The sequence below is a fragment of the Coffea arabica genome, chromosome 2e (assembly GCF_036785885.1).
Source record: "Coffea arabica cultivar ET-39 chromosome 2e, Coffea Arabica ET-39 HiFi, whole genome shotgun sequence".
NCBI classification, from domain to species: domain Eukaryota; kingdom Viridiplantae; phylum Streptophyta; class Magnoliopsida; order Gentianales; family Rubiaceae; genus Coffea; species Coffea arabica.
Genome location: NC_092313.1, coordinates 24738178 through 24882356, shown reverse-complemented (window position 1 = coordinate 24882356; position 144179 = coordinate 24738178). Strand labels below are relative to the sequence as shown.

At 34.8% G+C, this 144179-nt stretch overlaps 7 protein-coding genes, 2 long non-coding RNA genes and 1 pseudogene across 42 annotated transcripts; 4 read left to right on the top strand and 6 right to left on the bottom strand.

The window, feature by feature from the left end:
- The first annotated feature begins 20049 nt into the window (after nt 1-20049).
- LOC140037248 (uncharacterized) lies at nt 20050-23122 on the top strand. The gene is made up of 4 exons (XR_011841166.1): nt 20050-20392; nt 21352-21427; nt 22608-22676; nt 22768-23122. It is a non-coding gene; the product is annotated as an uncharacterized lncRNA (long non-coding RNA).
- Nucleotides 23123-36964: 13842 nt separating this feature from the next.
- Nucleotides 36965-39565, bottom strand: LOC140037247 (uncharacterized). Its single transcript, XR_011841165.1, has 3 exons — nt 39224-39565; nt 38338-38429; nt 36965-37784 (listed from the first exon to the last, which is right to left on the bottom strand). It is a non-coding gene; the product is annotated as an uncharacterized lncRNA (long non-coding RNA).
- A 4886-nt stretch (nt 39566-44451) lies between these two features.
- LOC113732106 (protein transport protein SEC23 C) lies at nt 44452-59280 on the top strand. 2 transcript variants are annotated; one of them, XM_027257735.2, is made up of 14 exons: nt 44452-45005; nt 45649-45927; nt 46368-46541; nt 47718-47879; nt 50485-50627; nt 51976-52051; nt 52128-52303; nt 52387-52468; nt 53283-53360; nt 54516-54677; nt 54797-55060; nt 56257-56361; nt 56875-57040; nt 58766-59280. In XM_027257735.2, exons 1-13 carry the CDS (start codon nt 44541-44543, stop codon nt 57016-57018), a joined length of 2310 nt encoding a protein of 769 aa, XP_027113536.1. In that variant the 5' UTR covers nt 44452-44540; the 3' UTR covers nt 57019-57040; nt 58766-59280. The 2 variants fall into 2 exon arrangements, with proteins under 2 accessions (XP_027113536.1, XP_027113534.1); XM_027257733.2 differs by having other exon boundaries at nt 58679-59280.
- LOC113732107 (uncharacterized) lies at nt 58269-64259 on the bottom strand. 4 transcript variants are annotated; one of them, XM_072080137.1, is made up of 11 exons: nt 62997-64254; nt 62771-62881; nt 62310-62342; nt 61124-61295; nt 60855-61033; nt 60646-60782; nt 60392-60487; nt 60187-60256; nt 60034-60111; nt 59816-59957; nt 58269-58550 (listed from the first exon to the last, which is right to left on the bottom strand). In XM_072080137.1, the coding sequence occupies exons 1-11, from the start codon at nt 64005-64007 to the stop codon at nt 58474-58476; spliced, it is 2106 nt and encodes a 701-aa protein (XP_071936238.1). In that variant the 5' UTR covers nt 64008-64254; the 3' UTR covers nt 58269-58473. The 4 variants fall into 4 exon arrangements, with proteins under 4 accessions (XP_071936238.1, XP_071936234.1, XP_071936236.1 ...); XM_072080133.1 differs by having other exon boundaries at nt 60855-61295; nt 62997-64258; XM_072080135.1 differs by having other exon boundaries at nt 59816-59930; nt 60855-61295; nt 62997-64255.
- A 13063-nt stretch (nt 64260-77322) lies between these two features.
- Nucleotides 77323-79799, bottom strand: LOC113732105 (probable xyloglucan endotransglucosylase/hydrolase protein 30). Its single transcript, XM_027257732.2, has 4 exons — nt 79413-79799; nt 79177-79277; nt 78798-79006; nt 77323-77990 (listed from the first exon to the last, which is right to left on the bottom strand). Exons 1-4 carry the CDS (start codon nt 79684-79686, stop codon nt 77465-77467), a joined length of 1110 nt encoding a protein of 369 aa, XP_027113533.1. The 5' UTR covers nt 79687-79799; the 3' UTR covers nt 77323-77464.
- A 4453-nt stretch (nt 79800-84252) lies between these two features.
- On the bottom strand, nt 84253-101634 carry LOC113732104 (putative acyl-activating enzyme 19). 9 transcript variants are annotated; one of them, XM_072080127.1, is made up of 21 exons: nt 101351-101633; nt 101132-101206; nt 100135-100638; nt 99783-99979; nt 98704-98907; nt 96943-97662; nt 94880-95553; nt 94087-94162; nt 93936-94022; nt 91805-91848; nt 90775-90883; nt 89834-89893; nt 89252-89410; nt 88990-89074; nt 88680-88744; nt 87088-87147; nt 86326-86370; nt 85795-85904; nt 85477-85710; nt 84766-84879; nt 84253-84670 (listed from the first exon to the last, which is right to left on the bottom strand). In XM_072080127.1, the coding sequence occupies exons 1-20, from the start codon at nt 101514-101516 to the stop codon at nt 84876-84878; spliced, it is 3678 nt and encodes a 1225-aa protein (XP_071936228.1). In that variant the 5' UTR covers nt 101517-101633; the 3' UTR covers nt 84253-84670; nt 84766-84875. The 9 variants fall into 9 exon arrangements, with proteins under 9 accessions (XP_071936228.1, XP_071936230.1, XP_027113526.2 ...); XM_072080129.1 differs by having other exon boundaries at nt 88680-88835; nt 101132-101634; XM_027257725.2 differs by having other exon boundaries at nt 101132-101633.
- Nucleotides 101635-103717: 2083 nt separating this feature from the next.
- On the top strand, nt 103718-105642 carry LOC113728802 (protein ENHANCED PSEUDOMONAS SUSCEPTIBILITY 1-like). The gene has a single exon (XM_072081434.1). It carries the CDS (start codon nt 103769-103771, stop codon nt 105410-105412), a length of 1644 nt encoding a protein of 547 aa, XP_071937535.1. The 5' UTR covers nt 103718-103768; the 3' UTR covers nt 105413-105642.
- Nucleotides 105643-114281: 8639 nt separating this feature from the next.
- LOC113732102 (glycerophosphocholine acyltransferase 1-like) lies at nt 114282-122036 on the bottom strand. Of its 22 annotated transcripts, none has more exons than XM_072080112.1 (14): nt 121459-122036; nt 121281-121379; nt 120246-120274; nt 120029-120161; nt 119771-119828; nt 119549-119649; nt 119200-119295; nt 119018-119111; nt 118705-118925; nt 117196-117304; nt 116011-116141; nt 115528-115759; nt 115177-115345; nt 114282-114604 (listed from the first exon to the last, which is right to left on the bottom strand). In XM_072080112.1, the coding sequence occupies exons 4-9, from the start codon at nt 120089-120091 to the stop codon at nt 118825-118827; spliced, it is 513 nt and encodes a 170-aa protein (XP_071936213.1). In that variant the 5' UTR covers nt 120092-120161; nt 120246-120274; nt 121281-121379; nt 121459-122036; the 3' UTR covers nt 114282-114604; nt 115177-115345; nt 115528-115759; nt 116011-116141; nt 117196-117304; nt 118705-118824. The 22 variants fall into 22 exon arrangements, 19 of the variants coding, with proteins under 19 accessions (XP_071936213.1, XP_071936214.1, XP_071936216.1 ...); XM_072080113.1 differs by having other exon boundaries at nt 120029-120156; XM_072080115.1 differs by having other exon boundaries at nt 120246-120264.
- A 2186-nt stretch (nt 122037-124222) lies between these two features.
- Nucleotides 124223-125742, top strand: LOC113728801 (uncharacterized acetyltransferase At3g50280-like). The gene has a single exon (XM_027253164.2). It carries the CDS (start codon nt 124239-124241, stop codon nt 125619-125621), a length of 1383 nt encoding a protein of 460 aa, XP_027108965.2. The 5' UTR covers nt 124223-124238; the 3' UTR covers nt 125622-125742.
- A 2000-nt stretch (nt 125743-127742) lies between these two features.
- On the bottom strand, nt 127743-129092 carry LOC113728800 (non-specific phospholipase C3-like; annotated as a pseudogene).
- Between the last annotated feature and the right edge of the window lie 15087 nt (nt 129093-144179).

Sequence of the window (144179 nt, the reverse complement as noted above, 5' to 3'; positions counted from 1 at the left end):
GGAAAATAAGCAACCTGTGATAAGTGGTATCAGAACTTGATACCATCTCTAAGTTTCGGTAAAGATGGCCATAGTTTCGAACATCACTAAGGAACCGCAAGAGGAGCAAGTCGTGAGGGAGGCGGAAAGGGCCGTTGCTACTTGCGGCAAAGGCAAACGAGACAAGTCGACCGTGCTAGACTCGATGGCGACCCTTGAGTCAAGGTTAGGGAAGGTGGAGCTAACCGTAACTGATCATCATGACTATTGGGATGAGCTGGACCAACGCATGGAGCAGCTTGACTATGCGGAGCTGCGCGAGGACATGCAGGGTGCGCTCAATGAGGCCGTGGATCAGCTATTAAAGGGAAACGATGCTATTCGAGAGTTGGTTGAGTCTCTGCACATAGAAGTCATCCAACTCAAGCGGGAGTTGAAGACTTGCAAGGTCCAACTAGCACAGGATGCTAGCGTGACCATGGGGAAATCGTCAGTTGTCAGGATGACTTTGCAAAACTCAAGGCCAAGATTGATGCGTTACGGGCACAAGGAACAGGAGGTGCGATTGTGACCACATCAAGAGTGAAGATTTCGCGTCCAGAGGCTTACGATGGTGCGAGAAAAGTAAGAAAAATTGAGAATTTTCTCTACGAGCTCAAACAGTATTTCAATGCCCTTGGCATCGTAGGTGACGATACTCGTTTGAGAACGATTTCGCTATAGCTTAAGGATTCTATCTTGATATGGTGGAGACGGAAATGTGACGAAGGATGCCGTGGTGAGAACACCATCACCACTTGGATTGCATTTAAGGCCGAACTCAAGGCCAAATTCGAGCCGACCAATGCCGAACATAAGGCAAAGGCCAAGCTGCCGCTGTCTCCAACACAAAGACAGCCATATGAAGGAATATATAATGGGGCGTTTGGTAAAAGGGTATCGGAATGAAGTAATGGAATAAATTCCATAATTGGTGTTTGGTTCACTGGTATGGAAATTGAAATTTTGGAATGATTTCTAAAAATTTGGCATCTCTCCATTCCCTAATAAAAGGGTGGGTTTTGTCCAAAACCCAAGTGTGATTCCAAAATCTTATAATTACATAATATTTAGTATAATTAATATTTATATATATTATATTTATATTATAATATATACATATATATAATATTATAATTATAATATTAGTATATTATATAAAATACATATTGTAATTATTTAGTTAAATATAATTATATTTTTATAATATATATTATAAATTTATTAATATTATATAATAATAAATTTATAATATATATGTATATTTATAAATGTATATTATGTGTGCATATAATTATAATATATACATGTATATAATACTAATAAATTATATAATTATATAATTATATTTATTATTTTAAATATAATAATATATAATAATAACTATATCTAATATTAATATTCATTATATTTATATAAAATATTAGTACAATTAATATTTATATATTATATAATTATATATTTATATTTATATTATAACATTTGTATAATTATAATTAATTATATATAATATTTAATTTAATTAGTTACAAACTTATAATAATGATATTATTATATTATGTAATTATATATTATAATTATTTAGTTAAATATAATTATACCTATATAATATATATTATAAATTTATTAATATTATATAATAATATATTTATAATATATATGTATATTTATAAATGTATATTATATGTGCATATAATTATAATATATACATTTATGTAATATTAATAAGTTATAAAATCACAATTATAATTATTATTTTAAATATAATAATAACTATATTTAATATGTAATATATATTATATTTATATAAAATATTAGTATAATTAATATTTGTATATATTATATAATTATAATTATATATTTATATTATAACATTTGTATATTTATATTTAATTATATATAATATTTAATTTAATTAGTTACAAACTTATAATAATATTATTAGTTATATGTATTATATAATGTATATTAATTTATGTAATATAATTAATATTACCAATTATACTAATAATTATACATATTTACTAATAAAAATTATTAATTAGTTAGACTAAATTTACTAATACAGTTATACTAATATATTTAATTAGTGAAAATTTCTTATATCCCATTTACAAAGAGTCAATAACTATCATTTACGATGTGGTTTATAATATATTTATTATATTCCATTCCGAAAGAGTCGACAAACCAAACATCAACTATAGTAATGATACACATTTCAGGTACTTGAACCAAACAAATGTATTGGAATGAATGACCTCATTCCAAACCCAAGATATCTGATTCCGATTCCGAATCCGATTCCGATGTGTGAACCAAACGCCACCTAAATGAATTATCTAATTTGTTGATAAAAATACCAAATATGACACTCGAAAACACATTATTTACATTTTTTAACAGCCTACGACCGTGGGCTAAGCAACGAGTGGAGGATAAAGACCCTCAAAACGTCTCCCAAGTCATAAAGGCCGGCCAGAAGTTGATTGAGTTTCAACGGAAGGAACCTGCAAAAAACAAGGGCAAAAGGCCAGGCAACGGAAAGAGTAGGGGGACCAGCCAAAACAAATCCAGCGATCGAAAACCGTCAAGAAGCAGTAGAAGGGAAAAAGGCCCCAACAATTAGAAGCTGGGGAAGAATTTTGAGGGGTGCTACATTTGTAAGAGTAAAGAGTATTACACTCGTAATTGCTCAAGTCGTGGCAGCCTTGCTGCGGTTGTACAACAGGTTGATCCGGCGGAGGAATGAAAGATCGCGTGCGTATAACACCTTAAGGTCGTATAGACAACAAACGATAGGGGTCGTATGTACGTCAACACCAACATTAATGAGCATCAAGTGATGGCTTTACTGGACATCGGGACGGATGTCAATTATATGAGTCAAAACACCGCACGCAAGATGGGGCTTGCGTGAGTGCCGGCATCGGGGTGTTTTAAGAGTGTTAACGGCGAATGGAGACAATTGGTAGGAGAAGCCAAGAAAGTACCTATAAGTTTGGGTTAGTGGATGGGAAGGTACCTATAAGTTTGGGTTAATGGACAGGTTTGACTAACTTTTCCATCGCTCCGATCGATGATTATGAAATATTTTTTAGCATACGCTTCGTTGATCATTTAAGGTCGATTATGGTACCATACGAAGACATTATATTTATTAAGAAGGAAACAAGCTATGCATAATAAATGTATGTCGCAAGACAGAACTTAGTCCCCATCAATTGGAAAAGGGACTACGAAAGGGTGAGTCGACATTTGCGGTCATCCTTAATGAAAAGGGCCTGCCGTTATGTGAGTCTAAGGAGTCGGTGCCGATTTCGCATGAAATTGAGCTAGTCTTGGCAGAATTTGAAAATGTGTTATTGAAAGAATTAACAAAAGAGTTTCCTCCTAGGCGCATCGTTGATCATGTCATAGAGTTGGTGGAAGGAACTAAACCAGTCTCCCGATCCCGAACAGTTAGAGGAGTTGCCGAAGCAACTTGAGGAGCTTTTAAAGTCGAAATCCATCTATCCCTCTAAAAATCCTTTTGGTACACCCGTACTCTTTCAATGTAAGAAAGACGGCACCTTATATATGTGTAACGAGTATCGTGCGCTCAATAAAATAATGGTGAAGAACAAGTATTCGGTTCCCCTTATTGCGGACTTATTCGACCGATTGCAATTGATAAAAATTCTATCCAATTTTGATCTACAAAAGAGCTACTATCAAGTGAGAATCAAGGCGAGAGATGAGCCCAAAATAGACATCACAACGAGGTGCGGGTCGTACAAATATAATGTGACGCCATTCGGGTTGATGAATGCACCAGCCACATTTTGCACGTTGATACAAGAAATATTGAACGTTTATCTCGACGAGATTGTCATTTATAACTACAATATGGAGAAACATGTTGGACACTTAAGACAAGTATATGCTGTCTTAAGAGCAAATAAGTTGTATGTCCGAAAGAAGAAATGCGAATTTGGCTTGCATGAGATTTCTTTCTTGGGTCACATTGTAGGGGGTGACAAGATCCGTATGGATTCCCAAAAAACAAAGGCCATTGTGAAGTGGTCGGCGCCAACTTCGCCCATAAAATTGCGATCATTCCTTCGGTTAGTTAATTATTATTATCGTTTCATCATGGGGCACTCAGCCATTGCTATTTCATTAATGAACTCGCTGCGTAAGAGTAAGACGTGGACATGGACGACGGCTTATCAGGCAGCATTTGAGGCACTGATGGATGCGATAATGAAAGAGTCGGTCTTGGCACTGTCCGATTTTGCCAAGCCATTTGATGTGTAGGTTGATAATGTAAGACGGTCACCCAATTGCTTATGAAAGTCATAAACTGAGAGATATTAAAAAATGGTGATCGACGCATGAGAAGGAAATGTTAACGATCGTGCATTGCTTATGAATTTGGGAGCATTATCTTAAAACCACCACTCCGTTCAAGATTAATGCGGACAATAGGACGATGAGTTACCATCAATGGCAAAAAAAACTCTCGAACAAGCAAGCACGATGGCTAGACTATTTGGATGAATTCAAGTATGAGATTGAATACAGTCCAAACAAGACAAACGTTATATCCAATGCTCTTAACCATAAGAACATCATCGCGCTGTTTACACAATGTAAGGGTTACTCCTGGAGCACATTAAGAAAGGACTACAGTACGACGATCGGACACAAGCATTCATAGAATTAGCCAATGAAAGAAAGTAAAGAGGTTTTGGCTTGAGGATGGGGTCCTCTATGCCAAGAGTCAATAGATTTATGTACCCGATTGGGGGCACTTGAGGAGAGGCATTCTTAAGGAGTGTTATGACAGTCGTTATGCTGGCCATCTTGGCACATATCATATGATGTTTCTCGTACGAAAATGTTACTATTGGCCGAACTTGAGAGACAACGTCGATGAATACGTGTGTACTTGTCTTTTGTGCCAACAAGACAAAGTGAAACATGGACCGCCCACAGGATTGCTGCAACCGTTGTAAATATCGGGACATGTTAGGAAGAGCGTCTCAATGGACTTTATAGTTGGGCTGCCTAAATCTGAGAGATGCACGAGTATCTTTGTCGTTGTGGATCAGTTATCTAAATATGCTACGTTCATTCCAACTCCAAAAGAGTGTACAGCGGAGATCGTAGCCAAACTCTTCATGAGTCATGTCATCAAATACTGAGAGCTACTGGCAACGATCGTAAGCGATCATGACTCACGATTTACGGGCAAGTTCTCGTAAGAATTATTCTGTTTACTTGGTTCGACGCTTAACATATCAACGACCATGCACTCGCAAATAGAACAAGTAAATTATGTGTTAGAAGTACATCTTCGACACTATATAGCGATGAACTTGAGAGATTGGGCCAAATTGCTAGACGTCATGCAATTTTGCTTCAATTTGCAGAAGAATGAAAGCACTGGTAGGAGTCCGTTCGAGGTCGTTCTTGGGTTCCAACTGACGACCCCGAAGTAAATCGTTGAGGGTTACAAAGGCGCAAGTTCTCCTGCTTACCATTTTGTCAAGGATTGGAAAGAATGGACAGAAACGGCTAAATTATACTTGAAAAAGGCCCAATAATGAATGAAAAAGTAGGCCGACTGCAAACTATCGTTTCGTGAGTTCAAAGAGGGGAGCCAAGTGTTAGTGAAACTTTACCAACATGGGTATATCCGTGGAGTGCACAAGGGACTTATGCGTCGATATGAAGGGCCGTTTACTGTGTTTAAAAAGATTGGCAACGTAGCTATAAGATGGAGTTGTTCGAAACAATATCCCAATTCCACCTGCTCTTTCATGTCAACTGACTCAAGCAGTTTTATCAAGATTCGTACGATCTATCAAGAAACGTGTCGACAAGAGTACATGTGGGTATGAGAGACGAGTACGATAAGGTTGTGGAGGAGATCGTGGCCGACCGTACCGTCCAGCACAGAAATTGCGCACCATTGAAAGAGTATTTGGTGCATTGGCATGGACTATCTGATGAGGAGATTAGTTGAAAATCGGTTGAAAAATTGTGACAAATTGAAAATCTCATATGAATATATAAGGCCAGCTAAGGCATCGGGGTCGATGCCTTGTTCGAATAGGGGAGGACGACATGGATCGCACACTGTCCGCGTGGGACCGTGCTTGTCCATGCTTGTGATCGTGCCTAACCGGCCAGTTCTGCAACACTGTACATAGTGTTCTAGCAGAAAAGTTGGGATCGTTAATAGATCCACACTCCATTGCCCCAATCAAATGCCAAGTCTTGTGGGCTTAATTAAGGCATGAAGACTATGCCTCAAGTTGCTAGAATTGTGTTGCATATGCTAGAAACTTGTAGAACATTCTAGGCTATTCAAGAGTCTTGTGGAATAGTCTAGAACTTTGTAGATAAGAAAAGACTTGCGTAGATGCTTCTAGGATCCAAGTGTACATACACTTTGTGTAGAGATTTCTAAAGAACTAGTTTAGGTGTATACTTTGTAGAATTCTCTAGAGTTGTGTATAAGTTTCTTGACTTGCCTATAAATAGGCCAAACCCTTTCCATTTGTGGCAACCTTGTACAAGGTTTTGAGTGCAATACAAACTTTCCTTTGCCACACATACTTTCTATTTTATTTACTACTTTTATGCTTTCGCATAACTTCCGGGCACTTTGTGTTTTGGCTGAACTAGTCAACCATTCATAATTTAAATCTTGAATGTTTACTAATGCCGCACAGCATGTTGGCTTATAAGAAAACAAGCAACCTGTGACACCTGGTCGTTTCTGAGAAGACCTCCCACACTTGCAACAACAATCAAACTTCAAGAAAGTACTTTATAACAAAAATAGAAGGGGAAAAAAGGATATTCGCGGATAGCAAAATTAAAGAAGGAAGATGAAGATAGAATGGAAGAAAGAGAATCAAGGACAGAGTATGAGATTTTGAAGGAGAGAGAAGATGAAGTTAGAAATGGAAGAATGGGAATCAAGAAAAGAGTATGAGAGATATGGATTGAAGAAATGACCGAATTTCATAAGTTGCCAGTCTCCATTTATTAGTCATTCAACAATTAATTCTCAAGAAAAAGATGACTCCCAGTAGTGGCACTATAATAAAACAACACAGCCTCTCAAACTATAAACCATACCATGTAAGAAAGAAATTTGGAGTAGAGAAGGGGTTGTGAATGCTGTTTTATATCTATCTTCAGGAGTTATTATTATTTGTCAATATCCTGATTTTAGATCAAATTTTGAAAATATTTTTGCATTATATAATCTATTCAATAAATCTTTTTTGTTTGGAATTGGATATCTAATCCACTGTAAAACTTTATTGAATGGTTTATAATTAATAACTAATCTTGGAACTCCTATTTCTTTTTTAGCTTGATTCATAATATAAAAAGCTGCACAACTCCAAGGTGATTTTGAAGGTGTTATTAATCCTTTATCCATTAATGTTTGTATTTCTTTTTTACAAAATTCTAATAATTCAGTATTCATCTGTATAAGTCTAGCTTTAGTTGGAATATTTTTTTCATTAAAATCTTTTTCATAAGGTAAATTTATTATATGCTTCTTTCTATCCCAAAAGGCATTCGGAATATCTGCACAAACTTCTTTTTTAATTAATTCTTCTAACTCTGAGATTCTTTTTTGCATCTTGGTTTCTTTCAATTGTTCTTCAATTTTTAAATAGGATTTTTCTTCCTTTATATGATTTATATGCTGTGTTACTTTAGTAATAGTATTTATTGTCTTATAAATAGAGTTTGATTGTAATATTTGTAATTCCCTTTGTTTTATTGGAGTTAAAAATGTAAAAGTGATAGTTTTTCCCATAATATTAGTAGAAATTCCTTCATGTCCTACTGAAAATGAATATATTTGAATTAAAAAAGGTGTTCCTAAAATTATATCATTACTTATATTTTTTACAATTATAAAATTATGTCTAATACAATAATCATTATTACATATTGATCCTTTTGTGAATTTATATTTTACTTGTAAATTTTCTCTATTTGCTGCCATTAAAGTTTCATTTGTTCTTTCACAATATTTAGTGGGAATAATTCCTTCTTTTATGCAGATTCAGAACCAACCCAGGTATAAAGTAAGCATATAAAACTTACAAATAATTAGAGTGGCCTTTGAAACGGAAGCTTTTCAGAGCCTTTGAGATGAAATCAAACTTTGAATCTTTATTGAACTTGTTGAATGGAAGCACGTACAGAGAAATATAAAAACTGAGAAGTTTACAGAGAGATTCTTAAGATTGCTAAAAAACTCGATGCTCCTTCCTCTATTTTGAATCTTATTTATAGAGACTTCTATCTTTGAATTTCATCTTTATTTGGCTGCTGACACTTTCATTTGAATTTCATTTATTTTTTCTGCCGACACCTTATCTTCTCCTGATTGGCTGCTTTTAAGATTCTTATCCTTGAAATCTTATCTTTTGAAATTTGGCCGACATCTTTTATTAAAAGTCTATCGGGTCTTGAGCACAAGGACCACTGAAAGGATCAAAAGTAGATTCCGATGATGATCCAGCTGACTCATCTTTTTTGTCTTCTTCCTTTTTATCTTGATTTTGCAAATAATTCAAATATTCTTTGAGCATCTCCGGATTTTGCATCATCTTTTTCATTAAGAAATCATTTGCAATTGTTTCTGATGCTGAGCTGCTTGTTGTTTCTTTTTCCTTCTTCTGTGGAGTTGTTGGGATATTAACTCCTTTTGTAATCTGCTGATTTAGATTTATCCATTTGAGCTTTTCTCCCGTTTCTAAAAATCTTAAAACATTCTTTTGGTCGCAGAACTCTTGATTGAATCCTATGCACCATTTGATCTTGAATTCTCTGACTAATGACATTGGAAGTGGTTTTTATAGTTCTTGATGAACTTTGAAACTCCAGCAAAAATCCATGGTACTTTGAACTCCATGTGGAATAAAATTGGCCTTGTATATTCTTCCCCCCTTGCTTTTTTGAGATATGTTTGAGTCCCATTAGGGCATTTGGAGGTAGAATTTCTTTTTGAGGACCAAACCATTGCCACCAATGATTAAACCAAATTGGAAATTCTCTGTTGCAACTTTCTTTGAATGTGAAAAACCATGAATGGTTGCACAGTCTATACAAAAAAGCACGATACCATGCCATTTTGTAATCTTGATAAGTGAATCCATCTGGAATGAATCTGACTAAAAAGGATTTTTTGGAATAAAGAGAAGTCCATTCATTAGGAGAACAAACTTTCTTTATGATACATTTTGAATGGTTAACTATTTCTGGGTTCTTTTTATCTGGAATAGGGAAAATTTCCACAGATTGAGTATCTGTGAGAATTAATTCATAATAGTTTAAATTTTTTGATGGATCATCTGGTTGCCAGAAGCATTTTAAGGGAAAAAGTCTTTGAGTAAAGGAATTGAGTGCGTTGTAAAGAGGCACTTCTTGGAATCTGGTTAAAGTAATATGTTTAGTAAAAAGTTTTGTGAAATAAGCATTTTTATTGGATTTTTCTGGGGTTCTTGGAATTTGTTGAATTGGTCTTATTTGAGAAGAAGATGGAGTACGAGTAGCCTGACTATAAGTTAATGCTGGAAAATCTTGTAATAATTGGAATCTATTTTGAGTTACAGGAGTAAGACTCATCTCATAATCTTGAGGAGTGTTTGGTCTAGAACTTCCTGCTTTTGAATCCATGATCTTGCAAAATTAACAAAAAATAGAACTTACTTTTTGTTTCTTCTCTTTGATCTCACTATTATATCTTTCTATCCTCTCTTTGTCTTCTTGAAAGACTTTTATATCCCAATCTCTTTGTAATATATCGCTATCAATCATTCTCCTTCTTGCAAAGCATCTTTCTCTAAGGCTAATGATAGCTCGTGAAGATCTCACTCTTACTTCATCATACTTGGGAATATCATAGACTTCAATTCTCTTAAAATTTTCTCCTTGGATTACAAAATGTGTTGTATCTCTTGAAATAATACGAAGGTATTTCCTCGTATTGTTTCTATCATTGTATCTTTTTCTAATTGCTTTGATCAATTCCTTAATTTGCTCCATTTCCCTGTAAAAATTCTCTTGTCAAAAAGTCAGGAAGAGAATTATTTTCTCCTGTAATAAATTCTATTTCAAAATCAAATACTGATAAAATTGCTTGCCATCTAGCAAAAATTTGTTTTGAAACTATATTTTGAACATCTTTTTGCAAAACTTCTTTTGCCGATTTACAATCTATTCTAAGTAAAAAATTTTTGTTATACAAATCATCTTGAAATTTTGATATGCATAATACTATAGATAAAATTTCTTTTTTAATAGTAGAATAATTCTTTTTGGAACTGACCATGTTCCCGAATGAAACCTAACTAATTCTTCTTTTGAATTATCCAATCTTTGTTTTAATATTCCTCCATATCCTAATTCTGATGCATCTGTTTCTACTATCATAAAAGCCTTAGGATGAGGAAGACATAAGCATGGTAGTGATTTAATTTTTTCTTTAAGATATCTAATTTTTTTAGTATGTTCTTCTGACCAAGGTTTAGGATCTTTCTTTAATCTATTAAACAATATAGAGCATTCTTGTCTTAATTTAGGAAAGAATTCTGCAATATAATTTAAACATCCTAAAAATCTTTGTAATTGATTTTTCTCTTTTATTTCATCTGGAAATTTATTTGCAAATTCTAAGGCTCTATTTATCGGTTTTATTGTTCCTTTGTCTATATCATGTCCTAGAAATCTAATTCTAGTTTGAAATAATTTTAATTTAGATGCTGATACTGCCAATCCGTTTTTCTTAACTACTTTTAAGAATATATTTAAATGTTTAAAATGTTGTTCTAATGATTCTGAAAATATTAATACATCATCAATATAGACTATACTAAATGAACTATAAGGGTTGAATATATCATTCATTATATTTTGAAATTCTGAAAGTGCATTTTTTAATCCAAACGGCATTACTTTCCATTCATAATGTTCAAAAGGGGTTGTGAATGCTGTTTTATATCTATCTTCCGGAGTTATTATTATTTGCCAATATCCTGATTTTAGATCAAATTTTGAAAATATTTTTGCATTATATAATCTATTCAATAAATCTTTTTTGTTTGGAAATGGATATCTAATCCACTGTAAAACTTTATTTAATGGTTTATAATTAATAACTAATTTTGGAACTCCTCTTTCTTTTTCAGCTTGATTCATAACATAAAACGCTGCACAACTCCAAGGTGATTTTGAAGGTGTTATTAATCCTTTATCCATTAATGTTTGTATTTTTTTTTTACAAAATTCTAATAATTCAGTATTCATCTGTATAGGTCTAGCTTTAGTTGGAATATTTTTTTTCATTAAAATCTTTTTCATAAGGTAAATTTATTATATGCTTCTTTCTATCCCTAAAGGTGTTCGGAATATCTGCATAAACTTCTTTTTTAATTAATTCTTCTAACTCTGAGATTCTTTTTTGCATCTTGGTTTCTTTCAATTGTTCTTCAATTTTTAAATAGGAATTTTCTTCCTTTCTATAATTTATATGCTGTGTTACTTTAGTAATAGTATTTATTGTCTTATAAATAGAGTTTGATTGTAATATTTGTAATTCCCTTTGTTTTATTGGAGTTAAAAATTTAAAAGTGATAGTTTTTCCCATAATATTAGTAGAAATTCCTTCATGTCCTACTAAAAATGGATATATTTGAATTAAAAAAGGTATTCCTAAAATTATATCATTACTTATATTTTTTACAATTATAAAATTATGTCTAATACAATAATCATTATTACAAATTGATCCTTTTGTGAATTTATATTTTACTTGTAAATTTTCTCCATTTGCTGCCATTAAAGTTTCATTTGTTCATTCACAATATTTAGTAGGAATAATTCCTTCTTTTATACAATTTGAATCTGCTCCACTATCTAATAGAGCTACATACATTTCTTTGAAATCTTCTACTGTTATTGTAACTAAAGCATACCATTTTTGAAATGTTATTTTTTCTATTGTATTTAAATATTGTCTTTCATCTACTGGTTTTTTTGAAATAATTATTTCTTCCGCGGTTAATGTTTTTGAAGTGGAAGGTTGATTTTCTATTAATGTCATTTTTGCTTCAATTTTTAAATCTTTAGTTTTTAATTCTATAATTTCTTTTTGTAATTGTTTTACTTGATTCTTTAAATTATTAATTTCTATTTGAAGATCTTTAGTGGTTTCTTTTCTCATATTATTTATATTAGGATATTTATCTAATAATTTTGAAATGCTAAATGGTTCAATTATTTTTGGCATTTTGTCTTCTTGTATGATTAAACTTTTTAATCTCTCTAAATATTCTTTCTTAGCTAAAGGATCATCAATTTTTTCTATTATATCTAATAAAAATTTTTTATCTTCCATTTTGTAATTACATTTATATACTTTGAACTATTTAAACAATTACAATTTTCTTCACTTTCTGAGCTACTTATATCATTGTAGTAATCATCTTCTGTACTTTGTTCTTTCTCATTTATTAATAAATTTATTAATTTATTCTTTATATCTTCTTCTTCTACACAAATTTCATTTATTTTTTCTTTCAATTTACATTTATCTGCTTTATGTCCTACTTTTTCACATTTATAGCATACAAATTTCTTTTTAAAAAATTTTTTACTTCTCTTTTTCTCATAATTTTCTTCTTTATTAATTTTTTTATATCTTATGTATTTTTTGTCCTTTTTTCTTTTCTTTTTATATGCTGATGGTGATTTGATTCTTTTTATGCTAAATGCTTCACAAAATGATCCTACTTCTTTTGTTTTAAAACCATACTTAATCTGAAGTTTTAATTCTGAACATAATATCAAACCTTCTTTTTTCACAAAAGTAAATAATTGTCCAAAAGTAATATTTTCGAATGAAATAACATCTGTTCCCGTCTCTTTTTGTAAATTATCCATTATTCTTTGTGAAAATAGACTTGTTAATCCTGTAATAAATCTTTCTTTCCAAAATGAAGCATTACAATCTGGTCTTCTTAATACATTAGTTAAAAACATATCTTTATACCATCTAAAGTCTGACAAAGTTGGACATCTTAAATTTGTTAAAAATGCTTTATTTGCATTTAATTCTTCTTTTGGATTTCCTACAAAATACATTACTATTGTGACAATTAGAAATTCTGCAGCATCTGATTGTACTTGAATGTTACTTTGATTATCTTCAATTTCTTGTGTATGATCTAATATTGATAGTTTGTCTTGAAGTGTTAAAGCATTATCCCACCAGTTTTTTAATTATCTTGTAAATCCTGATACTAATAATGTCGCTACATTTCTTTCTTGAATATTTTTGAGCTTATAGGCTAACCTGGCCATTCCTATTTCTTGTAAAGTATTTAATACTTCATATTCTGCTCTGCCATCTATATTCCATTCATAAATTGAATCTCCATCGTATTTAGTAGTATGAAATTTTGATCTCTCTTCATATTGAATATTTGGGGGACTAGGTCTTGGATAATAATTTTTGGTGCTTACCATTTGCCAATCTTTTTTATTATTTCTAATAGGTTTTCTTTTTCTTATTTTATTTATTTGATTATTTCCTTCCTCTTTAAATTGATCTTCAATAGGTGAAATTATATCTTTATCACTTTCTGAATAACTTGACTCTTCTGATGATATTTTTTTATTTATTACATTTTCTAATGTATTTATTCTAGGAGTTTGAGTTTGAGCTTCTGTTGTTAAACTTTGCAATGTTTGAGATATTCTATTTAATATATTATATGTATTATTTATTTTTTGAGTATTAACACTTTGAATTAATTCTTGTTCTCTTTCTCAAGTCAAGTTTCTAGGTTGAAAATGAGGTGCTGAAATATCATTAGGAAATTTTACTGGTTTTTGAATACTATCTATCTTAGTACTTATTACTTCTATATGTTGTGATATCGTATGAAGAATTTGATTTGTATAATTATTTTGCTGATATAATTTTTTGATATCATCTAAATTTACATTATTATTACTACTATTTGCTTCAGTTTCTCTACCTTTTTTAAAAGGGGACGCAATTATATCTCCTTATCCTATGTTAATTTTTACTTCTTGTAGTGGAGGATGAATTGATGTTATTATTTGATCGTCCTTTAATTTCCATTTTTTATATAAATTAGTTTGAACATTTATTTGTGGAGTATTATATACATCATTTATTCCTGTCTTTGAAATATAGAATGATAGCCAATTAAAGAAAGGAAAATCAAATTTTCTAGTTTCTAATTCATTTTTCCATTCTAATATTAATTTTTCTTTATATTCAGAAGATAATTGAGAAAATCATATTCTTTTTTCTGTATTTTCTTCATCATCAAAATCTTCTTGTAAATATTTATGATTTATTTTATATTCTTTAATTATTACATTTATTTCTGCTTTCATTTGAGAATGTGTTGGAGAATATTCTGATTGGTTTTGATTAATTACTTCAGGGACAGGGGTTTTAAACTTAAATGTTGAAGAACTTTCCGGAATAAAATTTGTATCGATTGACTCATAACTGGATCTTCTAGCTGGTATCCATGAATGGCTTGAAGTTAAAGGTCTTTCTCTAAATAAAGAAAATCTCATTAAAACTTTTCCATCAAGTTCTTCTATAATATCTTCTGGATTTGTTTGTTCTATATTTCTAGGTGCTTGTGGATTTTGTATTATAAATTCACTAGGAATAGTGATTTCGTTCCATTTTAATCTTTTTGAAGTATAAGTAGTAGGTCTATCTGCATCAACTTGCAATAGAGTTGTTTCTTCTTTTAAAGTTTGAGTCATAATAAATTTTGGATTTAGTTGCGAAGACAACGGTCTATAATATATTCTGTAAATTATAGCAAAATTCTTTGTATGTTTTTCAAATTCGTCTCCTTGTAAATGAATATCTAATATAACTGAATTCAGAACATGTGGATAAGTTAGATCTATTGAAAAATTTGGGGCACAGTTAAAGTAAATTGGTCCATTACATACATTTGTTTGAATCATGGATAAAAGTGAAGTTTTATATCTTTTGAGTCTTGTATCTCTTAAGGCTAGATATATAGGAGCATCTACTCCTAGATGAAATAAGGGTTTTACTGCAACTTGAATTAAACCGATATGAACATATTTGTATCCTTTACTAAGATATTTTTGAATTGTATTATGATTCAGCAATGGAATGAATTGATATTCTTCTTGAATAGAAACGATTTCTTCTTGGGTTTTAACTGATAAAGTTGTTGGCTTATAAGAAAACAAGCAACCCGTGACACCTGGTCGTTTCTGAGAAGACCTCCCACACTTGCAACAACAATCAAACTTCAAGAAAGTACTTTATAACAAAAATAGAAGGGGAAAAAAGGATATTCGCGGATAGCAGAATTAAAGAAGGAAGATGAAGATAGAATGGAAGAATGAGAATCAAGGACAGAGTATGAGATTTTGAAGGAGAGAGAAGATGAAGTTAGAAATGGAAGAATGGGAATCAAGAAAAGAGTATGAGAGATATGGATTGAAGAAATGACTAAATTTCATAAGTTGCCAGTCTCCATTTATTAGTCATTCAACAATTAATTCCCAAGTAAAAGATGACTCCCAGTAGTGGCACTATAATAAAACAACACAGCCTCTCAAACTATAAACTATACCATGTAAGAAAGAAATTTGGAGTAGAGAAGGGGAAAGAAAAAAGAGAATATTTGAAATTTGAAAGGAGAAATTTTCAAGAAAGAGAAATTTGGAAGTAAGAAAGAAGGTAAAGTTGAAAAATGGAAGAATCAGAATCAAGAAAAGAGTATGAGAGAGATGAATTGTAGAGCAAGATGATGAATTGTATTGATTAGTGTAAAAGAGTAAATTGTGTTGATGGTAAGAGGGAAAGGAGAAGCATTATGAAATAGATGAGTATGATGATGAGGAGAATATAGCACAATTTCTGGGTGCTTGTTCTCTTTTTCCTTAGGACTACATTCTTGATATTGAATATTCCCCACGGTTGTGCCTTAGGCAGCAGAAGTTTTCGCTGTTGTCTTCTCCTTCTTCCTTTGCGATCAACATATTCTCTTTTTTCTGTATCAAGCCAAAGTGTCTGCATCTTGATTTGGCTTGGAATGAACTTGTATGAGTGTAGAAGTCTTTTGCAACTGAAATTAGAGTTAGTGTAGGTGAGTGGAAGGAGGCAAAGAGAGAATTTTGCAGGAAAAAAAAATGATATAATGGAGTTTGGCAACCATTTTGCAATTAAAATTAGAGTTAGTGTACGCAAGTGGAAGGAGGCAATGAGAAAGAATTTTGCAGGAGAAATTGATGTAATGGAGTTTGGCAACAGTTGGATAACCCTCATTATATATAAGTGCATGAACTACTCTACCTCCATAGGTTGGGGAAATGATAGAAAATCTCAATGCATGTTGGTTTTGCACAGAATTTGATCTGTAGAACACCTTACTGGGCAATCCAACACGTTATTATGTCCCCAGTATACTTTATGCAATTGTTCATTTAGCTGAGGCTTTTATTTTGCTACAAATCCTGATTATCAGATTCTGTACATAACCTTAGAAGCAAAATTGAATCAAGCTTAGTCTTCAAATAAATCTGATCTACCATAAAGAAAATTCGAAATCCACCATCAAAGTTGGCATTGACTTTTAGGTCAGTTCGTGAAAACTCTTAAGTACACATTACACAGTGACGATAATATGCGTTAAGTTCGGTAAAGCCCTAATATATGCATTATCATTTATGTCTTATGGTAATTAAAGTTGGACATTTATGTAGCATGAGGATTTTTACAGTAACAAAAATCCAAAGACGAGATGGAATTTATCACTTTAGAAGTCCTTACTTTACTTTGGTACTTGAGCATTACTTTGAAGTTTATATGTTGAAATAAAATATTTGTTAAACACCTGAAGTCATTTGGGTTCTATACAAGGGATGGAATACCATAGATAGGTGAGGGATTTTTTTTTTCTTTTTTCCCCTTTAGTCTCTAAATTTGAGTGTTAGTTTTTCTCAGGCCAGTTAACTGACTGTTCATTCATTCATGAAAGGCATGCACATCACTTGGGAAAGACTACAATATTTGCTAAAAATCCTGATTATCAACAAAAGTTGAGATCAAACAAAGTGATTATTAGGTACCATGTATAACCAATAGTAGTAAGAACATTCTCTTAGAAACCTTAGTCCAAAAAAATCCCTTTGACTCCTGGGCGAAGACTCTTCAACACATATATTGTGACCTAAATTAGACTAAGCAACCAATTGTGAAGTTGATGAGAAGACTATATGGAGATTGGTTTCTAAATTGCCTCCCCCAAACCCCCAAAAATATTTTTTGAAGGGAATGAAGTATTGGCCTTAAATTTTCGAATTAGTTCCAAATTAAGCAAGCAACATAATTTCATGACATGGGTTACCATCATTATACCTTAGTATTTAAAAAAAATTGTTACCATAAATCTTTCTAGCCATTAGTGTAAATCTCATTCTTTTTTTTTTTGTTTCCTTTCGTTCACTAGGGATCCATCCGCAACATTATGGTAAACAACAAGAATCAAGAAAAATAATATATCACTGAACTTTGGGATACTCTCTGATCTTAACATGGACGGGAGATATATATATATACATATATAGATTTAGGAATCTAGTAATCTACTTTTGGACCAAATAATCGTGTCATGTTAGCAATTTTAGTTGCTGGGAAAGGAATGAATACTCGTTGTGTCATCGTCATGTACGGGCGACACTAAGAGCTCTGGTAAATAAAGTTGGGAATTTGTGTAGAATAACGATGTGGACAGCAATAGAAATCCAAAGATGAGATGGAATTCATCATGATAGAAAAATATTTGTAATTTCTTTTGCATTGATTTCAGTTTGATACTTAAGCATCATACAAAGGATATTTTAATTAAAAATAATTAAAATTGTTAAACACCTAAATTATTTGCTTTTTTTAAAAGCAAGATTATTTGGGATCTTGTGTAATGATGGACCCAAAACAATAATCAAACATAAACTCACAGGAAAAATTCAAGACCAACGATATAGAGGCAAAGGAATTTTCTTCTCTATTTCACAAGAGTTGCAACTACACAAACCACAAAATAGAGACTTCTATATGGCTGACTCCTATTAGTAATACATCTTGGACTTGTATTCCACTCGAACCCATCATACAAACTGAACATATAAACTAATACTAATAACTAATTACATTAACTTGGTTTAATTATTTCCTATATAGTCTCTCTTAAATGAAACTCCTCTAATTTGGATATGTCTAACATCTTCTTTAATCTCACAAACGTCTCGATCTTCAATGCCTTCATGAAAATGTATGACACTTGCTTTTCAGTTCTACAATAATCTACTTCAATCTCCTTCTTTCGAACCAACTCATAAATGAAGCAATATTTGATATCAATATGCTTACCACACCCATAGAGAACAGGATTCTTAGACAACTCAATGGCTGATTTACTGTCATAATAAATTTATTTTGTAGAATCAACCTACTTGTGCTATAGAGCACCAAACAAGTAATGCAACAACAAAACCTGAGTAGCACTGCTAGTTGCTGCAATATACTCTACCTCCGCTGCAGACAATGCAATTACTTGCTGCTACTTAGAATTTCAAGAAAACACCCTAGAACCGATGAAAAATGTATAATTTGAAGTACTCTTCTTCTCAACTATATCACATGTCCAATCACTATCTGTGTAGTCAAATAATTCAACTAGATCATTTCCTGAATGAAAAATGTCATCATTGTGATTACCTCCAATATACCTCAAGATTCTTTTAATTGCTGTAAATGTGACTAATTTGAATTTTTTATGAACCTGCTAATCAAACCAACAGAAAAATTAATATATGATCTTGTAGATGTAAATATCTCAAATTTCCTGTCAAACTTATAAAGTAGGTGGGATTCACATATTCATGAGCACCCTCCTTGATCAATTTCAATTTTTTTTCAACTAGCGTCATAATTGGCTTCTCTATATCCATATTAAACTTTATAATATCATTTGCATATTTCTTTTAAAATATAAAAATTTCACTGTCAGATTAAAAGACTTCAATTCCTAGAAAATATGACATAAGTCCCATGTCTGTCATCTCAAATTACTTAATCATGACTTCCCTAAATTTTACAATCAACTCTGGATTATTTCTTGTAAAAATTAAATCATTTATGAACAAGAATACAATAGAATATCACCATGGACAAAAGATTTAATATATAAAGTATGCTCATATGGACACCTCTAAAAATCATGAGTAAGAAAATAAGAGTCAATCCTCATATACCATGCCCTCGACCTTGTTTCAATTCATTCAAAACTCTCTTCAAACTGTACACCTTATTTTATTGACCTCTTCTGACAAATCCTACAGGTTGCTCCACATATATTTCTTTATTAAGTACTCCATTTAGAAAAGTTGACTTGAAATCTATTTGATAAATTCTGTAGTTATTTTGGGCAACTAGAGAAATTACCATACGAATTGTGTCAAATTTGGCAACAAGCGTAAATACTTCAAAATAGTGAATTTTGCGCTTTTGCTTCTGTCCTTTCACCACTAACCTCGCCTTACACCTATCAACTACTTCACTGAATTTAAATTTCATCTTATACACCTATTTCACTCTAATGACATGTTTACACTACAACAAAAATAGTTTTTTCTGACACGCCTATAAGGATACTTGTTGGTTTTTGTCATTATAACACTTCTATCGTGACACTTATTATCAATTCAATAATATATACTTTAATTTTTTTTATTTTATCTGATATAAAAATAATAATGTGTCTTTAGATTCCCTATCATGACACTTGAAAAAATGTGAGATACACCAAACAATTAAAACATAAAACGATGTCGTTTGATTTTGGCGGAAGATTCCTTTGCCAAAACACTTAGTGAAATTTCAAAACTCTCTCACAAACTCTCTCGCTCGGCAAACTATCTCTCAAAACTCCACTATTTTGGTTTTTTCATCTTCTGCCTCGGCCGCCGCCCCACTCCCCCATTTTCAGTTGCTAAGTCGGCCGCTTCTCAGCCCTATTCGGTCAACCACGACACCTGCACCAATAAGCCTTCGCTCTCTTTGCTAGGACAAAAAGAATAAGAAAACAGATACTCGTGCTCTTTCCTTTTTCTTCTTTCCTCTGAAACGCATCCGCATGCTTCTCCTTACTGACTAGATATTCAGGTTGAGCATGCCGAGGAGTAGAGTAGGCGAAGGTTGCTGCCATCATCTCACTGGAGTCCAGCCACTACAATGGAAATCATCATTGTAAAGTTTCCCACACTCTTATACCTTTTCCCCCCCTTAATTGTATTGTTTTCTTCTTTGTCTGTAATCATGTCGGTTATGCTTTACTTCTTCTTGTTAATCGATTTTAAGTGGTTGGAATTGATCATAGGTTTGAGTAGAGTTTTAGATTTAAAATTCAAGCTCAGCCCGTATAAGGAATTGATGAAAAAGAAATTTCAAAACCTTTCATGCTCACTACCTGTTTGTCGGAAGGTTCGAATGAAAAAAGAAAGAAATTTGCAAGGAAGCGAACAGAGAGGTGAGAAAGTAAAGACAAGGAAAGAGCATAATTCTTTTTGAAGAAAACAGAGACAGGAATCAAATTCCATGGAACCAATGCCCAATTGTGAGGGAAAGGTATGCAGCAATTCTGCGTAAATAGTACCCAATTGTAAAGGTTCAGAAGCAGTGAGCCCACCACTTTCATATGCTTCCAAATACCCTTATTCCTTATTATAGTGGATGGATCATGGATGACAATTTGATAATGTCGTGCTACCTTCAACTTTTTCAATGGAATTTTCTTTTTTTTTGTTCAGATTATTTCTATTGAGAAACTTATCACTTGTATTTTTCCCTTGTACTAAAAAAGCAACTCATTACTCGTGCTAAAGAAATTATTATTGTGATGTTGTAAGCTCCTATCTAATTTAACTATGAAATATTTTTATCCAAACACAATCAAGTAGTCTTTCAATTTAATAGCAGACTTTATTTCCTTTAAATCTTGTAGTAGAAAAAAATAACATCTGCGTAGGGGCAGTATGCTCTGCTTGCTTGTCATCATATACCCAAGTAATTATGTTACTCAGTACATTGCTTAAGAAACCGTATTGAAATGTAAAAACTTCATTGTCACTTAATTGGTGTACATTTTCTGTAACTATGATAATACTTTGTGCTGAAAGAGAAATTTTGTGTGTTTATACATGAGGCAGCAGGTCCATTGAATACAACTTGGGACTCCAGAACTTCGAAAGAAGACATGGAAGATATGTGGATTCATCCCAATAGGTAAGTCTTTTAGTTTTGTGAGACATCGTCAATATTAGTTTTGTGACCCTTTGCATATCTGGGACCAACCTTTTTGAAAGGTAGGTGTCTTTTAGTTTCTTAATTATTGCAACTACTCTAACTTCAATTAAACTAGCGCTTAAGTTCTGTCTGTTCTATTCTAATTCAACGGTCAATTTAAAAGAAAAACTTCAATCACATAATAAGTTCTTGTTATGTTATAATTTTTAAAGGGAGTGCTCAGACGAATATGCTCAGTGTATTCCCTGTACTTCAACCTTTGGGTTTGTGCCTGAACAGTTGAACTCAGGTTTCAATCTTCAAATTTTAATCACTTTAAGAGCTGGGACAAAAGTTGCTGCTACTATTAAAGGTTGATCTTTGCTTCCTTAAGTACATATGAAGTAGTATTAAGAAAACAATTCAGGTCCTAGTTTTAGAACTGGGCTAACACAACAGTTGTGTATTCTTTCTTTTGATGGTAGACAATTTACATTTTCCTTCAATGTTGCTTTAGGCTAAGTCACACTCTTGGAAGATCTAGGTGGAGCAGTACACATTACACAATGGTTGATAACAGCATGAACTGCTATATTAATGCAACCAATAAATCAAAACAAATCCTCGATCTCCCAAAAAGTTAAAAAGTGTCCACTAACTTCTAATGCTCATTATCTTCAATCTGACAACACTTCCATAAAAAAGTGAAAGAACCAACAGCAACCCAACAACCATACATCCATGACACGACCATACAGGAGAGTCAAGACCTACATATAGTCCTCATTTCCTTTTCCATTGTGTTCTAAGTTCGTTTTCTGCGTACCTGTGTAGTTTTACTCCATGGTAATTCATCTTTAATGCCAATTAACTATTTGTGCTCACAAGTAGACACGTCATAGGATGCCTTAAAGGGGACAAAACAAATACTCAAGCAAATATCTTAATGTTATTAATTAGTTCTATAATTCGAAAATCACTCCTTTATCCTTGTTTATTAGTATTTGATATGTTTACTTACGATATAGTCTCGATGTGCCTCGGTGCTTCCTCCAAAGTTGCATGTTTAGACCAATTTGCTTCTGCTTTATGATTGAAGTGGACATTTCTTTGCATTCAGAAGCTACGTTGCTTTAGATGAAGTCAGCATGTTGCGCGTTGACTAACTTGTCGCATTCAGTGTTTGGATAGGTGGGAGTATATTGGCATCACTTGGTTCCTTTCAGCAAATATGGTTTTCAAAATCTGAGTAAACTTTTACATCCACTCTACCTTTCAATATTCAACTTTTCTCTTCTTTTTCTCCCTATTTTCAGTCTATTTTATCTCTCGATTAACAGGTTTGAGGAACATGGAGCTTCTTATGTTCAAAGAAAATGCCCGTAAAGTACTTTACTGGTGCGGACAATTATCACATTAGACAGAAATTCATGGAGCTGACTTCACCTTGATTAGTTCGCTGATAGTATGGGTTGCTCGGTTTTAATATCCTACTTTATAGGAGCCTAAACAATGTACTATATATATATATACTGTACCTCTCGCGGATCGTTGCTAATGTTGTACAATTATGTTAGCTGACTTTAAGTTCAACAAATTATACTGGTTAGGAAATCTTTCAAGTTTGTACTTGTTAGAGATTTGCTATGTTAGTACTTGTTACTGACTTTTAGTTCAACAAATTATATTTGAGCATTGACTTTTGCTTTTAGATTACTATATGCATTCTATTTTTTGGGATAATTTTACAAGTTCTTTGGATTTTTGATTGACGAAATGTATAGCAGGGAGCACTACCTGCAGGTTGCTTCTATATCAAAAAAAAAAAATAATTCCTGGCAGTTAAAAGTATCAGCATAGCTCAGTTAAAAAAACTTCTACTTGTTACTAACTATAGCTATTCTGACACTTTCAATTATCAAGAAAAAGGAATTTTTGTTGGTAGATGAGATGCTATAACAGCATAGTTTTCCTGACACATTTGATTACTACAAGGCTATCCCCACATTGGAAGGGACAACACTTATCTGAGGTGTGATGAAAGGTAAAGTGTCAGGTTAGATTATCTATACTGACACTTTTAAATTCCGTTAAAGGTCATTTTTGTTGTAGTGTTACCAGTTAGAAGAGAGATAAACTCTAAGGTATCATTCTTCTCAATAGTATGAATTTCTTTCTCCATTACTTTCACCCAACAATCATTATAGGTTGCGCCCTTATACACTACCAGATTACAATTTCCAAACAAAGCAAAATTAGTAATATCTTCATCAGAAGAAATATCATCTGGTATAGTAACATAATCCTGCAAACGAACTGACATCAGTCGCTGTGGATGTTCAATTAACTCAGTCTACGAACCCTGAAAAACTGATAATGGTTGAACACTATTTTAGTCTCCTCTTACTCATAATTTAGAGTCACTTCTACTATCTTAATATCTTTAGTAAATCAGCCCCAAACACCCCTTTCGTCAAAAGTCACTTCTCTATTCACTATCACTTTTTCTATTACAAGATTATACAACTTATAAGTTCAAAAAACTTCATTCTGGCCAATAAATCCCCCTTATCATCAAGTTTCTTCCTAAACTGATTAGAAACATAAGAGTAAGTAATGCACCCAAATACCCTGATTTTAGCGAACAAAAGGTCTTCTACCATTACAAATTTCTTGAGAATTTTTTTCGAGAATACTTTTGGTTGGACATTTGTTCATGAAATATGTGAGGACCCGTAAATTTTCTTTATTTTATAATATTTTCTTTTATTTTATCGCCTGTATTTTCTTCATTATACCCTATTATATTGATTTTTCCGAGATTTTTATAAGTAAATATAGTTTTTAAATCATTTTTCTAGTATAAGTTAGTTCATGAGAAATAAAGAGTGTATATTGGACGTGGGACCCGCTAGTGGCATTAAGTGTGATAAATTCGACCAATTAGGTTACGTTTTGTATACCGGGATTAATTTATTAGGTGTTAAGAGATAATTAGAGGTTACTTAGATGGTTTAATCTTGGAGAGATAAAAGGATAAGGTTGAACCATTAAGAGTGCCATGTATCGCGACCCGATTGGATGGTTGACTTGCCTAACTTTCTTACCTTTACTAATAGATCAATTTTGACCCAAATCATCTTCATTTTGTACCCCTCTTGGCCGAACCTCTCAAGGAAAGAAAAGGGAGTGAGCTTCAACTTTTGGCTTCCAATTCTTGCTTATATCTTGAAATCCAACCGATTAAATCTTAAATTTGCCCACAAAAGTGACTTGCTAAAGAAGATTGAAGGTCTTGGTGGAGTTGTTTTGGAGGAGAAACACCTAAGCTACTATCTTTCTTGAGGAGTTAAGGTATTTTACTTGGAAACTCACTCTTTATTCCTAATCATGGTAAATTAGTGATTTATGATGGCTAAATAGGTTGTTTTATGGAAGATTTCATGGCTTAAAGTGAAGTTAACTAAATTTCTGATTTTTTTGGGGATTTTTCTGTTTTCATATGATAGTTATTGGTTGGCCATGAATGATGGCTTGATATGGTGCAAAATGAAGCTTTTATATGTTAGTTGTAGTTGGTTGCGAAAAATTTTAGTTTTGTGCGGAAATTTCAGTTTTAGGGTTCCAATCTGCCCTGTTCTGATCGGCTTTATTTGCGCATGTTAGAGGCCGAATCAGACTTAGGTTAAACATGAAAGTTGTAGCAAATGGTGTTAACTAGTTGCTTGCAAAATTTCAACTTGATCTGAGCACTGTAGCATGTGAAATGACCGAAATACCTTTGACTGCCCATGAGCCTTGTTTCGCGGACAGATTCTGTTTTCGTGGAGATTTCCATTTTTGACCATGAAAATGCATGATTTGGCTTTGGAGGTCTTCATAAGAAATTTAGATATATGTTTTGGCTTCGAAATGCCATAAGATTCGTTTCAATCCGATAAGTGTAGCTTCAGTTATGCTTATTGTGCCGAAAGGTGTATTTTATAATCTATGATGTGTATGTGGTTGATTTGAGATGAATTGGTGTTGCTTGTAGGATGAAAAAATAAGAAAATATAGGGGATATGCTGTCCAAATTTTGGGAATGTTGGATTTTTTCGAGTTTGGTTTGGTTTGGGATATATATAAGAAGGGCTTTTGGGGTTGTTTAAGCCCTAGGTCCTCTCGTTACCTTTTCGTTCCAAAATCACGCTTTTGCACCATTGCATTCGTAGTTCGTTTGGTTAGGCATACGACTCATAGTTGAGTTTCATTTGTGAATGTCGTTCTCATAGGAACCATAATTATTTTACTTCGATCATTTTAGGACGTGCTGGTGATCCAGAAAGTATTTCGAGGGGGAACGTTTGAATTTATTTTACTTGAACTGGTGAGTGGACCACTCTCCTCATTTGTTGCTTAACTTGGTTTCTGCACCTGCACTTTGTGATTTGAATTACTGTACTATCTATTTATTCTGTTTGAGACGAGAGTGTATTTTATCACACTCGTTCTATTGTCTGTCTGTATGCCTATTTACTGTGTGTAATCTATTATCTGTATCTGTTATCTGTATCTGAGTCTGTTCGGACGTCGTTTGGAGGTTAGTGTCCAACGACCTTTCTGTGACCTCTGATTTCAACACCTGTGGCTAGTTACTCAAGTCGGTCCGGCAAGGGTCTGGTCGATTAGATAACGAACCACAGTAGTCTGTTTCTAGGAATCTTTGGGTATTGAGACTCTTGATTTCGGTATACTCGAGTATTACCACTTCTGTTTCTGTTGAGATATTCGGGTCCGGTAAGGGGTATGTTTGGTGAACGGGATTTGGTGTAAAGTGGGGTCTACGGACATGGTTGTTCTTCATACGTTGACGGAGAGTTAACGGGTTTGAATCAAGTATTGCAACCGGAAATTTTGGGCTCCTAAGAGCTACCCGTATCCTTTCTATCTATGGTGTTTGTTCATTTCCTTATTTGATTTGCATATGCGACGAATTGAATATGAAATTCCATGATTCTTAATTGCTATTATTTTGGTACCTCATTGAGCGTAAACTCACCCCCTTCCCGTTATCTTTGTTTTCCTTGTAAGGAACCACACTTTGAACCGTGATTTTGAGAAAAGGGTTGAGCTAGTGTAAACGATCTTTTGTTAGCTCTTGTGTAATCAAAACCCTAATTGTCTTTTACTTAAGTATCACGCTTTTAATTGTAAAGCTTTCAATGTATGTATATAAGTGCTTTATCATGTATAGTAAGTGTATTCATTTGAGATGGTACCTTTGCATTTGTTGAGATGCTACTGGTAACCATTGGACGATCGGACGAGCGCGGCATTTGATTGATTGATTGTTCTCTTGGGGTTTCGTTTGTGCGCTATATCGGGTTTGTGTGATTTGACTCCGTAGTTCTGACGAGAGTTGGACAGGCGGTCCGCCAAACCCTTTGGTTCGCCTTAGGGTGAGGTGGGGCCGTTACAAAATAAATTGCACAAGAAATTGTTTCTGCTCAAAAAAATTTTGGCATATTTTTCAGTTTCAAGATACACCTCGTTATATCCATAACTGTCCTATTTTTCTTCTCTATCACTCTATTTTATTGTAGAGTATATCTAGCAATCAACTGATATTGTATCCCATTTTTTTCAAGAAAATCATCACAAATCAAATATTTTTGACTCCTATCTATTCTCAAAAATTTAATCTAATAGCCACTTTATTTCTCAACAAAAGTTTTAAAAATTTTAAATATGTCACAGGCTTCAAATTTTTGCTTCAAAAAATATACCTAATCTTTTCTACTAAAATCATCAATAAAGGTGATAAAATATCTATAACTACCATTAAAAGGAATCTCCACAGTGCACAAATTCGAATGAATAATCTCCAATGCTCTCTGGCCCTTAATGATTTACCAATCCAAAAAACATTTATGTATTACTTTCTTAAAATACACATATCACAAATTTTGTCAGGATTTCTGATATTGAGCAGTCCATCAACAATTTTTCTACGGGTTAAAAGTATTAATTGTCAAAATTTAAATGACCAAATCACATATGTCAAAATCAATTATTGTCATCTATAACCGTATTTAGACAGAAAAACTCCACAGCATTCAAATACAGTGAAAATAAGTGATTTGAAATCATTAAGACACTGCCAATCATTTCAATATTTTTATCAAAAATGGCACAAGTACTGTTCTTGATATGAATATCATTTTTTTTTCTCAGACAATTGGCCCACACTCAACAAATTATGATGCAGTCCAGGAACATAGAAAATATTAGAAATAAAATTAGTAGACTCATTTTTTAGGTCCATAGAGATTTTTTCCTTACTAAACACTGATAAAACAGTGTTATTTCTAAATTTAATTTCACTATAGACAGATTCATCAATCTTAACAAATAATTTTTATCAACCACATCAACAATAATATAAACTAACAATAAAATTTCAGATTTTTTATTATTATCCTGAACATGATTGTTAGCAACATTAGCCTAAAAATTTCTGTCTACAATTTCTTTGGTTCTATATTCAAACTCTATATGCCCAAATTTTTCATAATTATAATATTGAACCATCTATCCAAAATTATTCTAAAAATTATTCTGATTAAAGTTATTTTCTCTACCAAAATTACCACCTCTACCTCTACCAAGACTATCTCTAAAATTAAAATTATTATCTCTACCGTGCTCAGTATTTGATGTACCTTCTCTGTCTCTATTATTGTTGCCACGATCACTTTTATTATTGTAACCACCTCTAATATTATAGCTTGGATTCCTTTAACTAGATTCACCTTACTCTTTAATTTCACTATTGCCTTTCAAATGCAACTGCGTCTATAATGTCTTCTCTATTATATCCTGCTCTGGTGTATCCTCAAACTTTTCATTAATTCTTTATTCATGCAAGATTAATAACTCCTACAAATCTTCAGTAGTCAAATTCTCCAAATCTTTTGTCTCTTAGATCACAACTAACACATGATCAAATTTTATGGATATTGTGTTAAGAACTTTCGTAACATATGTCCTGACAGGGAAGTCATATTCATTGAGTTCCATCTCATTTTAATAGATTCAGATTTTTCCATCATCACAAGTTTAAATTTCTTCTTTAATATTATCAAATTATTTTGCTGGACCCTGTTGATCCATTTGTATGTCTTTTTCAACATATCTCAAACATCCTTTGCCGTATTAGCCGTAGTAATTTTTTTAAAAGTTGACATGTCAACTGCATGATGAATCTGCTGTAAGACTAAGCTATCTTTCACTTTATCATCCTCACTAGTGTGTATCCTGAGAAAGTGCAGAGTTAATATATCAATGTAATTTACATGTCTTGAGATAGATTATCATCTGTTTTTGTCAAAAATTAAACTCTATATTTGTTTTGAGTTTCTGGATAGAACAAACAATATTTAGATTAGGATTTGTCATATTTCAATCTACCGTAACTCTGGTACTACTCTGATGGACATAAAACAACAATCAAACATAAACCTTTGGAAAAAATTCAAGAATAATGATATAGAGACAAAGGAATTTTTCTCTATTTCACAAAAGTTGTTGCTACACAGTATCAAAGAAACAAAACCACAAAGTAGAGACTTCTATACTAGCCACAATGCCTTATATGGCTAAATCTTACTACTAATAGATCTTGGACTTGTATTTCACTTGAGCCCACCATACTAACTAAACAAGCAAACTAATACTAATAACTACTTACATTGGCTTGGTTTAATTATTTCCTACATGTAAGGGTTAGAATACCATGGATCGATGACTTTTCTTTCTAAATTTGTCAAGTTCAACACTTTCCAGATTGTTGGTATTTTGATTCCTTTTCCAAGTCAGAGTAAAATACGCATTCTTTTTTAACATTTTATCCTATAATCTTCAAATCCTATCTTGATAGGGAAATACGTTCCACGATCTAATCCAAAAGCATCCATATATAAAATGCAACTGGTCCTTGTTTCAACAAGTACTCAATCTTAACTCTCTATTTTTTTGGGCCCGTTGATCTTCTTCTTGATTATTGCACAAGTACAAAAGCATTATACGTTCCAGTGATCGAAGTTACCAATAAATTTTATTAGTAGCAAGCCACAATATTTATGATTAGCTCAACCGTGCAACAATTTTTTTGCTTGGTGAGAAAGTTGAATAAGATTGCATGGCAAGAGCTACATGGTGCCTTGGTCAATCTTGTAATAAAATATGAATTTGATCAGATGCTTCAAGATGATGAGGTTTGGATTGTTGATTCTGGTGCATATCATCTTGTGGTTAGCAACAAGATACTACTTTGAATGGTTATCCCATGCCCTCCTGCTATGATGACTTGTGAAGGATATGATAGACAGACATGGTCATATGTAACTCATATTGGAGATGCTTACTTGGCTATCAAAACAAATCCACCTTTCGCTAGAAGGTTGCAAGGTGCTTTGTGTGATCCGCCCACAGAAAATAATCTTCTCTCTGTTTCTAGATTGACTATTGACTTTTCAATGTTGTCTTTTGAGTTCTACAAGACAACATTCTTGTTGAAGATCATGAAGACAATGAAAATGTTAGCCAAAGGCCTGCAAATTGAAAATATATATCTCTAGATGCATCTTAAAGTTGATGCTTAGGTGGCAAGAACTAAAAGTAGTTCTAGTGAACATTGAATCAAAGCAAGCATTGTAATCAAGGCTCTTTGGAAACTCATGGTCACTTATTTTTGGGATATGGTAGCGAAATTGTACAATATGCGCCAGCCTATTTGTGCTCTTATTTTTTGCTGTAATAATCTTGAACATAAAGTCAGAAATTCGTGGTTTCTTGATACCGATGCTCCACTACATGTTTCTTATGATGAAACCATACTTCAAAACCTAAGCAATCTTAAGGTGAAGAGCCTAGTCGTAAGGGATGTTTATGGAAGAAGAGTACATGTAAATCGTCTAGTTGTGAGGGATATTTGTGAAAAATAAGTAGCTGTAACTTATTTGGAGATGTTTATATGTAGGGTCAAATTGTGGGGAAATTTTGATACATGGGGCGTGTTTTGTACCAAAAGCTAAAGATAACATTCTTTCTGTCTCTAAATTGACTTCACAATTCCCCTTTTACTTAAAGTTTGGATCAAATGGCTTTGTTGTGAACAGCCTTGACACAAATAAAGTGATAACAAAAGGTACGAAGAGGAACGGATACTGAGTTTGTTTGGATTGGTCCTTTTTCCCTATAAATTATTTCTCCACTTTAGTGCAAGCTCAAGAAAGCAAATAAACATTTAGTCAGTAGCTATTTATTCCAAATAACTTTTTGGTCAGCTAAATGCTTATGTAAGCACCTGTTGACTGGTGGACCTAGTCAACAAGACAATTAAATTCAGCTTGCACATGCACATTAGATGGAAATACCATGCATAAAGGTTCAAAAGGTCAAACTACAAATGTCGCTTAAGGAAAACAGTACACCACCGGCAAATGAAAAATGACATAGTGCAATTTCTACCACGGCACTTCGTGATTGGCTAATATTCCTACATATTAGAAGAAGTTCTTGATAGTACACACTGTCCCCTTTGAAAACCGCAAGTTGCCATAAAATGGAGCAAACTACAAGCAAAAGTAATTTGCTTGTGATAATTTCCCCTAGACTATTACTGCTTTCTCCTACACTGCGATCCATACATTTGAGTTGCAATTGCATCCCGCCTTACGTTCCATGCTATAACCTCAGCTTGAGAAGCATTTAATGACTGAATGTTTGCCATTGTGGGTCCTCCATCTTCATTCTCCAATGCAGCATTCTCTTACTTGTAGAATTGAAAGTGGAAGTCATTGGTTGATTCATCCTAATAAGGTTGTGCAGCGCACAACAAACTATAACAATACCTACCTGAGTACTCATGTAAAAATTGGGAACCGGTCCCCTTAAGAATGCAAATATCTTTTTCAGTACTCCAAATATGCACTCAATGACATTTCTAATCTCTGAGTGGTGTGTATTAAATAGTTTCATTTCTGCCCCCCTTGGCTAACATTCTTGTACGGAGGTAAAAATCCCAACATCAATCAGATAGTACTTGCCTAAAAACATTTTATTTGGCATTATTAGTACTACCATTCCCCCTACCAAAAACTAAAGCAACTAAAAGTAACCATGATATGGTAGCATCTCACCTACGGGTGGCATTGAAAAATTTGACGGGTGCGATAGAGCATCCTCCAAGACTCATGCATCATGTGCACTTCCCTCTCACCCAACATATATATATACGTGAACTGCAATTCAAAATCACAGGTGGCCAAAAGATTTTGCGATTGATTACCGTGCTGATTAGTGTAAGCCATTTGATATCCTAGTGGGGGACATGCAGGAATATGGGTTCCATCCATTATGCTTACAGAATCCCATGGTACTTAAAGAGGTAAACATTTTTTGTACTTGCCAATGGTAGACTTAAATTGACAGTACAATATTAGAAATTTTATCCTCTAACTTTGGGCTTAGCTCAAACCATGGAAAGTATTTTATTGAGTCTCAAATGCGTGGATGGACTTGATCATAGTCATATGGGTGAATTATCCTTAATGCAAACACACATAGCTCTCTTAGAACTTCCCTGACATTTCGATTAATTGTTTCAGTTGATCTGTTGAACCGCTCTACCAAAATGTGCTGTCGTGCACTATAACTGACCATTATCAGAGTCAAGGCTAGTGCCTCCTCAATTTCTACATGTTTTTGATAGTTCTGCGATACATAGTTATTTTGCTTAAGTATATCAATGTGACAATTCTCCATTATATGTTTGTACCATTTATCAATTCTTTAACTCATTGCCGGCCCGTTAATGCTCCATCATGATGAGGAATTTTCAGTTTCAGGTCTCTATATTTTCCCACTCTAGATGGCATAGTATCAGCTCCACTCCTAGTGCAATGATCAAGTTGTCTTCATCATCTTCAGATTCCCATGTCCTGGATGAGCTCCCTATGGTACCGCTATGGTAGTTTCAATCCAAATCCCCTACACAACACAACGAAACTATTAGTAACAATTAGACATTTGGTCAGTTAAAGACCACACATGCATTGCTCTCCCTTACTTTGCTAGGCCTTAGTCGACCCTCTCTCAAGGGGTGTTAGGAGAAAATGGGATTTTTTTTTGTCAATGATGAAGTGGGTGATGAGTTCGTGGAGTTACAAAATCATGACATTGGAACCACATATATAACACACATGTGAGTACTATTAATAATTGTAATTCATCTTTTTAATTATGAACAAAACAAAAAATCTAACGAGTGTAGGTAGCTACTAGCGAACCAATAGTACTACTATGGTCACTGAGTAGGATTAGATGCGGTGCAGCAAATCAGCTTTTTTCACGTGCATTGTTAAAGGCAGTGCTGTTAATAAGTGAAGTTGTAGGTCTGTGATTTTTTGGTCCCATATAAAGCTATAATAACTCAAGGAGATTGGAGTTGATATGGATGGTCACTTCGTCTTTACCAAGGCTGTGAAGCACTCGGACAACTATTCGAATCTATACTTGAGTGGCTTCTGTGACACCTTGTCTCGAATTCCACCACCATTTCTAGTTTCCAATTGATATTAGTAGGTTGTGGACAGCAGCCGGACTCTAATTGGTGGAACCGTTGGCATGTATATGATATTTGTTAGCAGTCAAGTTAGGAAAACAAATAAATGGTGGACCATAACATCAAATTGGATTTGGTCTCTTTTGTAGACCATAACATTTGATCAAGAGGCTATGCATTTTCTCTGCTTGGGTTATTTACCTTTGTTAATTACATTCAATTTAAGGGCCTACATTTGTTCTATTTTTGGGCTCTTTCTTATTTTTCCTAAGTCCAATTCATGGCCCAATGCATGTTTCATTAGTTGGCTCTTTCATAAGTTTTGTCAATCGGTCCATTAAATGAGCCTGCGCAATGCTTACAATTGGGTTATTTGTTTTTGGTCCACTGTTGGTGCACTCTCAAGAGATGAACTTTCAATTGGGACCAATAATTCACAATATGTGAAGCAAATCAGAGCTCCATTACGATATAATATACACCAATTCCTGTCAATCTGTCTACTCCATTACCATGTACTAGTACACGAGTTTCAAACTCCAACAAACATGAAAATATTACATGTGCAAATGCAGCACATGTCTGACATCAATATCGAATAGGCATGAAGGAAAAATAAAACAAGTTGGTGAAACTTTTACAATCTGAAAAAAGTTAATCAAGTTCGCAAAACAAATGTGATGTCCATCAATGACAACTCCAATGTACTCATGGCCCGAAAGTAGAGTTACAAGCTCTCTTTAATCACAGAGGCACATCACGATGGTAGCGCGGCAAGTTCAAGTTCTTCCATAATCAATCCAATGTACTCATATCCTTGAGATTTGTCAGACCGGACAAATGCAATTCACTGCCCCTTATTTTCTTCTCTAGCGAAATACATTGTTGCTTTCAACTTCACAGTGCCCCGCAATTCAATTCCTTTTACAAGATCTTGCACCATAGGAACACCATAATGCTAGCATTTTCGTCATGTCTAGCATCCTTATAGTCCATGGAATGAGTGGTGACATGGATAATTTTGCTAATCGCATCATCTAGCCTTTCCCAATCACCTCAGAATCGGGTTGATTTTGTCCCTCTGGAACCATTATGATCACTACATGTTCCAAAATTAGAACCTAGACGTTTTCCTGTCATCGCTCCTGAGATCGAAGGGATGTAGTATATATCCTCACCTTCCCAAGGATAGTTGTTGTATGGATGGTCCACCGAAGAGGAAGCCACAACATTTTCCTTGCCACTCTTTCAATTTGTGAGAGGCTTATTGCACTTTAATGGTTTCATGGGGACTGATTCACTAGCCAATTGCATATAGCTACCTGTTCCCATTTTTTCCCACATAGTCAGGGTGTAAATGTCGTATAGGAAGCAACTCCCTAGCAATTGAATTCCTTATAGTCTCCATTTGTCTGTTTATAAAAGAAAACAACTAAGGGTTAGGGGATGGCCAAAGTCAATAGTCTATCATTTACGATGAAGTTCCAAACATTGTATTAGGCATATGTTCGATTGACCAGAACACCACAAGTAGAGCATAGCTAAGAAATTGTAAAATGTAACAGTTCGGATTATGTAAAAATTGAAAAAAATATAAAGATGACGATGTTGTCAGACAAATGAAAAGGAGAGGACCTAATCATGTTCATATCTCTTCCAATTGCTGCTAGTGCTCGTCACTAGCTGTGAAGCAATTATTTTCTTCATCCCAACCAAATCGGGTCTCTGGATTAGAAGACAACCTCCCAAGGTGCAAGAATAAATACCATTTTTTTCTTGAATTTGTGCATCCAAGATTGGCACTATTTACCTGAGACAGGCATTTTAAACTTTTCTCTTCAATGGGCTACTAGGACGTTATAGTTCTGGTTTATGTCCTAATGAGCATCTTATGTTTTGGTGGTAACCTAATCGATATAGGTCGTAATGAAATTGTAATCCATGGTGGGAGTCCAATTCACTTTCTCTGCCATTTCTGGGGTAAAATGGGAAAAATTTGCGGTAAGGATGTGTAAGGATAAAAAACAACCTACGAGGGGGTGAATTAGGTTGATTAAAAACCTAATTAAGTTATGGGCACTTTTTGCTCAATATGAAATTTACCCTATTTTCTAAGTGATCACACAATGAATCAATTAATGAATGAACAAAATCACTTGAGAGAAGTAGAAGAGATAAGCAATGTAAAGATCACAAACGTAACAATAAGTAAATAAAAAGGAAAGAATTACAAATCAATTAACTACCCAACTCCTCTTGAGCTTGTAAATTAATTCAAACAAGCTTTTTCAAGTTGATGAATTACAATCACTCTTGTGTACAAAGAAAGGTTCACCTCCTCCTTACCCCGAACTCCACTCGGTCAAGTTAAGAAGTTTTACTATCCCTCAGGACAACCCTCACAGAGTTACACTCATGAACTATTCACTTACAAATGAAAAGCTTACAATGAACCTCACACCACTAAGACTACAAATCTTCCTTGGAGAGTGTTTTCTCACTAAAACTAATCTAGATTTTTTATATTTTCAGTGTGCAAAAGTTATTTGAAGTTTTTGACCATACTCTATTTATAGGAGATCAAGAAAGTGTTTCATTAATGTTTCCAACGGATAGAAAGTAGCTGAAAAGTCAACTAGCCGTTGGAGTATCGGACGTCCGATAGTCTAGTTTCTTGCATCCGACAGCAGGCAGTGAGTTTGAAAAATCTTCTTCAATTCTATCGGACGTCCGGTGCTTGAGTCCGAAAGCAGACAATGAATTAGAAGGAATATCTCAATTCTATCGGATGTCCAGTATTGTCTTTGTGAGCGTCTGACAGCTTTCGTCGAGTTTGAACGATCCTATCTGACGTCCGATACTTGCGTCCGATCGAGGTCAGTGAGCCAGGGGGAATGTCTTATTTCCTTCGGACGTCCGATGATAGAGTTGTTCATGCGTCCGAAGTTGCGTAATAATTATCGGACGTCCGATCCAAGCGTTCGACAGTTTTCAGCAACCTTTGTCCCTTTCATTTGTACTTAATTTTTGAATCTGATTTGCTTCATAACTGAAAATATTTTTTGAAGAGATATTAATATTATCCATTATTTTGTAAATGTCAAAAGATAGGGATCAAGATCAATATTCTCCTCCTTTTTGATGATGACAAAATAATGGATGGATGGAAGGAAAATGAGAAGAAACTCCCCCTTACTCATAGTATCCCAAACCAGCATCAAATGAACTCCCCCTTACTAATAGCATCCCAAACCACATCCATTTTACAATTTCTCTCCCTTTTTGTCATTATAAAAGTAGAGAGTAATTGCCATAAAAAGAACAGTAGCTGCAACCATCATCAGTCAATAACAGAAAAATCACATCAAAAGAGACCAAACAATAACAATGAACATCAATGAAACCAACATTCATATCCACATTCATATCAATCGAAATCCATTAATTATTAAAAATATCAAAGGAAACTCAGTTCAAAATATCATAAACATTAAAAAAAATTACAAAAGAAAGTTATGAACAAAAATCTGATCATTCTTACCAACATCTCTTACTCTAATTTTTTGCTTTTATATCATTTCCAAATGTCACTTTGCGACTTGATTTTGGTTTGAGTTTGATGAAATGTGATGGACCACCGGTCATGTGTCTTGAGTATCAATTGTCTACGAACTATTTTGATTCCTTAATGATGTTCACCAATTGTAATGATGCTCTGATACCAATTGTAAGGATCGAAAATAACCTACGAGGGGGTGGATTAGGTTGATTAAAAACCTAATTAAGTTGTGGGCACTTTTTGCTCAATATGAAATTTACTCTCTTTTCTAAGTGATCACACAATGAATCAATTAATGAATGAACAAAATCACTTGAGAGAAGTAGAAGAGATAAGCAATGTAAAGATCACAAACGTAACAATAAGTAAATAAAAAGGAAAGAATTGCAAATCAATTAACTACCCAACTCCTCTTGAGCTTGTAAATTAATTCAAACAAGCTTCTTCAAGTTGATGAATTACAATCACTCTTGTGTACAAAGAAAGGTTCACCTCCTCCTTACCCCGAACTCCACTCGGTCAAGTTAAGAAGTTTTACTATCCCTCAGGACAACCCTCACAGAGCTACACTCATGAACTATTCACTCACAAATGAAAAGTTTACAATGAATCTCACACCACTAAGACTACAAATCTTCCTTGGAGAGTGTTTTCTCACTAAAACTACTCTAGATCTTTTGTATTTTCAGTGTGCAAAAATTATTTGAACTTTCTGACCATACTCTATTTATAGGAGACCAAGAAAGTGCTTCATTAATGCTTCCAACGGATAGAAAGTAGATGAAGAGTCAACTAGCCGTTGGAGTATCGGGCGTCTGGTAGTCTGGTTTCTTGCGTCCGACAGCAGGCAGTAAGTTTGAAAATTTTTTTTCAATTCTATCGGACGTCCGGTGCTTGCGTCTGAAAGCAGGCAATGAATTAGAAGAAATATTTCAATTCTATCGGACGTCCGGTATTGTCTTTGTGAGCGTCCGACAGCTTTCGTCGAGTTTGAACGATCTTATCGGACGTCCGATGCTTGCGTCCGATCGAGATCAGTGAGTCAGGGGAAATGTCTTATTTTCTTCGGATGTCCGGTGGTGGAGTTCTTCATGCGTCCAAAGTTGCGCAATGATTATCGGACGTCCGATCCAAGCGTCCGACAGCTTTCAGCAGCCTTTGTCCCTTTCATTTGCACTTGATTTTTGAATCTGATTTATTTCATAATTGAAAATATTTTTTGAAGAGATATTAGTATTATCTATTGTTTTATAAACGTCAAAAGATAGGGATCAAGATCAACAAGATGACATATTAATGGGAGACTTTTGTCAAATAAAATTTCAAACAACCAAATTTGGTACTAGTACATGCATGAGTAATAAAGTCTGTCATAATGAACTTGTATCATTAGACTTTCAAACATGGCTTCCTATTGGCAAAGCATATCTTATTAAATGAATTACAAAATGAAGGAGTAGAAACCAGTATAATGCATGCTCAACAAACTTTATATTACATTTGCCAATGTCCTTGATTAATATTCTTGAACGTCGCACATTAGATGTGTATTTAAGTGGTATAAACGTGAACAAACATCAATGAAGCTATATAAATAGCCACAAAATGGTCCAATTGCTGTAAAGTATTTTATTTTGTGATTCACGGCTCCCTAAGTTGCAAAACAAGTTCAACAAAAAATGACATATCGGGGAGAAGTACATGTTCGAATTTAAAGCTTACCAGATAGCAATGACAACATACCTACTTGTGGTAATTTTCAACACATAGTTGGTAGTTGTTGGAGTCACTTGATGAGTGTGGAGAGAAATCTGAAGTACAGCTAGTAGGAGAGGCTGCAACATTGAAAAACAAATGAATACAATTTCAACACTACAATAGAGCAATTAAAAAGGATTCGATAGCATACATAGGGAGTCAATTTTGCACTTTCCTCCAAGCATGGATGAAATTACCAAGCATGACTGCCCTTCAAATTCGTTTACCAATCACAACTGCGTGGGGTGGAAATGGCAAATAAACTACATGGATGCACTACAACAGTTGGTTCTTGCCAAAACTATAAAGAAAAGTTAATCAGAAGCACAAAAACAATGAACTTCCCTAAGAAGTGAGACCTTTACTTTTCATAGTGCCTGGTATTGGTTATTAATTGTAGCCCGGATGACTAGTACAATTAAAATGATATGTAAATTCATTACCAATCAGGTGGGAAGCATTCGTCGAAGCGCAAGTAATACAAAGACAATTTTGTTGAGAAGGAAATCGGGGTTCTCTAAAACTATAATTATAGAGAACAACTTAGGTTGTTGCTATTCCCCAACCTTAGGAGTTTGAAGTCTGACTGCTATAGTAATAACAAACTTTACACGGGTTCCAAATACCACTATCTACATACTTGCCAAAATTGCCTGAGTGGGCATGAATGTTGAGATGCAGAAAAATTAAATTGTAAAGGGAAAAGAGTGACCCATACAACAGCAAATGGATGTTTAATGCAAAAAAATGCATTATTTATTACCTTGAAAATTTTGACATATTTAGCAATGAAAAATAAGTAGCAACAGCAAATGGATGTTTAGCTAAGCCATATTATTAGGATTTGAGATGGAAAATTTATTAGCAGTACCTGCCGTTGCCGAAATTTTGTGCGCCCTCGCACCCTTAATGCGGGAAAAAAACACAAGTCTGAGACAGATGAATCCACTGTTTACCAATTAGGAACCACTGGTGTAGAGAGTGTTAAGAGGCCAAGAGTTTGAGATGTTTTGAACAGCCGATCCATATAGTTTGAGTAGTCGATCTGGCCAATTGTTTTGCCGACAAGATAGAGAGAGAAATTTCAGTGGTAGAGGACCGAATGTTTTTTTATGGTTGTTGGGTTTTATTGTTGTCACTTTTGGTAGATCTACCACGACACTTCTCTCCCCTTTGCTGATTGCAAAAACAATGGTAAGTTAATCATAGCCGCTCATCCATTAGTCACGTGTGTAGATAGCACTATTCATCTATGGTGGTAGCGTGGAGACTGACCCAAAAAAGTATCTAGAGCTCCACTGAAAGAATCTTGTTTTGTGTGCTTTTTTTATCCTATCCAAATGATTTCTCACAGTTTATTCTTAATAATTGAAAAAATTACCAATCCAAACATTTTCACTATTTCTAGGGGAACAAAAGTAGTGAATTCCAGAGGATTAAAAAGTTAGTGAAAAGAACAACTAGAAGAAGGCTATATCGGCTCTATTTGGATCAACCAAGCTACATTCCTAAAAAATTTATACCAATAGATTTATCCTTGCCTAAAGAAGTAGTATATCGAGTACTTTCTAGAGGCATATTTGTGGTTCATGATACATTTCGTTGACATTATAAATCAGTTGTCTAGATGTGCGAATATTTGGGCAGCGTGCTACTAGCTTGCACCCCCTCTATATCCTTTCAACTTCAGCTTGCATTTAGTAGAGCAATTGTTGCTATCTTTTGTTGCTGCGACCTTTTTATTTTGATTATTATCTATTCTACCTCATACTAAAAAAAACTAAATATAGCATCAAATTTTAACTCTATGCTAATCCTAGTTCTTTAAAGAAAAGTGTTAGACATCTTACACTCAAAGGCCTTAATGATTTTTGAAATATTCTTTAATCATGTTATTAGATGACTTATATCAGTTCAATATAAAGCATCACCTGCCATGCAATGAATGAATAAGCTGTATGTTAGGTATCATAAGAAACTCATAGCTGTGTATAACCATTTGGAAGAAAGTGATTTCTTGATTTCATGTAACTCTGACCAAGAAGTTGACACAATATTAGTAATAAAGCATCTGATAGCAACAAGAGTAGCACCACCAAATAGATTCATGCCCTCTTTTTCTAGTTAGGATATTGGAATGGAAATGGACTATCCCATGCTCCCAACAACGGCATTGCACTCACGTTAAACCATCATGTAGTTGGAGAGAAACGTACACATCAATATTAAAAAGAGAGCAAAAGTTTTGAGCTATACACAACTATGAAGTCAAAGGCTAATGAATCTGTCATAGGGGCTATTTCATCATTCTTGAGAACTTATGCTTGGTGCTATTATGTTTATGCTTGATGCAAGTAATGCAGCGAGCTTAGTTACTAGGAATAATGCTTGAACTTAGACCTCCTCCTGTCATGGTCCAAATCCGAATCCCTGGACTAGATTTTTAATGTAACACGCCGTATTTATGAGATCTTAGTCCTATAAATACAAGGCATTATGATCATAACTTACAAAATTTTACTAAAATTTAAAACTTACAAATAGTGATGAAATATATACACTTCACTAAATTACATCTATAAAATGCTTTATTCTAACTTTCTAGAATTCAAACATTTATCTATTTATCTCTTTTACTTATCTTCTAAACCTACACGAGTTAGCTTCTTGATTTGCAAGAGAAAAATAAAGAGACGTGGGTTGAGCGATGCACACCAACAGATAATATTTACTCCCCTGTCGGATCATAAACTATATACATACTATATACATTTACAAATTTGATCACACTATATCACATGCATACATAAATGAAAAATATTTGTTATCTCATTTCATTTATTAATAAATATATTTCATTGAAAGCGAGTGGCATATACATAAGTGGCTTCCGTCTGACGTAGCACTTAGTCTTGTAAGTTCTAGATGTGACCCCTGTCAAATGTGATATAAAAAAAACATTATATGACATGATTGTATATATTGAACATATTTGCAAATCATAAAATATATCAATCATATCATCTTATTTTATAAATATAGCTCATAAACAAGTACATACAATATCCGACTTCTAAGTACTCAGTCTAGAAAATAATCCCTTCTAGGAGAGCAATCAGGAGATTTCATGACTACTCCTTGATCACATAACATAACTTAAATCAATCGGTTGGATTCTATATTGACTATCACGACTAACATAACATAATATGCTAGAACTACAGCTCCTATCATTTATTTCATGATTGTTAAGAGATTTTCTTATCATAAATTCAATTCATACGTCACATGCACATTTCTTTCATTTCATAAAACATGCCTCACATCGTAATTTATAGCATATCAAAACATTTCAAATAGATTACATGATCCATTTGCATATAACAAAATAGAACTTGCCTTTAAGAATATATCATATTTAATATTTGAAAATTTAGAAGGATAAGTACCACCTATCTCAAACTACTAACTTGAAAATATCATAACGTGCCTTATACTTGCTTCAAACCTATTGTCAATAACATGTATACCACAATTAGTTCTCATGTCTTAATTTTAAAGCACTTATTTCTTTCTTAAGTAATCCGATAAAACATGTCTGGACTTTCTATAAAACATAATTGAATAGTTTTCTAAAATATAATGGTTCCTCTTCCTAGAAAGTTTCCTAACTTAGAAAGTTCACTTTTTAGAAGATTTTCCAATTTCAAAAGTTTTCCCTTTTTTTTTTCCGAAATTATTCTAATTTAGAAAGTTTGTAATCTTTTCAGAAAATTCCCCGATTTGAAAACTTTTCCTTTTTCTTTTTGGAAATTGCCTAAGTTTATATATTCATAGAAAAACTTTCTATTCTAGCAAAAACAGCCCTATGTTAGCTTAGACCGAATTTGAGAGAAGACTTGACCTTAGAGTTAAATCTATTCATGAAATAGTCTTGTTCAAATTTATATTTGGGTTCACCATTTACTTGGGCACTTAAAAGAGTTTTTTTAGTTCATTTAAACAAATCTGATTCTTTATGATATCATTGGACATTTAAAATAAATTCTTTTGGGAGTCTAATTAAGTTTGGGTCATGACAATAGATTTGGGTTTTTAAAATAATCTAATTTATGAAAATGACTTGCTCTAATTAATTTCGGCATTTTTCACTACATTATTACATTTCGTTGGCTTACTTCTAAAACACTTTAGATTCGATTTATCTGATAGGACTAGTTCATACAAAACCAGTCAATTGTTAAACTTTTGGGCCATAAAGAAATTATAAAATACTTTTATTGCTTTATCATGATTATCTTAGACCTTTAGGGATAATTTCCTAACTGTTGTGCTTTGTAAAGATAGTCCTTTTTATCGATAATAAATTTTATCGTAAAATCTGGACTTTAGTTATACAATTACAAAAAAAAAAATTGTCCCTGTATTAACTTGGTCAATCACAATTTAATCATTGCATAAGCACTTCTAAAGGCACCAGCTTAATAATGCCAAAAAGGTGCTTTTTAAACACAATTGGTCAATCGCTAACATTTGATGAGATCTTATTAATAAAACACATAGACTAATTAAATTGAACCATCTTGAAATCAAACTAAAATAGCACTTTAGACAATGTAATGGTGATTCAAGCTTTAGTAAAAATTGCTCATAGATAATGGGTCCATATCGTGATTCACAAATCAACTTGAAAATCCAAACATAATTCAGCCTTTGAAGATTATTTATCCCATTTGTAACCAACTTCCAATTCTTAGCAAAATGGTTTACATGCCACGGTATTGTTGCCTCCCTAGTAAACAATCAGTACATAAGTGACTTTTATGTAAATGCTCTCCTTGAATACAACCAAATGAATAATAGTGTTCTGACTGAATTGAATCTCTTTTAAGACTTTAAAACTTTATGCAAGAATACTATTCCAAATCCTGTCCAAATTGGCTAACCTTGAGCGTCTATTGTGCTTAAAGTACGACTGATGGCCCAAAGATTATTTTCCACTGCTGATTAACAAGGCTATAAAAATGAGTAGTAGAGTTTTGTGTGTCTCTGTTGGGCTCGGTAGATTAGAAGAATGTCATTGTCATTAATCTCTAATGAGAGAAATCATTGTCGTTAATCTGTGATTTAGTACTGATTTGTGATGAATGGTGGATACCTTCAATTACTGGAGTCTTTAGAGAAAGACCAAAATTTTGTGGATTCATAGGAATTTCTCTCCCAATATTACATCAACAGGCGACATGGTTTTTGGATTCGAATGGAGGTTACCATGCAGTGGAGATTTGTAATTCTCTTTGCTAACCATTTTTTTTTTTTTTTTTTTTGGGAAAACTGGGTGTGGTGTAGCCTAGGAATTAATAGCCCGTGAAAAATCTTCAAAAGAGAATTAATTGCTCCCAAACTGGGTGTGATGTTACTTACTTGGTGTGGTGTAGCCTAGCAATTAAAAAATCTTTGGGAGCAATTTTTTTTTTTTTGGAAAACATCTTTTTTTTTTTTTTTAAAGACTCATCTAACAAATTTTTTTTGGAAAACATATGGCATATTATTTTGTTATAACAATTTTTTTAGAGCAAATTAAAATTTTTTAACTCACTACTGTTTCTTTGATCCAATTTATCAAACTAAGATTTGGATGATAATAGGATATTGGACTTAAAAAATCAATTCTCAAATTACCCAAAATTTTTTTTTATCAAATTTCCGATTATCAACCGATGAATACCCATAAATATAAGAGCCAGACTTGTTTGATTTTGCATGAACGAAAGGCCAAAAAAAATATGTAATAGTAAATATAGCAATGTGCAAGAAATATTAGCAAACCACTTATCAAACTATTAAGAAGTCACGTGACCAGCAAAGAGACAAAACACTAAACCTCGCTCCTTTTTTCTTATCTTATATAAAATAATAGATAGAAATGAAAGGCAGAATGAGTCTACCCACACAGCAGAACAAATACGTAAATTCACGCCAACCCCAGCATTAAAAACTTGCACCTCATGCAACTTTTATTTTCGGCCAAAATTTCAAAGACACAAATAACCCCACAATCAACCAGCCGAAAGAGCCTTTTAAATTTTCATGGGTAGTTGGTAGTGACTTGCCGAAACACTTGGCGCCATCATATTCTGCTCGTCTCAACCGATTCACGGCCCTTTTGCTCTGCCGTCACCGCCGCCATGGCAGAGTTTCTCGACTTAGAAGCGCAAGACGCCGTGCGAATGCCATGGAACGTCTTACCAGGGATAAAATCCGAGTCAGCTCAGTGCGTAATTCCGATCTCGGCAATTTACACGCCCTTAAAACCTCTTCCTCCGACTACCCCAGTGTTGCCGTACTCCCCTCTCCGCTGCCGGAATTGCCGATCGGTGTTGAACCCTTTTGCTATCGTTGATTACTCCAACCCCAACAATAAAATCTGGATCTGCTGCTTTTGTCTACAGCGCAACCATTTTCCTCCCCATTATCAGGGCATTTCGGAATCCAATTTGCCGGGGGAGCTTTTCCCACATCTCACTACTATTGAGTATGAGGATCAAAATTTGGCGGCTTCGGCTGCTGCTTCCAGTCCTATATATCTATTTGTGGTGGATACGTGCGTTATTGAGGAGGAAATTGGATTCTTGAAATCTTCTTTATTACAGGCATGGACCTACGTTCTAACTTTTTGAATTTATCTTTTCATATGGATTCCTGGAATTTTCTTTACTTATTGAGTGCGTCTGTCTCTAATCTGTGACTGCTTCTTTAAGCATGTAAACTTGGGTTATTGGATGAGTTTAGCATGAACCATCTAGTCTAGCTAATTAATTTGTTACATGTGGAATATGAGCTGCGATTATGTTTATGTTTCAAAACTGAATCTTTTTGTTTCTGCCATTTGTTTTGTTTATTTCAGCTGTTTTTTCGTAGTGTTTCTCTAATTGTGGACTGACAATGTAATTAATGGATAAATCTTGTATGTGCTTTAGATACATTTCTTAAATTCCACTTTGAGCATCAGAATTTGAATAAGACTGCAGCTTCACTTAAAACAATTTGCTGCATTAGGCTGACCCAAAAGGAAACATTATTTAATGCGATTAAACTCATTTGGACTTGAGGTTGTTTGCTTTTTCTGTGTTTTTTATTTAATAAATTCAAAAGAAATATCTTGGCAGTTTTTGGCAATTATTTTTGACGATGGTTGCTTCCCCTACCCAATTTGCGCCTGCTAAAAAAAAAAGTCAGATTATTGTCTTGACTCTATTTTGTGATTCACCTTTATTAGACATTTTGTGATTGCAGGTATTAGGGACTATGCCTGAGAATTGTCTTATTGGTTTGATCACATTTGGTACATATGTACATGTTCATGAGCTAGGGTATGGGCAGATTCCAAAGGTCTATGTTTTCAAGGGATCAAAGGAGTTAACTAAGGAGCAGGTGTTGGAGCATATGGGTTTCTTAGCAAATAAGCCGAAGCCAACTATCGGAGTTATTGCTGGTGCAAGAGATGGGCTGTCGCAGGAGAGTATTGCTAGGTTTCTGTTACCTGCATCAGAGTGTGAATTTACACTCAGCTCGGTATGCTTCCTCATTGAATTCTTAACAAAACTCATCTTTTTAAGTACACACAAATTCCTGAAGCAGTGTGCAGCTTGCAGATCTTGTCGTACTTCAGGGTGTGATTTCATACTTTTTGGATTTCTGTGTTTTCATCAAGCAAATTGATTGTTTTCTGATTAGAACTACAAAACTATCTGATTTCTATTGTTACCATGTATCTAGTGTTAGTGTTGAAACTAAGTCTTTCCATCTCTCGCATTTTGGGATAGTTAATAGTTATTAGCTGTAATGTTAGTCTCACATTTTGGGGGGCCGTCTTTAGAAAATATTCCTTTGTCACATTTTGTGGACTTTGTCGATTGGAACTCCAGGTCCTGATATCTTCATGTTCGTCTGTCCTCCTTTTGTTTTTTCATTCCGTTTTTCTGATCTTTTCTTCCACCTATAATCTTTGTTAGATATTCGAGGAGCTTCAAAAAGATCCTTGGCCGGTTCCAGCAGATCAAAGGGCTGCTAGGTGCTCTGGTACTGCATTGAGTGTTGCTGCTCATTTGTTAGGAATTTGCGTTCCAGGCTCTGGGGCCAGAATCATGGCATTTTTGGGTGGGCCATCGACAGAAGGGCCAGGCTCTGTAAGTCTATCAGTGCAATTTTCATTGCAACTGCTTGCTTGTTAGAATAAGCAATGCCGTGTTTCAAAAGTTAATATGTAAAACACGTTAACTTGTGCTAGCTACTTGGGCATTGGTGTCGTTCAAATGTTCATCTTTTGATCTATTTCAATCATGGGAGTTTTTATGGGCATAGACTTTGTCCTTCCATTGCTCTTTTGTGAAGTTAAAATGATCTATACTTATACGGTATGTTAAGTATTTACTTTTAATTTAGTGTACTTAAATTTCTCCTGCTCAATACATGTTCTAGAAATGATTTCTTTTTTTCATTAGGAGAGAAAACATCCCGTAACTTTCTTTTTAGTATCACAAGAGAGAGAGGATTGATGGATAGAATATAAGAGTCATAACTACATGATGTAGATAGTGACTTTTATTTACCATCTTATACTGATATCTGATTCTGCATACAACTTGCATTGCTTTAGTCTTGGAATAGTGGGAAAATTTCTTCACGTGAACATCAAACCAAAAGCCATAAATGGTATATTTGAACTAGTTAGTAAGTAATGTCAGCATTCAAGGCTTTTATATGTCATGGTAAACAACTGATTTGTTCTTGATTTAGTTAGTCATATAAGCAGCTTCTGTTCATATCTTTTGGATAAATGACAAAGGAGTATCTAGTCTGCTTTGTGGCTAATTCATCTTTCTGTTGCAACTCAACCATTCTGTTGTTGTATTGATAGCCTTATATCTAGAGTTCATATCTTCAATAATATATAGTTAAAAGATTGAAACAATTCTATGCCTGATACCCATCGTGTGGAAAATGTTGATAGTCTTGCTCCTATGACATGTGCAACTTTTGTTTGTATCCTGTTTGTTGATACATATATATATATACATGTGTGTATATATATATATACATGTGTGTATATATATATGTGCATAACTTTCTTGATTTGTACCTAGAAGAATACTCCATTTTTATTTAATCAATTTATGCATGTAATTATTTTTGTTTTCTTTCTTGAAGGGAAAAAAATGGTACTTACTATGTGGAATTTGAACAGAATGAGGGAACTCTACTTACAAACACAATTGCAAATGCAATTACAAATGGCAGACATGTTTGTAGCTTTATGGTCTTGATGTTTTGCCTACTAATGGATTCTTTGTATGAAATGGCAGATTGTATCAAAAACTTTATCTGAGCCAATACGTTCTCATAAGGATCTGGATAAAGATTCTGCACCTCTCTATCATAAAGCTGTCAGGTTCTATGAAGGAATTTCGAAGCAGCTTGTTCATCAAGGACACGTACTGGATGTTTTTGCTTGTGCATTGGACCAGGTGAATAATTTGTGTTCCTCATGAAAGTACGGTTTAATGCTTACTTTATATGCAGGTTTAGGGTGGTGCTAAGATAACATAGAAACATTTAATGTTAACCAAAGTCTGCCTAAATGCAGGATGTTATTAATGTAGTACAGGTGAAAATCTTGAAAGGAAATCTGTAGTACAAGCATATGATGTTGAGCATGAATCACATGTGGTACATGTAGGCATTGATCCCCAAATCCATATTTCATGTGAATTGTTACTCTCTCTCTGAATTCATTAAAGCAAAACCCTCGTGATTGATCCTTTGAAAGAGAATAGTTTGCCTTCATTGCCAAAGTTTTTTGGCTTTGGGACGTGTTAGTAACTGCTGACTGTGCACAAGATAATTTGCTTCATTGTAAATTTAAGCTTCATGTGAAAGATGCTATGAAATTCACACCAACTGTAGAATTTAGGTGGTCTGGTAGACCTGAGTCCAGACTAATATAGATGAGCAAGTTATTTAGTGAGCTTGGTGGTTTTAGATCTAGACATTTTCATGTGATGTGCAGAATATAGTCTGATTCAAATTTGGGGTTGTCTGAAGAATCAGTGTGAACGAATCTTAGGACTATATGGCGTGCTGTGTAATTTGGAAAGAAAGAAATGATAATTTGCTTATCATGCCTGCACTGTTGATTTATAGTTGGACCTTTTCCTCTTTTCTCTTTAGCAATTCTTGTTCTTCCTGAAACTGCATTGATGAAGATGATAAGCAATGGGAAACTGATTCTTAGAATAGCTTTTGAGAAGTTCCATTCGTGTAATGCGTTGTATTCCTCTTTTTTTTTTTTCATTTATTTTGAACCTATCCAAAGACAAAGAAACAAGAGGTTTTGCTGATTTTTCTGTGAAGTATTCAGTAAGCTTCAGATAAACTTAACTAAATTGCCATTCTTACTGTTACTGGAACAAGTGGTAATACAGATTAGTGTCAACTTGATTTTTCTGCTATGTGTGCTTCTAAATAGTTTACGTCCCTATAGAATGATCAAGCTTGGACTTTTTCTTTGTCCACTCTTGCCAATGTTCTGAGTTGTCAACGTTCTTGTACTTTTAGGGAAAGGTTCTACAATTCTTTGACTAGTTGTTGATCTTTATTGGTGGCTGAGGAGTTTTGGAATTCAGTTGGTGGTTTATTTGCAAATTGGATGATGAGCCTCTTGATTAGTTGTTGATCTTTATTGGTGGCCGAGGAGTTTTGGAATTCTGTTTATCACCTGTATTATGGTGTCCAATTTAAAGACAACAGTAAGAATTAACTTCTTACTTGGTCACTGGATAAGGAGAAGAAAAAGTTGGTTGCAGTAGGATGACATCTCACTGTAATGCTTTTTGGAGCTTGTGAGTCATTGAAATGGGTGTAGAATTTTAATCCTAAATGGTTTTATTGGATAAAGTGCCTTTGACTAGTCTTTGACCTTTATTGGCGGCTAGTGAGTTTTAGGATGTTGAGTGTTTCCTTTAGCGATGCGGATCAAACTAAAGATTAGCGAAGATTTACTTCTTACTTGGTCCCTGCATAATTTGAAGTAGAAGTTGGATGCAGTAAGACTATTATCTCACCTATATGCTTTTCGGAGCTTGTGAGTTGTTGTAAGAACAGGATTTTATAAATTTGTCTTAGAACATGCATAGAAAGATAGATTGTTTAGCATTATCTTTTTTAAGCTTTGGTGTGGACATGTGACTTTTCTCATGCTTCTGAATGTTGTTGATTTTTCAGACTAAATGTCCCAATGTAGGGAGATCATAGCGGATGCTTTGTTTCTATTGAGGATGCAGCAATCTGGTGCACATATTTTGAATGACTTTTTTGCTATTTCACAAATACTTGATAAGTTTGATGGGCGAGGATAATTCAACAGGAAAAGAGAAATGAAGGAGAAATAGGAAAGAATCTATTACACAATTTTCGTCCTATAAATGTCTTGTAAGACATAAGTAGCAAGTGTTATGGCTTATGCAAATGAATTTAATAATGTAAGAAAAATAATACTGAAGAAAAGTGGCAATAGAATCTAGAATTTTTTATGAGAACCATCAAATTTGAACAAATTAAGTGCAGCAACTTCACTTCATTGCTGACTTGTGGACTTTGCATGTAGGAGCATTAAAAAATCTGGGTCAATTCTTTAGTTAATCCATAGAGTTCCACTGCCATTAATTTGTGCCCTCTCTGTTCCCAGATAGAACCCTCTTAGTTTGACTGGCAAGGATATCAGGGGATAGTTGAAAGTTAAAGTACAGGTAAAAAACATCTTACATTTAATGTATCAGTCAATTGAAATTTAAAGAGATTACAATTGGTGGGCAACCACTTTTTTCACTATGTAAAATATTTAAGTAGTATTTATAGCTTAATATTTTCATACAAGGGAATTCTACTTTTTTTTTGCTGATGGACAAATGCGAGGGAGACATCCAATTCAGTTTTGGGTGATTATATGATTAAGTTGTTGCCAATTTGGTCCTAAATATGCTACTTATCTATTGTTAACTATTAGTATGAGCAAATTGAGCTGTTACTGTGCTAAATGTACTTGTGGAGGATGACAGTTGAATTGATGTATAGGTAGGAGTGGCTGAACTTAAAGCAGTAGTTGAGAAAACTGGAGGGTTCGTTGTGCTGGCAGAAAGTTTTGGTCATTCAGTTTTCAGGGATTCTTTAAAACGTGTTTTCCAGTCTGGGGATTATGACCTGGGACTATCTTCAAGGTAAGGTTTGATTTGGCTGAACTTGATTTTTTTTTTTTGGTTCATTAATGTGCTGGATAAGCGAGCAATTATTGTGCAGAAGTATCATTAATCTTGTGACTTGTAACAGTTAGCCTCTTTATCCTTTCTACTCTCTCTGTTTTTGAAACTTTTTACTGATAAACTTTTTAAGTTGTTTGCCTACTTTTAAAACACCTGACCAGTATTTTTCTTTTTGAAGAAAGTATTGTAGTTCATGGGATCGTTTTATGTTACCTTATTTGTTTGAAGTTAAACAATCAAACAAATTTGCACTGGGTACTGTAGTTTCTTTTGCCTTTTCAGATATAAACAATGATCCACTTTTCTGATCCTCTTTGCCTTTACTATTAATGATTTATCCTCAATCTCGCAACATTGATTGGCTCATATGCCAAGTCTCTACAAACTTGGATCATGACCAACTACATTTCTTGCAAACATCTTATTGAGTGTTTAAGCTAAGCACGCATGAGTGTTGGTGACTCTTATTTTTTGAAGGTAAACTATTGTAGTACAACTTGATGAACTTGTTATATGACAATAAATCTGAGATTCCTCTTGCAGGGCTGCTTCTGTGCACTTACATATGTATCCTTAGAAACCATGATTGTTAACTTAGAGTTTGTATGTGCATGATGTCTGAAATTTTCCCTGTTAGTGCTCTCAGGCATTCTAATTATTACAACCAACATTGTCAAGGATGATAATCTCCTTTCTTCAATGAGCTAAAATTTGAAATAGTAGGTCACTTACCTTTATTGGGTACAAAAACGAAAGAGAAATGTTTTTTTTGATGTCTACTGCATTGATGTTATTTTGCATGTTGGCTTGGGGCCTGTAGATCATACCATCAAGTTCTTTCCTTGTATATATGGTGGAATGATGGAAAAAGGAAAGTGCCAGAACTTTTTTTCTTTTTTGCCCTTCTTGTCTGTTCTTTCTTGAATGCATGGTTTGCAAGGAAGTTGGTAACATCATTATTCTACATTTTATGTTCTGAAAAACAAGCAGGATTTTGCAAAAAAAAAAATTTTTTTTACACATTGGAGGGTTATCATTGGTTGTTAATCCAATTCTTCTCTTATTTTCTCCATTTCATTGACCACTTGAGAGAAAACTCTTCTTTTTTCTTCGCCTCATTTTGTTACCTATCCTTTACCTGATTTTCTTTCGAAACTGATGGTCCTTTCTCATTTTGTTGTTGCCCCTTGTCCTATAAAACTACCAAAGCTTGCCTCATTAACTAGTCAATATAAGTGTCTTTTGTTCTGTTATCACTTTAGTAGACCAAGCACAGCTTTCTGATGGTTGAGTTACCCTTTTACAGTGGTATATTTGAGGTAAATTGCTCAAAAGATATTAAGATTCAAGGAATTATTGGCCCTTGTGCATCACTTGATAAGGTACAAGCCTGACATTTTTGAAAGTTCTGTTTTATCAAATTGTATTTGGATGTTGATGATTGGAGACTTTGTGCAGAAAGGTCCATTGGCCTCCGAAAATGTCATTGGTCAAGGAAACACAACTGCATGGAAGATGTGCGGCCTTGACAAAACTACGTCGTTATGCTTATTCTTTGATATTGTCAAAAAGGAGAGCCCTGATGCTATTGCTCAATCAGCAAACAACTTGTTTTACTTCCAGTTTTTGACATAGTATGCACTTCTGCTCACTTCATTGCATTTTTTCCTGCTTTGCATAGTTGAATTCCTAACTCATCAAAGATACTCCTGTCCAGTTACCAGCATAGCAGTGGACAAATGAGGCTTCGTGCAACCACCATCTCCAGAAGGTGGGTTGCTGGACCAGGAAGTGTACAGGTGAGCTCTGCAATATTGCTTCGGCTTTTTTGTATTAATGTTGCTTGCCAACTTCTTAGATATGTGATTCAGAAATTGTCTTGCTTTTTTGAATGTCAGTATTATACTTTACCCCATCACTGTACTGGCAGATGAGGTGGCTGTGTCGTCCATATTCCTTTTTTCTTCATTTCTCTTGTGACTTAGCAGATCTTTCTTGGTTTAAGCTCTAATGTAGGTTTATAGTAATCATATATGGGAGGTTGAAGATTCTGAAAGAAGTTAAATGGAATTTAGCGTGTGACTTCACCTACTTGTTGTGACTGAGCTCATGAAAACCCATGTACTCTGTACATATTTGTCTTGTCTTGCTACGGACTCACTGGATTAAACATTTTTTGCTTCTGGCTTGTGGTAGCTGAAAAGGTGTTCTCCATGCACATTGTGTGTCTTTAGTTGGCCATACATTTAATCGCACATGGTTACTGAGTTAAAGATAGCTATACTCATTTTACCAATATTGGATACTTCTAAGATGTGTCTTGCCAGTACAGATTTTCTATGACAAATAGAAAATCTAGAATCTAGGGCGAGCTGTATCGTACTAGGAGAAAAGTGTTAGATGACATTTATGTAAAGTTACAGTTATTGCTCTGAGGAAATGGAATACATCAAATGTCCATATATTACTGATTTTTGGGAGATTTTGTTAGATTTTCATAATGTTTACTTTGGGAAGGAAATATGACTAAGTATTCGTGTCATTGCCTATAACCTTGTGTCTCTCTTCCTTGCTAAGCTGATTATCTGATACAAGTATGCATGTTTTTTCTAGGACCTAGTAGCTGGGTTTGACCAAGAAGCTGCTGCTGTAGTTATGGCACGCCAAGTTTCTTTTAAAATGGAAACTGAGGTAAAAGTTTGTTCTTTAATAAGTCAAGGTGTACTAATGTCTGTCTAGATGTTTGAATTTGTCTGGTCCAATGTACTTGGAATTTCTATTTAAATTGGTTGTTTGACCCTCTTCTACTGGGAAGTTTAAATTCTGGTTTTTAACTTTATTTTTACATTATTGGTGCCTATACCCAGGCTTTGCCAATAGTATGCTATTAGATTGTCCTTTTTGCTAGAACTTTGTTCAAGTTAGCTTTTGTTAGGACAGGTTCTTTGACATTTTCATCATTACTGACTGAGATTGCTATGTACTACCAATTAATTTTTGGTATAGGATTACGTGTATTCGTCTGTTCTGTTGTAGAATTACATGTCTTATTTTTGTTACCTGAAAATTTTCTTCAGCATTTGTTGGTTGAATCGTTGCTTCTCTTGGTGGATTGTAATTTTCTCAAACCAATTAATCTCATTTTACATCAGGGGAATGGGGATCAATATCATTGAGCTTTAAGTGATTGTTACTATGGAAGATCTGTGAAATGATAACCTATAGACCTTTGTTGTTTTATGTTTACAAGAATGAATGTGATTACCTTTACCAGCCCTTTTTGCCAGAGATGCCTGTCATGCAGTCATAATTGTTAATTGTCTTTTCATCCCATGATATGCTTTCCAAAGTTCCTAAAAACAATGTTTACATCTTTGGCATACCTTTTGTTCATGATGTATAGTTACATTTCTTAGAGTTTGAGGACAGTTAAGGTATTTGACATACTACCTGTTTTTTTTTGCATTGTCTGTGAAAATTTAGAAGTGAAAAGGAGAATCTGTAAAAGTTAACAAGTTACTTAATGGTTAAGGCTGAAAACCCCCATGCCAGTAGCGTCAATGGGTATGCTTGTTATTTCGAAAGGAATTGCAGGGGTAGCTTGTCCAACTCCCAAAGTGGAATGGTGGGTTTAGTGTGTGCATGTTGTAATTTCTGGCCTTCCAAACTCCATAATTTGTTTAATTATACTGGTCGAAGATTACTTTTCCTGTTTGTAGTTTCTTTTTATTTATCTGTATTATGATGTTATGTTGGTAAAAATCATAGCATGTTCTTCCAGTTTTACTGCTTTATTCCTTTTGTATATCACTATGCCTTTTAAAGTGCAAGTTTCCACTTCTACAGGCTGAATTTGACCCTATAAGATGGTTGGATAAATCCCTGATTCATATATGTTCACGATTTGGCGACTACCAAAAGGACAGTCCATCTTCTTTCAGTTTATCTCCTAGGTTTTCAATATTTCCTCAGTTTGTGTTTCATTTACGGCGTTCTCAGTTTGTCCAGGTATGTCTTTATTTTTCTTGTTTTATTTAGTTGTTCATCTTTTCTGCAATTTTAGGAGTTAAGTCCACCCTAATTTAAGTTACTTCTGTCCTAATATCTTTCTGAATTTTTTGCTTCAGGTCTTTAATAACAGCCCTGATGAGACAGCATATTTCAGAATGATTCTCAATAGGGAAAATGTGGCAAATTCAGTGGTGATGATCCAACCTTCATTGATCTCTTACTCTTTTCATTCTGCTCCAGAACCGGTTCTCCTTGATGTTGCTGCCATTGCTGCTGATAGAATCCTACTTTTGGATTCTTATTTTACAATTGTCGTATTTCATGGATCAACTATTGCTCAATGGCGAAAAGCAGGATACCACCAACAGCCTGAACATCAGGTAAGATTGTTTGCAAGTTGTAATCTCCCTGAAACTTGGATTGATAGGATGAGGTCGCTTGTTCTCTTTAAACAAACTGTTATTGTTTCAGATGGTTATGAGTTGACTGGAAACTAGTTGCTGGGAACATATTTGGGTAACCTGGACTTAGGATAAAGAAATGATAAAAGCTTGGGGATTCATGTTACCACATTTGTTCTCATCTTTTTTGTGGGGCTAGGTCAAGTTGGAACCAAGTAATTGCTTGTTCAGTTCCAGAAGACTTGGTCAGTTATATATGTGTTGTTTGGCTACCTCTTATGGTTTTGGTTATGTTTTAAGAGTTGGGGGGTTAGGGATGGCAGTAGTCAGTCTTATACTTTGTTTAAAGTTATCTTTGTACATTTGGCTCTGTTAATTTCTGAATCTATTCAGAATTCATTAATAACTTTGGGAAGCAGGATGTTGCCTTGTTTATTTGATTTCTTGTTATCGGGCTTCATGTTGCTTGGCTGTCTTACATTAAAATGTATAAAATGTTATAATTGCTAATGTAGCCAAATATAAAACGTTATACAGCTGAACAATTGGGGTAAGAGACCTATACAAGAAGTACAAATTTCTGCCATAAATTTCTATAGCAGATTGGTGTGCTTGGGGCTAGCCATATAAACAATGATAGGGTAGTGTAATGGCCTGGAGTCGAGTCTTACACAATAGTCATGATTGATTTTAATGAGATGGTCTGAAGAGTTACTTTCAGATACCCTTCCTCAGATCTTGAGAAAACCTGGGATGATTCTTGTCTAAATGATATTAGGCTCGACCGTGTCATTCATGATTCTTGTCTTTGGAGATGGAAGAAATGGCACTTTCAATTTATATGTGTAGGGCCCCAGAACTCTAAAAGGTTGGGTTTTGGGGGCGGGGGAACAACAGTCGCAACAATGTAATAATAGGACTCACTTATTAAGAATTACTTTCCTAGCCAATAATAGCCTTAAGTGGCAGAGGGCATTTAGAATGGATATAAAGTAAGTATTCCCAGAGTCTGGATTAGCTGTTCTAGTTCAGTACATGAAAGTTTGGGACCTGCTGCTTAGGGCTTTGTTGGAGTTGACTTCTAAAATGTTATTTTCCTGACCATGGCTTCTGCTGCAGTAAAGCATAAGCCGTCCATTCATGGTTTGCAATCTAAAACACACCTGTGCTTGCAGGCATTTGCACAGCTGTTGCAATCTCCCCGGGATGATGCTAATTCTATAATCAGAGAAAGATTTCCTGTACCCCGCTTGGTCATTTGTGATCAGCATGGCTCTCAGGTTACTGAATTTTACTTTATGAATGTAATTACTGTGAGGAGCAACCAAAATGCAATATTCCTTGTTGACCAAAAAATGAAGTGGGGGTGGGTGGGAAGGGGAGCTGTTAATAACTGCTGTATGGTGATTTTGTAAAACTTTTAAATTGGAAATGGCAATTCCTGTGGTTCTTATAAACACTTTCCCAAAATTCTCTCTGAAACTCAACTTTTGACTTTTACTAACACACTGAAAACTTGTTGCTTGTTATTGGTGGTCCATTTTAATTTTTTGGATTTTTCTATTAACTAATTAAATTAGCAGGGAATCATGAGTCAGCGTTCCATTAGTGGAAATCTTTGCATATTGCTGAGAAATTACTTGACATAGTTCTTGACTTCTGTTTGACCTGTTCTTGATTAACAGCTTTTGAATGATCAAAGTATTTTTTATTAACTGGTGGCTAATCACAAATAGGGAGGAGAATTTAATTTTTATTTTTTATAAAAATTTTAAGAGGCTAATTCTATGCAGGCACGTTTTCTGTTGGTAAAATTGAATCCTTCTGCTACATACAACTCTGATGCTCCTCCTGCTCCTGGGGGAGATATTATTTTTACTGATGATGTCAGCTTTGAGGTCTTCTTGGAACATCTTCAGCGGTTGGCTGTGCAATGAGTTTCTTTACATTATTCCAGAGGTTAGATTAGTTCTAATGCCACAGATTCTGTACATTTATCATAATGGATTATTTTTAGGGTAACAGTGAGCTAGTTTTACGCATTTTTTTCTGTGGACTACTTATTCTCAGAGTTTGTAAGGCTTCATTGAGATCCCAATAATCTATTCATCAAAAATGGGGAGATATCAGATAGACACTGTAACAGTTTCCAAGTTTTCAGTCATGAGATCATTATAATTTAGTGTGTTCTAATGTTATTGTTCATGATCCTGAGTATAATGAGTTTGGAAAAGTAACTGTTGAGTAAAGTTAAAATTTAACTTCAATTAAGCAGGAGTTTCATTACTTTGCCAGCATTTACAGGAACTGAATACCTTTTCATTAACACCTTGGAATTTAATTCTTAAAGACAAAACTTTGATCATTTGGATAGCATTGAACTCTTTACTAGAATAGTGCAATAGGTTAACTTGAACTAACTGCACTATTTTGCAAGTGCTTACACATCAGGCATGTCTACATAAGAAAGCTAGGGGGTGTTGGCGGCATCAGGAACCATGTATATTGCCAAACTTGACAAATTAGTTCTCTATACAAAGTCCGTATTAGATCTTAATCTCAAGCATTTTTGCTGAAATCAAGTACTTGAAGAAGTGATTGCCAGATTTTGGCTGATTGTTTTAAGGTGCCATCACTTATATTTTACAGTAATCTTTCATTCTTAAACTGAATCCTTGCAACTATAATACTAACTATAATAGCTAGTTTATCATGCTAGAAGGGTTGTATGAGCTTTCGAGTTCAATTTGGAATTTTGGGGTGAGCAATCTGTATTTTACAAATTAGAACTTGTCTTTAGTTTACAATATTCTCTTTTGTCCATCTTTCTCGTTGAACTTTGGGTTTTAACTTCTAACATCATAAATGTTATTTTCACGTCTGTTTCTTAGGTAGTAATGTTGTTGACATGCCAGTGACCACTCACTTTTATTATGTTTCAGAGCTATTGGCTGCCATATTAGGTCTGCCCCCAGAAAATTGAGTGTTGCTTGCACATAGACAATTCATTAGGGCACTTCTGAATATATTTTATAAATGCTTGTAACCATATAGAGCTGGATGTGTGTTAAAGAATGAGGTGAAATTTTTTGCATTATATCTTACCTTATATTTATATGATTACTGAAATATAAAAAAGTTAATTGAAAGTTAGTACTCTTGTCCAATCTGTAGGACGAGAAATATAGAAATAGAATGCAGCAGCTGGATCTGGATCTTATTCATGCATTTATGTAATACTAATGTGCTTTTAGATAATGCTCACGGACAATTTTGTTGGCCATTTATTAAGACCCCAAACTATTTAAAAAGAAAAAGTAAAATTGTCAACTGTATTGACAATTCGAATCCACTTCATGAAGTAACTGAGTTCACAGTTACTAATTAGTCCTTTAAATTGCATGGGCTTGCATCTGCTTGCTCTTGACAACCAAGCCTTTGTACCAGCTCATGAATTTTGCTATGAACTCTGGAAGAAAAAGAGAAAGTGATCAGTAATCACAACGTCTATTTTTGACTTATTTCATTAACGTTTTAGCATTTGTTAGTTGGCCTTTGCCAAGTTGACAGTTTCATTTTTTTTTTTTTTGGTGGTAGATGAATGTATGAAGATGTCTTGAGGTATGTACGGCTTTAGACGCATCTGCAACTTTGTTCATGAGGCTATTTCTATTCCTTTGACAGTAAAGAGAGAATTATGTTTCATTGGTGGGAGAATACCATGCCAAGTGACAAAAGGAAATCCTGGTGAAAAGCTGCCTATATGAGATGCTTTAACACTTCAAGTGATGCATATCTATCACAGAGGAAGCCTTGGTTATTAAAAGATGCATGGTAACAATTTCTAAGTCATTTAGTCTTATCACATGAAATTGGTATGGTGAAAGTAGGGTGGAAAAGCAAAGATGCAGCCAGATAAAGTATAGCAGAAGGTACCTCATAATTGGGAAAGGTGCTTGATGAAAGTCAAAGTGAAGAACAATGGGGTAAGCAGAAGTACAATTTAGATAGAGGTTGCAGTAGTGGTGCAAACTATTCCTTGATTAGGAGCTGAAGAATATTTTTTTTTCACATGGCCATTCACTTAATGTGATTTATCATGGCAAAAATGTTTACAGAATATTTGCCTTATCTTTCGAGGAATCTTACATGATCATTTGTGAAACCTTTTTATACTTTTAAAACATTAGCATTTGATATCTCCCAGAAATTGTTAGGAAGCCCTCTAACAATCTTGTTTGAATTCTCTTACGAAGAGTAACTAAAGTTTATTTATAAGAAATGTCAAGGACATTTTGGGTGGTGAGATTCAGTTGATCGATGAACATTAGAGAGATAAACATTTGACCCCTAAGCAGTGGGGGGTGGAGAAGACCAGTGAAAGCATAAGCACTTTCTTTTGCTAACTTGAGGGGATTTGCCCTTAGTCAACCATGTGATTTGATATTTACCATAAGAAAAAAATCACTGTTCTGTTGAATTTCGCTCCAAACATTGACTATGAAACTTAACGATCTGTTTTTAGGACAGTTAAGCTTTCCTTTTGCAGTTTTTAGTAGTAGTGTTCAAGGTTGGTCTTCTAAAGGACAAGAATAGCAGAAATTATCATCAGACCTTTTTACTTTTATTTATGCACCAATTTCCTTGATAAACTTTCGTCATGTGAGCAATCAAATAACTGGCCTTATGCTACAATAATATGGATACTTAGTTTCTGTTGCAAGATTTTCTTACCTTCTATTCTCATAAATTGCTGCACAGTCTTTCTGACTGGATCATTGAGTCTTTTACCCATTTCCTCCTGTCGATTTGGTGCAGGGGCATAATGCTTCTCGCAATCATCATTTTTCTGCAAAAATATCAAAGCCACACCTGGCTATTGTTTTTTTTTTTTTGAACTGCAAATGGAACTATTAGGATAGGAAAAGTAACCGATAACCTCGAGTCTATACATTGTATTTCTCGTGTAGATTGTCAATCTGTTTCTGTAATTGCTCATCCAAGTTCTTTTTGAGTTCTTTCACTAGAGTCTGCAAAAAAGATAACTAGTTAGAGTTGCACCTTTAGTAATGGAGTGGCACAGGTAAGGGCATTGAACTTCTTACTTCAAATATGAACTCTGGAGATACATTGTGCTCTATAAGGTTCTGGAGCTTTCCACGGATATTGTATAGCCTGGAACATGTAATGATCCTCATGGTCAGGTTTTCTAGTTTTAGGTAACCTGTTGTACTAGTAGGTTGTATTATGTGGAAGTCGTATACAACTTTCAAAATCACAAAGCTTACAAGTCAGTATGACAAAACTTACTGTTTTGGGCTTTGCTCGTCTATTATATTTCTAGCAATTTTTGCTATGTCATCTTCCCACCCTATCATGATTTCTTGATTTTCTTTCAGAACAGAACTGCATATGTTTGCATTAAGGAATCAAGAAAGGAAAAACTTTCCTGGAGAATTATTCTTTCTAATTGGAAAGACACGCACATAATGGGTGTGAATGGGTGCACTTTTTGTGGTTGCTATAGTAATGTAACATGCAAGGCTATGCATAGGCAAGAGTACTTGAATTGCCAGGTTGCTTCAAATGAGCGTATGGCTTGTCTTAGGTTGTTCTTGGAGGATTTTGCAATCTTGGCAGCCAACTGGTGTGGTAACGTAATTCCCTCCTGTTGTGCTATGAATTCCAGTACTTTAATAATCTGTGGAAAGCAAAAAGTCAGAACTTCTCCGAGATATGATTTTGACAGTCTTTAGGTATTTCAGTTTCCTACTTCTTCAGTAGAAGGCGGTAGGAGCTGAACAAGAGTGCAAAGTGAAGTTAATGGATGGATCTTTGAGGCATCGCTACAGCAAAAGAAGAGCTTATTACACCCTTTATACCGCTCTAAAAGCCACTTGATATAGAGTAGGGCTTCAGTTGGAAGTTTGTCCACCTCGTAGAGAATTATGGCTGCATAAGTATGAATAAAGAAAGGAAAATCATTCTGTCTGGCATTTGATGTTGTAGAATTACTTTCGTTGAAAAGAATTCTTGCAGTACCTCTACAATTATCAGGATTGCACTGCAAAGCCTCACTTGATGATTTGTCACTTTTCTCTTTGATCAGTTCCACAATAACGTGTTTCTCATACCCTCTTAGTTCAGAGAGATTGATTTCAACATGCATAGACGAGTGCTTTATATTGACATTGATGCTACTTACTGCTTCTCCCTGTAATAAAGATTAGTAGATCCTTCAGTCTAGATTAGTAGAGCATATAAATTTCTTTCTCGGAGTTCAAGGTCTGCATTTCTTTCTTTTCTTTAGTTGACCCTTCTTTTGAAGGAGTTTCTCTAATTGGGATGTTGATAAGGCAGGAACAAGATGTTTTGTAAGAGTTTTCTTTATTTGGCTGAAGAGACGAGCACAAGACTCCCTGAAAGTATCCTTTTCTAAATGTGTGATAGTTTTACTTATAAATAAGCAATTGTGATTTTGGACTAACAACATCCCTAAGTTGCGCCTTTCAGTTTCTTTTCTCACTTTACTGTTTACACCTGCATTCTGCAGTCATGAATCGGATTCAACAAATTCTACACCAAAACACCTTGTTAAGATGCTGTCAAGATTCTGATGGTAGGTAATAGTAACTCAAAGGGAACTAGATACATCTGGAAATTTGTCTTGAGTAAATTAACTCAACGTGAACTAGTTGGTTATGTCAAATCATCAAGAAAGCAAATTAAAGCAAGCAAATGACATCAGTGAGACGTTTACATTTCATGGAAGAACTGGATTTAGACATGATCTTCTTCCAACCTCAAGAATTAGGTTGATGGTCATCTTGAGTCGCTTTACCGGTAAAACAAAGGTCTAATTAATCTAAAGTCTAAATCTTTTCTTTTTCTTTTAAGAAGTGCATAGGTATTGTTGGTAATTTGAGTGAAATTCATCTGAATATTCTCCAAGTATTACATTTAGACCGAAGTACTAGTAATGGCTGCTGTTCTAAGTACATTGACCCAGAAGTGAAAACTTTTTAGGAAGACTGACTGATTCAACTGATTGACCAAGTGATGCTACTTCAATTGGTTGATTTGAACTTCCTTTCGTGATATTTGTTTTATTATTACCCTCTGCTTATGTGGAAGCCACATGAGATAGTACAATATTCCAATTCTGGCAAATGAGGAAAGGAGATGAAAAATTGAAAAAGTGGAGTTAGGGATGGGAACTAGAACTGACCTTCAGAACGAACTTCCTGCTTTCCTCTCTAGCCTGTAGAACATATTGATCATGACATAAGACAGCTTCTAGATCTTTGCAATTGAATTTCTTTGGCACTCAGTCATGTTAATATATTTCAATTTTGCAGTAGAGATTAATCTAATCATGGTGACAAAAACACTAGCAGAGTTTCTTGGCCCTAACAATGAAGATGAAAAACTTTTATCTTTAGTTTGACTCTTCGTTGCTGTTTCCTCCAAAGTTTCTCAAGTGAGATGATACTAATATCTGGTTTCACATATTGAATTAGTTTACAGTTTGTATATTCCCTCTGTGTGTGAGCTTCTGTCATGTGGTCATTACTTTTTGATCTGGTATGCTGATTCTATAGATTTTAGCCAACATACTCCACAACGGATATGCTTATTCTTGTTTGCACTAAGAAAATTATATAAAAAGATATTATATTAGAGCATTACCTCTACTCTATCTTCTCCAAAAGCTTCACGGAGGAAAGCCCAAATCATCGTTCTCTTTCCAACCCCTGGCTGTCCTTCAAATATGAAATGACTACAATTTTCTGACTTGACCTATAGAAGATTGTAAACTAACAATTAGATATCAATGTTCAGTTCATTGTACCCTGTCGAAAGTAGAATATGGACAGAGAAGAATGAAAAGGGAGAATTAGTCAGGCTATCTCACTGTAGCTTGCAGCTCTAGTGCTTTACTATGATTGGATATGAAATCCTTCAGGGCAAATGGTCGATACTTGTCAGCCCACATAAATTTTCTTTCATTCTCTGGCTTGTTCGTCTCTTTCTCCTGGACTATCTTTTCAGTTGGTGAAGTTTGAGATGGTGTTATTGTTGGTCGGGATGATGTCTGTGGTGGTTGAAGTGTTGGTTGTGGTTGTAGAATTTGTGTTGGTGCTGGTGCTGGTGGTATGATTTGTGGTCCTGGATGAGGCGGTGTTGGTGGTGGTGATGGTGGTACTAATACTCTCTCCCTCAATGGCTTCCCTTTGTTCAATATAGCAATAGCAGCATCAGTACTGGTGGTGCTGGTAATTTTTGTGCTAATGCTGCCAAGTTTTTCACTTTCAGAGCCCAGCTCTTTTGCAGTTTTGGTACATCTATATCTTGTATTTGTTGTTGCGGGTGTTGAACCTTGTTTGGACAATGTAGAGGATGATAGAGATCGGATAGGGGTGATAGTGTCTCTGGAGTTTTTACTATTAGAGGAACTTGATTTGGGCTGAGAAATGTTTGCTTCTTTGTCCTTGGATGTAAAGCAGGAACTTCCCCATTCTTGCATTTTATATACAAAGCTGGTTTTAGAGCTTGAGCTCATAAAACTTCCGGCATTGCTCTCTGTATCAGGACTTGGCAGTGAAGGTCTCTGTCTACTAATAACAAGGGATGAGTAAGTCAGCCCCTTGTAGTAAGGACTACTGCTGAAGTGCCTTTTCTGTTCTAGAATTTCATTTAGTCTGTTGAATTCCTTGAGGCTCTCTTCAGTTAGGATTGATTTCTTTGATGAAGACGATGAGCCAGTCTTTCTTGCAATGAAGTTACCAACTTTCTTTGGCCATGTTCTAGATGAGTTTTCGGACGTTGATGTCCATCGAGAAGTTACATCTGAGTGAGAGGGAGAGAGAGGAGTTGTTGAAATTCTAGGAGCAGATTTAGAACGTGGTATCGAAGGACTCGGCATTGAACAACTGAAATGGAAAGTTCTCTTAATTTTTTTCCTCTTTCAGGCCTATATAACATGAAAGGTTGAAACTTGGGTAGTTTGCAAAAATGGTGATTGTGTGGTGCAATGTGAAGTGCTTGTGTTGGATGGATTTTAGTGAGAGTTTGGTCCTCTTTGGCGAGACCTACAATGAATGTAAAAGCGACCTGGCGTTAGTAACAAGTCTCGTCTGACGCACTTGAAGGTAGGGCTGTCAACGGGCCGGGTCCGGGCCGAAATTCATTATTCTGGACCCGGACCCGAATTACTATACCGGACCCGGATCCGACCCGTTTACCCGACGGGTCTTTTATTCTATGTTCCGGATCCGACGGGTTCCGGATCCGGGTCGGGTCTACCCGAACAAATTTAGTAAAATTTATAATTTCTAATAAAAATGAGAAAAAAAATATTTGTAAACTAATTTCTAACTAATGCAAAGAAAAAATCAAATAAGAAAAGAAATCAATTTGACTTTATTCAAATACATCACCCTAATCAAATTATATTGATAAATATATATTTTTTAAATTATTAATTCATTTATATCCGGATCCGGGTCTAATACGGGCCGGAATACTATATTTCGTATTCGACCCGTTTTTTTGTTTGACAAAACGGATTCGGATCCGGAAAACGGAATTAAATCCCTACTCATACCCGCAATAATTTCACGGATCCGGATCTAGACCCGATCCGTTGACAGGCCTACTTGAAGGTCAACCTGATTGAGCATATGATTTAAAGCGATGTTTTCTGAAGGAAAAGCTTTTGGCGCTCAAGGATTCTGAGGCCAACCACTTTTAACAAGATTGAGGGCTTAAATCATGTCAAATATGCAGACCTTATCAAAAGCTGAAGCGAGCCAAGTTTTGAAAACATTTTATCTGAGGCCAAAACTATACGCTGTATCAATTCACTTGGTTTCGGTGCAGACGTACTAATAAGGTAGTATGTAGGAGAGTCCTAGAATTTGCTCACAGTAAACAATTTGGTGTCTTTTTTAGACCACAAATTCAACTGGTTGCGAGATGGTTGATTTAGTCTTTTTTTTTTTCCTAAATTCAAGAGTTTATTAAGGATACAATTTGTGTCCTTAACCTTTTTGGCTATGTTGAGATTTAAGATCCCAAGTCGGCAAATCCACATATGGCCAAAGAGTCTGGATTTTCTGCTTTTCATCAGGTTTGATAGAAATGGTCACCTAAAACCTTACAACCTTTGTATCTGAGACGCGAGAATGTTTTGGACCAAGTAAAAAAGTCTTGGGTGCATTTTGTATTAGTATACTGGAAGGGGTTTTAGAAGCATAATCACGAAGTAAAACTTGCATGTTAAGATCATATTTGGACTTAAGTTGTAAGCCATCGATAGGAATTAGGCTGAGATTGGCAGGACCTTTAATGCTTGAAACTTGACGGAAGTTTCACTGACTCGAAAACTCTTCGGCACCCGGGATTCTTAAGATCTGTAAACAATCATTTATCATCTAAAGATTGACTAATATTTACCATGATGATCATAATGCGAGCAAGAAAATATCCAATTTCTATTCGAGAAAGGCTCTTAAATGAATTTTCACAAAAATCCGGACAATAAAAGGGATATATATAGTTAATGACATCCCCAAAAATGAACTTAAGAGTCTTAATATCTGCTAAAGTCTATTTGACAACTGGAGTTGGTCCAATGACTAGGGGAGGACTCTTAGCGTAGTCTCTGCTGTTAGGTTCAGGGTTCGAATTCTGCTTTTAGTTTCAGGATTCGAATTTGGCAATTAAAGATAACAAGCGGGTGGGGTGGAAAGGAAGGGTTAAAAAAAAACACAAAAAAGAAAAAAGCAGCTAAAGTCTATTTCATAGCCAATTGATCAAATGACTTCCACTGAGCTACAAAGGAAATAGAGAATCCTTTTATATTTACTCAGACATATAATAAAATGTTAGTTCATGTGTATTACGACTACATGTTATACTTTCCAGTTGGCTAGTTGTAAATTTTGTTTTGGGCAATTATGATTTTAATCACTTTGATATAACGATCATCATCAACTTCGCTGTCATGTTATACCTGTCACAAGTTTTTTCAATCAAAACAGTTCATACTTTTTTAATCCCTCATCCTCATTTTGTTTTCTAACTAGTTATAGTGGCTGGTTATCATCAAACTAAATTTCCCTTGCGAGAAAAAGTTACATTACTGGGGGAGTTGTTTACAGAGCTGATGATTTTGACAGATTCTTGATAATATACTAAAAGTTCTGTGAAAATCACTTCCACGAATAGGAAACCTCAAGTCATGGTAATCCGCTTTTGGTTATAGGAAAACGCATTAATAGTCAACCAAGGAAAGCGTTGGAGTTTCCGAAAGATCTTAAACAATGTGGTTTTCTTGTACTCAGCTGTCTCATATGTATTAAATATTTCAAAGTAAATGGAAGTGGTTTGGACTTTACTGTATTAATTAGTATATTTCATAAGAGATAGACACAAATAATCATTCACGTCCATTTCAGTTGTTGTTTTGGGTAATCGCTTTCCTGTCTGCCAATCAACATGCAGCAGAATTGAGTATAGGCAAAAGAAAAAAAAAATTTTTTTTTTTTGCCCAAACAAGAGAAAAAGTCAAAATTAACTAAGAAAAAAAATTACATCTTTTGATACTTTTCTAGGTTCTTCTAAAATAAAAATTTAGGAGACACCTTTATTTTTTCAATAAACATCCATTTCATTTAGATTGTTATTTTCTTGAGTTTTTATAAAAAAGAAAAAAGAAAAAAGTACCGTGGCAATTTGATGTCTGTGAAGTATAAATATAATTAAAAAAATGTTCATGCAAAACGTAAAATTTGCAAATCAAATAAGACTAAATCACAAAATACGGTTCATACCATTTCTTTTATTTTACATACACCATATCAAAAAAATAAAAAACTATAGTAAATAAAACCAAAAACAACATTTTCCAAACAACCTTCAATCCAAACACACTTTTTGTTTCTCTTTTTACTAACACTAGCATATATACTCGAAAAAGTTCACACATCATTTTTATTGAAATTCTCCAAGATAAAGTAAACTCAATGTCATGGGATATCTTGTCTTGATATTCTCTTTTTAAGCCTTAAACTCATTTTTGAAACTATCAATCTTGTCATTTTAAGTTTAACATAACGAGTCCAATTAATTTCTTGAACAGGTAAGTTTGTCCGTGATTAATTCTGGACAAGAGCTATATTCAATCAGACAACATATCCAATCAAAGATGGGAAGAATTTGAGGACAATTTCAAGAGAGTGTTATTTTGCTAGCTCTACAAGATAAGGAGACTATTGTTGAAATTAATCTCAAAATTAGTGAAAAAATTGAAGAATCTTTATATCTTCTGGGGATGTATTGATAATTTTCTCACACTACAGTTTGAGCACTGCAACAGAGAATGGTGGGACTGGAATGTGTGTCTGGCCATTAAATTAACATTACTGAGCCTTTGTTGATTACCAAAAATCAAAGAGAAAGCAGAAGGATCAAACATTTTTTATTTATCCATCTGAAGAAGAAAGGGATGAAGGATTTCAATCCGGTGCAACCAAGAAAATGAAACAAGAGGAGGATCTAGATCACTCTCAAGAACAAGAACAAAACAGTGGATGATATTTCATATAGTTGGATCAATTACAGTGGCCTTGATCCAGGTAACTGAAAGAATTGATGAGCCTAGAACTTTCCAGCGTTTAAGATATCCATAGATTTCCAGGATTCCATCATCTGTCACCACTGACCAATGTAGACAGAAAAGAAAAGACATGCATAATACGTTTCTTCTAGATCAAATTTTCCCTTTTAATGAAAATTACAAAATTAGAGAACATTATCCTTCTTTGTATTCGTCAAGTCCGGATAATCGCGGTTTCCCCATGGGTTTTTCATGAATGAATTTCTCGAATTTACGGGGCGACATTGCATTTCTTGAAACTTGGATCTGGGCATGATCATGCAATCTCTCTTGTTCTTGGAGTCCTTCTTCGTGTTCTCGGTTGAGCTTGAAATTGCTCAGAATTCTTTGTTTCTAAGTTAGGTCATCTTCTTGTTCTTCTCAACATTTTTCTTGGTGGGTGTACATTCAACAGTTCCTTTCTTCTTCTTCTTCTTCTTCTTCTTCTTCTTTTTGTCAACGAAATTAGAACAGCAACTCTTAAACAGTAATCGCGAATCAATTGGGTTGATAGATAATCACACTTTGACATCTTTTTAATGGTCCAATAATTGTGAATTGGCAAGAAGAATGCTCCTCTTTTGAGAATAAGAAATACGTTCTTTAGTTTAAGTTAAAAAATATACTTAATTGTTTCTGCATGTAAACATGAAATTTCTTGCAGTGCGAATAATGTCTTTGTTTTGACTTTAATCGTTTGGATATTCAGAGGAACTCTTAAAACAAGTTTGACAAAATTAAGACAGAGAAACAAATGGAAGCAGCAACTTCGATTAACCCTGGTTTTCCTATTGTTGGCGTTGCAGTGGCAAAGTTTGGAGAGCCCCAGATCAAAAAATGTCCAAGAATGCTTAGAAAAATTTGTCCAAGATTATAAATATAAGTAGAGCAAAGCACTCCCGGCTCAGGGAAGCTGGTTTTACACAATGTCCGGTACAAGACAATTTTTTGTTCTATCAGGTCTTTCCATCCATGTTCTGATCATGTTATCGAAGGGAATTAAGCAAGTCATTTTTCTTGTATTTTCTTTAATTTATTTAATGTTTTATGCCTTCTTCCTATTTGAACATTTTGGGGTTTCTTTAAGATGTCAATGAGATATTTGAAGGATATCTCTACAATAATAACGTGGGAGCAGGTGGTTTAGTGTAAACAATTTGTTGTCACTTTTTAGAATTACTTTATTATCTTTCAAATAACTTTTCACCACTAACCCGCTTCAATTCAACCACTAACATCACGTAACCAACAAAATACATGTTTATCACTTAAACATAATCGTTTATAGATAATTGCTTGATTTCATTTTTTGTTTGATTTTTATATTTTTTTTGTATTTAGTCTTACTAGATTTTGTTATCGAATAATGAATCGACATTCATTAGTTCAACAGAAGATTTTTTTTATCACTTGCACACACATTGATGTGCGTGTCATTGATCACTAGTTATATATAACCAAAGATAATTAATCTTAGAAGAAATCATGAAAGGTCAACTGGATTTTTCTAAAAAATCACTAGTTTTTTTGCCCATCTTGAGGTTGCATACCAATTAGTGTGTGAAGGCTATTGCTGATGTGATGATTCAGCATTTGTTTGCATGCAGTTTAAATGTTTAATGCAGCGTTAGAAGAAAAGGACTGCTTCAATGAGTGCTGGATTAATTAATTTGCTAAATGAAATGTACAAATGCACAAACGTGATTCAAGATGTACAAATAAAATTTGCAATGCACAACTGAGACTTGGAATAATAACGAGATTTCTCATTTGATCGGGCGGATCCGAGGCTTGTGATAGGGTGTTAATTGTTAGTAATTTTATTGTTAATTCTTCTCTTTATCCTTGCCAAATATTGCTTTAATTGTCAATATATATTTATATTTGTTATTTGGATATACTTTCAGAAAGTGGAGCAGAAACCTTCTTGAGAAGATTATTGTGAAACTCTATACAATTGGCCCATATGCATGGTGTAAACCAACGTCCATTTCTTTCTATGATGAAAAGGAATTGAATTGCATTTGGCTGGCCAACATCTCAATTAGGTGGGGACCGCGAAGACTTGACCATTGTGTAAAGACACATTTTTGGTTTGCTCTCTTATTTGTGAACGTGTGCACTTGGTCAAAGGAAACCGACAAACCATAGTTGGCTTTGCTTTTGTTTTCGGTGGAGTTGATTAGGTAGGGAAGGAATGTTTTCTTTTGTGAGCGTGGAGTGAAGTTTCGAATTGGCTTGTTTTTATTCGTGGGAGAGCCGCACATTTTTCGGAAGTCAGTTTTTCTTCTTCTCTTCCGTCTGGGAAGAGAAGTTTTTAGTTTTGGAGTTTTCTCTCAAAATAAGCTCCGTAGGAGGATAGAGGAGTTTTTAGTTTTCTCTCCGAGGGATGTTCCAGAGGAGAGAATAGGGAGTTGTTTTGGTTTGTTGAATTCTAGTGTGCAATTTTCTTATTCTCTTCCGAGAGCTTTGTTATTCACTCTCTCAATTATCGAAGAAAGATGATGTCTTTAAATTCAATTGAATTGTGTGAAGATTTTCTTATGAGGCGTGGCTAATTTTCTCCTCTAGTCAAGGATCAATGCGAAGACGCAGTCCCAAATATCTGTGAGATCTAATTAATTTTACGTGTTCCTTAATTTATTAATATTTGCATGTTTTCTATTTTAATTTCCATGGGATTATTTTGTTAATTGGATATCAAGGGCCCGATGTGCAATTTGACTTATTAATCTCTTGTCAAATTAATCAATTAAATCCGTAATTGTTTAGTTGGTTAATATTAGTGACAACTAGTATTTTCACATACTAGGGGGACATGCAATCTGATTTAAATAACCCTCGTAGCGTGTTATTAATTTGGGTTAGGCTTTTCTAGTTTTTAATGCAATTAGGAAATTAATTCCTACGGTCGTACCTAGGAGTATTTCCTGGTTAGGGGTAATCAACGGTCGTACCTTGGTTATCAATAAATTAAGGAAAAGCTGGTCGTTAGAGTTTATCGGCGGCTATAACTAGCCTATTAATTAAATTAAGTGAACCCCTGTGCATCAATGATCGGATGAATGGACTGTGTCTGCGTAGTTGTATCCTTGGCTAGAATTTATTTATCATTTATTTAATTGCTATTTACAATTGTATTAATTAATTATTTATTTATTTTGTTAAATTATTTAATTATTTTTAGTTAAATTGTTTAATTATTTTTAGTTTATTTCTGATAAAAATCCCCCCGTGTCCTGAACTTGAAAGGAATCAAATTTTTTCCAGTCCCTGTGGATTCGACCCTACTCACTACTATACACAGAAAATTTATTTTTTTCGAGTAGGTATTTATTATTGCACAGGCTCGACACCTCTCAGCTTGATACAAGCTGGATCATCTTTTGAACACATTCCTGGATCAGAAGAGAACTATGTATGGATGGAGCTATGCTTTCCAGCAACTGTCTTTTATTCATAGGGCACTTGTATACTGATGAAGAGTGTTTGGAATTGGATCTGTTGTAAACTCTTGATCTAGAGTCTTTAGAATTGGATCAATTGTATATACATGATCTGTGTTATAGGAAGTATGCCGCTTCTCGTCTATATTGTCTATCTACCACTATTAGAAAAAAAAAAAAAATCGTTTTCAGTTGGCAAAGCTTGATAGCTAGAAGTTATATTTGGTGCATCAAAGCTCGTTTACTGAGCCTCTCAACCCTCAACTGTTCCAATCTTGTACTGCATACTTGAGAAGCTGATGAGGTTAGACGCGGGGGTGGAAAGCTCTAGGATTCTTGTTCAGCTACATAAAACTCTGTAATCTCTGAAGTTTAATTGGACAGAACTCAAAGTCTTTCCACTCTTGTTGCTGAAACACAAAACCCTTTGTTTTCACGAGAAGGAATTTGATGTTCAATGACATTGGCAAGTGGAATATATCCTAGAAAGCAATCATTGCATATTATGCCAATGAGCAATCATAAACTCCAGCTTAGTGGGAAAGATTGCAACCCTTAGTCTATTCTTAAAGAACACAGAATCTAGGACTAATTCATGTGCACTGCATGAGAAGAAATGAAACATGCTATGGCAAACTGAAGGACATGTGCTCCCAATCCGCAAACAGAATATGGACAATAGATGTTAAGCCATTAGTCTATTGAATGTAAGCACCACCATTAACCAAACCCTTTAACATTTATCTATTGTCTTGTGCTCAAAAAGAGAGAATATGTAGTTAAGTCTATAACCTCTCATCTTCAAGCCACTAGATAATCTGAAGAAAAGTAGTAATAGAAGGAAATATACATTTCCCAGAAAAAAAAATGTCAATTACGGAAAACTTTTAATTTTACCTTCATGGCAGAATTGCGCTCGAAACTTTCCTCCCTTTGTAACCATCTTTTGAATCTTCAAAGTGAATAGAAAGATTGAGATCCACTGGTTATATTAAGGTTATCCTCTATAGTGCAGGAGAGTTCTCTCCGTTGGTATAACCATCTCCTCTGGATCTTTTGCAAGAGGAATTGGATGGTCTCCAAGAGTAAAATCATTATGAAAAAGTTACATTGCACCAGAATTTATAATAGAAAAACAAATGCATTTTGGAATAATACATTTTCGTGATTTATTCGCATATCTCTCATTTCTAGCAACTGCATGAAGTGTATTCCATGCAGGGAATACTAAAGTCATTAATTTTAGGGATAATTTCACAAACCTCCCTTGAGATTTTTAACAATTACAGAGAGCTCCCCTCAGGTTTTAAAAATGACACATACCTCCCCTATTTTTAATGTTTAGTAACAATGTAGGTCCAACAAGATAGCTTTTCTCACAAAAATTCTAAATTGCCCTTTTGTACAAAACTAAGAAAGAAAAATATAGTATACTCAATCATTTTCTTCCACACTTTGCACAAATCAACAAGTCTAATCCCTAACAATCATTCAAACATAAGTTCTAAAACCAAATAGCCATCCAAAAAATTTCAAATTGCTTCTATAGTATTAATGCTTGTCACACAAAAAAATAAGAAAAAATACACATACAAATCCCATTGACAACTAGTTGTAACCCAAAATTAAATGTCAATGCTCAGATACCTTTCAATACAAGCTAGTCTAACCTAGAACTACTACCTATGGCTTTAAAAATATTAATATCTCAAAAGTAGAGAATAAATTCTACTTCCATAATAAAATCATTATAAAAAATTTCTAATCCAATGAAAGAAATCCTTGTATAATTATTGACATTTTATAAAAGATTTTCTTGACAACAAACAAAATATGACAAATTTTACATCTTTAGTTCTTCTAATTTCATCAATTTCATTGTTTATTTTTGTATCACTGCGAGTCTCTTTATTTCCTTCTAATTTGACACATAATGTGCTCTCTGTTGATTTTGTAATTTCAATTTGCTAATATCCACAAAACTGAAGATAATAAAAAGAGATTATATTAATTAGAAAAGAGATGAGAGAAAATAGATAAGAGACAGAAAAATAGATTTTTTTTGGGTTTTGTAAATTTATTGCCTTAAATTTAAAATTGTCTACCAAGTGGAGGGCATTATAGGCATTTTACTATACCAAGGGAGGTAAGTGTAATTTTTTAAATCTACGAGGAGCCAAGTGAAATTGTCAAAAACCTGAAGGGAGGTTTCTGAAATTATCCATTAATTTTAGCAGGAAAAAGGGGATGGAAGATGGAAATTTGATTCTTTTCACGATGCCAACTGAACAAGAAGAGATGATTTAATACTCTGGCTTAATATAGTCGACTTGTCAGTTTTATAGACGAGATTAAATTCTATATTTTTGTTCGAGGTACCTGAACAACACAGTTACGGGGATTCAGAATTCCATTGTAAGAGAACAAAGAAAGGCCAATCACGGATATGAAATCATTCCTGCAGCAGGAACTAGCAGAAAACATCTCAATTCTAACAATATTCTCCCTACACAGCAACGAGAAAGCCGCCTTCTTCCCAGAAAAGGAACCATGATCAATCCACAATTGTAAAATGGGAGTACAGGACACGTCCTTCAAGTCATTACATTTTGGGGAAATTTGGAATGATAATTTGAAGGATCTGGATTCTCACCCAAACACTTATGCATTATGGAATTTGTCCAAAGAGATAAGTAAGAAGGAAAAGTTTTTGTATCCTCTGTATCATTTTTTCATGTTACACTGTCACACGTGCAGTAGATGGCTTTTATTTGCATGTGAAAGTTTACTCTAAGAATTTTGAAATAAATAATAAAAGCTATAAAGCGAGGGTAATAAAATATGGGAGTTTTTGACCAAAATAACTCTCTTTCTATAGAATATTCCCTGTGTAATTCACTTTCAAAATTTTATTCCCATAATAATATTATTATTGCCACCTTGTTATTCTAATTGCCACGTAGAATAACAAGAAAGGAAAGCTTCAATCTAATTGTAAATGTCCTAAAAAATAATCCTAAACTAATATTGTTACAAATTTTATTCTCATGTTAATCTATCTATTGCCAGTAGATCTCCAAATTAAAGGAAAATGACTACATGTGAAAAATTTGTTCGAAGTATCCAATCTACCAACAATTGGACTCTTATTTTTTACTATCATTTTATCTCTTATAATTCTGCTTAAATATTATATTGCAATTCCTTTCATTTTTTCTTGTTATTTGTAATTATATCTACGATATAGTTCTAATTTTATTCATTTTAGTATTTTGCATTATTTTATATTAGAACATGTGCAAATAAATTCTAGACAAAAATTCATTAAAGTTGAATTTTGCCAGGTGCCGAGCCTGTGCAATAATAAATACCTAACTACCATCAAAGGCAGTCAACAATCAATTCCAGGTACTGGAGCAGGGACTCTGGATGTGCAATGGGCTACTTGATTCACCCTGGTTCCGAAAAGTTTGCTTAATCCGATATACCAGAATTGACTAACTGACAGAAAATTATTAACTCATAGACAGTGGCAAGCAGGGTCGTCTCCTGAGGGACTGGGAATAATTCGTTTCTTCCAGAGTCCGAAGTATGGGGGGTTTATTGGAAAATATAAAATAACTAATTAACCAACTAATGAAACAACTAATAGAAATAAACAGGAATTAATCAATAATCAATACGACTTTAGCCAAAGGTGCAACTTTTTAGATACGGTCCATTCAACTGATCATCGATGTAAAGATAATTCAATTACTCATTAATAGATTGGTTATAGTTGTCATACACGCGATAAACAACCAGCATTTCCTTACTTTTTCGATAGTCAAGGTACGACCATTAACTATTTTCCTAACCAAGAAATAACCCTAGTTACGACCATATGATTTAATTTCTCGATTGCAATAAGAATTTGAAAAGCCCAACCCTAACCAACAAACACGCTACGAGGGTTCGTTTAAGTTAGATCATATATTTTCCTAACATGAAACCAATCACGCTAGTCACCACTGGTATTAATCAATTGAACAATTACGGATTCAATCAATTAATCTGGCAGTAGATTATTAGGTTAATTCGAATATCGGTCCCTTGACATTCAAATAGCAAAATAATCATAAGAAATTAAATCAAAAAACATACAAATACCAATGAATAAAAGAAATAAGTAAAATAGTTCGATCTCACAGATGTTTGGAACTGAGTCCTCAAATTGACTTTCGACTAGAAAATGGAGATTTAACTACACATCCTCAAGGGAAATCCATGAAATTCCCTTAAAGCCATTCGCATGAGTATTCCACCAAAAGAAAGAAAAAATGCAGAGATCAGCCAAGTGGCCATCTCCTCTTTTTTTGTTCCCTGGCCGAGGTAGTAATCACGCAGGATTCCGGCCTTTTCTTCCTCTTTGTTTCCTAATTGAAGTCTACTACTTCGGCCGTCCATTGGCCAACCAAAAATAGAATTCTAATTGCAAAAGGAAACTTCTCCAACTAATGCTAATTGTTCCCTAATAAGACATGTAATAAAAAGTGACAATTCCCTAATCTTCAACCAGTACTCCACGTATACTCCATCTTAATTTGGAAAACTTGCGCTTGACAATCAACTCCAAGAAAATCACCTATTTTTAGCACTTTTTACTCCAATGCCCTACAATTAACATAAAACACCAAATATAAGTAGAATCCGACAATTAAAACAATATTTGGCTAAAATCAAGGGGAGAATAATTATAAATTTAGCAACAAATTATGACCTATCAAATTTGACATTAAAAAAAATTCCACGTCAAAAGCGAAAAGAAGGGAAGAAAAATCTCTTGCATTCGAAAGCCATAATTACTAGAATAAGAATTTAGCCTTGACAATATCAAGAATAAAAAAATTATAAGAGCCAAGGCTAGTTAATCATTGATTTTTGGAAGAACAGCCATTGAGTTCTAAGAAATAACCCGACCTTCTTCCATCTTCATTGATTAAAAACAAAAAGAATGAGAGTAGAAACAGAATATTTAATGTAATGGGGAGGGATCCTCAAAAGAAAAAAGAAAAATGTAAGATTTTATGCGATTAGTTTTCCATTCTGGGTGTGTACATTGCAATATACTATACACTAGTAAGGGAATAAAATTTTTAATTGTATTAGTTTGGGAATATTTTATAAATAGAAGATTATTTTAACAAAAAAAACTCAAAAAATGGGTCTGTCTTGGACTTCGATCTTCATCATTTGGAAAAGTAATATTAATTAGGAGTACATATAAATGTAAGATACGGTAATAATTATTATTGTGTGAATGTATACGGTAGGTTATGTGTGATCTAGATGCATTAACAAGTGGGCATTCGGAATCCAATAGAAAAACCTATAAGAAATTACAAGATGATGTCCAAAACGAAAATTAATGGTACAAGGTCAAAACTAATGTTAACATTAATTAAACTACAAAGGGGGACTGGTATGTCGTCAATCATCCAATGCAAACCAGACGTTGGATACTTGCCGTTAAGAGGAGTGTAATCTCTGAATAATTAATCCTAGATTATTCATGCTTCCTTATTCATTTAACTAGAATCGATGTGGAGTCTAACAATAAATTTTAGATGAACTGCTTTTCATAGTGTTTAGCGTTAAGTTCAGTAATAGTATGTTTTATGCTTTATATTTGCATATGAATGAACAACAACTATCAGTAGTTTAAAGCTGACATTGACTAACAATCTAATTAAGAAATTAACAAGGATGATCCATATTTTATTTATATTCCAGAATTGGTGTGTTTGGAAAGCCAATTTTTTTAGGGAAAAAAGTCTTTTTTTTTTGGCATCATAAGCACTATTTTCAATCTTTTTTGAATGTACACACACATACATATACATATATACCTATACATACATACATACAAATACACATACATATACATATACATATATACCTATACATACATATATACAAATACATATACATATATGTATGTATGTATGTATGTATGTATGTATGTGTGTGTGGGTGTGTGTCTCAGTGTGTATGTATGTATACACACGTGCATATAAAAATTTGTAATTAATCACTTTTTTTTTATCTTACATACATTATAGAACAAAAAGTACAAAAATATTATTCTAAAAATCTTTTCCAAAGAACATCAATCCAAACAAAATTATTTATAGACATATCAATCATTTTTCCTCCTAAATCCTCTAACCACGCAAAACCACAATATTTTTATAAGTATATGCTCACAACAATCCAATTCCAAAAGAATCACAATAATTAATCTTCATCTTGGTTCCCATAATTCCTAGCACCTATATCCTGGCTCCTTGATCTCTTTGACCTACGGTGTCTGTGCCTTTCTTCAAACTTCAACCTCCCAGTTTCCTTGAACCTTAGTTTTTCCGATGGATCGATCAAGCATTCCGGTGGAGGAACAGAATACCTCAAAGTATCATAGCAATACGAGTAATACATATGCTTATGCCTAAAATTCTTCATGGCCATCCTTTGCTTGGGACTTATACTAGCATAACTTGCACTGTCTAGTTGATCATCTTGCTCGGTGCAGCTGCTGCTGAAAATCTCTTCAAGAGGGTCCGCCGCACATCCATGAAGAGCAAGATCAGTGAATTCAGCTATAAATGGAGCATATTTATAGTTAGTCTTGTATCGGCCTCCAGAAGTTGCCCAATCTGAAGCATCCCAAATGGTTGCATACAAAGCCATAGGCTTTGATGGATAATCTGCTCCCATTTCTTGGTTGCGTATCATCTCCCGAATTGGAACATTATCGATGTAGAATCTGTATAAAAATAGAAAATTGTAGAAATTATTAAAATTTTGATACTTGATCAACACAAATATTGGGAAATAATTTAATGAAAGACGGTGGTAGGGGGATTAGGTTGCATGAGATACTTTCTCCGGGCAACAAATAAAGAATCCGTATCTGTTTTGGTTGAGCTACCTCAACTGTTAATTAGATGACAAATATTGCATCAGCCCACCATTGAATACTTATTATCCAAGATTTGGTCAAGAACTTCTTTATCAGAGCACAAAAATTTTCTCATGCTCATGGATTGAACTAATTTCAAATAAAAAGTATATTCTTAATTTAGTGCAAAATTACATCATAGGCTTTTCAAGTTTGAATGGGTTTTATTTCTTGATCTGGACACATCTTTATTTCAAGTGAACTTTTTCCTAACACGATATGCTCAGGGTTTGGGCTATACTTAAGATCGAATAAGTTAAATTAGTATTCAAGGAACACCTCAGAAGCCTGAAATGAAACAGGTTTAAACATTAAACAACAAAAGAAATAACATGCAGATTGTAATATCCATATATATATATATATAGCCTGATCAAATAAAAACAAAAAGGATTTTAGAAAATTCAACAGAATATGGTGACATTTTCAAGGTCCTTTTCTTTGAGCCCTCTTCCATCTAAAAGTCTTGTTTTTATATGGCTTTGAAATTTATGCAGTTTAATTTCTTGAATAAACATATAGAAGAATATAATCTCAGATGATTGACAAGGTCAAATTTCATATTGAGCCGCAATAGACTAATTCAATGAAGTGGTTGAGAACAAAACTTACATGATCTTCTTGGTGGTCCATAAGATGCTATATCGATGAAATTCCCTTGAAGGGTCAAACCACAAGTAATATCGTTCTTCTCTTCCTCTGCTGGTACTTCCATTGCCATACATATTTGTCTGAAACCGCCACGCCTTTCCTCGAATATTTCCTAAAAACTCAAAATCTAATTCATCGTGCGTCCTCTTAAATACATCTCCATTTGTAGTCTGCAGCAATCATTAAAAGTAAATTCCCATTAAAAAAATCAGTGGATATAATTAAGCTGATAATAATATTTTGATCATGACCATCCAATAAATGATCGTCAGAAAGGCGATTATCTCAAAGCTTTTCATCGTAAAAGAAAACTAAACATAATCGAAGGAACGTTACATACATAAAATGCTACGACGACGCCTGCAGTATAGTCTGATGGCAACTTCATTTTTGCACTGAAGAATCCATGGCTATAGAGATCAGATGATTTGAACCCAGAACCTGTTTTCATATGATAAATTCAGGATAACCATCCTACTATTTGCGTACAAGTTTTTTCTTCTTTTTCTGCTTGCTCAAAACTAAGTAAAACCTGATCAAAATTCAGGAGAACAAGATGAAAAATTGCAAGCATGCCTGTGTACTGATTGAGATGAAGCTGGACGGTTTTGTCATCTGCTGATCGTTTGATGTTTGGTTCGCCCCAAAGCGGACTGAATCCTTTGCCGAATGGAACAGTTGCGATGTTGTTCAAAGCAGCGTTGGCTGGACACAATAGGTGAAGAAAGAGAAGGATCAGAAATGGTAACTTTGTACAAAGAAAGTGGAACTTGTCCATCTGTCTCTGGTATGAATGATCAAAAGTTTTTTGTGTTCTGATCAAACTGTTTTGTCTGGAAACGCCGTGCATGAATAGGTTGTATATATATATCCCAAGATGTCAGAGAAAGAGATAAATAGAGGAGAATTGGTATGGATACTATTATCTTGGGCGGTTACTGGAGGGGAATTATTTGTTTTTCTTTTTAGGAGATTGTTATCTTGGCAGCCCAAAGAAGATTCATGAGTCAGTAGAGTGGGTTTTGGTCAAAGACTAACATGAGGGGGACTTTTTTTTCTTTTTTTTTTACTTTACTCTTTTTTCTATTTTGATGAGATGAAGGCTAGGCTAATTATTTTGAGCCACAGTTTATAACGACAAATATAATATTGGAACACTAACTCGTGATAAGGCTCTATGGGCCTATTGAAAGACACAACTTGTGAAGTTGAAAGATTTCTGATATGATTGAATAAATTTTAACAAGATGTGGTGAGATCTAATCATAGTATTTAATGTTTATAGTCTAATTAAGGAGGATATTTTTTTGAGAGTTGAGAATTCAAAAGTTCATAAATTGCTCTAATTAACAAGTTTTTAGGATGGAAATCCAATGACTAGAAGGTGTTTGTGTTTGAATCCCAAACATTAGCTGATATGTAATTAAGCCCCACAAAACTTTGAGCAAGAGTTAGTTTTTTTATTGCCACTAAAAGCTGGACAGGGATGGACTGATTTTGCTGTTTGCTTATTTTCATAAATAGTTTTTGAACTGGTGTACATGGAAATGGTAAATCAATAGGTGTTGGCCTAGTTATGTAATTTCCTACTTCCTAAGAGTCATAAATTTGTATCCTACAAATTATTATTGATTCAATTACATGTATGACATAGGATAGATGATATGCAAAATATAAACAGTAAGAAGCCAAATCCAAGAACTATGCAGATGGCAAAATTACATCTAAAACAGTACCTCCTAATGCCTTGTAATTTTCTATTAATTTTGTTTGCTTATGTATATAAATTTGGGATAATTTTCATAAACCAAGAAGTTCAACTTGGATCGGAACCTCTCAGTAATTAAGTGAAAATTAATAGGTCCTGCTTCTTAGACAGATTTTGAAAATTCATCTCTGATCGTGAAAGAATTGAAAACTCAACAACCTGGTAATATAAATATTAAATTCCATTGTATTAATCCAACATCAATTTTCAAGAAATTTGTTCTAGACCTCATTAGGCAGACCAATGAGAAAATTACAACTCTTGTGCATGGAGGCTTAATTAGCTGAAACCAATAGTATTTTTCTCCAATCTGTCTATGTCTTCAAAATTGATACGTAAGTGACGTTTCAGCTTTCTTTCTTTTTCTTTCTTTTTTTTTGGTGGTTTTGTAGAAGTAAGTATTGATTGGGTTTAATTAAATAATAATGGCTTTGACTTGTCAATATTAGCAGCTAGGATGCTCTTATCATTGTTCCATCATCACCATAATTATGATTAAGAGGAACAATCTGTCCATCTGTACAGACAATAGCTGCTGCTCAACTTGGGCCTATACAGTTTTTCCTATGAAGAATTTTTTTTTTTTTAGTTCTTTATTTCTTCGATTTACCTCTCAGGGATTGACCAGAGCTGATGATACTGGGGCTGTATATATTGCAGACTTAATCCTCACAAGCAACAAATTATTGCTTTCGTTCATAAGAAGCAACAAATGATAAGACATTAATTTTAATTATTTGAGGAACAGCTGTTTTCCTTTTTCTTGTCTTGTTGTCATTTATTTGTTATCATTTTTAATGCTATTATTTTCTGTCATTGAAATGTATAAATAATTACCAAAATGAGAGATTGTGCTTAATTAGATCTTGTGCTGTCAACAACGAAGATCCATTGTGCTAAGGTTAAATGAAGGAAATAGGATATACCCATATGAAAGAGTTGGACGGCAAAAATATTTGTGTTAAGTGTTCCAAAGCAATCTTTAGTTTTCAGAAAAAAAAGATGAAATTTGTCACCCAAATCTCAATTTATAGCCATTTCGCTTGAAAATGTTCGTATTTTTATATGGTTAAGTGACGAAAATCCCTGATGATTTTCGACATTATAGAAATACACATTAATTAATCAATAACTCGTTTATAACACATTAAATAAAGATTTCAAAAGAAAATTCTTGTGAAAAAATACATGGTATTACCAACGGATTGGTTGTTTTAGGAAGTAGATAATTAGAAACTTGTAATATCCGTCATCTAGAAGTACTAATTTCATCAAATAGAATACCATAAGTAAAGATTTGCCTGTAATTAATGTTCTGTTGTCACTAAACCAGTAAGATTAGCATATCAAAAGTGGTTATACCAACTTAACAACTCTCTTCTAGATAATACAATTACAGAAATTATCTAAGTAAAGAGTACTAAACAATTAAGGGGACAAAGAGGAACAACTAATGGAACAGTTTTGATAGAAAAGGTAGCAATATTGTTCTATGAGGGGTTTTTTTTTTTTTTTTTTGCTAATATTTCTTATCTTAATACTTGTATTGATTTGTCTACTATGGGATAACCTTGCTGAGGAATCTGCTGCTGGTGCTGAGTTGCTTTCTCCGCCGTTTTCATTCTTCAATTTTTGAGTTTCTGGTTTTCAAGTTTTTGGCTGTGTCACTTCACTGGACCACTATGCATACGTTTCCTACTTATCTAATCATTTTGGTTCATTCTGATACTAGGCTGGCAAGTTTTTATTAAAAAAAAAAAGAAAGATTTTATGTATTTTCATTGGAGCATCCACATTATTGTGCATGTTTGATAAGGATGGAAGCATAAGTGATGCTGTTGATGTATAAAATAGATACATGGGCTTAGCTCTATTACCATTCAAAGTATTAAATTAGACAACCAAGGTTCAGCCTGTGGGGAACAAGCCTAACCGGCCATGACAAAGAAAGAATACTTAATATACGTCTGAGATTATGTTTTATCCCTTTGTCAATATATGCATGAATTGTTGGCATAAAGGTGTAAGAAATTGGTTAAATTGGTAAAGACGAACCATTTTCTTACCAAAAAAAAAATCATGTATTCGAATTCGTTATCGATGCGAGAGTTGTATTTGTGGGCGATTTGTAAAAATTCTTATAAACGATCTACGATCTCGAAAGCATGCTCTGACCTGTTATAGTAATCAGAGTCGAAATCACACAAACTTTGGTTATTTAACCCCAAAAAAAAAAAAAAATAGAGGTGCAAGAAAACGCAAAAAACTATGCCATCATGTGTGTTGTTGACTCAATGCTATGGGTTAGTACTTAGTAGCATACCCTCTGCCCAGTTTCACCTAATCCTTGTCACCATTCGTGCAATCAAATGTAGAAGTACTGAGGGCTCCTCAACTGTCACTTGAGGTTAATTAGGCAATATGTGTTTTCTTCGTTTTGATTGGAGTACAAACAAGTGCCAGGCTGAAAAATATAATTAGATATATGATTCAAAGTGATCGATCAGGCATGGAAATGAATTTGCACTGTTCGAAAATCGACATCTAATGTTGGGACTCAATCAGAAGTGGAACCTCACAAACCTACGGTCTTTTTATTCCGAGAAATTTCCTGAGACTATAACTGAAGCCCTTTTTTTTTTTTTTTTTTTTTGGTTTCCCCTCCCTTGGGAACTTATGAAATTTGCTTGATGTAATCAGGAGCAATATGGTCTGAAATTGATAGCAATATATGACAAGTACCAACTTCCTACCCTATAGAAAAAGGGAAAAAGAATTAGCTTGAAGCCAAGGTTACCTGGACTGAGGCTTCCAATTATTGTATACAATTCAAATTCGTTAGGGTTCTAGTGATTGCTGGTAACCAACGTTTTGTGGTCGATCGTTCTGATTTATTAAGAAAATATTGGTGTCAATAGTGATGTTAAAACTCAATATCTTAAGAAAATATCTGTGCCAGGTCACCCAATCACGGATGTTAAAAATCTTGATGTCCTTCAGCCTGCCTGCTCAGCTCGTTACCGTCCGTCCAAGGCACTTGAATTTTGTATCGCATGGTACCACAAAATCCTCTCTGTTTACATGGCCAGTACCTGCCTACTCCTCTTTTTTTTTTTTTTTTTTTTTTCTCCCCTTTTCAATCCTACTTGTTTCTTGATTGAAACAAAAGGAAAATTTTAGTGACAACACGACTTAGTTACAGAAATGAAGTAAAAGATAGGTTCACCTCCTTAATTTTAGAGATTTCATGTTTGTGTTTATCTGTTAAGAACGTCGTTCCGTCACTTTTTGTAGGTGAATTCGAGACAAAATCCATCAATCCTGAACGTGGCCATAAATTGCTGTTATTATGATATTTTTAACATGTTGGCACATGCTTCCATGGCATATCCAACAAATTTCCGTTCAAAGTACCATACATGAGGCAAATTGACAATTGTTTTGCCAATAAATTGGTTTCTTTTTCCCCAACCCCAAAATATCCTCAACTAGATACCCAAAGTTTCAGGAGGTAAAATATATGATACAGTGGTACGCCTCTTCAATGGATTCGACAAGTTTTTGAACACAAAGTTTTCGTGGCTGACTATTCATTGTGCTTAATAAAAAGTACACAAACTTTAAAAAAAAAATTGATAAGAATTTCAATTCGCAAATCTGGTGGTGCTGTAATCAAACAATCTTAAATTTTCAAGAGAATTAATTCCAGACTTCCTCTGGTGACGCACTAAAATAATTCAAGACTTATCCTCTACTCTTGACCATCTGCTGCATCGTATTTACTTCTGTTAAAAGAGAGACAAAGCGTCTCTTATGTTCAACAACAATGATCTTTTCCATGTAGTCCCTCCAACTCCAAGAGCTAGTTTCATCAAATAGTCTACAGACTTTCTTCCTATGAAATCGAGTACAAAGAAATTTCATGAGTCTGATTAACCAACAATGGGATCCGAGCTGCGACCTCAGCATGGAACTCGGCCTCGACTCATAGCCCAAAGAGTTTGGACTGCAGAGGTGGACGTGGATATGAGGCAGTCAAACCGACATGAATGTGACTTGATCCAATCTGACACGATAGAACAATAAATGACACCAAATCATAGAGAGTGTTTTACAAGATTAATCTATAAGCAGACATCCCTATGAACAGTAACTCCCCACCTGGTACAAATATCCAACTCCGATGGAGAAGCCCTGCTTTCCTCTGCTGCTCTCATCTTTGTTGTGCTTCCAGGGTCATAGTTCGACCTTGCCGAGTTCTCGCCCGCACACTACCTGTTCCAGAGCTTATTATTAGTTACCACTAATTTATGTGACAGTTAAGTAGATCTTGTTGGAAATAAAATAATGGTTAGGGAAATTATTTGTAGCTATATACATTGCTTGAATTGATAGCGGATTCGAAAGAATTTTCACCCTGGAAAGTCAAGTTTGATAGTTACGCTCTTGAGAAACTATTCCCTACAATGGTGGATAATGCTCTGTCTTCCATGAAAACACTGAGAACAATTATATATAATTATATGAAACACTAGTCAGTAATTTGTTCTTCTTCCTCTCCCTCCTTGAGAATTGGACCTTACCGGAATTATATGTTAAGCATTTTATAAATTGTTATATTGAAATCCCCATGCGAGATGAATATTGGCGAGCCAAATTAGTTCAACATTGAATACAGGTCTATAAAATGTCAATACAATTTCAGGGGCAAGAAAGAAGAGCTGCTTTGACGAAGCTTAATTTGATTTAATAGCAAAACTTAATCTAATCTTTTTCAGGCAGACGATGTCATAAGCTCAGCCAAAAAAATCACATGTGGGATGAGGAAGACAGATTAATTAATCAAAAGACCAAATTGTTATTTACACTGACCAATTGGCTTCTCGGTCGGCTTCAAATTCGAGACAGTACACATAATCATCCCGGCAGCCAACAAATATCTTGCCACCAATCATCACAGGGGAAGAGAAAATATCTCCTCCAAGCTCCAATCTAGCAATTTCTTGAACCATGTCATTCTCTGGTGGTTGACTAGCTCCTCCTGCGGCATCTAAGTTGATGCGGAGGACACTGATACTTCCAGCACTGGTACAGACGCAGACTAACCTGAAAGTTATAAGGGACGCTTTGTCTGAGCCAATTCATATTTGAGATTTATGTGGCCAGTCAATCAGAATTATGATTAGTTACCTATCAGCCAGATGGGAGGCATCAGAAGTTAGCTCTAAGTTCTCATCTATATACGCTGACGAAGTGATTGGATATCCAAGAGCTTGTTGCCAAAGTAAATCTCCATTTTCCTGGAATGAAAAGATTTTCTGTGAACAATTAAGCTTAGGTGAAAACTGACTGTCTCACAATCAGACCAAAAGAGATCCCACTACAATCACCCATTTACCATGCAGTCACCTCCTTGGACCTTAAGCATCTCAGTTACATTCAAAAGTTTCATGATAAATGAATCCAATTTGGAACGGTAAGAGAACTAATTATATCACATGTATCTATATTATAGAAGGAAATCAATCCTATTTTTTATTGAATTTAAACACACAATCCTACACAATGGTCATACACTTCCAAGTGACACATGCATAAGCAGATTAAATGGATTTCAACTTGTGAATGAGACATGACGTGTCCCCATCTAAGTGATTTAGCTAATATTCAGGAAACAAAATCCCACGAGTACGAAAAAATAATAATAATAACCAGCCTTACCAGTTTGAAAGAATAGATGCTTCCATCTCTAGAACATACAAGTACCTGTGCAAGAAATGAAACTCATCTCAGCGAGTTCAATCTTCAAAAGCATTAGGTTTCGAGTATCAAAAATAAGTGGTAGACCTTTTCGTTCTTTGACCATACTGTTAAAGTAATCAGCAAGACAGGCATACTTGAATAAAAGTACAATTAGTGGCATATTTTCATAACCATTGGTTTCACTTCAGCTATTGTACGTGTATATACAAACACTAATGGTCACAAAAGTCAATTCAGAGTCTAATTAGTAATGACAAAGCATATTGATATGTTCATGACACTTATCTTTGCAGCACATAAATGCTTTAATTTTTACAAACTACATATGGTATCCTGCAATTTTAGAACAAATTCACATCTCGAAAGTGCCCATAGAATGAGCTAGTACATTGACAATTTATATTCTTTTGGGATGATTCTGGCTTTTCATCTATTGTAATCAACAAGCAAGCAACAACTAAAACATTATCTAGTTAATAACCACGCTTCAGGCTACCATATATTAGAGGTGATAACTACTCTAGCTCCAACAAGTCAAATGATCCTAACAGAGGGCTAACCCTAATCCATCTACTATTTTTTCTCCATCCATTCCAATATTTTGTCCATCAAAATATTTATCTTCAAAGAAGTGTCGGTAATAGCTCTAGCTGTTTCTCATAGGTTTGAATCCATTTCATTGCTGAGCGATAGGAGAATCATTTATTTTAGAAATTTGACCTGGGAGGGCAGTGTCTCAGATATGCATGGTCCAGCAAATATTGGCCCACCACAAAGTGCCTGAGATAGAACACAAATGGAATGAGCTTTAAGAGTCAATATCCAGGGAACAAAGCCAAAATGAAGTACAGGATCTTGTTTCAGCCTTTTCACTGCAAGTTAACCAACAATTAATGACTCTCCACGCCTCACAAGGGGTATTCCCCTTGTCTCATTATTCTTGTAACATCTGTTAATTGGCAAAGTGCTAACATGCAAGTTCTAGAAGATGCCATTAGCACATTGCTAAAAAATTAAAATCTTAAAACCCCAAAAAAAAAGGGTCCTCCATCAGGCCGCCTCCTACTAATTTTGGTACAGCACCATCTGTCCTCGTCCACCAAACCTTTTATTCTCATTTGATAATTGCATTCTAGATAGATACAGCAGTTGCTGATACACATACCTCAGAAACACTATCAGCAGCCTCACATGCAGATAGAACACAGAGTCACTCTCAGACGAGAAAAGGTACATGCGTACAAAGTCACAACTGCACAAACAAATTTGTTCACTCATCCCACAGGAAATGCACAAGCAGATGGGCTGGATCTGAAATGTTGACGTTGCTATGGTATGGAAAACGGATCTTTTGAGCAATAATACCAGAATCAGAGGCACGACGTGGAAAGAAAGGTTTGTTGGATTGGTAGCAGGGAAGGTGGCTGCTACAACAAACGTTTGGAGAAAGGGAATTTATGGCTGGGGCTAATGATTTCTTAGTTAGATTGAGGTGGTATTGAGGACAGCGGCAGTTTGTTCAAGGAAGAAGGTGGGCTGGTTGGAGGAATAATGGCAAAAGGAAGATAGCATGGAGGGTTTTAAGTAGAGAGGGAGTGGAGGTGGTAACTGCATTGGAGTTCCAATGGTCAGGAAGCACAGTGAAGGAAAGGGACACTGTGTTACAGTAATGGCAGGGGCAAATAGGACAGGAAGGGAGAAGCCCACGGTGGCTGGCAAAATGGGTTGTTCCAAGGAGGTAGGGATAAGTGGGTGGAGGAAAAAGGAAATTCTCAATGGTTTGGCATTTCTATTTACTGTACATTTCCGTTTATTACGTTTGTTAAAATCTGTGTCTCATAGGAGGGGTACTCTTGAGGTGTAGTTACCATGTACCTTCCATTTTGCACCCCAGAAAGGATGGGAAGGAAGAATTTGAATGGGCGACAACTGCACTCCTAATTAAAGACAAGGAACAAAAACCTACATAACTATTGTCCTTTTCCTATTTCTGATTCTCGGGTGTACTTGTATATCTGTTTATTTCTTCAAATAATTTCGTAGCCCTGAATGTATATTCTGAAGGGGTTTCAATGATGAACCTATATATTTATTTCTCTTCCCAAGGATGCTAGTGTAGTTTCCAACATATCAGAAAACCTATTGGTAATCCAGACATCTCTCAGAGGATCTGAGCCTAATTAACCCTGAGTGGTATGTAATCTCTCCTGAGAATCAATTAATAGTAGAGCACTAAGATACGTATCCAGCAATTGGAATTTAGCACAAATAGGTGATTTAATAGGTCCATTAACTGAGACATGTAGCCATACCTTCCAAAGAATGGATCCATCAGCATCCAATGAAACAACATTGCCATCAACCAAGCAGCAAATAACTGGAAGACAACGACGGGGTTATATGAAAGTGGCTCTCGACCACCCAGCTGTATTAATTTTGTGAAGTCTGTGGGTACAAGATTTTAGACTCTGAATACAATACAGAAATTTGAAGTGCCTGAGAGAAATAAATCTACACAATATCCATGCAAACATCCCACCAGCATTTTTTTCCCCAGAAATGGCACACATATACTAATGAAGTAGGAAGCAACAAGGTTGGTAATATGTAATTCTAACATACCATTTCCATTGTTAAAATTGATTAAAACAGATCCAAATACAGGTGCTTCTAAGTCCTGGATCCATGATTTACTGCATGATGAATCCTGCATGAAAACATAGCTTAATCCCAGATAGATTCCCAGCAGATGAAAAAAGATGGGCAGCCAAGAACAATACTCATATCATAAGGAACTTAATTATCTCAGAGTACCGCATATGTACACTTGTTTCTAACATGCAGCATGAAAAAGAAAACCAAATCTAAGGTCCCAAAAACTAACAATAACCCCATCTGAGGTGCACTGAGAATCAGGGAGGACAGCTACAATGTCTGCATAGGGGGCCAAGGGAGACAGAGGGGCATTGTTCAGTTTTATGGCGATGGCAGAAAGGGAATGGGAGCAAGGACCGCAGCAGCATGGTGGTTTCTGAGGAAGTTGCTGTAATCAAAGCAGTAGCATGACTGGTATTCAGTGGGCTGTAATTCTATGAATATGAAATGAAACAAAACAAAAAGGACAAGAAAAAGAGAGAAGAAAAATGGATTGTTCTTTTCAGCAAAAACTTGTTATATTCCAAAATCAATGGAAGATCCTGGATTTCACATCTGAAACTAGAGAAGGAACCAGACCCATAGACTTTAAAAAGTCATTGGCATATTTGAACCAAAACAAATACAGAGTGCCAAAATTTAACATCAGAATAGTCTAATTGCCACATGGGTTTTGTGCCCAAAACAGACATCCATCTCGCCTTCATACACAGTTCAGAAACTTGCATAAAGAACATCCTTCATTTAATCTGACATCAATGGTGTAAACACCAACTAATTCAACCGAAGTTAAGAGTTGCAGATCTAATACCTTTAAGGAAAATGCAGTCAGTATCCCACTAGTAGATGCCACAAAGAGCTTCTCACGCATCTAAAAATTTGGAATTGTCAAATTTGGATGCAAGTTATCAGTAATGCAGAGTATAGTGGTAGAGCGATACTACAAATGATAACAGCATGTACACCAAAAAGCCATAGAGAATCTGTAAACGATTCAATTACCATATCAAAATTAAGAGGAAAAGAAGCTTCTTTAGAGTTAAGTGGTTATTTTTGCATAGATCCATTAAAAAAAATTGCACATTAAAAAGCATAAGCAAACGTATGCCAATTGGATAAAGAGAAAAACCCTAAAAAAATTGTATACTGAAAGAGGGGAGCAAGTAGTTAGAATAAAGTCTCATATAGCCTTTGAATTCCAATTATATTCTTGTAAACTAAAATTTCACTTATATAAGAAAGGCATTTTATGTAAATCAGAAAATGGAATTCTATTATAACATTTAAAATCCTTAAGCTTTACCCAGATAGTAACAGCTTTAATGGAATTTATCAAATCACGCTTTCATCGTTTTTCAAAATTATAAACTACCTCCGGCAGCAGGGGTTAAAGTTGAGCCGCTTACCAAAAGTCAGCTTCCTTTGAACTGCCATTACCAACTAGAAATCATAATGCAGTGGCTAACAGTATTCAAAGTCATAAGTACCTTTACGTTTCTTCAAATTAACATCTTCATACTGACAATTAAATTTCCTAAAGAAGTTTCTGAAAACCAAACCACCTATTAAATTTCCTATTGACAACAATGTTTACAAGATGGGTCTACAAAGTGAAAGTCAACCAGTCAAAAAGACAAAGCACTAAACTCCTCCACAATTAGCCAATTCTACTTAAAGGAAAAATAACTGCAACTTAACGGTACACACGAGGAAAAAAGAAAGGAAATTAAGATGAAATAATGGATGACAAACCTCATCAAGAGCAGGTGCACCAAATATACTCCCCCCGCAATAAAGTTTGTAACTACAAGAATAGCCTTTATAATCAAGTCCATACAGATTGTGGTCATATGATCCACACCTGCAGAGAAGATTGCCAAAATGCATTAAAATTTGGATTATATGTAGAGAGAAGCTGCCAGTGAAGTGTGCTTGGTTAATTTTATTATTATTTGGAAAAACTTTTTTTACTTGCATCACAAACATGTTTTCCACTCACCTTTTTATCCCACATACATCACAACACAAACATTGCTCCAGTAATTATTCTAAAAACCAGTCCATATAGAAAAGCTTAGGTTCCAAGTTCCCTTTGGCAGATTGTGGGGTGGCTAAAATGGGGAATAATAGCTGAAAATTATTCTATTGGCTCAAAAGGCTACAAACCTGACATTACAGATTGCCAGCAATAAACAAGGGAACCCACCAACCCTGACTGAACCTCAAATAACCAGGAAATAAAGATGACTAACTGAAGGAAATGTAAAAAATTGGAGCCAATTAACTGCTTCCAAAACATTCAATGAACTTAAGGCTGTGATGATTTTATTCTGCTATCAAGCACTAGACCTAAATATTACAAGAATTTTAAGGACATTAGTATCTTTTCCATTGTCCACATATCACTCATTCCTTTTGCTTGTCGGAAGAATCTCTGAAATAAATTAAAAGTTCCCAAAATCCGAAATGTTTCACACATGGCTGTAAACTAAGAACTCCAGCAAACACCTTTCCTGTCTTTCTTCCTTTTTAAAATCTTTTCAATGAAATTGACAGTTTTTCTCAAAAACCATCAATTACAATCCAAAAACCATTCCTTTTTTTTTTTGGAGCGGTGCACTTCGAGGAAATGCATCCAAGGTTCCCTTGACTCTATATGCTTGAACAAAATCATGCATACATGCAAGCATTGAGAAGAATAAAGTTTCCTAAAGTATAATGAATTATGGAAAACTATACTTCCTCTAAAGAAAGAAAGAAGAAGCTCAAAATAAAACATTACCAGACCAAGTGCCTCAGCTTGTCCACCACTGGTTGAGATTTAACCTTCATATAACAAAGGAAAAATAGGTAAAGCTGATGTAGTTTTTACCCAGTTTGAAGCTATTCTGGAAAGGGAAACTAAATAATAAAGTACATGCATTAATAGTTGAAATTTTGGATATGATGATTTACCATCTGTAATTATCCATAACATTAAAAATGCTATTTAATTATCACTGAAATAAGGCAAATCTAAGCCTCTTTATATGCCAAAATACACTCAAGCATATCTGAATAAAGATTTGACCCAAGAAAACCAAGTACATAATTCCATAAGTAGGGAATATCATCCTATCAGAAAAGAAGGCACTAGCTACTCATGGAAAACAGTTTGTATTGCTCAAGGCTAACCAAGTGTGACTTGGACATTACTATCAGAAAACAAGGTGCTAGCTACTCATGGAAAACAGTTTGTATAGGTTTTGCACAAGGCTAACCGAGCGCAACTTGAATATTCCAATGTGATTCAAGTACAGATCAGGGGAATTTTAACAGCACTTGCTATAACACAAATATTTCACTTTCTCATTAGTTAAATTTCACAACCAACCTTCTCAACTGATAACAAAACTACAGTACCAACATCAGGATATAAATGTTCAACCTCACAAGGAAAGAATAGTTTTTTGCTTTTCAAAAAAAAAAGAAAAGAAAACAAGAATCTGTTTTGCAAATTGTTAATACAATATCAAAGTTCATACTGTAATTTTTGGATCTTAAAATCATGGTTAAGATGAAGGATAAATACTTATGATGGAACTAAGCAAGTTCCAAAACTTGCTATAAACACCTCATGAATGAACACAAATAACTAAGAAACTGATAGGTCAGGTTTAGAAATCAATAGAGGTAATGAACTTCTTCATCAACATATAATATCATCTACAGAGAGGGAGTTAATATGCTTTCATTTAGCAAATAAAAGAGTTATGCACCAGAGTTTATTTGCAAGTGAATTTGTAAAAATACATATGCAACAAGCAACTTTTTGTTTACCAACACCATGTCCAATTCAGTGGTCCTTAATCTATTGCAACATACTTTTAGCATTTGCCAGAGTAACATTGACAAGATCTTTCAAGTCTAGGACTCAGGCTGGAAAGTATCCAAAAGTATAATTAGTCAGTCCCATTTAAAACATTTGTATCTTTTCTAGATTAGAGATTACAAATTTGAAGTCACCAAACAATGTAAACAATGATTGGTCACCTGTTTTACAAATAAATCGACATTAATTTTCATTTTTATTGCCACTTTCTACATGTTTATAAGATGGCATAAGATATGCATTTGCTAATAAAGGTGCCCTTTTGTCCGCAGAGATTTAGAAAAAATTTTATTGCTTCAACATTTCCTGAATTGAGACTTGCTGTACTCTCCCTTTTGATTTTTTTTTTAGGTCTTTCAGAGGTGGATTGTCTCCTCAAAACATTGTCTAAAAGACTTTTTTAAAGACAATGGGAAAAATCTTATTTTCATTACTGGGAATAGGCTGGAATTGTGAGAAGAGAGGAAGGAAAACAATGGGAAAATCAGTGGGAGCTGGTGCAGACTGGAATCAGTAAAAAAAATAAAAAATAAAAAAATAAGCACCCACGGGATTGAGACTACAAGGAGAAGGAAGAAGTGGAAAGGGCAATGGGTACAACAATCAGAAAGCAAACAGGAAAGATAAAGGGCAGGCAGTAACAACAGTGAGGAAAGTAGCTTGTTATGAACTTAACATCACAAATAAGGACACATGGTGAAAACATACATCTACATAATCAGCCAGTAACAAATCAAGAGAGAAGGAATGGTCCAAAAAGCAACAGGTAAGCATTTATTGTAGCTTTAGAATTGGAATGCACTTCAGTTGATGTATGAAAGGAGTACTTGCACTTTTAAATTACACACAATGCTCTTTAGGCTTTGAATTACTGAGATCCAAGTAAGCCTTTCACTTTTCCATTCATCTTATAATGGACCCCTAATGTTCCATGCAACCCTCAAGCACAATAACAAACAAAAAGCAACGAGAAGATTAACCAAATGTAGTTCAAGCATGTGCAATTGTATAAGAACAGAGAAAATGATTACAACAATCATACCTCACCACCAGTTTGAAACCTCCAACAGATGCTGCCATCCGACAGATGCAGAAAATAGATGTTTCCTTGATAGCATCCAACTACAACCTACAAAACAAATTTTCTCAGAGCAAAAATACTAAAAGAAACACAGTTGAGAGCAAGACATAACCTGTGAAAAGTCATCCAAAACTGCAGCCGAACTTTCTATTCTTCCTTCAAGTCTGACCTCCCATAACACAAAGCCGCTGCATCAATTAAAAGGCAGTTAGTAAATTAGGAGTAAAACAATATAATGAAAATAGTGTGCCTAAAAGCAGCATTCTCTCACTCAAACAAATAGAACAGGCAAGCAATTCATGGAGAGCATCAATTCTTGATCCATTACATATTACAATGTCAAAAGGAAAAAGTGAAAAGCATGCTCTTAAATTGTTAATTTTGCATCACAAGGAAAACATAGTATAACTATGTCCATGACAGAGAAGAAATGAAACGAATGTACTATTTCAGCAGAAAAATATGCAACAATACCAGAAAAAGCTATTATGGTACTTTTATTTATGATTGAGTTCTCCAATTAACCGTTTTTTTCATGCCACATTGACTAGAAACTGACAAGATCTTTTTATCAAACATGTAATATTATGACCAATGAACTTGTTTTTTCAGAAACCTAGCTTAGAATCGATATGCAGTGTGATCACAAAACATAAGTACACCTCCAGGTTATGCTGCTCAACTGTTGTACACATTTCCTTTGCGGTCTGAACAATTCTAAGGTAGGCCATAACTACTTAAAAACAACTTACAAACTCTCAATCCCAAACTCGTACATAAAATCTACAAATGCAATCAAACATCCTAATAGGGAAGCATGCCATAGGGTGTGTCAATGCAAAACATACTATTTGAAAAATCCACAAGGATGATTTGATATGTAAGAGCTACGAAATCTTCCATACCTTCTGGCATCCACACAAACAAATTTCTTAGCGTGAGATCCAACAAAAAGGTAGACTTCACTCCCTTTACATACAATGAGTGGAGATGCATCAACACAAGACTCCATATTCACTTTCCATAATTCTTGCACAGAACCTTTTCTTTCTCTTGAAATTTGCTGAGAGGAGATTGTGTGACATAAATTATTATGCCCACCATTACAGTACATTATTTTGTTGCAACGGCTGACAGAACATGCTGCATTAAATGAATGAGAACTCCAGAAGCCATTATCTTTCAGATTACCATCCTTTGGAATGATGCACAAACTTGAATCTTTTTTCAATAATTTAGTAGGATGTTCTGTATTTGAATTGTCAACTGCTCCAAACATTCTTCTACGTGGCTTAATTCCATGAGGACTGCCAGTTTTGGAATACGCTGGGAGCAATATTTCATCCGTTACTCCTGAATCCACATTCACATTATCCTCATTTCTTGAGTCATAATGGGAAGAACCTATCTTCCTCTCAAGAGCCATTTGAAGCTTCAATGGGGTTGGAAAAGCATACAGTAATTTCATGTTGATTCCTAAGTTGTAAGCAACATATGCTGCAGACACCGAATTACCACCACTATGAAAAAAATTATCATGAATGGAGATGTTGTCAACCATCAAAGCTTCACTGAAAACCTGCTTAATTGGAGCCAAACATATTGGTCAGAAATACTTTCCTGAGGAAATAATACTAGCTTACTTACTAGCTCTAGTACAATCTAATTATGAACTAAAAAATTTAAAAAAACCAAAATGGATCTCTCTTTAATAGTAAAAAAAAAAAACGAAATCTTTAATGGTAAAACATTTCTATAAAGGTGCATATCAGAAAATACGTCCCACAGGCCCACCAAATGGCATATCAAGTTTGGAGCATTTCAACTTAGGAAGCAGATAAAAAATGTTAAATTTTTTATGCAAGAAATGCACTTCCGTATATACACAGCATACCCCACATTTGGACAGTGATATATCCATGGGTAGATTTCTCAATTAAATAAAAGCATGTTACCAAACTGTAGCATCAGATTTACACTTCGACACAGGCAGTAAAAGAAGTTTATTAGAAATAAAATAATCAACCCTTTTAGCTCTTCACCACCCTCTATTTTGAAAAAAGACCATTCTGAGAACAAATTTATAAGTCATCAGAAGAGATACATCAGCTGCTTTTTAAAGTAACATGAACTATTGTTTTTCATTCCTTTAGCTCTCTAGTTTTCTGTTCGAATGTTCACAAGCTACTCTATACTTCAATTAGCCACTTTTTATATTGTATCAATTCATCTTTGTGTATTTCTAATGTGTCATTTCATTTGGTATTACCTTCTTTAATCAAAAAAAGACAAGAATGGAAGGTTATCCATTATACAAGGCAAATCTGCAAAATTAAAAAATGCGATACTAACAGATGCCACAGCTATGAACCTAAGGAAGCACTGTATAAGTATGCATTTGTGTGTGTGTATATGTTTACAAGTAAAATTTTTAAAAAAAAATTTAGAACAAAATAAGTACAGCCAGCTCTTCAAAGACATGATTGATAAAATAAGTACCAAAAGTTTGATGATCCAGTGCTTGTACTAATACTTACCATATGTTAGTTAGAACTAGTCTTGATTAGAGTGAAAGAAAGAAGAGAGATGTCAAACTGGTTGGCAATGTCAAGATAAAAAATTACCAGCTAGCAGAGTTATAAGTTAGCACAAGCTAACAGTTCTCACATGTTTTGGTCATAAAAAACAATACTAAAGTTCACAATCACTCCAATCTACTCTATTCAAATGTAAGCAAAGCATGCAAAGACATACACAAGTTTTCCTACTTATTAATTCAGATTTACCAGATCACCAGAATATCCTGCAATTGGCACAATAATTTGAAAAGGGAAAAATTATAATAAAACTGAAGAAGTACCTAATGCTAATTATGCAGAATGAGAGTTCAGTTTGGACAAACATCACAAAGAAGAAAAAAATAAAAAAGCAAGGAAAAACACTTAAATCATGAATACTTATCAAGAACCTTTTGTATAAATTTCAAGTCATCATTATCCCAAATTTCTCCAACATAACTCCGACCATGTGCCCTTGAACTTGAGGAATCATCCAACATATTATAATCCACTTTCCCCGAGGAAGTAGTAGGAAATGATTCACTAAAGAAGATACGACTAGGAATCAGTGCTTGTGGAAGTTTCTTGACCATCCAACTCCTAATTGAAGATTTAAAGTTTTCATTGGAGTCTTGCATTTTCTTTGGCACCAAATAAGCTTCAATACTTGAGATTTCTCCGTGCTTTTTTAGGCAAGTTACTGCTGCATCAACTATATCCGGATGTTCCCTCAATGTGTTCTCTATCTCTTCTAAAGCAATCCGCTGCCCATTGAATTTTATGGTGCGGTCTTCCCTTCCGATAAAAATAAAATCACCACTTTGAAGTTGTCTTGCAAGATCACCAGTTTTGAAGTAACCCTGTAGTCTCGGATCCCTGGAGGTATGATTAATAAAAGAAGTTTGTGGCAATTTTGCAGGGCCAAATGGAGTAATGGAAAGATGATCAAAGTATCCAACACCATTACACAGTCCACGAACGTAAATTTCTCCATATTTTGGTGCATTTTCCCCAATGAGCACCACATCACAGTTTGAAAGAGGTAAGCCAATCGGAACACTGCTCACAATCTCATTTTCCAAGATCAGTGGCAACTGCTTGCAATCAAAGTATGTACAATCACCTGCAACCTTGGTTTTTAGAATTGAATATGTAAGATATTGAAGAAAGAAACGTGCAAGACATTGACTAAAACCAGGAGAAATGTTAGCGAGTTGCAGATCAGAATTTCCAAGGCTCTAAAAACATCAGATAAAATGTATGCATAAGTTTTTTTTTTTTTTTTTTTTTTTTTTTGGGGAGGAAGTGCAGTATCACCATCACAATATGCTGCGACACCTTGAGCAATCCATACACAGAGTTTGCATTGGCAACCATAAATACAGAAATTACAAATATGATCCCGGGCTGCATAACTAATTCCAGAATGGCAAAACTGGCTGCAGTTTAGTGCATAAGATGCTCCTCTAACATACTACAAAAACCTTCCTAAAGGGGATAGCATTATAACTAAGTCTTCATATAACAAAACTATATTGTAGGCGTTTCTGGAACTTGGTTCTCACAATAAACAATCACATACCCCACTTTCCAAATTTTCAAAACATAGGTGACAGGACCAGGTTAGTGTTAGGTACATACGTGATTTTGTGTCCAAAAAGTTTTGAGAAAAAAGGAATAAAGAAAAAAGAATCCTAGTTTTTGATGTACAAAAAATCAAAGGACAGTCTGATCAAGTCCAACAGTCTAAACTGCAATATCAACCAAACATAGTGGAGAAAGAACAGAAAAGATTGACTGAACCTGGACAGATCTACTAAGAAGATCCATTAAGAAGAAAATGGTAGATCTCTAAACATTTATGCCTCAGACGTTAATCTAAAGCATTTTTCAGCTATCAAGGAGGAGATGGCATTTCTTGAAATATGGCCATCAACTTTATTATGCCCCTTAGCTCAAATGGAAAGTTTCCTACAGAGTTGCATGTAGGTCTGACACCCCTTCTACCTTTATTGTTTGACAATCTCGTATTCTTATTTTAGGGGGTCCTAATTAAAGATAACATAAGCACTGGAAAAAGGAGCAGAAATGTAACAGCAAAACCAAAAAGCACTGAAGATATAGCTATTCTTGGTGGCATCTGATAAGTAGCAACAATTAAGTCTCCTCACCTCTGTACTCCCGTATAAGTTCAAGATAGCAGTATGGGGCAATAGCTTCAGCAAACTCTCACATAGGGACAGGTGCAAAACTTCACCAGTTAAAACTAGCAACTTCAAAGAACTACGAAGTCCCATATAATGTGGACCTTGCAAAGGAAGGAGGACTGCTCTCAATAGTGATGGAACTGCAACGAGCCTGTTAACAGAGTATATCTGTCAAAGAAACAAAAAAAGCAAATGCTCTTATACTCTGGACCATGAGCAAGAATGCAGGACCTTGGCACATGCATTTATCTTAAAGGAAGATAAAATCAAATTGCTAACTTTCTAAACTTATAATGCATTTTTTTATATTTAGACATCTACTCCTGAGGTTACATAACCTTTGTAATTATTGAGAATAATGCAGCCACAGGAAAAAGGGAAATCAAAAACACAAAAAGTAAAAAAAAAAAAAAAAATTGTTCAGAATTGAGAAAATATTATTCAACATGTTGAGAAAAAACAATGTTTGAATCTCAAGTGCAGTATAACGAGAAGAAAGGTTTTTAAGATCTGCAAAATATCAATTATAGCCTGTTTAGCTCCATTGTTAAATCGTGCTCATTGTTCCATCACTTGGCTTCTTCTAGCTTTTTCCCAATGTAAGAATATGGTTACATTCTTTACAAGACATACTACACATTGACATCCCAGAGAAAAAACAATTCAGGTATGCAGCGGCAATTAAACTTTGACATGTGGTCCAAGAGAATTACAACTTGCTTTTAAGAGAAATAAAGTACAGACCTACTATAGGCAAAAGACACCATCAACAACATATGATAAACTAGTTCCAGTGAACGTGAAGCTATTACATGTGCTTTCGTGAAGCATACTACTAAAGCATAAAAGCCAAAAACTTTTGCCTCATGTGAATAAGATATTAAATGGCTAAGTGGCCCAGAAGTTGTTTATGATCTCATTACATGTCCCCAAAGTAAAAAAAATTTTGCTTCCATCAGTGATATCATTTACATGACGCCCCAAAAATTGACAAAGTTCTATGAAGTTTTGGTAGACAATTTTCAAATACTTTAGCTAGTTACCTGTAAAAAGTCAACCATGCAAAGTATATTCTCTTTCAGCACATTGAATGGAGGTACAACTAACGTAGAAGTAGTTAGTATGCCACTCAGAAATTCTTGCAAATGATCAATAAAGCTTATGGATGTCTTGAAAACCAGATAATCTTGTCCATGCATGGGGTATAAGTCTTGCATCCATAGGAACCGATTTAGTAGACCTGAAAAAGGGCTGACAGAAAACATTGTGATGCAGATGAATATCAGAAGGAAATTCAAAATTCAAAGTAATGATTGGATTTAAACTAAACATTTACAGCTGAGGCAGTTAAAATCCATAAGATGTTCCAATAAAGAGCCTAGAACACCAGCTAACCTGCTTCAGTACCACATACACCTTTAGGCTTTCCTGTTGATCCTGATGTGTACATCAAGTAACAAAAGAGTCTGGACGATTCACTTTCACAGGGCCATACTAAACTACATAAATGACCTTGTCTTTCAATGCACTGCCTAATAGAAATACACAAAACAGGACAATAGCCACGAGAAGCAAGCCAGTGTACATTATCAAGCTGATGAAAACAACCATCATCAACTAAACTTTCACACCCAATAATAAGATCAGCTCTTGAAGAAAACACAACTGACAGTATCCTTTCTTCGGGCCAAGATGGGTCTAGAGGCATGAATGACTCTCCACACCTTAAAACAGAGAGGACTGCAACAATGTACTCCACAGAAGGTTCCATATATATCCCAATTCTTCTTGGCATACATTTATCATGCAGCTTGGTAACCTGCTCTCCACTCAGGTTAAAAAAGCCCATAGATTCAGAATTTTTATCACTATTCGCCTGTTGCCCACCAAGCTTGTATCCTGCGCCAGAAATATGATAAGCAAAAACAAACACAAATAAACGTCAAGAATATTAACTTGGACAATTAAATTTCTCATCATTTACAGCTAGAAAAGGCAATGCTCCAATAAATATCTTTCAATTGATCCCTTCTTCATCCGTGTTACATCTCTTTCTTTACATTTTTTCTATTGAAAAGTAATCTAACGTTAAAATAACGCTTATTTTTTCACACAACGTCGAGCAGAAACATTAATTTCAGATTATGCAAGATTATGCAGAAACCAAGTACTTAGAACGAAAACTGACAGCTTTACCGTCCTTTTACACATTTACACGAATCAGATAGCTAAAACTGATTTTAACTTTTACAGAATTACACATTACTTCAGAATTTGCTACAAAAACTAAATTCATCATATTATCACATCAATATTATCATGAAACCATACAACTCTAACCCACAAAAACAAAACAAAACAAATAAAAAAAATCATCTTTCTGCATTAGTACCAGATTGAGGTTTGATAATATGGGGGTCATCAGCACCATCAAGAATGCGCCTGAGCCAAGAACTCAGAGAATTAACTGCAGAGAGAATTTCAGAATAAGTAAAGCACTCGTCGCCTCCGTAAACCGGTGGCTGCTTAGACAATAAAGGCGGTGCCGTTTTGGAGTCAACTAATTCAGGATTAGAAACAGGTCTAGTCTGCTGGTCGAAGCTCAACTGACCGTCGTATTGCTGGGAAATTAGTTTAGCGCCACCGGAGGCGTGTATGACGGCGATTTTGTCAGGTGAGTTTGTGGCGGCTTTTTGGAATAAGTGTGATATGCAGCATACAGGAAGCTTCAGCTCTGGCGGCAGTGGTGGTGGTGGTGGTGGTGCATCGTCCGCCATGGGTGGGTGGTTTGGGAAAGACAGGGCCAGAGTTTTGTATTCAAGACGATTTCACCAAAAGCGTGCTGCCACCCACGTCTTTTTCCTACTGGCTGGATTTTCATCACTTTTTGGTTGGGCCAATAACTCCAACATTTTTATATATTCTGTGGGCCACTAATGTTAAAATAAATCAATTTGCAAATCGATGAATAGTTATAAATTATGTAAGGCCTGTTTGATAACGAATTAATCACTTAAACTTAATCAATTTAAATCTTAATATATTCAAAAGTGTTTGATAATTAAAAATTAAACATTTGAATTAATTAAGTGGCACTGAATTTTCTAAACAAAACGTGCTCCCAAAAATAAGTGATAAACTATTCACTTATTTCTGAATGTGATATACACTTAAATGTATTTGATTTAATACTTAACAATTCAATAATTTAATGGATTTAGATTTCATATTTCAATTTTCAAATTTCAGTTTTATCAAACACACTCTAAACCACTGGGTGCGTTTAATAAAATTGAAATCCGAAATCTAAAATCATAAGTTTTAATCCATTAAGTTATTTAATTGTTAAATAATAAGGGTGCATTTGATAAAACTGAAATCTAAAATCCGAAATCTGAATCTATTAAACTATTGAATTGTTAAATTAAATCTAATATATTTGAGTGCATATCATATTCAGTGATAAGTGAATAACTTATCACTTAATTTTGTGAGCAAGTTTTGTATGGGAAATTGAGTGACACTTGATTAATTTAAATATTTAATTTTTTATTATCAAACGGTCTGAATATGTTAAGATCCGAATCTATTAAATTTAAATGCTGAATTGAGTTATCAAACAAAGCATAATCTAACACATTTGAATGTGTATCACATTAAATAATAAGTGAATAACTTATCACTTATTTTTAAGAGCAAGTTTTATTTAGAAAATTCGATGCCACTTAATTAATTCAGATGTTTAATTTTTTGTTATCAAACGCATTTGAATATGTTAAAATCTTAATCAATTAAGTTTAAATGTTGAATTGAGTTATCAAATATGGCTTTAGAAACTTATAGGCATATTGCCTACAATTTGCCACTCACTAGTGCTTTGGCACACTTTCCTTGTGTGCTTATTCCAAAATATATAATTAAATTTTTTAGAATAAGTTATTGTACGTAGAATTATGTTAGAGTATGTATATTTTTTGTCCAAAAACCTATAAATACTACCCTTTTTTATTTAGGAAGTTATTATATATTTAAAATTATGATAGAGAAAAAGAAAGGATGTATCTAGTTATAGTGAAGAGTTAAATCATCGTAGAGAAATAAAGAGAACTTGAATAGTTTGAAAACTAATTTTAAAATATGTTTTACTATAACATTAAGTGACATAAATTATTTACATTAAAAGAGATCCTCTCCCATTATATATAATATAGATATAGATATTTAGGTAGTCAATGCATCTACCATTCTTTCACAACGGTATTTAAAAGATTCAATTTGAGGGAAGCACTAGGTTGAGTGGTAAAAATTATAAATCGAAAGTCTTCGGTCAAGACCTCCCACTTATAAAAAAAAAAAAAAAAAAAAAAAAAGGACTTCAATTTGATTATCATGTTACATCCATTTTGCTAATCATGTTTAGGTAGTCCATCACATCTACTTTTTGCCTTTATTTTTTTGGGAAACGTAACAGTTATATTAATCATCAGTAACTTTACAAGTGTTGGGCAGAGGCCCCGACAAAGCTACACAATATTGCATAATCGCACTAAGGAGTATGATGCAACCTCTCCTCATCACAAAAAAATGCTTAAAGCATGTTCGCTAAGCCTATGACTTAAATCCATATTTCTGGTATTTTCTAAACTAAAGGAGCGGCTAGTGTGACGAGTTTAATGTGATTGGAGCTTCCTTGGTGGACTGATGAAAGCAAGTTCTTGTCCTTGACACTGATTGTAATTCTTGTCCACTTTTGCTCCTTGGCTTTTATCAATGCCAAACGAATTGCCGTTGCTTCATCTTGAGACTTTTGATTGGACCCTCTTTCCACCATTACATTAATTTTTTGCAACAAGAAGAATTTCATATTAAAAGATTCTAGTGATGGGGCATCTTTCCAGCTAACAAGGGGACACTGTGTTAATAACAATGATTCCAATGTTGAAATTCTGACAATGTGCTCCGTCTGTCAATTCTGACAATTTGCTCCATCTGTTGTAATTCAGACTAGTCGACTAGCGCAGGTGAAAGAATGGAGACTCCGGCAGTCCAATATCTATCTGAATGTTTTATCAGACCAAAGTATACTCCAGAAGAGTCGAAACAACCAGTTTACTTGGCACCATGGGATGTGGTTGCGGTCTTTATGCACTATATGCAGAAAGGCTTCGGCTTTGCTTGGATTGCTATTTTCCGTAGAAAAATTTCGTCATTTTCCGTGAACACATTTCCCCATTACCTTTTTTCCTCACATACATCAAATCGCTACAGTAATTTTTCCATGAAAAATGACGGAAAATGCAATCCAAACGGGACCTTCGTTTTTGCAAAGTCTCTGGCATTTGACACTGATGAGAACCAAATTCAAGAATTCGTGCAGAAACTAAAGGAGTCTCTTTCTATCACCCTTATTCATTTCTATCCATTAGCTGGTCGTCTTGCAACACAGAAAAAAGAAGAGAATCCTTCTGATTTGGCATTCTATATCGACTGTAGTGAAGGGCCCGGGGCACGATTTATTCACGCATCCCTGGACTTGACTATAGATGATATAACTTCACCAACACATACTCCTCGAATTGTAGGATCATTGTTTGATCACGGGAGGTCAGTCAACTATGCTGGTCACACCAAGTCTCTGCTGACCATTCAAATCACTGAGCTGATAGATGGGATCTTCATTGGATGTTCCATGAACCACATGGTTGGAGATGGAACGTCTCTCTGGCATTTCTTGGACTCATGGTCGGAGATATTCAAAGCTGAGGGGAGGACAAGTGCTATCTCAAGACCCCCAGTACATGATCGATGGTTTCCACGAGGACAACATGATCCATTTCTTACACTTCCATTCATTCACCATGATGATCATCAAGTCATCATCAGCAGAGACAAAGCAAACACATGGCTGGACGATATTACTGCTGTCTCAAAAACCCCAGCACATGATGGACAACATGATCCATTACTTAGCCATCCACTTAGGGACCGTAATGATCAAGTCATCATCAGCATAGATGATGCAGATACATCGCCAGACGACACGATCAGGGAAAGAATATTTCATTTCTCACCAGAGTCAGTGGCAAAGATAAAAGCAAAGGCAAATGCTGAACGCAATACCACTGAGATTTCTTCTTTACAGGCTCTGTCAGCTCATCTGTGGAGATGTATCGCAAGGGCTCGAAACTTCCCATCAGATCGCCAAACAGCGTTCTTTACTATTATGAATGTTAGATCAAGGTTAGTTCCACCAATGTCTCAGGACTGCTTTGGTAACTACCTAGAGCCAGCAATGGCAACAACTGGCTGTGGCGAATTGCTGGAACAGGGCCTAGGATGGGCAGCCTGGCTGTTACATCAAGCAGTGATCAATCATTCACATGAATGGATTAATTCATGGCTGCAAACGCCAATCCTACCTCGTAGGGCTGATGAGCCTGATTCCAATACTGTACTTTTGGGAGGCTCTCCACGATTCAACATGTATGGAACTGAATTTGGACTTGGGAAGCCAGTTGCAATCCGAAATGGGAGTGGAAATAAATTTGATGGAAAATTGATAGTGAGTCCGGGAGCCGAAGGAGGGGGAAGCATGGATTTCGAGATTTGCCTTGCACCACATGCAATGGCGTCTCTTGAATGTGACAGGGAGCTTATGGAGACCGTCTCGTAGTTTATGAAGGACAAGTTAATTACAGAGTTCAAGAATTGCTCCGCCCATGGTTTTCCTGTAGTGAATGCTATAATTTCGATGCTTGTGATGATAATGCATGGTAGCAGTATGGTGATATTCTAAATTAAATTGCATCTTGTTATGGATGATTGGGCTTTAAATTCTTTAGACTTTTTTTTTTTGTTGTTTTGCTTGTTAAATGCGTTAGGGGCAGATTTTTTTTTTATAGTGTGTAGAGATATCTTTCTTTTGAATGGATTGATTCCATCAATGAATAGCATTTTTACAATAAAATTCAATGACAAATACACAAAGAATTTGACTCACTTTTGAGGCCAGCAAGCTCAAATAACATCTTTAATTCAACCAGTGAGACAGCCAATCAATTTTAAATGAAATAGTTTTGTCGTAAACTACTTTGTAATGTAATACTAAATTTGTAGAAAGTTAGTTTACTCAATGATAAGTGGATTAATTACATTTATCTCCCCCGAAATTTGACCAAATTACCAATCAAACCTTGAGGTTTGACAAAATAACAGTCAAACGCTTTGCCCAACACTTGCTATTGTTTAGATACACAAGTGAAACTATTATCTTCAAAAAGACTTGGCTACTTGATTTGTGTTTTTTTTTTTCCAGTTTTTTGTAAATTGAGATTTGGAAGTTTGTCCTTCATATGATTTGAAAGGCTTTGTCTTAAATATGGTAAGGGATAGGAAAAAGACTTGTGTTAAATTTGGTAAGGGATAGGAAATGGATTTTTGAAGAAGGTAATGGAGCAGCTAGTTATTAATCTTCACTCGCAATTTTTTATTTTATTTTTCTTTTTTGTTTCAATTTTATCCGAAAAAATGGAAGTAGTCAACATTGGTTCATTTGACTTGCTCACGTTCTACCCCGATGACAACAAGTGCTTTGCTATAAATAGAGTGAAATTTGGTCTTTGCTTCCGTTGGGAAAGGAGAGGTATAGAGCAGCCTAGCCTCACATGTAGCGAGTGAGTGATTGATTTCGTCTTGCTCCTCTTGAAAACGAGAGGGCGGACTCTGGTAGAGCTAAAGAGGAGAGAGTGAGGGGCTTCGCAGATTCTCCCTCCAATTTGCAGATTTGCAGAGAAGAAAGAATGAGCAAAAGAGGAGATGTGCAGATTCCCCTCCAATTCGTACCTCCCTACTCCGCAGATTTGAATGCCGAAGAAAGGATGTAATTTGGGTTCAACGACCCCTGTTTTTCTTTTGATTGAAAGATAAAAGGGCCTCGCATTTGAGAAATGTGAGGTATACTTTTTTTTTTTTTTTTTAAGAAAAAATTATGCTTGCTTGCATTTGCCGAATGCAAGCCTACTTACTTCGCATTCATTTTAAAAACAACTCCACGAATAGCCTATCTTGCAGAAACTCTTTTTTTTTTTTTTTTTTGTTTCATAATAAGTCAAGAATTTTCTCTTGGTAAATGGCCGCCGATGGAAGTAGCAGCAGCCCAAACATTCCTGCTGTCATCGTTGTTACCTTTAGGGCTTCTAGAAAATAGGGAAAAAAATGGGAAGAAAATAGAAAAGAAGGTATATGATGATTTTGTAAGACGAGCAATTTTAATTACAGCGGGTATTTAGTCATTTTACTCAGAGACATTTAACAGAAGTTAGAGATGGGTAGTTTGATTATTAAACCTAAGGGTAGATAAATGTAATTAACCTGTGACAAGTTGGTAGTCCAAGAATCCTCTCTTTTTCTTTTTTTTTTTTTGTCCTTCCCTCCTCCAACGTATCCCATCATCCCATGTTTCTTGATTTGATGCCAATGTCAATGCTTGCGTTGCGTAATCTATTGATTATAATTCCTAAAAGCAATCCCAAGAAACTTTACTTCCTTCTCATTCAACGAAATTTCATACAACATTCGATTCCATTCCACCTTGAAACCTCGCAATTGGTTACTAGAAAAGCGGTCCAAAGACATTAAGGCAGCCACTTGATTCGCAAGTAACCTACCGTTTTCTTGTAAAGAGTTATGGCTTCTCAAAACAAAGTAAACAAAGGGATTGAAAAAAGACGAATAAAGCCATTTAAACTTTGGAATTATCAAATATATATATATATATATAGTCAAATATACAAATAAGGGTATTATTTGTAAGTCCTCGTCTTTAATTAGATTTGATATAGTTTAATATAGAGGTGGCAATATGGATAAATGGTTCATAACTGGTTTTGACTTAATGGATGGTGGATGAAATTTATCCCATCCATTTAGATCCATTTAATAAATGGATCTAAATGGATGGATCTAAATGGATTAAATAAAAACCAATTATCCATTTATGATCCATTTATATATTTTGGTTATTTTTTTTTTGTATTACCATTTCTTATAATATGAAGATACATTTTTTATGTACTTGTAAATTTTAGGTGTATATGAATGAGAAAAAGGACAAAATACTTAGATTTAGAATGTGTGTGTATGTATTCTTTATTACTCGTCAGATATTATATTTTTCATTCCATATAGTAAGTATACATCAATATAAATCAGAATTGTTCAGTCTTTACTCTTCTCCAGCCACAGATTATAATCTTTTTAACATTTCTATAGACGCTTTTATCTCCAAATGATCCAAAATAAAATGTCTATGATAGACGTGAAGTTAATAACCAGAACAACCTTAATTTTCTTTCCTGAGTGCCTGATATATCAATTAAGCACTGCAATTTATTACTACTACTAAACTGGTCCAAGTCCAAGAAGAGGAGAAGGACAAGGTCTTTAATCTGTTAATTACAAGTGTAAAAGTAGAAAAAGAGAAAAATTAATAATAATAATGATCCACGAAGGGATAAACAATGAAGATAAACCAAAGAGAAACTAATAAAGGTGGCTAAGATTACTGGTAGTGCAAAATATTTACTGGGACTTTCTTTTTTTTTTAATCGTTATTATTCGGTAAATCCACATCCATGTGTGGGTGCAGACTGTGCAGTTAATATATGGTTAAATTAGTTGGTCCTGTTTTGTTTGTGTGCGGGTCTAATTCTGGTGACTTTCTCACTCTATGACTCACTGCTCAATAACGTGAAGAAATATATGGTTTTAGTTATTTCTTTTTCATTTCTTTTATTTGATTTTTAAGTAAATGGATATATATGGTTTTTATGGATAATCCATATAAATCCATTTAATTTAATGGTTTTACTTTGGTCAACCATTTAAAACCAATACTATAAATGGATAATCCAAATCCATTTAATTATGGATTATATGAATGGATAAATGGATTTCAATCCAAATTGCCACCTCTACCGATTACTATCGGAACTAGTCTTAATAAGCTCCAACCGGCCAAAAGCAAATAGGAAGCTTCCTTGAATATATTTCAGTTTGCTAACACCAACCAAGATTGGAACTTGCGTGATGGCTCGCATAAAGCAATCCTATACGGCTTCAACTTCGAAGTAATTTGATGGTATAACTAAGCTATGTTGAATTTCTTTCGTATGAAGCTATACTTAAGAATAAAAGCACACGCGATGCGTGTGATGCACAGAAGATGGAAGAATAGCCCTTAAAAGTGAAAGAATCCGTACAATATTTTATCGATCTTATTTAGTTGTGTTGGTGTTAGCAAAATAATCCAAATCTAGAAATTTTTATTTATTGGTTTTATTGGAGTCAGGATTTTAATAGTTGTGTGATTTAGAAGTTTGTGCTCTATTTGATAATTTCTTATTTTACAAGTTTTAATAAGTTATAAACAGCGCATTAGTCAGAGTACTTTCTTAAAAGAGTCTAAAAGTGTTTATAATGTTTTATTGTAGTGGGACTTTCTTTCATTATTTGAGATTTCACTAATAGTACGGTGTGAATTATCCTTATTTTCTTCTCTCCCATATAAATATTTTGAGTAATCCATTCAATTCTGTAACCTTGCCGGATAATTATTATTAGAACCCTAAACTTGGGTTATACAGTTAGTAAGTTCATTAATCTCGACATGAGACATGTAAGGCTTGAATCTCCTTACGCTCAAGTTGGCCACTTGTATGCACACAAATAATAATAATAATAACGTAATCAATATCCAAGTCTATTAATTCTAGTTCCTTTTTTTTTGTTTAGAAAAAATTAACATCCAAACTTACAACCACCAATAGTTTTAACGTAATGAATGCTAATTTTGGTAAGAGGAGGTACGTAACCATCAATTTCTCCTGTCATAAGCCTTGATATATGATAGGCAATCCTTCTGAAAACTTCTTAATCCATAAAATGACATAGTTACGTTCGTTAGGTGGTTAAATGCCTTGGAGTACTGGAACACTAAAAATCTCATGCAAGACATCCATCTAGTTTGATTACATCTAGTTTGATTCTAAGTGGGAAAGAAAATGTCCATTGATGGTAAACCATCCATATACTGCAGAAATTACTGGCAATGATGTAGGCTGACAGCACTTTTTAATTTCCTAATCTCATGCAGTTTAGGATAAAGTACATCGACATTAATGAAAAAAAATCTATATTCTTGATTTATCTAAATCTGTCATATGTTTGAACAAGTTTATTACCACGGCAAACATTTCGCTAATCTAACATTTTAATGAGATCATGATTTTTTTTAATTTTTTTTATGTATCTACTTATACAAATATGAGTTAGAACTCAACATTTACCATCTCAGTAGTTTCATTACGCCTTGTGTAGATTGAGATGCTTAGTATGTTTACTACGTTATGTATTTGTAGTTCTCTAATTTGGTTCTTGATGGCAGAATTTGGATTTAACTCTTTCGGCTATTAAAAAAATTTAAAATTTAGACCCAAAAAAAAAAAAAAACATAAACAAGAAACTAATTATCGAAAATTAAAATATGTAATCAGATGAAGTAATCAACCTAAAATAGGCATTCACTAAAGTTTAACGTGCATTGAAAAAGCGACAGCTCAAGAGAGGTGCATGCCAATTTGAGCTTAAAGTCGCGGGCTCGGGGTTGCGTGGGAATCATACTAAACGGGGAAAGCCATTCTTGCAAGGCATTCATATGTCAGAAATTTAACATTTGCCTACTTATCAGGAAACCAAACTGCCCTTAGTGTTTTGCAGATAAAATCCAATTAAAGTTGGCTGAGCTAAGTCTTTTCGTGGACGTAAAATATTCTTTACATTGACATTAAGATCAAGACTGTAAATATTTGAGATTCAGAACTTCTGAATCTTCTTATCAGTGTATATAAAACACGTATTTGACTGTTTGAGTTTGTGCAACTTATGAGATTAGCTATCCATTCCAAAGATTCTAAAATATACCAGAACTTGTGTTGCTGTAGTTCGACCCCTCCTTGCTATATGCCTGTCTAGAATTTCTATAGGTTCCATCATAAGTTGTCCCTGATCTGTCACTCCAGTAGGGATATAAGTTTGAACTGGAACTGACCCTACCTTCTTTTTTAGCACAGAAACATGGAAGGTATGATGAATCCGAACATGAGCTGGAAGGTTCAATTTGTATGCAACTGATCCCACCTTGGCTTCTATTTGGAAAGGTCCAAAATAATGAGGAGCTAGCTTCTGACAGTGATGAGCTCATAAGGAGTGCTGCCTGTACGGTTGCAATTTAATATAAACCCAATCACCAATGTTAACTGCTTATCAGTCCTGTGCTTATCTACCAGTTGCTTCATCCTATGTTGGGCTTTGGACAAATTATGCTTCAACTGATGTATCAACATCTCTCTAGCCTTAAGACTTCTGTCTACTGATTCAACTGTAGCTGCTTCAGGTAGGTATGGTACATGAATCGGTGGTGCCTGACCATAGGCCACTTCATAGGGGGTGAATTTGGTAGAAGTGTGAAAGTTGGTGTTGTACCAATATTCTGCTAAAGATAACCACAGGCTCCACTGCTTAGGTTAATCACTGGTCATACATCTTAGGTATTGCTCGAGACATCTGTTGACCACCTCAATTTGTCCATCACTTTGAGGATGATATGAACTAGACATGTGTAGCTGCACCTGCTGAAGCTTGAAAAGCTCCTGCCAAAAATTACTAAGGAATGTGGTATCCCTGTCACTCACAATGGATTGGGGCATACCATGCAAATGATAAATTTAATCCAAGAATAGCTGAGCCACAGTAATAGCTGAATATGGATGGGCTAAAGCCGAGAAATGTGCATATTTGCTAAGCCTGTCCACTGCCACTAAAATGATATTTTTTCCCTTGGATAAGGGCAAACCTTCAATGAAATCCATGAAAATATCTGTCCAAACCCTGTGTGGAATGGGGAGTGGTTGCAAAAGACCAAATAAGAGGAATTCTCTGGTTTGGACCTCTGACAGATATCACAAGCTGCAACAAAGTTGGCAACATCCTTGAAAAAATGTTTCCAATAGACCACGCTTTTCAACTTTTTATAAGTCACTTCCATTCCTGAATGACCACCTTGTGCACTAGAACGCCATAATTCCATCAGTTTATGTTTCAAAATTGGATCGTCTCCAATTACCAACTTGCCCTTCCTCTTAAGAAGCTCCTGACTCCATGTATAATGTTAATGGCACTGGTGCCCTACAGACAAGTTCTGAATAATATCCTGCAACTGCTTATCATTCTGCTAGCTGTTCTGGATGTCAACAATCAAAGAGGAAGTAAATGTGACTAAGGAATGCAATTGCCCTTCAACATGAGGTCTCCTGGATAAGGCATCAGCAACAATGTTGTCATTGCCCCTTTTATACTGCACTATATAATCATATTCCATCAGTTTAGCTATCCATTTCTTTTGTAAAGGAGTGTGAATCCTCTGTTACAGAATGTACTTGAGGCTCTGATAATCTGTTCTGACTGTAAAATGTCTGCTAATCAAATAAGCCCTCCATTTCTCTATAGCAGTCACCACTGCTAGCATTTCATTTTCATACACAGATAAGGCCTGATGAGTTGGAGACAATGCCTTGCTGAAGAAAGCAATAGGCCTCTTCCCTCGCACTAAGACTGCCCCTATCCCAGTTCTTGATGCATCAATCTCAACTGAGCTCGAGCTCGAGCTCGAGTAGTACAAATTTTGATCGAGTTCGAGTTCGATTATGGTGCTACTCGAGCTCGACTCGGCTCGATAGCACCTCTAATTACTTGTTGGCCAAATGTCTCCTTAAAAATTTTTGTTTACTTTCTCATTGTAAGTTAATCACTTCAACTTTCAAATTAATAGTGTAACCATGACGTGACAATAATTGAGTACTTAAACAACTATTTTATTTTTAGGCAAAAATAGGATAATAAAAAGAATTAATAATATTAAAATAAGATAATAAAAAGAATTGAAAAAATTTTCTCAAAATCTTGTTGTATTAATGAATAAAATAATTATATTTTATCTTTAAATACATTATTTATATATGTAAAAGTATGATAAAATAAAATTGAGCCTTTTATTAATATTTATATATTTCCTTTTATAAGTTCTAAATTAGACATGGTTTTATAAATATTATTTTAGTGATTCATTGGTTCAATCATCACTCCGTCAGTCTAACCAATAAACCATCCGTGTGACCCCTTTTCTGACATACGACTAGCTACATTTGCTAACGCACTACTCAAAATCAACTTTAATAACATTGCCCCATATGTACGAATTTAGAAAATATCCATGTGACTCAAAATCAACATTAATAACATTACCCAACATTTCTGCCAAAAAAAAAAATTACCCCACATGTATTAATTTAGAAAATATCTACATGACTCAAAATCGACAACTCAAAATCAACATTAATAACATTGCCCCACATTGCCACTGCCAATTGGCCATCTAAGCCGAATTTTAATAAATTCAGACTCGACTCACTGAATTATAAAGACATTTGGGATTTGGGTCATGAATTTCAAACTAATATATGTGAAGTTCATATTTGCATCACGAAACATTCAAATGTTGAACCTAAGTCAGATTTAGTCCAAACTCACTTATTACTCTTTCATTTTCTGAATATAATTACTATAACCATTAAATAGTAAAGTTAATTTATAATCTACAATATTAAAACTATACATAAAATGGTAAAAACTTCATTAAAAGTAAATAAACCAAAAGTTTTTCAACAATAATCATGTCTAATGCTTTTAAAATACATGATAAATAATAATAATATATGATCAACAATTAATACACCATCAAAGGTTGAAACTTCTCCATAACCTTCTCAATTTGCTCCTGGTAGGATTTGACCATACCAAATCTTCATTAGTCAATAGAATGTTAATAGGTTTTTTTTCTTTAAATATATTTATTTAATGAATCTAAGTTTCCTCAAATATCAATACTAATTACTAATACTCTAATTATACATCACATTTTAAAAAACAATGCATTTATATTTATATACATTAAGGAGTGTGTATATATATATATATATATTTTTGTCAAACTTCAACTGCATTATATAAGAGTGTGTATATATATATATACTATACATTAAGGAGTGTGTATATATATATATATTTTTTTTTGTCAAACTTCAACTGCATTATATAAGAGTGTGTATATATATATATACTAGGGGTCGCTTCCCACGCAAGGCGTGGGAACTTTAGACCTGTTAGCAAGGTTCCTAACCATGGAAAAGTAGTATATATTAGTAAGGTGTCACTGAGTTTATGCAATTCCTGATTTTCACTTTTCTGTTTGATGAGCAGAGGAGAACTGGTCTGAGTTTTTTATATAATTGATTACTGCTTGAAATTGTCATTGTACTGAGAAGTAATGAAGACAAAACAAACTTGATTAAATATATAGAGAATTATGCACGGGTGAGGGAAGGGAAAATGTTGAAAGAGAAAAAGAAGCGAAAATAAGAAACAGATAATAATAGCAATGCGGAAGTTGTATACACAATCTATAAGCGCAATAAGTGTCTTACAATGAATGAGCATGAGCAATTGCTTTCACTGCATGATGTTTTAGGCTCTGATATTAAGTGTGAGCAAAAATCAATAGAATGAGTTTCCTGTTATAAAAGTAAAAGAATAACGTCCATGCTGCTATAAAAAAAAAAAAAAAAAAAAAAAAAGCAATAACTGACACGCTAGTTCAGGCTTGTGTCGTGAACTATGTGTTACACATGAGCTCAAAATGCTTAGTCCATTCAAAGAGCTCCAGTTCTGATTTCCTTTCTGCAGCACCATGAATCTACCAATTACAAAATTGTCCGTGAGCAAAGCTTGTAACAACTAAAAAAAATCGAACATAAAGCATTGTCAACGAAAACATTTTTTTTATTCTATAATAAAGAGATCATGCATCTATTGTGACTAACTGTGAAATGAAAATGATGCATTTCTCAATCTTCATTACACAAGGAGGAAAGTTTTAGTCAAAGTAACAGCAGGGGAGTTGGTATGTGGAGAAGGTGCGAGTATAATAGCATAGAGGTAGCAATAGATGGGAAAACACTGAATATCCATTATGTTGATGTAATCTAAAATGGATGCAGCAGAAGAAATAAGAGTCTGTATACTTCTGATGTAGAGAAGAAAATGAAACAAGAAGATTAATACTTATGAGTTATTGTACAGCATTAATGAGATTTTATGCTCAGGTTAAATCAGTGAATAGTGGCATCCAACATTCCTAATGCTCAAATTGCAAGCATCTTGCTCATAGTGTCCTGATGCTTATCCAGAATAAATTTTTCCAATTGCCGTCTATTAAATAAGGCAAAAAAAATCAGGGAATCACTGTTAAATGAGGCAAAAAACTACCTGAATGCATCAACAGGGGAATCGCTGGCACATCTGATGTCAAAGGCTCCAGCAATGATATGGCCTCGCTCAGACCAGTACCAGCACATGATATGCCAAACATAAGAACTGGACTATGATGAACATGTGGATTATATGATTCAGAGAGCAGGGAGACGATTTGAGGAGTCTACATTTTAAGATTAGCAACTCAATTAGATGGATTGTTCAATATGTGCATTTTCATTGATCCTTGTAGAAGGTTTGAAAAAATTAAGAGCGAATACATCATATGAAAAGTTGTTTGGAGAAGTAAAGCCTTGTTGTCAAATTCTTATAGCCTAGAACATAAACCATATGCAAGTGCCAAACCTGAACGTAAGAGAAACTAAGCCATTGCCAAAACTGCAGTGTGCCTAACATTGTCACTCAATTCTGATGCAGCAAAATGCAGCAGCTGTCGAATGGCCTTGTTGTTTGCAGTTCTACTGTAAGCCAATGCAAATGCATACATTTATCCATAACGTAGTATGGGGTCTTGATCCCAAGTTATCTGCTCAATCAGTGTATCAGTTGCTTCTTCTGTTCCATAAACTGTCAAGAGCTATCCCCAATGCCAAATCGTTAGAAATGTCCAACTGACTTTTGATTTCTCTTTTTCACAAAAAGAGAGAATTCATTTAGCTTTTAATTTTAGAAATAGATTATAGACATTAAGCAGAGATGTCCGAGTAAAGGACATTCTTTAAGGTAGGTACTATGTTGAATAACTTGTAGGAGACAATTTTTAAAAAAGGAGGAAAAGTGCAAAGATAAAAATAGGTACTTTTTTACTTAACACAACAAGGCAAATACCTCAGCATTAGCGCTTGTTAGACTATCACACAGGAACTGATTTATGCCTTCCCTATAGTAGACACTGCTTGTGTTTCTCGTAGTGCTGTTGCGCTAAACTTAACCTAATTTGTAGCCCGGGTGAGCCAGTTCTGAGAGTTTAAACAAATACAAAATGTTAGATAGAAATGACTACGTTTATCATTATGCAACATATAAAATGATGAGCAAAGCAGGTGCACAGTAAGGTGCTGACGGTTCTGACAGCATGCATAATGCTATTAGCGTATATAGTTGCATTATGACAAATATTATTTCTCATCTCAACAGATTGCTTTATTGTGTTGAGAATTAGGACATGCAATGTAATATGCAAAAAACCAACAATTAGTCAAATACTTCAAAGAAATCTAGTAAACTGAGAAACTATCTTGGGAAGAGAAGAAAAGAAAATAGGGAAAATGCCTTAGTTATAATAATTATATAAGAATTGCAATGTCAACTGTATGGAAGTCTCTCCAGACAGTATTCCTTTTATTTTTCATAACCTCTCAGCATAAACATCTTCCTTGAGACTGGAAAGTTGGTCCTTCATTTTCAAAAGAAAAGCTTGGTGTTCATTCTCTACAAGGTTAAATGCTATTTGAAATCCCAATAAAGCATCATTATTGCTTTCTGTTCTTAAGAGTTTCTCAAATACAGCTGCAATGTCCTCTGGTCTATCCAAAAAACATGAGAAGCTGACATATGCTTAAATAATGGGGTGATGGCAGTTTTTGGAATACTCTAACAAGAAGACGTTGTATCTGCATTAAAGTAGTTGAGGGTCAGAATTTCTCAAATTTTGACATCTAATATATTTGGACTAATGTTCTCTAGAATTAGTAATAAGGTTAACAAGAATGAATTAGAATTATGAACAAGGTTAACAAGAATGAATTAGATAGATATAACCACGTCACACTAATATTTTCTAGAGCTGACAAAACTGTGAGAGACCTGATTACAATAGTATAGGGTTACTTAAATGCTGTCACTTCTTATAACTGCTTCCTCAATCTTATCCAATCTTTGGTATTTTATGGCTATTCTCACAGCTTATTGATGTTTTCTGTTAGTTATAAACCTACAGGGAGGTCCAAAAATGAGATAATGAGAAAAAGTTTAAATCTATAGTGTAATCTAGCATTTCAGAAGTTTACATACTTATCAAGCATCCTTTCAACAATGGATTTTGATCTTGAATCTATCTTTGCTGCTTTATTTGACTCAGCAGCCTTGGTCTTGAGGTCAGGACATTCGTCTATAGCTTTAGCTGAGACACAAAAGCATATAATAGAAAAATAAGTAAGACGTGCATGCCATGGTTAAAAAGAAATGCATAGTTAAGTTATGTAGTACCAATGCCACTTTATAGTCAAAATTTAGTATTTATCTAACCATGATTTATTTGAAGGCAGAATTCAAGAATAACATCCTACCTAGAATACTTCGGACATAATATGAATCTTCTGATGACAAATTTACACAAATGATAGCTCTTAGAAATTAAGATTGAGAGCCTTAGTTATGAGTTGGTTTTCCTTTAGATCCTTGAAACTTTCAATTTTCTACCAGTCTGCCATGCTGGATCTATTTCTTTCTGATAAGGAGGTTAAAGAATGGAAATGAAACATTGGTTTCCATATTTTGTATGATACCAGTCTCTCATGAGGGACTTGTTACGTTTACCAAAAGTCATTCTCAAGGTTACCTAGATTCTGAGCAGTTCCAGAACGAGGAACAATTGGGGATCATAGAATTCTACGCAATCTAAATGCAGAAGGCTGGGCATAAGGTTCTTTGGGGTACTTAGAAGGGACAAAGTTCAATACTCATGAAATGGTTCTCTAGATCATATCAGAAAAATCGCTTTTTATGCAATTTTCTAGATAAACTATTCAAACATCAACATTTAGATAAATAATTATGTGAAATTGTCTGATAAGACACTAAAAAAAAAGAGCATGTATTCTAGGAGCATAACTTGACTCCAACTTTCGAACTCCAAAAGTGGAATTCCAAATCGTCAATAATACTTATTAGAATTGCACTTATCGAATTCAAAGTTCATCAAGACTCGAGCAATTAATGGTAACACAGTAGTAAAACCTAGATGTGATTCCTACATTTCTTTTATTCCATTCCTATTTATTTTTAAGTCAGATTTGGTCTTCAAACTCATTAAGAAACACTGCATCATTTTTTATATCATGGCTATCATAAAAGAAGGTAAAACAAAACTTAAACAAATAGATTTGGACTTGTCTCAACTTTTGAGACAACATAATGATTTGGAGCAAGGAAACATATTAGTTATTGATTATGTGCTTAAGTTTCTTGAGCTGTTTGTTCAAGATTCAGTTGTTCCAAGTCCTCGAAAAATAATTAATACATAAAAGCTGGTCTGTAGTATGAAATTATGAAGCAGTTGCAGGAAAAGAAGTTTTTATCAACTAAAGGATGCTTTTTGAGCAAAGATGTCAAGGTAAATCAGTACTTGAGTTATGGGAGGTTGGAAATGAAGAAATTCAAGTGATAAAAAGAGCACTTAATGGACTCAGCTGTAGCTTTCCTATATTCTGAACTTGCAGAGACATAAAACATGAAACTTTCCCATGAGAGAAATTATACAAGTGCAAAAGACCATATAAAATGAAAGCTATATCCTCTCACCTCCTTCATTGGTCCAGAAAGGAGAGCTAAAGTTTCGGAATCTTCCTTGGTCTCCATCAATAGAGCTGCAAGCTTTGCCTCAGTGCGCTAACGAAGGAAAGTTCACTTCTCATCACGTGTCTATTGCACAATTTCCTTGCATAGGGCAATCTGAACATCAGATGCGGCAGCTATTTTGGCCACCGTATCAAGAATTCCACAGATAATTTTTGCAGCTTTTGCTTTGGGGATCAAGGAAAAGAAGGGCCGAAGTTGGATCAAAAGGTTCTTAAGTTCCTTTGTCTTATTTTGTAGAGAAGGATGTCCAACTTACCAGACAAAAGATGTATGAAGACGCTTACAATTTTGTCGAAAGAATTAAAGGCTAAGCTGCATCTCCACACAATCAGTGCCCAAGCCAGTGGACCCTGCAGTTATGTGAGGAGTCAAGACATAAAGAAGCAAATCTTAATGCCATTTAGATGAAAACAAGGCATCTCCAGATTGATTGCTTACCTCTGCAAAAGAGAAGCAAATCATGAAAAACTTCTCATTTCTAGGAAAACAAAGAAGCATGACCAAGAATAGTGTGTTGGCGTAGTAGCAGAAGTCCTGAATGGCAAAAGAAGTACATAGTGACACAAGAGAAAGTACATTTTGTAGGAGATGAAGTCTACACTGAAACAGAAAAATTCACAGATAACATGTACCATCAGAATTCCAACTAAACATAGAGTGATTTTGTCTAATTAAGACTCTAGAACCTCTTCGACAAAACATCTAAATAACCGAGATACGCAAAACAAAAAATATTCGTATAGTTAAATGGGCCAAAACAAGAAGTTGCAAAACAGGAAGAGCTTACCAAGAGATAATAATGCCATTTCTTGTATCGATAATAAATCCACCGTAGAGGAACAAATATGATAGAGAGCAAACAATATGCATAAGGGACATCTTGAGGCCCTGCGCCACAATAGAAAAGAACCACAAAAACAAATTAGCAAATGACAATCCACAAGGCCTAACTAATTATTCGAGGGATAAAGATAACTGAATTATCAAATCTCAAGAATGTAATACTCACTGGCACCCAACAGAAAGCAGAATGTTCCAAACCCAAGAACACTCAACAAATAAGTTACCTATCAACCCAAAAAGCTCCCAATCAGTGCAACCTAAAATCGACATCCCAGGTTACCAAACCATAAGCAAAGATGCTAGTAAAAGTAAATAAACAATGAATCCCGGAAACAAATATGAGCTACAAAGTTGTTCTTTTAATAGCTACTGAGACCATCTGACAAACATATGGTGGGTTTTGGTCGGTCAGTTACTTGATTACCTTGTTGATGAATCTTTCGTGCTCTTCAGCCCGTTTGGCAAAGATCTGTTTATTATGCATCATATGGTGGGTTTGTTGCTCACATGTCAGTCATTGCCCTGTATTCTCCAGATGAGGCAAATGTTTGTCTGTTCTGTATACACTTTTAGTTCATCAAACCCGCATGTGGGCATTTGCATCAAGAATTCAAAGAAAACAGCTATGAACATTCATGTACCAATGTGGACCATCTAAACCTGCAACAAACTGATGATGAACATTAAAAATTCGAACTGGTAGCAGGACCAGTTTTCTTGACTTGCTAGAAAGCCTCAGAAATTTACTCACTCATTGACTAACTTGCTGTAGGATTATTCCAAGTTTATGCAAGAAAGGAAGTTATTATTCAAATTCCTGTCAAGTCATTTTCAGCAATTGTTTCCATATCTGCATGCTTTTGTCTCGTGGTCTTTCATTTTCGTCCAGATAATTGATGCTCACAGGTTTGTTTGCAATGCGTGTTTGATTGCTTCGCACAGGTTTGTTTTCGTTTTTTGAAATAAAATTTATTCTATCTTTTAGTGAGAGATATTGAAGCTATCGTCTGGTGCTTTCTTTTCTTGATCTTATTCTTTAAGTTGCAACTCTAATCTTCATATTAATGGGACAGAACTACTGAGGAAAATTTTTTGGCTCATTTGGGGATCCGGACTGCAGATCTTCCAAAATCTTTTTGACTTTCTAGGGGTTCTATTATTAGTATTTCCTTCTGAAACATAATGCAGTTTTATCCAATTGAGGCTATAAGGTGTGAAACAAAGAAAAATTACTCTTAAGTCTCCTCTGACATAATAATATCCCAAAATTTATCGTTCAAGCCACTTTTCAGGACTTGCAAGTTGTAGATATTAATAGGCATCATAGATTTTTTTTTTCTTATTTTCGTGGTGGATAGATATTATTGATCCTTGTTTCTTGGACTGTACAGTCTTTATGTGATTGTGCAAAGTTGTGAAACACAAGGCATTGGTGAAGTTTGAGATATTGGGTCTCACTCCAAGTCAAAAATATGTCTTTTGAAATAACTTTTCTGAAATAACACGTTTGGCAAAGTCATTTACAAAGATCTGTTTGGTTTGACCTGCTTGCTTCGACAACATCTCTTTCGTTTTAGCCACTTTCTGCGCAACAAACAATTTCTAGATGACATGGAACTACCCAAATCGCATCACAAACTGCAAAACTAAATCAGATACGTGGGAAAAATTAATACCTCTGATCGATCTCTGAGCCTTTTCATTTGATTCGCCATTGGAGTCCTCCGGAGAAGAAGAGTCTCCGTTGCTATACATTTTCTTGCTCAAAGACTCTCCTGTGTTAACGGAAAAGTAAATAGCCAAATTTGATTCGAAAAGCTAAAAATTAACATCAACATCGGAAATGATACTTACAAAAAAAAGTCACCACTGGAGCGCACAGCAATCTTCCAGCATAATTGAAGTTTTCACAATCTTAAATAGTGCTTATGTTAAACAAGACAAAAACCTGTGCTAAAACAAATACTAATAAATTTTGACAAAAGTAAATAAAAAAGAAGGAGAAAAAAAAAATCAACGGTAGCCAAAAATAACGTGAACAAATTAGAGCAAAATTCAAAATTTTATCTGTTCCTTTGCATTTCATATCAAGTTTATCAACTCAACATACAATAATTATCTCATCCATTTCAAATTCTAAAGAGAACTGTTACCATTTTTACTTGCTGCTTTCTCACTAAATACCATTGAAGTACAAAAACCCCTAACGCCCATTAACGCTTCGATAAAAAAGTGTGCAAAACAAATAAGATACTCAAAAGGGAAGAAATAAAAGAAGGATGGAGAGAGGAAAAAGGAAAGCTAACCAGCTTGAGCTGGGGGGAGCGGCTTCGAAGGAAGCTTAGCCGTCAGCTTGGATTGCTGCTGCTGAGCAGCTGCAGGAGCTGGGGTTTTCTTAGCTGCGGCCGCAGGAACCTTCTGAGCAGCAATCAGCTGTGATGGGTCTTCAGTGTATTGCTCACAACAAAGCGATATTTCGGAGTATTGTACTTGTTCTTGTCTTGATTGATAAGACGCACCCTAGCTCGGTAGTCCGTCTTTCCCTCTCTCCTTCTCTTAAACGAGACTTGGTAGTGCTTGAAGTAAGCTTTTGTTTTCTGGGCTTTAACAAAAGCCATTGCTACGGCAGTCGGAGCTGTTAGCCACGGGGTGAGGGGGTGTTGAGGGTGGGGAGTGGACGGGGGCATCGGGTGAGAGAGTGGGTTTGGTAGGTATTGGTTTGATAATGCGTAGTATATCGTCTGATAAGTGATAAGGTCGACAGAATAAAGGCATAATTGGCTTGAATTAGTAATGGCCGACAGAATTCAGAGGGAAAACGTAAAAAGCTATTGTAAAATGACACTATTAGACATGAGTTGAAAATATATAGTCCATTCAATGAATATTTTGAGGGACGAAAATGTAATTAAACAAGAGAAAATTAGCTGGCTGATAGAAATCAACATCACATCTCATTAATGCTTCTTGTAATAAATGCTGCAAAACAGCCAATGTTCCACTGACATTCGGCTAAGCCTTGCAACAAGCAACAAGCAGTTCCAATAGCTCTTGAACAGAACAAACGAATTGCAATGAACACTAACCAAAAGAACAACCACAACCAAAAGACTTTAAGGACAAAAATGGGCCTGAAGTGAGCAGATGAAATTTTAAGGACAAAAATGCCCAATGAACAGGAACCCAAAACCCAATGAACAAAGTGCTTCTTATGTATATGTAAGGACATTTCTAATGACTTCCAAATTATTATGTTTACCATAATTCTTCATTTTTTTTCATGATTGTTTGGTCTATGACCTTAAATGATGAAAACATCATTTAATTCAATAATTTAGTTGAATTTATTTTTTATCTTTCTCAAAAGTGTAATTTTAATTTTAATTCAGATTCAGAAGTTTAATTGGAGTTTAATTCTCAATCTTTTAATTCAAAATTGGAGTTTAATTGGAGTTTTAATTCTCCATTCTTGATTTAACTCCATTTTTTATTCGAGTTGAATTTTAATTTTAATTCAGAAATCTAATATTTCTAAATCTATGAGTTGCGATTATTATGTCTACAATAATTCTTCATTTTTTTTATGATTGTTAGGTCTATCATCATATAATTCAATAATTTAATTGAAGTTTATTTTTAATTTTTTCCAAAATTTTAATTTAATTTTCATTCAACAGTTTAATTGGAGTTTAATTCTTTAAAAAAGTTAATATTTTTAATTGAATAATTTGGGAACATCCATTATCATTTAATTTAACTCAAGTTAATTTCAAGAGGAGATATATTTTTTTCTTCCCACTCCACACAACTATGCATACAATCAATGTGGGGTCCACGGCCCACAAGCAAGAAAGCAGAAATCTCCAACGTATATAATATGTGAAGGAGCCTAAACCACAATGAGAAGCAGAACGTTGCAGTGGAATGTTATCGTGGGCTCCACAGTCCAAAAGCAATAAACCAAGAGTGCAACGTACAAAGCACAAGCATCACAAAGTGCACTCGAACGTACAACATCCTCAAGCATGGAGATGCACACGAAATCCCAGCAATAGTATGCAATGAACAGTATCCCTCCAAATGTCTTCTTCTATATTTAGCTCCACGAAAAAGAACAGCCAAAAGGCTAGAAGAACAAAAAGCTAGAAGGACAAAAAAATGAACAGGACCCAAAACGTCTTCTTATAAGATATAAAGATATATATATATATATATATATATGCAATTAGTAATTATGTGTTGGACTTTAATCAGGCTGAGCCCATAGAGGCCCAATCTCGGCTAACAACATTTTAATTGGACGTTAAATCAAGATTTAAATTTTGCCCGCTACATAATTACACTAGGCTCGCCCCTTTTCTTTCGAGTCAAATAGGCTGAGGTCGGACCAATTCAACCCTATTGACAGCCCTATTCACATGTACGGATTGAAAAAGTATCCACGTGATTCAAAATCAAATATAAATGACACTGCCCCACACGTGGAAATTTAGAAAATAACCACAAAACAAAACCAAATAAAATAAAGCCAACTCACCATACAAAAAATTTGCTAGAACCTTAAATACGAGGAAGTGCAAAGTAGAAATTGTGGCAACTCCTCCGGAACAAAGAGTGATACAGGTTTAAGAGGTATGGAGTCTCCGACAGTCCAATATGTGTCTCAATGTTTTATCAAACCAAAATACACTCCGGAAGAGTCAAAACAACCACTTTACTTGTCACTATGGGACGTAATGTTGGTCATTGCACACTATATGCAGAGGGGCTTCGTTTTTGCAAAGCCTCCAGGATTTGACACCGATGGTGAAAACCAACTTCAAGAACTTGTGCAGAAACTCAAGGAATCACTTTCTCTCACCCTTGTTCATTTCTATCCATTAGCAGGTCGTCTGGTAACGCAGAAAAAAGCTGAGAATCCTTCTGAATTGGCAATTTATATCGATTGCAATAAAAGTCCTGGGGCTCGATTTATTCTCGCATCATTGGACTTGACCATGGATGATATACTTTCAACGACGTACGTTCCCCGAATTTTGAGATCATTGTTTGATCATGAGAGGTCAATCAACTATGATGGTCACACCGAGTCTTTGCTGACCATTCAAGTCACTGAGTTGATAGATGGAATCTTCATTGGATGCTCCATGAACCATATGGTAGGGGATGGGATATCTCTCTGGCATTTCTTGACCTCATGGTCAGAGATATTCAAAGCGGAGGAAAAAACTAGTGTAATCTCAAGGCCCCCAGCACATGATCGACTGTTTCCACGGGGACGACATAATCCGTTTCTCAGACTTCCATTGATTTATGACCATGATGATCAGGTCATCATCAATAGAGATGAAGCAGATATATTGCCAGCTGATATGATTAGGGAAAAAATATTTCATTTCTCATCTGAGACAGTGAGAAAGCTGAAAGCAAAAGTAAATGCTGAGCGGAATGCTACTGAGATTTCTTCCTTGCAGGCAGTGTCAGCTCATCTTTGGAGATGCATAACAAGGGCTCGGAACTTCCCATCAGATCGAAAAACAAGCTTTGTTATGGTTGCAAATGCAAGATCAAAGTCAGTTCCACCAGTGCCTGAGGACTACTTCGGTAACTATCTGCGAGCAGCGATAGCAACAGCTGGCTGTGGTGAATTACTGGAACACGGCCTAGGATGGGCAGCATGGCTATTGCACCAGGAAGTGATCAATCAGACAGGCTACGGAATATCACATGAGCAGATGGAATCATGGCTGCAATCGGCAATCCTATCTGGTAGTGATGCTCCCGATCCCAGTAGATTACTCTTGGCAGGCTCTCCACGATTTAACGTGTACGGAATTGATTTTGGACTTGGGATTCCAGTAGCAGTTCGAACCGGTAGTGCAGACAAATTCGATGGGAAAATGGTTGTGAGTCCAGGAGTTGAAGGAGGTGGAAGCATGGACTTTGAGATTTGCCTTCTACCACATATAATGACTTCTCTTGAATCAGACAAGGAGTTCATGGAGACAGTCTCTTAGCTTATGAAGGCCAAGTTCGGAGTTACAGCTCCATATAACAGGATCAAGGTGGCTGCTTTAGCCTCTAGTGCCCATGAAATTGATTCCCTGTGGCTTTTATGATATTTGTTCTTCTTTTTTTTTTTTCTTTCGGTTAATCTTGATTGCTTTTACTGATAGAGCAATTATTGAGCATATTTTGCGCTATTATTCCGTTCTAATTTTAGCTACTTATGGTACTAAGAATTGAGATTTTGCTCATATTTGATATTTATGTGACTTGTAGGGGTTTGGTGTAAAAAAGTAATCTTTTGGAGCAACTTTTGGGAGACCCTTTATCTCAGGGCATGACCACACCAGAAATTGAAGAAGGTACCTCAAGCCGGAGCCGCGGGATTAATTGCAGCAAAGCCAACTAAGGATCCCGGTCCACGTGAACCCGAAACACTGGATCAGAACCTTTAAACAAAAGCTTTGTTCCTGACCCTTTGTGGATTTCTCCTGGCGGCGCTAATTAGAAGCTATAAATAGGAAAAGGCCAGATTCATAAGAGGGCAATTTTTTTAGCTTTAGTTTTCTTTTCACGCAGCAGTCAGACGTTGAAGACTTTTCCTTGCTTTTTGGCTTTTACGCTTTAGACTCTTTTGCTCTTGCTTCGGCTCTGTACAAATTCTCGTGGGTGTTGTGTTGAACTTTGGGTTTCAGTACGAACATCAACGCAGAGACAAGGAAGACTTTTTCCTTTTTCTTTCTTCGGTATTTCATCGTTCCAAATTCTGTGATGTTTGTGCGGATGGAATCAATTAACCCACGTGTGATTGACACGATGAGGAGCGGCTAGTTTTTTCTTCTATCCAAAAGTCGACGTAAAGGCGCGGTCCATAATATCTGTGAGATCTAATCGAATTTTCATTATTTCTTCCAATCTATTGCTATTCGTGCGTTTTCTGAATTAATTGTTCATGGGTATTTTATTAATTAAATATCAATGGCCGGGTATTTGATTTAATTCAATAGCCTACTGTCACATTAACTGAATTGAATCCGTAATTATTCGTTTAGTTGATAACTAGTGACAACCACCATAATTGGCTTTATGTTGGGGAAACGCGAGATCTAATTGAAATAAATTCTCTTAGCGTGTTTATTGATTAGGGTTGGATTTTTCTAGCTTTAATGCAACTGGATAATTAAATTCCTACGGTCGTACCTAGGGTTGTTTTCTGGTTATAGAAGCAGTCAACGGTCGTACCTTGGCTGTCGAAAAGGTAAGGAAAAACTGGCTGTCAGGGCTTGTTGATAGCCATAACCAACCTAGTGATAAATGGATGAAATATCTTTGCATCGATGAGCATTTAATTGGACCGTGCCTGAGCAGTTGATCTTTTGGGTAGAACTTTTATTAATTGCTCTTTTTAGTAAATTGTGCTTTGTGAGTTAGTTTTGAACTTTGTTTGTTTTATTTCATTTTTATTTGTCTCCCATTGAAAACCCCCCACTTGTCTTGACTCGAAAGGAAACGAATTATCCCCAATCCCTGTGGATTCGACACTGCTTACCACTATTTATAAAAATTAATTTTAGTTTAGCAGATTTTAATTATTGCACATGTTCGATGCCTGTCATTTACTTTGGTTGATTGAATAAATCACATGCTTTTTATGACAATCCATAGCAGCTGGTTTGATGATACTCTAAATCACTTGTCATAGGCCAATTTTCCCCCACCGGGTGGAAATCCTAATGCGGATTTGCAGAGGGATTAAGTACTGTCCCTGCCCCCTTTTTGTCATTTTACTTGGTATTTCACTTCTCCCTTTGGACAAGATATATACAAGCATGATTTTACAAAGAAAGCTATCCCTCCAGGGAATAAGGTAATTATAGTGCGAATTCATGTGAGCAAGAACAATGTTAAGATTCAATTTGAAGACTTCCAACCAAATCAATTTTCTTTATACATAAAAGTTGAATAGATCATAAAAGTTTAGCAGCGCATAAGTTAACAACTTCAGGAGTGCGTTGTCCCTTTACACTTAAAATAAAGACCAAATACAATAAACTAGTGAGTTTTTCATGTGTAACGAAGACTGAGAAACATTCATCATATGACTGCAGATCGAATGCTAGCAGCTTTAGGGTTTAAGAGTTATTGCAAGCTATACAAGAAAAGAATTTGGAAACAAAAGAAGGAGATTTTGCTTGTTTCTCTGGTGGATCTGCTGGTAAAGAACAAATAGTAGACTCATCTGCTTCATTTTGCCTCAATCTCTCACATTCATCTAAGAATCTCTTGAAGGAATTATGAACATAATCCGCGGCTGTAGCGACAGTCATGTCTTCCACTAGTTTGTTCGGATAAGTGTCCTTTATGTGGTCTCCCCCTAAAACTGCTGACATCTGAACCAATTCTTTCTGGAAGTCCGTTAATTTAGCATCTTCTTTTGCTTCAGTCTCCCTTAATCTGACTGGTTCCGGCAAAGTTACTGCAGTACGTCAGACGTATAACAACCGAAACTGAATCAGAACAAAGCTATATCTGGTTGACGCATGGTGCATGAGAAAAGAGTAGAACGTGTAATCTTGTAAAATTAACTAGTTTACATGCAATGCAAAGGAATAGAAAGAACTGATACCAGGACAATCAGTTCTTGGAGTCTCTCTGCTGATCACAGACTCAAAAGTGCCAGCCCATGCATCGCGCTTGGTAAGAAACTCTTTCAAGTTGAAGATTTTCTTAACAGTTGCAGGTATTGAGGAATGTTCGAACTCAGATGTAGGATGTGGTCCTGAAGGCCCATGTAACACTGCAAAATGAAATCAATCAACAGATGGGTGAGTTCAAGTAATCATGAACAAGAAATAGCTACTATCATTAGTCCCTCATTATTTTGCCTGGTTGAGTGATCATATCTCTGTTTACTACTACTACTCGAGATCAAGATTCAAACTCTTTAACTTTCTTTCCTCCCCTAAGGTACCAAAAACGCATAGTTATAGTCTTGAGGTTCATTCAAGAACAATCAATCCAGGTGTATTACCTGTTCCTTTCTCAATCCAAGGGGATACCATAATGGAAGGAACCCGAACACCTAAGCGATCAAACTGAAATTTGTAAGGCTCAGGACCAACGATGTCATCTGGGCTTGGAACACCAGTGACCGGTGTTGGCACATGATCAAAGAAACCACCATGCTCATCATATATGATTATGAACAACATTTCATTCCACTGGGGACTTGATCTCAATGCTTCATAGACTTCTTTGACAAATTTTTGGCCCTCAAAGACATCATGAGAAGGGTGATCATCATTCCCTGGCAATATCTTCAAGTCAAAATACCTTTGTTCAACTACTACATAGTTTGGCAGCTTTCCCTCTTTGCAATGCCTTTTAAAAGTGAGATCAAAGGGATGAAAGTTCTTTATGTACTTCAATTTTCGAAGATTCCTGCATTCAATAACACTGCTCTTTCAAGGCACATTGCAATGAAATAAACATTATCTAGCACGTAACCACCCAAAGCTACCTAGTCTTACATAGTCAACAGTCAAGAAAGCTCAATATATCGGAGATCTAAACATAGGATGACAAAAAAGTGAACAATAAAACAACATTAGCAGTGCCAGCAGCTGTAATCATAACAAGCGTAATTTGTTTAAGGAGATAAATCCAGAAAAATTAACTTATCAAAACTCAAAAGGGCGAATACCATTTTTAGCTCAAACCTTGTTTCTTTTTATAATTTTACAACATCCATATTGTTCTGATAATTGCTACTGATGTATTTGACTAGCATTAATTGGCAATCTCATAATAAAATTATTACTCCAGTCAACTGGTTATCTCCAGAGTTGATCTAGGACCGCTTTTCGATCAATTTTAAAAACGAATGAATTACCTCCTTCTTCTTCTTCTTCTTTTTTTTTTTGAGGAAAATGATTAATATACTTAGATTAAGAATGTCCCAGATGAAGATGGGTTCTTGTAAGAAACTATTTCATATTTAAATGATAAGCAAACCAGGAGCTGAAGATATGAACTAGATTTTTAATTTTAAAAAATCTTTCTTATCTTGTGTGCTTTGGTTTTTTGTTTTTTCCCTACTATAAAAGCAGATGGAAAAATCAAATCAGGCAGGAATAGATCAATTCATGTATTATTTGTTTTGTAGGGTAACTTGTATAGATCGTCATAGCGTAAAAAAGCCTCCATACCAGAACTTCTCAATTCATTTACCTGTATTTCCTTTTAATAAAAAAGTAATTTGTAGCATAAAATTAGAGAATATTTTTTTTGTAGAAGAAAGTACTTAAGTAAACATAATCATGTATACTAGTTGCTTTAAGTAATTGTGTAGCATTTGCATTATTATTTGTACCTTCTAAAACGTATAAAAGGATGTTAGTCAAGACAGATATATACTAGGTTGGATTCAAATCCTTTGCATATTATATCATGATTCAAAATTGAATGGTTAGAATTGAATTTGTCGGTGCAAATTTCAATGAGTCACAAAAATTGTTGTATTTTTTATATATTATTGTCTTAGTGTTTATATTGATTAGTTTAGTTTCCACATTTATTATATAAGGTGTCTATCTCCCATACATGTCTATATTGATTGGTTTAGTGTTTGTATTTATTGCATTCTACGGTGTCTACCCGCCATATATATTGTCAAGATATAATAATTTTGTACACAAAAAACAAATGAAATTTATTGGAATCACACCGCGGAGGAGTAAATAGTAATGTGACAGATTTCTATTTTATGCACTAAGAGGGATGAAAATTTAGAAGTGGTTAAATGAGCTAAAGCCAGTACACGTAGGACTTCGATGGTTTCTTGCAAGTTTGATTTCAAAAGGAAATGAAGAGAAACGATGACTTTGAAAGTTGACAAATTTGCAACTTTGTGCTTTTGGTACTCGAGTGAAATATGGCCATGGTTCATTGTCGTCATCTATCGTTTCAGACGTCAATCTCATCCCGATAGTAGTAAAAGCATATGCCATAAAAGTAATGCTCAAGAATAAGTGTGAATCCGCACAGTTCTTACCAATCTTAGTTGAGTTTGCTAGTGCACAAGGCTTGAATATCCTCACCCTCAAGTTGCCCAATTATATTTCAACAACCACAAAAAAAAAAAAAAAAAAAAAATTAATGTAATCAATGTCCAAGTCAATTCAAGTTTTTAGAAAACAAAAATGGGGATAATATCATAACCTCCCCTAAGGTTTCTCTTAATATCACCTAGTATTTCTAAGATTTTAAAAATATCACTTACCTTCCTTACTTTTGTTATTTGTGTTTAAAAAAAAAATCGTAAACTACAACTTTACTCATTTTACTCAATAAAAAATACGCATAAGCTACCTTGTTTACTCTAAGAAAAATCACCACCTTAAAACCAATCTTCACTAGTACCACCACATCACAAAACTATAATCTCTAAAAATATAAATTGGGATGATAAAAAAATATATTTAAAGAAATACATTAGCACCAATTTGACTCTATATGCTCAAAATTGATTTTTTATTAATCTTACATGTTTTTTCAACTTCTTCACAACCAGTGACCCAAATATTTTAGTTGTACTAATCATTATAAAAATCAATTCAAAATAAACAAAGAAATCATATTCTACTTTATCACAATCATAAAAAGTAAAAGATAAACAAAATTTAATTTACTATATATAATATACAAATACAAAATCACATAGTAATCTAAAAAAATGAGTAAGAAAAAATGTTGGAGAAAAGGGATAGAAGAAAGTGACTTTTGTGTCTTTTTTATTTTTATTTTTTGAGCTTCATTTATTTGATATATGAGTTATGTATCAAGTGAGGGTTAATATAGTCTTTTTGCAATTATTAGGGAAGGTAAGTGATATTTTAGAAACTTCAGAGATGTTAAGTAATATTAGGAGAAATTTCAAGGGAGATTTCTGATATTATCCCAAAATAATATCCAAACGACCAATTACCAATAGTGTTAACATCATGAATGCTTAATTTTTTGGCAAAAGGAGATATGTAAACATCAACATATGTTGTCATAAGCCATGAAATATGATAGGCCAGGCCATCCTTTTACTCGTGCAAAACTTCTTAACCAGTAAATACTAATTGGAGTACTCAAAGACCAAAAATCTCATGCAATTACGTTTAGTCTCATATTAAGTGGGAAAAAAATATCCATTGATGGTAAATTGGAAAAATTCATGAGCCAACAATGCCATTTATATATTGTAGAAATTACAGGAATGATGTAAATTGACAGCATTTTAGTTTCCTATTGTAATGCAGTTTAGGAAAAAAATACGTTGATATTCATTAAATATATATATATCTATATTCTTGATTTATCTAAATTTGTCATATGTTTGAAAAATTCCAATATGACAAATATTTCACTAACCTAACGATTTAGGATCCATTATGTATTGTCAGAGCAATTATCCTTGTGTCAGAACGCATTTTACTTATATGCTAAGATTGCTTTCAATCAATCAACTTTAAATAAGTTTATTGATTTTCTTAGTACCCATTATGTATTAGTTACTTCTCTTTTCTCTCTCTAACTAAGTATTTTCTGTTAGGATCTCTTATTTTTCTTTCAATTATTCTTATTTTTCTCTTTCTCACTTACACACTATAGATCTATTATTTTATAATTAAATAATGCAACTTTTTGCTTTAATCTTTTTTGTATCTTTTTGGTTCTATGCACTCTTGCTTTATTATTCAATTCTAAAACTTTTATTTATTCATTTATTTATTTTTACAAATAGAACTTCATTTAACTCCAACAAATTTCAATTTAAAATTATTATTATTATGATATCATTGTAACTCAATGCTTTAGCATAAAATTTTTTGACATGCTACATGCATTTTTTTTCTTTAAATTCTGCTTGTTTATCATGCCTTTTGAGCAACTAATTAATACTGCTAAAACTTTACCATCATTCCTCAATTATACTTGTCATGTAAGTCTTGACTTTTATCTTTTATCAATTATTCATATTTATCATGTATGACTTGATTTCTATCAAATATTCATATTCTCTAATAATTAGATGAAAATAAGTTTAAATTACATTATGTAGTTTGTCCATAAATATTGAAGGGAAAGTAAAGCTATTTTTTGGGATTGTTTTCATTTTAAACTATTATTTATTTTGACTTAAATTATGTTATGTTTGAAAAAAGAAACTTTTGAGTAAAATTATAGGAATAAAAAATATAAGAGCATGTAGAATTAGTATACAAGAAATTATTGAAGCCAAGATCAATTTAGTAAATCACGAAAATAATTGATGAATTTATGAGAGAGAGAGAGAGAGAGAGAGAGAGAGAGAGAGAGAGAGAGAGAGAGAGAGAAGAAATGTGAGTGAGTAGGAAAAACTTTAATCGGAGAGAAAAGAAGAGTAATTAGTGCTTAGTGGATCTAAAAAAATCAAGAGGAATATATGAAATTGATTGATTGAAAATAATATTCACATTTGAGGAAAGGAACATTATTGTACTAGGAATATTGCCTTCCAACAATTTAATGGGATAAAATATTTCTTTCTGAAGTATCTATTTATACTTAGAACTCAAGATTTACCATTTTGGTTTCATGCCTCGTATAGATTGAGATGCTTAGTATATTTATCATGATTATATAGTTACAATCCTCTAATTTTGGTTAGATTAGATCCGAACTTGCTGCCCCCACGTGAATGGGCTGGTGGTTGGCGCCTCTTCCTCGGGACCGTCAGGTCCTGGGGTCGAACCTCCGCAGCAACATCAGTTCCGCCGTGCATCTAACGTGCTAGGTCTGATTGGGGCGTCGGGCTGGGCCGGAGTGGGATTAGTCGGGCCGCCTTTACGGAATTGACCCGGACACCCACTTCGTCGACAAAAAAAAAAAAAAAAAAGATCCGAACTTGCTGCAATCACAGGATCACTCCTATGATTGCATATAATGAACAATTCATGATCACAGGAGTGATCACTCCTATGATTGCAAACAATGAACTATTCATGGTCACAAGATGGAAATTTAGAAGTGGATAAATGAGGTAAACCAGTATTGAATTTTAAGCGTAGCGGTATGCATTGTGCACATTGAATGGTTTCTTGATCATACTATTATGGTTTACTAAATTGCTGATTTTAAAAGGAAAAAAGAGCTAACAGAATTGCATCTTTCTGCTTTTGGTACTTGGACTGAGTGCAATATGATTATCGCCGGATTTGGGGATGACCGTCCCTGCACGGTTGAGGGTCAAGATTGGCCCTCAAAATTTTGTGCGGCTGAGATTACACCATGTAACTCGATTTCCGCGTCAAGTGTGGGACCCACCACTATCTGTTGTGAAAATACATCCTGTGAAAAAAAAAGTTACACGATGTACAAAGAAAGTTACATGGTATTGATAATAACCAAAATTGGCAGGGACGGTTGCACCTGCAACCGTCCGTGCCCCGAGTCCGATTATCGCCCCACGTCGTCCTTTCAGACATTGACTATGATTTTTTTATTGGTTATTATTATTGTAGTTTACTTGAAGCCAATGACAACTAAATATTCTGTTTTTTATATCCAGTCTGACACGTTTATTGCGCATAAATATATTGGACACGTTCTAGACTTCTAGGGCTATCCTTGTGTTTATCCATTTTTATCTTTGGAAGCCAACAATTTTTTTTTTTTTTTGCTTTGTTTTGGGGAGAGGTGGACCACGGCTTCAATCAATCTGATAGTAAAAGCATATATATGCTGTGATTTGGCGCAAAAAAAAAAAAGAAAATGCACGGCGGCAGAAACAATTTTAACACGTATAAAAATATGTAGAAAGAGGAAGAGAATAAACACCCAAATAAATACTCAACTGTTTATTAACTCAAAACTTAACAATAACAATATCAAGTCATAACCATTCACTAACGGCAGCAACTGCAAATCTTAAATATGGGGTTTCCCTCAAACCCATTGTAAAGACTCAACTAAACTCTTTAAAATTACTATCGTTTCTTAATACTGTCTTCAAGAAGAATATGATGATACATGCTTCGCAATTTATAGAGGCATCCTACCGACTCAAAATTATAAAGAAAAAGGAAACTTGCTACACCAATTACTATCGGAACTAGTCTTAATAAGCTCCAACCGGCCAAAAGCAAATAGGAAGCTTCCTTGAATATATTCATTCAGCTTGCTAACACCAACCAAGATTGGAGCTTGCGTGATGGCTCGCATAAAGCAATCCTATACGGCTTCAACTTCGAAGTAATTTGATGGCATAGTTAAGCTTTGTTTAATTTCTTTCGTATATATGAAGCTATATATACTTAAGAATAAAAGCACATGCGCTGCGTGTGATACACAGAAGATGGAAGAGTAGCCCTTAACGTAATGAATGCTAATTTTGGTAAGAGGAGGTACGTAAACATCAATTTCTCCTGTCATGAGCCTTGATATATGGTAGGCAATCCTTCTGATGAAAACTTCTTAATCCATAAAATGACATAGTAATTTTTTTTTTTTTGGTAAAAAAAAAAAAAGGACTTGGTCCCACTTCAAGCCCCAACCCTTATTTGAATTATTGAGTTATTCCTCATTTTTGTTACAAGGGTCGAACTCTGGTTACGTTCGTTAGGTGGTTAAATGCCTTGGAGTACTGGAACACTAAAAATCTCATGCAAGACACTAGATTACATCTAGTTTGATTCTAAGTGGGAAAGAAAATGTCCATTGATGGTAAACCATCCATATACTGCAGAAACTACTGGCAATGATGTAGATTGACAGCACTTTTTAATTTCCTAATTTCATGCAGTTTAGGATAATTAAAGTACATCGACATTAATGAAAAAAAATCTATGTTCTTGATTTATCTAAATCTGTCATATGTTTGAACAAGTTTACCACGGCAAATATGAGTTAGAACTCAACATTTACCATCGATCTCAGTAGTTTCATTACGCCTTGTGTAGATTGAGATGCTTAGTATGTTTACTACGTTATGTATTTGTAGTTCTCTAATTTGGTTCTTGATGGCAGAATTTGGATTTAACTCTTTTGGCTATTAAAAATATTTAAAATTTAGACCCAAAAAAAAAATAAATATAAAGAAGAAACTAATTATCGAAAATTAAAATATGTAATCAGGTGAAGTAATCAACCTAAAATAGGCATTCACTAAAGTTTAACGTGCATTAAAAAAGCGACAGCTCAAGAGAGGTGCATGCCAATTTGAGCTTAAAGTCGCGGTCTCGGGGTTGCGTGGGAATCATACTAAACGGGGAAAGCCATTCCTGCAAGGCAGGCATTCATAAGTCAGAAATTTAACATTTGCCTACTTATGAGGAAACCAAACTGCCCTTAGTTTTTTGCAGATAAAATCCAATTAAAGTTGGACGAGCTAAGTCTTTTCGTGGACGTAAAATATTCTTTACATTGACATTAAGATCAAGACTGTAAATATTTGAGATTCAGAACTTCTGAATCTTCTTATCAGTGTATATAAAACACGTATTTGACTATTTGAGTTAATTTGTGCAACTTATGAGATTAGCTATCCATTCCAAACATTCTAAAATATATCAATTTCCAAGTTGTGTACTATAGAGTTACAGACTACAATAGCACTTAGCAAGTTGAATCAATGGTGAAGAAAGTTAAATTTGTCCCTATATTTTCAAAAGAAAAATCCATATTTGTCCCTATAAGTTTGAACTGGAACTGACCCTACCTTCTTTTTTAGCACAGAAACATGGAAGGTATGATGAATCCGAACATGAGCTGGAAGGTTCAATTTGTATGCAACTGATCCCACCTTGGCTTCTATTTGGAAAGGTCCAAAATAATGAGGAGCTAGCTTCTGACAGTGATGAGCTCATAAGGAGTGCTGCCTGTACGGTTGCAATTTAATATAAACCCAATCACCAATGTTAACTGCTTATCTACCAGTTGCTTCATCCTATGTTGGGCTTTGGCCAAATTATGCTTCAACTGATGTATCAACATCTCTCTAGCCTTGAGACTTCTGTCTACTGATTCAACTGTAGCCGCTTCAGGTAGGTATGGTACATGAATCGATGGTGCCTGACCATAGGCCACTTCATAGGGGGTGAATTTGGTAGAAGTGTGAAAGTTGGTGTTGTACCAATATTCTGCTAAAGATAACCACGGGCTCCACTGCTTAGGTTGATCACTGGTCATACATCTTAGGTATTGCTCGAGACATCTGTTGACCACCTCAATTTGTCCATCACTTTGAGGATGATATGAACTAGACATGTGTAGCTGCAGCTGCTGAAGCTTGAAAAGCTCCTGCCAAAAATTACTAAGGAACGTGGTATCCCTATCACTCACAATGGATTGGGGCATACCATGCAAATGATAAATTTAATCCAAGAATAGCTGAGCCACAGTAATAGCTGAATATGGATGGGCTAAGGCCAAGAAATGTGCATATTTGCTAAGCCTGTCCACTACCACTAAAATGATATTTTTTCCACTTGGATAAGGGCAAACCTTCAATGAAATCCATGAAAATATCTGTCCAAACCCTGTGTGGAATGGGGAGTGGTTGCAAAAGACCAAAATAAGAGGAATTCTCTGGTTTGGACCTCTGACAGATATCACAAGCTGCAACAAAGTTGGCAACATCCCTGAAAAAATGTTTCCAATAGACCACGCTGCTTTTCAACTTTTTATAAGTCACTTCCATTCCTGAATGACCACCTTGTGCACTAGAACGCCATAATTCCATCAGTTTATGTTTCAAAATTGGATCAGCTCCAATTACCAACTTGCCCTTCCTCTTAAGAAGCTCCGGACTCCATGTATAATGTTAATGGCACTGGTGCCCTACAGACAAGTCCTGAATAATATCCTGCAACTGTTTATCATTCTGCTAGCTGTTCTGGATGTCAACAATCAAAGAGGAAGTAAATGTGACTAAGGAATGCAATTGCCCTTCAACATGAGGTCTCCTGGATAAGGCATCAGCAACAATGTTGTCATTGCCCCTTTTATACTGCACTATATAATCATATCCCATCAGTTTAGATATCCATTTCTGTTGTAAAGGAGTGTGAATCCTCTGTTACAGAATGTACTTGAGGCTCTGATAATCTGTTCTGACTGTAAAATGTCTGCTAATCAAATAAGCCCTCCATTTCTCTATAGCAGTCACCACTGCTAGCATTTCATTTTCATACACAGATAAGGCCTGATGAGTTGGAGACAATGCCTTGCTGAAGAAAGCAATAGGCCTCTTCCCTCGCACTAAGACTGCCCCTATCCCAGTTCTTGATGCATCAATCTCAACAGTGAATACTTGGTTAAAATCTGGTAATGCTAGTACAGGTGGATTACTCATGGCTTTTCGAATTCCTGAAAAGCCTGCATTGCTGCATTACTCCACTAAAATTGGTTCTTCTTAAGTAACTCAGTCAAAGGCTTGGCGATTCTCCCATAATGTTGTACAAATCTTCTGTAATATCCTGTGAGGCCTAAAAAACCCCTTAGCCCTTTGACATTCTGAGGTATAGGCCAAGATTGAATAGCTATCTTTTGGGGGCTGCTTGTACTCCTTCTGAAGTAATCACATGTCCCAAGTAATCAATCTACTGCTTTGCAAAAGCGCACTTACTCAATTTAACCTTTAAAGTATTAGCTCTCAAAGTTTCAAAAACCTTCCGGAGATGTATCATATGATCTGTCTATATTTGACTATATATCAGTATGCCATCAAAGAAGACCAACAAGAATTTTTTGAGAAAAGACCTGAAAACATCATTCATGAGATTCTGGAAAGAAGGAGCATTTGTGAGACCAAATGGCATAACTAAAAATTCATAATGACCATCATGGGTCCTAAAAGCTATCTTATGAATATTCTCTGGGCACATTCTGATTTGATGATTGTCAACAGGTATCTTGGGAGGAAAACATCTAGTCACTGTATTATGAGTGACCAACTAGTATTTATAGGAGTACAAACCTAACCGACTATTTACAAGAATACCCTTACTAATATATTATCCACAAGAATACTAATATTCTCCTAACACTCCCCCTCAAGTTGGAGCATATATATCATAAGCACCCAACTTGTTACAAAGGTATTTCACCCTAGAGCCCCCTAAACTCTTGGTAAACAAATCAGCCAATTGATCTGCAGACGGTACATGAGATGTCTTGATGACTCCATCAAGTAATTTCTCTCGAATGAAATGACAATCAACTTCAATATGTTTTGTCCTTTCATGAAACACTGGATTAGACGCAATATGGACAGCCGCCTGATTATCACACACTAAATTCATAGGCTGTTTATACTCAAACCCAATTTCAAGTAACATGCTTTTCAACCAAACCAACTCACACACAGTGTGAGCCATAGCACGGTATTCAGATTCTGCACTTGATCTGGAGACAACTGTTTGCTTCTTACTCTTCCACGACACTAAATTACCACCAACAAACACACAATATCCTGTGTTCGATCTTCGATCTGAGGCAGAACTGGCCCAATCTGCATCACTATATCCTTCAATATCAGTGTGTCCATGATTTTGATACAGCAACCCTTTTCCAGGAGCACCCTTAAGATACCTGAGAATCCGTATAACAGCATCCCAATGACTAGTACGAGGGGTATCAAGAAATTGACTCACAACACTCACTGCAAACGAAATGTCAGGTCTCGTTACAGTGAGATAATTTAACTTACCCACAAGTCTTCGATATTGCTTAGGATCATCAAGTAATGTTCCTTGATCTCTTGCTAATTTCACATTGGGATCCATAGGAGTATCCATAGGTCGGCAACCAAACATCCCAACTTCACTCAACATATCAAGTACATATTTCCTTTGACATAAATAAATCCCATATTTAGACCGAGCTACCTCAATACCCAGAAAATACTGTAAATGACCTAAATCCTTTGTCTGAAAGTTTGCGTGCAGATTGGATTTAAGTTTCTGGATCCCCACAACATCATCACCTGTAATCACAATATCATCCACATAAACAACTAATAAAATTTTATCAGCATTAGAATGCCCATAAAATACAGAGTGATCTACTCCACATCTCGTCAGACCGAACTCCATGACCACACTACTAAACCGGCCAAACCAAGCCCTTGGAGACTGTTTCAATCCATATAAGGATTTTTTCAAACGACAAACCAACTGCGAATTCTCCCCCTGAACAACAAATCCAGGAGGTTGTTCCATATATACCTCTTCTTCCAAATCTCCATGCAGAAATGCATTTTTCACATCCAACTGATGCAATGGCCAATTGTAAGTTGCTGCCAAAGAGATAAGAAGGCGAACCGAGGTAATCTTTGCAACAGGAGAAAATGTTTCTAAGTAGTCTACTCCATACACCTGAGTAAATTCTCGAGCTACCAGACGAGCCTTCAATCTATCAATAGAACCATTAGGCTGCACCTTTATAGTGTACACCCATTTACAACCAACAACAGGCTTACCTGAAGGACGAGGGACAAGATCCCAAGTACTATTTTGTTCCAAAGCAGACATCTCTTCTTGCATAACTAATCTCCAACCAGGATGATTAAGAGCATAGGTAATAGACTTAGGAATAGAGATAGAATCAAGGGAAGCAACAAAAGAAGAATATGACATAGAGAGACGAGAATAAGACACAAAATTAGAAATAGGATGGGAAGTACAATGTCTCTTACTTTTGCGTAAAGCAATAGGAAGATCTAACTCAGAGGAGGGCGTCATACCTGAATTTGAAGATTGAGAGTTAATTGGTGAAGTGCGTGGCATATCAGGAACTTTCTCAACCATGGAACGGCGAGAGTAAACTTGAAGATGAGGACGAGATAATCGAGCTATGGAATCTGGTGTACTAGATAACTCAGGTAATAAAGGGGAAGGGACTGGTAAAACAGGAGAAGAAAAAGAAGGGCACTGGTCTAACTCACAAGGCATACTGTGTTTGATAAAATATGGAGTAGATTCAAAGAAAGTAACATCAGCACAAGTAAAAAATCGATTTAAAACTGGACTGTAACATCTATACCCTTTTTGCGCTCGTGCGTATCCTAAGAAAATACACTTAATAGCACGAGAATCTAATTTATCCACCCCGGGAGTAAGCTGATGAACAAAGCACACACATCCAAAAATACGAGGAGCTAATTTAAACACAGGTTCATGAGGAAAAAAAATGGAGTGAGGTAATTGACCTCCAAGAATATTAGATGGCATGCGATTAATTAAATAACATGCAGTTAGAACTGCATCACTCCAAAATTGTTTGGGCACATTCATGTGCAACAACAGTGTTCGAGCAATTTCGATTAAATGTCCAATTTTTCTTTCAGCAACTCCATTCTGTTGTGGAGTGTGAGGACAAGAGGACTGATGAATAATACCAGACTTACTCATAAAGGTATTAAAAGGAGTGGAAAAATATTCTTTCGCATTATCACTGCGAAGTATACGTACCGGCACACCAAATTGATTCTTTATTTCTGCAACAAATGCACAAAAAATGGAATATAGTTCTGAACGATCTTTCATTAAATAAAGCCAGGTAACTCTTGAAAAATCATCAACAAAGATTACAAAATATTTAAAACCTAACTTTGAAATGACTCGACTAGAACCCCAAACATCAGAATGAACTAACAAAAACGGTTCAGAAACCCGTTTATTGACTCTAGGAGCAAAAGAAACACGATGATGCTTTCCTAACTGACAAGACTCACATTCTAACGAAGATAATTGACTCAAAGTAGGAACCAACTTTTTCAAATTTTGTAAAGATGGATGACCTAAACGACAGTGAATTTCAAGAGGAGAAACAGTAGCAGGACATGCTATCGGACCATTGAAGTTGAGAAAGTAAAGACCATTATACTCATGCCCTCCACCAATCGTCCTCTTTGTCTTCAAATCCTGAATGACAACAGAATCAGGAGAGAAAGTAACTGTACACTGTAGAAATTTAGTGAGCTTACTAACAGACATTAGATTAAAGGGCAAATTGGGTACGTAAAGAACAGAAGACAGCGGAAGTGATTGATTAATTTCTACAGTGCCTAGTCCTTTAACTTTAGTGGTAGATCCATCAGCTAAAGTAACATGAGGAAAGGGAGTAGATTCTTGAAAATTAGAAAAAATTTTAGAGGTACCTGACATATGATCAGTAGCCCCGGAGTCAATAATCCATGAGTCATTACCTTTTTGTGCTAAAGAAGCAGAGGGAAGAGATGCGTGATTTGTAGCTTGATACTGTAGGAATTTAACATAATCTTCCTCAGATATAGTAACAGTCTTCTGGGACCCATGTGCTGAAAAACTCGATTCAATGTGGTCATTGGTAACCGCATTAACAAACCTTTCAACCATGGCGAATGGCACGTCAAACCAAAGAAAAGGTCAAAACTCGAGATGAACAGCGCGTGAATAGTGAACAGCGCGCGTGAACAGTGTCGCATGAACAGTATGCGATGAACAGTGAATAGTCGCGATGAACAGTATCGCGTGAACAGTCGCGATGACCAAAACTTTTGCTAGATGTTTAACCCTAACCCTAGGACTTTTGCTCTGATACCATGTCAACAGGTATTTTGGGAGGAAAACATCTAGTCACTGTATTATGAGTGACCAACTAGTATTTATAGGAGTACAAACCTAACCGACTATTTACAAGAATACCCTTACTAATATATTATCTACAAGAATACTAATATTCTCCTAACAATGATAAACAGATCTAAGATTTAGTTTAGAAAAATATTTAGCACCAATTAGCTCATCCAACAGCTCTTCAATCAGTGGAATTGGGAATTTGTTCTTGACAGTAGCTTGGTTTAGTTGCCTATAATCAATACACATCCTCCATGAGCCATCCTTCTTCTTAACTAGCACAACAAGTGATGAATAAGGGCTTGAGTTTGGTCTGATAATGCCACTTTCAAGCATCTTAGTAACCAATCTTTCTATTTCCCCCTTCTGAAAGGCTAGGTACCTATAAGGCCTGACACTGATAGGGTGAGTGCCTTCCTTAAGAGGTATTCTATGACCATGCAGCCTTTTTGGGGGCAATTCTGTAGGTTCTTGGAACAAATCATCATATTCCTTTAGTAATCTAATGCAGACCCTTCTTATACCTGATCACCTTCATTTGTAGTAGTTATAGCAAGAATGTCAACATTTTCTTCAGTGTGATCAACAACTGCCTTGATCAAGCACAGCTGTGCAGCAGCAATTCGTGAGGGTTTTTACAAAACTTGTTGCATTTTTCTCTTCTTGATCAACTGCAATCCCAATTGCTTCATTCCTCTCAATACTACTCTGTGACCATTCTGCAGGAACTCCATTCTAAGTTCTCCAAAATTCCACTTAATGTCTCCAATAGTGCTTAACCACTGAATTCCCAGAACCACTTCACACCCTTTCATTGGTCGTACCAGTAGATCAGTTTTGAACTCTTGTCCTTGCATTTTCCAGATAAAGTTGGAACACAATTCATTAGTGGTAAGCTTATTTCCATTTGCAACTTCTACCACCAACGGTATTACTCTCTGTACTTTTAGTCCCAACCTCTGTATTACATTAGGATGGATGACGTTATGGGAACTACCACAATCAATGAGTACATTCACTGATTGTTTGCCCACGTGGCCTGTGATCCTCAAAGTTCTAAAATTTGGCACTGTCATGCTAGTCATAGCATTGATTGAAATGTGTGCCAAATTACCTCCCCTGGTTTCTCCATCATCAACTTCCTCTTCCATAGACTCACTCCCCTTTTCTTCATAAACGTGCCTCTGGTCATCCCAAATCTCCAATCTATGGAACTGTTTATTGCCACGTCTATGCCCCATGCCAAATTTTTCATCACACCAAAAGCATAATCCCTTAGCCCGCTTATCATCCATTTCTGCTCAAGTTAGCCTTCTGTGAGATTTTCATTCCAACTCCTCATTACCCCTCCCAGTACTAGGCAGGGCAGGTATAGAAGGGGTAGGCAATAAGGGCCTAGCATTCTTCCTCCATTGGTGATTAGAAGACCCAGTACAATTATTATTCTTCCAATAATAGCTAGAATTATGCTAACAAGATTTGAGAGATTAGGAGATACCTTGGCGTTGACTTTGGCCTTCTATTGCATATTCAGCCTTGCCGCCTCTATCTTTGCAAGCGCGCTTGCATGAGCTACATTCTTCGGCATGAACATCTTAACAGCCAGCTGAATTTCTGGTTTTAACCCACTTAAGAAGCAGCTTGTTGCATAATCTTCAGGTAAATCTATCCTATTGAGTAACTTTTCAAATTGTTCCTGGTACATTAACACAGTACCAATTTGCTTTAATTCCTTCAGTTCTCCTATTGGGTCATCATACAGATAATCTCCAAATCTTGAAGATAATACCCTGATATACTCCTCCGATGAAGGTCCTCTCGAGTCAACTTGGACTTCATGTAGACTTGGTGCCATTGCAGAGCCTTACCCTTCAAGTTCACTGCTGCCATTTTTACCTTCAAAGCAGGTGGAGTTTCATCCAC

Excerpts from the sequence above, each read along its gene's own strand:
- LOC113732106 (XM_027257735.2), top strand. The coding sequence starts at position 44,541 with ATGGCAGAGTTTCTCGACTTAGAAGCGCAAGACGCCGTGCGAATGCCA. Across the intron at positions 47,880-50,484 it reads TTGCTTGTGCATTGGACCAG|GTAGGAGTGGCTGAACTTAA; the intron begins GTGAATAATTTG and ends ATTGATGTATAG. Across the intron at positions 55,061-56,256 it reads ACCAACAGCCTGAACATCAG|GCATTTGCACAGCTGTTGCA; the intron begins GTAAGATTGTTT and ends CTGTGCTTGCAG.
- LOC113732107 (XM_072080133.1), bottom strand. The coding sequence starts at position 64,007 with ATGCCGAGTCCTTCGATACCACGTTCTAAATCTGCTCCTAGAATTTCA. Across the intron at positions 60,783-60,854 it reads TACCGCCTTCTACTGAAGAA|ATTATTAAAGTACTGGAATT; the intron begins GTAGGAAACTGA and ends TGCTTTCCACAG. Across the intron at positions 60,488-60,645 it reads GAAGCAACCTGGCAATTCAA|TTCTGTTCTGAAAGAAAATC; the intron begins GTACTCTTGCCT and ends AAACATATGCAG.
- LOC113732105 (XM_027257732.2), bottom strand. The coding sequence starts at position 79,686 with ATGCACGGCGTTTCCAGACAAAACAGTTTGATCAGAACACAAAAAACT. Across the intron at positions 79,278-79,412 it reads TCATCTCAATCAGTACACAG|GTTCTGGGTTCAAATCATCT; the intron begins GCATGCTTGCAA and ends ATATGAAAACAG. Across the intron at positions 77,991-78,797 it reads TGGACCACCAAGAAGATCAT|ATTCTACATCGATAATGTTC; the intron begins GTAAGTTTTGTT and ends ATTTTTATACAG.
- LOC113732104 (XM_027257725.2), bottom strand. The coding sequence starts at position 101,516 with ATGGCGGACGATGCACCACCACCACCACCACCACTGCCGCCAGAGCTG. Across the intron at positions 89,894-90,774 it reads GTGCACCTGCTCTTGATGAG|ATGCGTGAGAAGCTCTTTGT; the intron begins GTTTGTCATCCA and ends CCAAATTTTTAG. Across the intron at positions 89,411-89,833 it reads TGACTGCATTTTCCTTAAAG|CAACTTCCTCAGAAACCACC; the intron begins GTATTAGATCTG and ends CTTTGATTACAG.
- LOC113728802 (XM_072081434.1), top strand. The coding sequence starts at position 103,769 with ATGGAGACTCCGGCAGTCCAATATCTATCTGAATGTTTTATCAGACCA.
- LOC113732102 (XM_072080122.1), bottom strand. The coding sequence starts at position 120,091 with ATGATGCATAATAAACAGATCTTTGCCAAACGGGCTGAAGAGCACGAA. Across the intron at positions 119,650-119,770 it reads CTGCTTTCTGTTGGGTGCCA|GGCCTCAAGATGTCCCTTAT; the intron begins GTGAGTATTACA and ends ATTGTGGCGCAG. Across the intron at positions 118,926-119,017 it reads CTTCATACATCTTTTGTCTG|CAAAAGCTGCAAAAATTATC; the intron begins GTAAGTTGGACA and ends TGATCCCCAAAG.
- LOC113728801 (XM_027253164.2), top strand. The coding sequence starts at position 124,239 with ATGGAGTCTCCGACAGTCCAATATGTGTCTCAATGTTTTATCAAACCA.